This window comes from Natrix helvetica (genome assembly GCF_964273705.1).
Source record: "Natrix helvetica genome assembly, chromosome: 3".
Lineage (NCBI taxonomy): Eukaryota > Metazoa > Chordata > Lepidosauria > Squamata > Natricidae > Natrix > Natrix helvetica.
The window spans coordinates 28,643,118-28,780,278 of NC_138549.1; the positions used below are offsets into that span (position 1 = coordinate 28,643,118).

The window sequence follows — 137,161 nt, forward strand, 5'->3', positions numbered from 1 at the left end:
CATAGCCGCACATGCTTCTCGACTCAGCCAAGGACATTTTCTGGGAAAATATTTAATATAGTTATGCTTCTAACTAGGGCATACAAAACCTTTACCAGACCTATCCTTGAATACTGCTCACCTGCCTGGAACCCACACTGCATTTCAGACATTAATACATTAGAAAGGGTACAGAGGAATTTTACAAGTAGAGTATTCAACTCCTTTGTTCATAATAAAATTCCTTACACCACCACACTTGTAATGTTAGGTCTGGATAACCTTGAACTATGCCATCTACATTCCAACCTAAGCTTAGTACACATGATTATCTGCCATAATGTCCTACCTGTTAATGACTACTTTTACTTCAACTGCAATAACACAAGGGCTATCAATATATACAAACTAAATGCAATCCGCTCTAATCTTGATTGCAGGAAAAATGACTTCAGCAATAGCGTAGTAAATCTCTGAAACACTCTACCTGATTCTATTGTTAGTTCCTCTAACTCCCCCCCCCCTTGTACCTTTTACCTTAAATTGTCTAATGTGGACATTACATGTTTCTTAAGAGGTCCCTGAGGGAGTGGGGCATAAGCGCACCAGCATGCCTACCATCCCTGTCCTACTCTCCCATTTATATGTACACATTTTATATGATTATGGCTATGTTTTGCTTATTTATATCCATTTATTTGTGCATTTTTTTCATGTGTCCATTTCTACGTCTATTCTGATACTTGTTTCCTTGTACTTGTTGACGATAAATAAATAAATAAATAAATAAATAAATAAATAAATAAATAAATAATAAAGAAAAAGAAAGAAGAAAGAAAGAAAGAAAGAAAGAAAGAAAGAAAGAAAGAAAGAAAGAAAGAAAGAAAGAAAGAAAGAAAGAAAGAAAGAGTGTTTTGGATTCAACAAAAAGCTTAAAAGATGGAAATCTATGACAGGAACAGAAAAATACAGTCCCCGCGGCTTTTAAAGATCATTGCTTATCATCATCAGGAGTAAAATCAGAATTAAATAACCCAGGAAGCATCATCATGGAAGACAATATGCAAATTTGATGATGTTATTCATTTCACATAATTTTGATCACACCCAGAATCCAGTTTTCCTTGGCAGAGGATTCCATTTGCTTAGGTACACAATTAAATTAAGAAAAACACAAACAAAACATAAAATGCACCCATACCCTAACAGAAGCACTCAATTCACACCACGAATGATAGCACTGAGATGCAGACAGTGAGATGGCTCCATCCAGTAATATATTTCAGCAATATATGCCCAAACATGTTCTTAGAGAAGACAGCAATGGCTTGGGGTTTAATGAGTCATCTGTAAATATCCAAAGATACTTGGAGAGAGAGAGAGAGGGAGGGAGAGGGAGGGAGGGAGAGGGAGGGGGAGGGGGAGAGAGGGAGAGAGAACGAGAACACTTTTAGATGCACCCTATGGGTAACAGAATCAAATTCATTACTTTTCTATCACTGAATATGCCATTCATTTGCACCAGGCCAACATTTCTACAAAGATTATCACATAATCCAAATTACAGTTTTGTCCAATCTGAGAAGAGGAAATTAACTCCCGAAGAAGAAGAGGAGAAAATGGAAAACAGGAAAGGAGCTAACTGCAAATGACTGCCATGCATCTTTTGCTACCTGTGTATCTATAACCAAAATTAGAGCAGAAAGCAAGGCAGTGCAAATTTATTTTATGCATGCAATTTAAGCCACTCTGAATCTTGGGTAATCTTTAGTTCAACCTCAATTAGTAATTAGATGGGAGGCTATCAGGAATTTTTTAGGACTGTAATTAAACTGGGAAGGTAAAAATCTGGAGGAAACCAGACATCTCCTTAAAATCATCTGGATTTTAGCTTAATTTATGCTGCTACTCAAATGCGCACATGCTCTTTTAAATACATGGATATGGCGTATATATCTGTAAAGCAAATAGGTTTGGAAATACGTTTAAAAATTGACGTGCCCATGTAAGCAGAGATGTATGTTTTCAAGTTGGGTTCCCAGACAGCGGCTCGTTCTATCAATACAGCATCATTTTATGTTTGGCAAAACCATAGTTTGTTCTGATTTGGCAGTCATTGGGAAGGAGGAGGCAAAAATAACAAGCCAACAAAATTTCATAGCTGAGATAAAAGTAGTTATTTTCATAGGATTTGTAAGGCATCACTCAAACCAACTTCAGGCAAGCTAGCTGTGCACTGAAAAGCTGCTGGGCATGAAGAAACAGAGAAAGAAATAAAAGAATTGATTCTTTTAACTTCAGAAGAATGTTCCTATCAGCATAGCTGGGGGGCTAAGGGCAGAAATCATAGAAAGATGGGGTTCAAAGAGCATCTGAAGAGAAGGTAGCTCTGAATGATATCTGCAAAGGAAAGGGCAGGAAAGTCCAATGTTTTAAAAGCTTTTCAGCATAGGAGCCATTCTGTAGTTATGTCACATGGAATTATCCTGATCTGTTCTACATAGAAAGAAAAGCCTCAAGGACAGCTCCTAAAAAAGTGGTTAATTAACACATATGCCACAGATGTTGGAGTATTCATAAATATTCCAGCTAGTGATGGATAGCAGGATAAACCTGAAGCACATGCCATGAGTTCTTTATCTCTGCAGCTATCTAGAAGTTGGGGTATTTACAGAAAATCACAGCTGCATATGCTTTTATGCCATGGCCATATGCTTTATTATTTCACCCAGATGTAAACCATAAAACAGCTTTATCTATTTTGTGGTTTGGCAGAATGCTAATAAAATAAGCTGTAAATACCTAATTTAACAGCTCTGCTCTGAATCTTTGGGTTTTACTGATAGTGAAAGTACTATTTAAAACTGAAAATGAACTCATTCAGATCCTGCCTTGGCCAACCTGCATATCTTCCAGATATGCAGGACTATAACTCTCACCCTGTCCAGCTGGCAACAGCTCAATACATCTGGGGAATACCATGTTGGGGAAGGATGCACTAATCTAAAAAATCTTTAGTTGCACGTGAAGTTGATGAAAAACTCCATCGTTTATGGTGTGCTGCTGAGATCTGATAGAAAGGTAACACACCGCTCTGTAATCAAATCTATACTTTTGCTGTGTAAATAGAATGGTTTTTGTTTTGTCACAAAGTGTTTTCATTTATTTTTCAAATTAATATAGCTGCCTGTGTCACAAAAGTGACACAAACTAGTAGCCTCTGTCTTGCAAGCGTGTCTCTTTGACCTGATTTTTGAAGAGAACTTCTTTGCTGCTTCTGTTTTTAGATTTCCTATTTCCTGTAAAATAAATAGCATTGTTTTCTCTAGAGTCCTGTGTTAGTGATTCCCCGATCACTATAGAAAGATATGTTATTTTTTATATATAGGAAAAAAACTGCTTAGTTTCTTTCCTATTAGTCTCTTTCCTGGGAGGCATCTAATAAAAACAAGAATATGATAATGTGGGAAAAGACTTTATTGTGTTTTTCAATTGCATCTGACTTCTTAAAAAATAGCAGTACAACATAGTATCTTGAGAAAAATCTATAAGGAAATAAAAATAGATAAGGGCAAATGTTTCCAGAAGCTAAGTTTGTTTGCTTGTCAAGTTTTCTAAGCTTGCTCAGAAAAACAGTTCTACCCCATGGATAATTTCCAGATCAAATATGCAGAATAAGAATGCTGTCTTACAGTCACTTTCTTGAGAGAAAATGGGTTGAAATGGGTCACTCTTAAATTAAGTAGTTCGTACTGTAAATTCACAGATCCTGTTGGAATCTAAAGGATTTATTTGCAGCTAACTCCTTCCATGGATTCCAGTGAAATTTAAATTAAGGAAGCAATGCTAATTCCCACATATGCTGAGCCATTCCCCCTTAAAGAAACTTCCTTCAAGGATAGAACTATTTCTAGCTGTTTTTCACAAAGTATGGGATCTCCAAATATTAATGTTCTGGAGTTAATCCAGTGGTAACTCTGGATCCATTAGATTCAAAGCTTTTTGTTTCTCCTCTGTGTCAAAGCGTATATAATTTCTAAAATTAAAACTGAAAAAGACTAGGTCAATGATGGCTAACCTTTTCCAGACCAAGTACCCAAAGCATGTGCGCCCAAACCCCCAAAATGCTATAGGCACACAGCTCCCTGCATATGCCCCACCCCGCGTGCATGCATGCATGCTCCCCGCATGCCCCTCGTGCATGCGTGGCAAAGACCTGAAGACCAGCTGGCTGGCGGGAGGCCCGTGTGCATGTGCGGCAAAGGTGAGATGGGGCAATGGCTTGCATGCCCACAGAAAGAGTGCTGTGTGCTACCTCTGGCACATGTGGCACTTGGTTAAAAGAACTTGGAGAAGACAGCCACTTTTTAGAAAGCTAGTAGGATTGTATAGTTTGAGATATAGAGCAAATTCAGCATAGGTCAAATATATTTGCAGAAAAGTCAGGATGGCAGCCACAGCCAAAGTCCCATGATAGCTGTAAAAAGGGAAGGATTTTGATTGTACAGCTACCATCTTGACTTTTTTGACACAAATTCCCCTTCTATGGACACCCGTAGGAAAGATAGTACATCGTTTAATTTTGTTTAGATGATTGGAAATGCCTGAAATAATGACATAATTTTCCACTTTTCTTTTTCTATTGAATTATTTTTTTTCCCAAAAAAAAAAAAGCAAAACGTAAATATAGTTGATGCTTTGGTTGAAACTGAACTTTCCCATTTTTCAATCATATTTAGATTGTCTTTTTCTCACCGTCAGGAAAACACTTTCAAGCACAAATCTGTTCCTCAGCACATGAAACTCTTTAGACTGAGATGATTCTGAGTTTTTTTTAAATGGTTGTATTCAGCTGCATGCATTATAATTTCTCTATCCCTATCACAACACCCCTTCCAAATATGAATTATGATTGACGGATAACAACGGTGTTATGTTTGGAGTTGTGCCAGATTTTAAACAACTTAATAGGCAGGTTTTCATGTGAAATCGCATAGGTTAGAGAGAATTCAACAACTGCCAAAACGTAGTCCCACAAGTGTTTGTGAAAACTGTTTAAATCTTTACTCCTTCATCATTTTTATGTCACTGCTGAAAGGGCAAGGCACAAAATGCATGTCCTATGATAAACCCATTTCACACACACCAGGCCCATGCTCTGAATATCTGCTTCATACCCTTCTCAACCAGATTTGTTCCACTGCTCCATTTCATTGAAACATCTGTCATTTATATCAAGCAGTTGACAAATTCTCCATGATGAATTCCAAAAGCAAAGCTGTCAGGTCTTTAAACATTTGTACAGACAACGTGAAAAACAGCACCCCAATCTCCTTGAAGGTGGCAACTCCCAAAGACCCAGAGTAGAAGCCAAAGGTGCATTCTGGGCAGAAGACAGTTAATTCATTCCAGCAAAGGCTCTTCGTTTTCAAAGTCTCCCTCTCTCTGACTCCTGTATTTAATGACTGAAAATCGTTCTGAGCATAAAAGACAATCATGTGTTATTGAGAGTCATTACATGGCTATTGTTTAGCAAATGTGTTTATCTGCTTAAAACACTAGAAGTTTCCAGAAAGCATCAAATCCTTAGAGTTTTACCAGCTTGTATTTTTTTAATGTTTCTTATAAAGAAGCTTTGCATTAGTATTCAGGAGCAAAATCTCTGGTATCTTTTGCTTTATTGCACTGCAATTTCAGGAAAGAGAATAGAATTGCATACAAAGGCCTATAGATAAGCACACATAAACACTCATACACACACACACCTAACAAACCTAATTATTACAAGAACTCATGGGGGACTGTTTTGATCTTGGGGAAATTGAAAGAGGGAGTCTTTTCAGGAGAGCAAAAATGTATGTTTTAAAAGAATTGCATTAAACAATTGATAAGCCCAGATTTCTTTCAACTGTGTTACTTTGTATAAAATTTGAAGAGAGAAGTTTAACTTTTTTTTAATTGCAGGGTTAAATTCTAAGTTACAAACTCTTAAAATTGGTCCACATCCCAAATACTTCGATTCATTAAGGTAAAGGTTCCCCTTACATATATGTGCTAGTCATTCCTGACTCTAGGGGTCGGTGCTCATCTCTGTTTCAAAGCCAAAAAGCCAGCACTGTTTAAAGACATCTCCATGGTCATGTGACCGGCATGGCTAAACACGAAAGGCTCCCGGAACGCTGTTACCTTCCCATCAAAGGTGGTCCCTATTTGTCTACTTGCATTTTTACATGTTTTCAAACTGCTAGGTTGGAGAAGGTGGGACATGAACAGGAGCTCACTCTGTTACGTGATGCTAGGGATTTGAACTGCCAAACTGGTGACCTTTCTGATTGACAAACTCAGCATTTTAGCCACTGAGCCACCATGTCTCTGTTTTCAAAGACTAGGAACCTATTAGACAACTTCACAGCACATTTTACGTGTTTTCACAAACTAAGTTCTGAAGGAAGAACATTAATGAATCAAATTGTTGCACATTGATGTCTTGCCCTTCAAAATGACAATGGGAAGTTACAATAATGTCCCTTACCAGAGCCACCTTTGCATTGTCCAAACCAAGGTTTCTCAACCTGGACCACTTCTTTAGGATACGTAGACATCAACTTTCAGAAATCCCATCCAGTGTTGCTGGAAGTTGAACTCCAGTTCTGGGAGTTGGGAAACCCTGGTCCAGACACCGACGTTGAGTCAGTGACTCACGCTACAAAACTGCTCTATCTCACATCTGGTATCACAAGCTTTTTGTGTGGCATGTCTGCAAATTCACAGACCAATTTCAATCAGCAACTAGTGAACAACTATTGCTGAATCAATCTATTGAAATATCTAGGAGAATTGTGAAATTCCTAATTGTTGCTATTACCTTTAGAAGCCTCCAAGTCTGTCCTACAATTATTTAAAGCTAGGTTCTAATTTGCAACTTACCTTATAAAGATTGTCATATATATGTACACACCCACCCCATGTGTGGGGAGGGGGTTTGTGTGTGTGTGTGTGTGTGTGGTGGTCTTGTCAATCCCTTCTAAAATGTATTTGGTGCATTCCAGTAATGGTTTCCTCTTATCTTCGCTACTGGTTCAGAACATCCATGATGATGTCTGGCCGGGTGGACGGAGCCTCTCACCACCACCACTGCTACCAGTTCGCCCGAACCAGGGTGAATACATACTATTTTTTTTTTATTTCAAGCCAATTATTACTAGTACCTCTTCCTGAATATAGTGAGGGCCTCCTTGCATATCCTGGGTAAAGATAAACATTTTCATATATGCAGAAGAGGAGAAGGTAAAGCACTGGAGATTTGACCAATAGACTAGCTTCAGAGCTACAATTCCAATAAATCCAGATTTTCAATATCAAGACCTTTTTCCTTCTTTTCTGGAAAAATGCTACTGTCTGGACTCTTCTATTGCTTCCAAAAGGAATGGTTTCAGAAAAGGAAACTCTAAACATGTATCTATAATGAAAAAGAAAGGATTTGTCACTGTGCCAGGAATCCTGTCTCTTTAAAGAACTTAAACACAGAGTTTTATTTTGTCTCTTCTCCTGTTGATGGTTCTAAAAACATTAAACAAAGTAAAACTTCTTTTTTAAGGCAAAAACTACTGAACCTAGCTATTACAGGAGTCTCTTTCAAACAATTAAAAATCATTAATTAATTTTTTTAAAGAATCCCTATCTTTCTCTTTCTTTAAAAATTAAGTGGAGTACCATGAAACTATTTGGGTGGGAAGAAGAGTGACACCAGCATAGCAAAGCCATTGTTAGTTGACATAGATCACCTGTCACACTTAGTCCCTAGGGTGCATATTAATCGCAATTTGCCATTTTGACCTTCGGTTGCATTTGTCAATTAATGACAGAGCAGGAATCTAACTTTCGGTGGGTGGAAAAGCATACCAGAAAATTAGGAAGAATTGCATGCATGAGAACAAGGGAGTATTAGGAGAAGCAAGAACTTATCATCTGCAGTTGAATATCAGAACATCAAATTCAGCAGGTTTCCACAGCAATAAATACCATGATTAGAAATGTGGAATTTGGAGTGTACCATAAATCAGAAATGACAGCACATTCTGAAAAATTGTTTCTGAAATTAAAAGTAGGGAATGATTAAAAAATGCAAATATATTATTTTACTCATCAGGCATGTGCAAATACGTACCCGAGAGGTAGTGATTAGTTTTTCATAAGGTTATAGGATATATACATCTTTTGTGTTTCATAACTGTCTTAAGTCCACCAAAAACTACAGATTGCAAGAAATAGAATTATACTCTACCATACTAGCATTAGTTTGCGTCTTTAGACAAGGGGTGTCAAACCCAAGGCCTGGGGCCCAGATCCGGTCCATGGGGTGCTTAGATCTGAACCACAGGGCCACCCTGGAAACAGCCCATTTTCACTGGCAGAGCTCTCAGGCTACCACAGGCACCCCTGACCAGTGGTGGGTTTCAAATTTTTTTAGAACCTCTTCTGTAGGTGTGGCCAGCTTTGTGGGAGTGGCTTGCTGGCCATGTGACCGGGTAGGAGTGGCTTGCTGACCATGTGTTTAGGTGGAGTGGCTTGCCAGCTATGTGACTGGGTGGGCGTGGCCAACTTGTAAAATGTGGTGAAACTCACTTAACAATGCTCTTGCTTAGCAACCAAAATGTTGGCTCAGAAACTCTGGCATTTGAAGCACACAAGTCTTAAAGCTGTTAAGTTACAAGACCCTTGCAGCCCTAACCCTTTAGAAAAAAAACCCAGGGGTGTTCAAACTTGATAGCTTTAAGACTTGTGGACTTCAACTCCCAGAATTCCTCCTCTCGCTCTTCATCTTTATGATGTGCGTCTGGGCGGGGGGAGGGAGCTGGAGCCGGTTCTAAACGGCACTGTAGATTTGTGGAACCTCTTCTATAGAAGAGGTTAGAACTGGAAGGAACCCACCCTTCCCCTGACACAAGTGATGTATAGCAGGCCACCCCCACCCTGCCTCCCGAGGTCAAACACAATGCTGATGCGGCCCTCAATGAAATCGAGTTTGACACCTCTGCTCTAGACTATTTGCATCTTCTGGGGTGTTTTGCAGAGAAAAAACAGAAGAGAAAATGTAATGCAGGATATCTATAGTTCTGGAGAAAAGATTAGATATACGTCTATCAAAGATAAACAAAAATAAGGAAATAATATTAAAACCAGGATAGGCAATGTTTCATTCATTTGGATATTTAATACCTGGGAACAGGAGAGGCATTGGGTTCTGTAAAGTGCAGAAATATCACACTTTCATTTTTTAAACATGTGGATCGCATTTCGATTTTTAAGAAAGGCTTGAGAAGATTTCTTTTTAAAAAATACCATGATGCAGCATCTTAAGAATTATATGTAGTTGGCATCCATTTTAACTTGAACTTCTAAAGTGACAGTTAGAGGTTATGTCATCCAGAAAAAAAACCTTTGAAGGTCAATGAATCTCACCCTAGAACTGCGGTTTGTTCAGACTTAAGATGTTCAGGGAGGGAATATTCTAAAGCATAATTTAGCAACCTGTTGCCTCTGAACTTTTGAACTTCTCTTTGGTCATTCCCAGACAATCATTCCATTCGGCAAGTTAAAATTCAATAAATCGATTTATTTATTTATTAAAAATTATTTATTTATATCAATAAATGAACTAATCAGGGAGAGAAGCAACTTAGAACTAAGAAGTAATTTTCTAACAGTGAGAACAATCAAACAGTGGAATGCCATACCTTCGGAAATTGTGGATGCTCCATCAGTGGAAGTCCTCAAGAAGACATTGGACAGCCACTTGTCTGAAACTCTCCTCTTCATGGAAGGAGTTGGGCAATTCTTTTATTCTCTGTTCTCTCTTCTAAGAGGGCGTAATTATGGATAAAATAATTCTAGACAGAGCTGCTGTAAATCAAAGATGGTGCTTGATTATCTCCTCTGAAATGCTATTCTTATAGTTAGCAAATGCCGTTCAGCTATACCAGAGAAAGCACAGGTTGTCCTTGATTTACAACTATTCATTTAGAGACCCTTCAAATTTACAATGGCACTGAAAAAGTGGCTTACAATTGGTCCTTGGTCACATGATCAAAATTCAACTGACCTGATCATGTGATCCTGCAGAATATCAGGGTCACATGATCACAGTTTGTGACCTTTCCGGCCAGTTTCCAACCAACAATGTTGATGAAGGAATGACCTTTGCTTAACAACGGCGTGTTTCATTTAACAACTGTAGCAATTTGTTGAGCAACCATGGTAAAAAGATTGAAAAATAGGTAGGATTCACTTAGCAACTCTCTTGCTTAGCATCAGAAATCCTGGTTCCAATCATAGTCATCGATTGACTACAATCATTCACAAGGAAATGAATCCATTTTATTCCCAGGCCAAATTTATCTGTGGTCAGAAATAACTAGGGTTAGGACTTAATGGATGGGAGATCATTGGATAATAGCACTTTGTAACTAGTTTAGGAAATTAATATCATTTGGAAGCTTCTGTACTGTTGTTAAAAAAAACTTCATTGAGGTATCTATTAATTTGAATCTGTAGTTCTTATGAAGGTTTAAGAATTTCTGGGCATAAGCCAGAGGTGGGTTGCTAATTTGTTTACTACTGGTTCGGGTGCGCACTCCTGTGCTCCCTCGCGCATGTGCGTGATACTTCTGCACATGTACAGAAATGTCCTAGCGGGAGGGCAGAACCTCCCGCTGCTGCTACTACTGGTTCAGCCGATCCAGGCCGAACCGGCAGCAACCTACCTCTGGCATAAACTAGAGGTAATGAAACAATCTATAATTATTTCTTTGTGAATCAAGTTTGGGATTTTGCTGCTAAGAATGTTTGTGTAAAACAACAGAATCTGATGGGTTTTTTTTTTTTTAGAGGGCGGGGATATTAACCTTATTCAAGAGCAGGAAAGGGAATTGGGCCTAAGAATTTAAGAACCACTGGCCTAGCCACTAGAAGCAGAGCTTGGCTGAAGCCTATTTTTCTTTAAAAAGGTTAAATGCTGCTCACATGGATAATATCTGAGATGCCTGGAGAATATGCCCTCTTTAACAATTTTAGCTATTTTCATATTCCAGGGTTTCAAAACAAAGGAGCACAGTTAAATTTAACACAGAGTAAATGCTTCTTTCTCAGTACATAACCTGATTCGATTTTAATGAAACTTGTTCTTCCGAGTTAAGACAATAAAACACAGTTTACCGCATTTGCCTTGGATCTATTTATCATTCAGTTTTGAAAGACCTTTGTAGTCACAGTCCTGTTCAGTAATTCTGTACAGAGAGATAAGCATTTGGGATGTAGAAATCCAGCATTTGGGATGGTAAACTAAAAAGGCTACAAAAGACTCAAGAGGGGTTGTAAATACAGAGACCAGAGGTGAGAATTCTAATGCATCAGGCGTGTAATTGCATTAATTCAATACAATGATTAAAGAGCTTTGAAGTAGTGCTGCTGTGGCAGCCAGATAAATTCTGATTAAACAACAGAAGTGTGAGGGGAAAAAAACTATTATGGATCAAAGATTGATAAGATACATGCAAGGGGAGAAAATGGGTTGAAAAGATTTTGAAAACGATATTAAGTGGCTCTGAAAGAAGTATGTTAAGTATAAAATGCACAATGAAGTGTGCTAAGCAGCATGACAAATATGCCATTAAACAAATGGATTGAATAAAAGAAAAAAAAATTCAGATGAAAATATTCTGGTTGGGATTGTTCATTTGCTCATCAGTTATTTATTTGCATAAGGCTTTGAAGACTGTAAGAGAAGGAGTATGGGTGTTCTCTTCTGTCTAATCAAGGAGAGAAGCAACTTGGAACTAAGGAAAATCTTCCTAACAGTGAGAACCATTAACCAGTGGAACTGCTTGTCTTCAGAAGTTGTACGTGCTTCATCACTAGAGGTTTTTAAGAAGAGACTAGACAGCTACTTGCCTGAAATGATATAGGACAAGGGTCTTCAAACTTGACAGCTTTAAGACTTGTGGACTTCAACTCCCAGAACTCCTCCTTCAGTCATGTGAGCTCAGGAATTCTGGGAGTTGAAGTCCACAAGTCTTAAACTTGATATAGGGTCTCCTACTTGAGCAGGAGGTTGGACTAGAAAACTTCCAAGGTCCCTTCCCACTCTATTCTGATTGAATAGAACAGAAAGCATGTAAACTGTATAGTGATTGGAGAGATATTACCATTTAGTTTCCAGCCAGGCAATTTTGCACCCATCTGTCTTCTCCTTTGCCTATTTATTTTTCATTTTGCCCACTTTGCTGCAAGACGTTTGCCATTATTCAGATCTTGCATTTTGCAGATGTCTCCCTTTACCAACCCACAACTTCTCACCTATAGTTTGATATAATTGCAGCACTCACACATAATGATACATTTTTAAAAACCATAGCTTCTGGAACAATCCAAACTAGGCATGAGAAAGCCAACAATACACATGGCAGAGCCAAACATTGAAAATCAAAGTATTTATTTCCTCCTCGTGGTACTGTCTGTTCTATTTGCACTACTTATCTCACGGGAGATTCCCTCAGTCAGGACTTGTTATAAGAACTTGGTGAAAGGAAAGGCATGTAGGGAATACAGAATGAAGGGTTATAAACTAGAAGCTGGGGTTCGCAGTTTGGTAGATCGCCAAACTGATCTACCATATCTAAGATGACTAGCAAATTTTTAAAAGATCTGTGCAGAAATTAAATACAGTAACTTATTTTTTACATAGAACTGATCAAATCTGACTCCGTGATCTCTCTTATCTAGCAATCATAAAAGCATCAGTAGCTCTTCATGAACTACTTGAAATCACTGCCTTCCTTCTTGTGATTTTCTCAAGAATACTTGAGGGAAGCCCTGTTACATCCCATACAGCTTGGCCAGACTAAACACTGCTTTTATAACATTACATCTATTCCCTTGAAATTGCTTAATATTTGGAGCTTTCTTGTGCTGTTTCCAATTAACCCCACAGCTTAAGGGAGGTGGAGATGAAGACATGCTTTGCATATTAATATGGATACCACACGAATACTTTTTGTTTTGCTTCCTTTCTGTGCAATTTTGCGCTTCAGGTAGTGGCCATATCATCCACAGTGTGATCATTCAAGGAGAACCAGCAGCAGCTTTTCTTTAAAATGTGCCTTATAAAGTGGATAAAATAGTGGATTATAAACACTGTAAAACTAAAATATAAGAAGAAAAGAGAAATGGGGACAGTATACATACCCTGTTTCCCCAAAAATAAAACCCAGCTGGAAAATAAGCCCTAGTATGATTTTTTTCAGGATGCTCGTAATTTAAGGCCTACCCCAAAAATAAGTTAAGATCATCACCCAGACAGTTACCCCAGTTAAGATCGTCAACCAGACAGACACATTTAGTAATGTGTTTCTCCAAAAAAATAATGCTCCAAAGGACGCATTAGGAAAATAAGTCCTAATGCGTCCTTTGGAGCAAAAATTAATATAAAACCTGGTCTTATTTTCAGGGAAATGTGGGTAGCAGCAAAAAAGGATTTAATGGGAATCAGAGTTATGATTTGATCATGGTTTGAACTAACTGGGATTATAGCTAACTAAAACAGCTGCTCAGGTGACAAATGTCAGGAGATGAGAAACAGCAATAGTCTCCTCCCTACAAACACAGACACACACATGTATTGTTCCACCACACGTTGTTCAACCATTCTCTTTGTAGATGACAGAGTTTTGTATATACCCTTCTAAAACCTGGAAGGCGTTGTTCCAACATCAGTATCAAAAAGGCAACAGCAATGTCATTGGTTTTTCTGCATACACAGGGAATAGCTAGGGTTGAAATTCCTTATCTTTCTTTTGAACAACCTACCACACCTTTAGATTATTTTCATTTCCAAAAGTTCAGTGTTAATTCCATAAATTAAAACAAAACCTCTGGTAGATAACCAAGCTTAAGTTTGGACTAATATCATGGGGCAAGCAAAGATCTGTGGCCCAGGGGTGAAATGCTACTGGTTCGGACTGGTTCTCCTGAACTGGTAGTAAAAAATACTACTGCTTCACCTAAACCAATAGTAAAAAAAATGCTACCAATTCTGGCGAACCGGTATTTCTGACAATCATCTGTGACACGCAATTTATATTAGCTAGAATCGTCAGATTTCCTGCTTTCTAGCTAATCTAAAATGTGTGAGACAGCGGATTCCTCCCCCCCCCCCCCAGTGTTCTACTTACCTTTGCAGACTCGGAAGGCTTCAAAATGCTCCTTTTTTAGCACTGAACAGGTGCGCCTCAGGCACGCATGCTCGCAAAGCTCGCATGTGCACGCACTCATCAAACCAGTAGCAGACTTCAGAGGATTTCATCGCTGCTGTGGTCTGTACTTACATAACATTGTGGCTTCCCATTGTCAGTTTGATGGTATACAGTATACCAAATTGAAGAACTTTGTTGCTCATAGTGATACAGAACAGGACTACGGATTCTGCACTTTATGGGAAAACATTGGCTTCTAATTCTCAATTCTAAGTCAAAGCCTGCACAAGTGTGGAAAATTAAAGGATCAGCCTGTGCTCTGGAGAATTTCTGATTCAAGCTGTCCACTCAATAGCCAACAATCCCTACTGTCATTCCTTTAAACCATGGGGTGGGAGGCATGGCAGCTTTCTTTTTTCTATGGGGCTGAACCTGTAAAATGTGAATGTTCCATTTCTTAGCCTGGAACACAAAAGTATCAAAAAGCTCTGGCAGCACATAACAGAAGTTTTAGTGTAGAGAGGATGAAAGCTAGAATTATGCAGTTAGCTTTACTAGTCTGCAGGTTTCCATTAAATGGGTATATTTACTTGCTATCCTTCTCTGTAATGGACATGTCTGGGAAGTTGACAATCCCTGGAGGTTAATCTATTTTAAGTTTAATGGATCAAGGGAAGCTACTGAAAAACTTTTATTAAAAAGAAATAAAGAACAACAATTCTCTACACTTTATTTCTTAAGACCAAAGGAAAACAGTATTGTTTCCATCTGTATTAATTGGGGACATTTATCTGGCATTTTCCCAGGCAAATATTTCCATTCTATGGTTTCATGTATTTATTTATAAGCACTCAGCCAAACATATACTTGTAAGTTTAGTAAGGGATTGAAGAGTCCAAAAAATATTTTGGAAGAGATTTAAAATTAGAAACAGTCACCGAAGCTCATTTTTCAGTAACAACTTGCACGGAAGACAGACACAAAGAAAGACATCAGTTCTTAAAAGAAGAGTTATTTTACAAGAAAATTCTAAAAAAAAGTTCCATGTGTTGATATGAAGATATAGATATTGTATGCGTCTTAAAACATACATCAACTCGGTGCCTTCTGCAAGTTGCGAGAAATGCCGTTTCCAGAACGTCCTTTGGCCATAGCAGCTGAAAACCCTAAGAGAGTTAATTTGGAGGCTACTTAGATACTAGCTCATATTCCAAATGTAAGAGATTCATTGCGAGAGAGGATTAGTGACAAATTCAGTTTGAATAAAATGTCTGATACTGGAAAAGCCAAGATAAGGATGCGAGTAGAGAGTGGTATAGAGCAAAAATTGTTGTAATGCATGAGTTCAAAGAATAAAAAATGTAACCGAGTTCACATGAGATAAATACTAAGTAAAGACAGATCCAGAAAGGTTTAACTTAAGCCTGGGGATAATCCACATCCAATTCCTCCATTCATTATATGCTGAAGTTCTCAGAGAAAGGGGAGTTTCAACAGAGATAATAGTATGTGCTTCTTTTAAGGCAATAATGCAAACCGATTTTCTGTATTTTGCTCCCCATTATCCCAGTTCTATCAGTTTAAGTGTTCCCACGTACAACGTCTAATTTGAATACTGTTTTCATTGCCATCCATGATCTGCTCTGACAGTTTCTCAAATGCATTCTCGGAATTTGTATTTTTCAGTGATATTTGGGGTCTAAAAATAAAATGTGCAACAGCTTACTACTTCATTCGGCATGAATACCTTTGATGATTTTTGTTGATCAGGGGGATTGAATAATTGACTGGAACAGCAGTACAATTGGATAATAACTTGTTAGGGATCTGTTCAATCTTTTTTGATAGCTAAATTAAATGTTTATTGTACTAAACACAAATAAAATATTGCAATAGTGAACCACAAGATCTTCTCTCTCACAAAAAACAAAATTCTCACCTCTTCCAAGGCCCCACCTCCATCTGATTACCCAGTTCAGTTGGGTTTAGGGCAAATTATTGGTGTGATATTTAAACCCAGCTCTTTAATGCAAAGGTTTTCTTTGATATGTTATTGCATTTCTGAGCGCTTAAAAGTGAAGTTTTGTTTTGTAGACTCAAATTAAATGTTGCAGAATTGTCTTATGCTCAGCTCTTTAATCTGCAGACTTGAACATCTTAATCACATCGATCAAGAATCAGAATCAGAATAGAGTTGGAAGGGACCTTGGAGGTCTTCTAGTCCAGCCCCTTGCTCAAGCAGGAGATCCTATATCAATTCAGACAAGTGCTGTCTAGTCTCTTCTTAAAAACCTCCAATGATGAAGCACCCACAATGTCTAAAGGGAAGCTGTTCCATTGGTTAATTGTCCTCACTGTTGGGAAGTTTATCCTCACTTCCAGGTTGCTACTCTCCTTGATTAGTTTCCATCCATTGTTTCTTGTCCTGCCCTCTGGTACTTTGGAAAATAAATTGACCCGCTCCTCTTTGCGGCAGCCCCTCAAATACTGGAATACTGCTATCATGTCCCCACTAGTCCTTCTTTTCTCTAGACTAGCCAAATCCAAATCCTTCAACCATTCTTCATATGTTCTAGCCGCCAGGCCTTTAATCATCTTAGTTGTTCTTCTTTGCAATTTTTCCAATAGTGAAGAATACAAGTAAGCCTACAATGGCAGAGAAAAAAGTTCTATATTTTCTGTAATGGTTATATGTGCATGATTATATCTGAGAATATTATCTAATTCAAATGCCATAATTTTAGGGTGTTTTTTTCCAATAAGAATATTTGGTTAATAAATAATTTGAAGCCCACCAAAGGCCACCTAAATACATCTGAGGAAGGTTTCATGACTATAGATTTTACTGATATCAATCAACTTTATTACCATGTAAGGATAGTTAGGAAAGCAATTTGTGTTGCGGATAAGCAAATGCATCTACATATTTTGTCATCAATTTTATAGCATGTCATATATTATTTTAAAAAACCAGACCATAAAAAAGGCTGCTTCGGGAATCCAGCAGTTTATACGCTACTACTAAACTGCCTTTACTATTTGAGAATACTACATCTTGCATCCTGATGCAGATACTATTAAAAGATCTCATGCAAAGAGAGACAGGGGTAGGGATGAAGGAGAAAATTTTCTGTAATTAAGCCGGCAATATATAAACTGCAATTTCTGCATTCTTGTTAACCCTATGAGTGAAAAGGCAGCTAAGTGAAACTGAAATGGATTGTCCTTTCTTCCAACCTAAGCAATGAGAAGATTTCACTGCCTGCCAGTCACAGTTCTAGCAAGCTCATCTTCTTTCAAAGCATTTCAATTTTTCAAGCTGTTGGAGGGATTGCTATAGATCCTGGGGCCATATGCCTGAAAGCAAGATCATAATTCAGCAGTAGGAGGCCTGCTTATCTCACTCAGCAGTGACTTGGCAGAAGACAAGAATCCAAGCTTTGTTTATGAAGGCAATAAATAGCACGCCTGTTTTGTGGGCCCAACTGCTTTTTAAAGCCCATTGGCCAGGGAAAGTGTGAGCTTGTGTGCAAGCACAAATAGGACACCTACCATAGCTACTTCTTTAAAAGTAACACCTTTTGTCCCCCTTCCCCACCAAAATATCTCCCACCCATTCTTCCAATTACAGTTTTTTTTAAATCTCTTTGTGAAATTGTGCTTTTTTTACAGGACCATTGTCATTCAAGAAATGCCACTCGGTCATTCCTGCGAAAAAGGGGAGAAAGGATAAAGCAGTGGCAGTCATTTCAGTGACTAGGGTAGCAGTTGAAAAACATGACAGCTTGTTTAAAACACATTGAGAGAGGTGCATGCATTCCACGAGACCATGGAGAGCAGAAGGATTTAAAACTGCCTGTGTAACAATGGACAAATACTGTATACCTGTTTCCAGACCCTTTGCACAGTGTATTTGTCTAGAATATTTATATTGGGGGGGCGGGGCGTAGGAAAGTATTAAAATGCAAGTATACAAGTTAAAAAATGATACAACCCATCAGAGAAAGTAAATAAGCAAGGGCAACAATGGAAGGGAGGAAGGATGAGGAGAGAAAGGAAGAAAGAAAGAAAGGGTAAAGCAGAGGAAGTAAGGGAAGGGGTAGGAGAGTGGATAAGAAGAGAGGAGGGGAGGAAAGCGAGGGGAAGAAGAAAGGAGGAAGGAGAGGAGGAAAGGGGAAGGCAGAAAAGGGAGGTTGAGAAGATAGACAGAGCAAGGTTGTTGCAAAATAAGATGAGGCATGGGGTGGCAAGCAAATGACTCAAACTGTATTCTATATATTTGTAAGAAAATAATGATAAACATTAATGATGAATAGATAAATGTTAATAACAATTATAGGAATGTATATTGTGAATGAATTTGACAGAGAAAAATTTAAAAAAAACTTTAAAAACCTTGCCTGGGTCAAAATGGAGATAGTTATCCAATGCCTCATCAGTAAGTATGTTGAAAGAAAATCAAACAAATGAAGTGAATTTGAAGCTTTTCTTTTCATCTGAATGAAGATCAAAGCTATTGATCAGTCGACAAAATCACTCGGCATGACGTCAAGTATATATCAGAAGGATATAGTTTACTTCTGAATTTGATTGGTAGCCTTCATCTGATTGAATGTTTTGATGTACCTCCTACACGTTTTCATTGTCGATTGATGCAGTGACCTCCAATTTATCACTACAACAAATACTGAATTGCAAGGCTGATACAGAAGAAGGTAACTCAAATGTAGAAAAAGCTCTTATGGTTTCTGAACAGGTTTTCCTGGGAAATTCATAACACCAGAAGCAATATTACACCACATAAGATTACTGTCTCATCTGGTGCCATAGGGTCAACAGGGATAGGAAATACAGGGAGTCCTTGATTTACAACAGTTCATTTAGTGATCATTCAAAGGTACAACATCACTGAAAAAAAGTGATTTATGACCATTTTTCACAGTTCAACCATTACAACCTCCCTGTGGTCACATGATCAAAATTTGAGCACTTGGCAAATGATTCATATTTATGATGGTTGCAGCGTCCTGGGCTCATGTGATCACCTTTTGCGACCTTCTGACAAGCAAAGTCAATGAGGAAACCAGATTTGCTTAACAATTGAGTTACTAACTTAACAACTTTGGTCATTCACTTAACAACTTTGGCAAGAAAAATCATTAAATGGGGCAAAATTCACTTAACAAATGTCTCACTTAGCAACATAAATTTGAGACTCAATTGTGGTCATAAGTTGAAGACTACCAGTACATGTCTAAAGTTTCAGGCACAAGTCTTTAAGAAGATGTTGGATAGCGATTTGTCTGAAACAGTATAGGGTTTCCTGCCTAGGCAGAGGGTTGGACTAGAAGACCTCCAAGGTCCCTTCCAACTTTGCTATTGTATTGTATTGTATTAAGTCCTTATTTAGTTTTATCCAAAGGTACCAACTATTACACCTAGACCAGGGGTGTCCAAACTTGGGAACTTTAAGACTTGTGGACTTCAACTCCCAGAATTCCCCCTGCAGGCTGGGGAATTCTGGGAGTTGAAGTCCACAAGTCTTAAAGTTCCCAAGTTTGGACACCCCTGACCTAGACCATTCCATGCAAAAAAAACACCCTATGTTCTCTCTTGAACTAAAGCTGATGTTGCAGTTTATCGTATTATTTCTTGGAAAATCCCTTGTGAAATTCTGAGTTTCCTCCTATCCAATCTTTCATCAAATCAATATATTTCAGATTACTGGAAAGGTCTGTGCAGTAACGGAACCGAGCACATCAGTAGGGCCAGTCGGAGTGCACAACTATTCTGAAGCCTTGTTTTACCTCGGTATAATAGGATTCTGCCAGGCAGTTGATAATTGCCAATAATAGATTGTGTCTCACATAAAGTTGCAATGCAGCTGTTCTTTGAGACCTTGATATACAGGTTACTTTCATGCAATGGTCCTTTTTGTATGAAGTACTTTTAGAAACTCTTATTCATTAATGTCTGGGATAATTCCATGGAGATGCAACCAAGTGTATGAAAACAAATATATTGAGTAAAAAGGAATATTCAGCTAACAACTAGTGATTATTAATAATGTATTTTTTTATTGAAATTGTAAAAGTAGTTTCTAAGGGCAAGTTGTTTGGGTGCGTACTGATTTATAATCCAAGACAGACAGCACAATTATAAATATCATTAACTACATGTAATTATTGGAGATTTACGCTATTAAAATTATTTTACTGAATCAAGATTTTTAGGAAGAAGATGTTACTATTATTTCTACAAAGCAAAAGACAACTATATGAAGACCACTCTACCCATTCATGTAAGATAAACATGTGTGAGGAGGGAGAGAGCGTGGGAGGGAGGGAGGAAGAGAAAAACTTTATAAAGACTCACTTGTAGATGCACTAATTAATTTGGGATAAATTTTTAATATGCTTTAATAGCAGTTTTAAAGGTGGTTTATAACATATTTAAATCCCAAAACCAGAAAAAAATCAAAACTACAGCCATTAACACTGTAACATACTATTTATTTGTTTGTTTGTTTATTTATTATCTGCCCTTTATTATTTTAACAAACTCCTCAAGGTGGTAAACATATCCAATACTTCTTTTTCTTTCTATTTTCCCCACAACAATCCTATGACGTGAGTTGGGCTTGGAGAAAGTCACTGACCGAACGTCACCCAGCTCACTTTTCAGGCCTAAAGTGGTATTAGAACTCATGGTCTTTTGGCTAGTAACCTGGTGCTGTAACCACTAGACCAAACTGGGTCTTCTAATGAGAGAAATCAGTTAAGAGTGAGCAAAGCTTTTGCCATCTTGATGCAACAGTTGTTTAAACAAGTGACTTTTAGCCTCAGAAGAAATAATGACTCATTACATTCAAGCAACTATTACTCTCCTTCCAATTTAGAAGTCAACTAGATAGCCCATGGTACAGTCACTATATTATAGTGGGTCATCTTTTCAGAAATATTCCCTTACCTAAACCTTTCCTTACTTTACAAGTGGGCAAAAAAGCAGTGGGAGTAGGAATGACTTCAACTTCCTGCTGGCTTCCCCAATGACTTTCTTTGTAGGAAACTGGCAGGTCATTTGCATGTGGCTGACCACAGTACACAGTGGTATGGCAGCTTGGAAGCAGCCGCAACCCCACTGGAATAATGGGAGCCCAGATTTTGAATGCGTTTTGTAAATTAATCCATTTGAGGTACATTGATTTAAAAATTGTTGCCCTTATGATGCATCATTGCATAAGTTGCCCTTATGATGCATCATTTCATTCAACCAAATGAATGAATTCAACAATCAAACAGATATAAAACTTTAGTAGTATATAGATGTCTAGCATGTTTCTATTTAAGAATTCAAATTAGTACAAATGTTAATCAAGAGTTGCTATTTAAATTGTTGATAGTTCATAATTTCTTATCATCCTGCTCTTTTTCAGATAACACTCTATCATTTTATCAGTGACCAGCCAAATATGAACCCAAAAAAGTATCCCTGATTATATTGATTGGAAAGGATAAAGATGGTGCCAGCGCAGTAAAATTTGGGATGGAAAGGTCAGGAAGCTATGACATTTGTTTGTTTTCTTGATGATTACTTAATATAAGTAATCCAGTATGTAAAACTTTACTGAAGCAGAAGTCTGGCTCTTCAATTTGATATAGAAATCAAGCATATAAAAAGGAAGTCTTGTTAAAGCACATTCTTTAGTCCAGATGTTCAGAACCTTTTATAATAAATTTGGTTGCTGTTGCAGAACACTGTGGCTCTCAACAACATAAAAGATTTACATTAGCTCCACTTAATTTTGTAAACAGATGCTCCATCTTTATAGACCAGTAAAACTTTTTCAGATGTGGTAATCTTGCAGATGGCTGTCATAACTGCTACAATTGAAGAGAAAGATAGTATAATGTAGTTTGGATGAATATAATTAAATTAAGGGAAGTTCATTGTTATTTAATCTGTTTACATGCTGGTAAATTATTTATGTCTACTCCGGATAGCCTAACCTAAAAGAACACTGTTGTTATAAAAATCCCCCCTTTTAATTTTGCTTCAATTTCATAATTGTGATCCAATCCCCATATATTTCACATGTCCAGCCATGGGTGTTTTTTTTTTTTTACAAATCGAACAAAAAATGTTAAAACAATGGAAGTTGATGGAAAAGTCTACCTGTATTTATATGCTGCTTTTTGTTTGTACTGTACCTGCAACATGTTTTTTTTTTTAAATAAGTAAACCTTTAGCCTAAATAAAATAAGGAAATCATTGAACATTGTGAGATCCACCTTGGGCTGCCCAATGAAAAATGTGGTGTCTTCTTAAGCAGTTGGTGCTTCGCCCAAAACAAAGTCAGCAAAAATCCAACAGCACAGAGCAGCATTGTGAGGCTGAGAGAGTCCTTTGAAAAAAGCCGGTGTGCTGAATATTAACACTATTTCACACATTCCCAAGATGTATGCAATTACCTCCGGGAGAAGAGCTGGGAATGTGAGATCTCCAGGGCTTAGATAATGACACAAAGTAAGTGGCAACGATTATCCATGTATTTTTTTTCCCAGAGACATGTTATTTAAAGCCTATCTCAGTCTTCCAGAATGAAAGGCGAAGGAATGTCCACTTTATGAAATTGCTATTAATGTATGACCTCGTGTTGAAGACAAGGTTAATTATGGGTTTTTAACAGAAGTTTCATTTTGGCTTAATATCAGTGCTGGGCTCTTAAATATTGAAGTAAGTTACATTTTTCAGGGACAATTGCCTTTGAATGAAGAATGGCAGGCTCTGATCTTTGCTGACCCTTACAACTCCCACTGTGTAATCCATAGCAACCACGTTTCTAAGGCAACCAAAGAACACGTAGTAGAATAGGATAAAACCATGAAATCTGATGTCATACTTTCTCCAGGATACAAAATGGAAAGTAATCTTTTAAAGTGGACTTATTAAACATTTGACCTATTGGGTAAAAAGGATGAGATGCAGTGTGCACCACCTTTTCCATATTGCTCCAAAACAGAAACTTATCTATGGACAGCAAATATAGCGACATGCATTGAAGACAGATCTGGAAGGCGTTTTCAAATATTCCATATCATAACTGCTTATGAATTAGGCTTCTGTTAAGGCCTTTATCACAACCTTTATTTTTAGACTCTGAACCAAATCATGTTACACCATTTTGGATAGTAATATTACAGTATTATTTCATTTGCTTTAAAACCTAGTAAGTCATCATTGCATGGCTTTCCTAAAAAAATTTTAAAGGGACCTTTAGCCTAAGTTCGAGAGAGAGAGAAAGAGTGGGGGATAGATAGATAGATGATAGATAGATAGATAGATAGATAGATAGATAGATAGATAGATAGATAGAAAAATAGATAGATAGTTTTGATGGACTGATTGTTTAATCATAATTTTGCACATACTAAATACAGGAGATTCTGTAAACCAATGAAGTGCATACCTAGGGATGTGTTATACTCATAGTTACATTCAGCCTTACCTGTGCAATTTGTTTCCAGATGTCTTGGGGCTGCAATTCCCCAAACTACACAGCTGGCCCTGAATATCTTCTGACTTATGCTCAAATATTTGACTTGAGTGAATGTAACTTAAACCCTGAAGCAATGCATCCTGCACAACGAGCTAATGAGTGTTCCTTTGTTGCATTTAGCTGTGGTGTCCAATATGAACAATGTCATTTTTAATAAACAATTGTTGCTCTGTGCTGGCCTATATTTAAAAAGCTCCTGTTAAATCTCAAGATACAGCATTCTTTCTTCTACAGAGGAGAAGTTTATATTTTTTAGGCTGCTTCCAATCTGCTCTGGATTTGATTATTTTATCAACTGAAGAATATCTTTTTGTTTTAATTTACATGTTTATATTTCAGTTTGCTTTATTTGGCCACACCTAAAAGGGTAGATGAATCTCTATAAATATTAAAAGAAGATAGGCAGCGTTGCATATTTTTAAAACTGCAACCCTATATGCATTTATTCAGAAAGAAGGATTTCAGTGAAGCTTACTTCAAGTTAGCTAGAAGTACTTTTACGAAGTTGAGGAACACAAATGATCCATGTGCTCTTTCAAAGTGAGGATGTAGTACAGCAGAGGTGGGTTGCTGCCAGTTTTACTACCGGTAAAGCCCTCGCGCACACGCATTGTTCATTGTAAATTATTCTTCGTGCATGCTTAGAACAATTTACAGAGACCTGTGCATGCGCAGTCACTAGAAAACAACATGGCAGCAGCCATCAGCAGTGAGGGAACCAGTACGGGAGCATGGCAGGCCTGAATTCCACTACCAGTTTGACTGAATCAGGGGCGACCCACCTCTGTAGTACAGTCACTAATATACCCATTTTCAGCTCTTCAGCTTTACAAAACCCACAGTTTAAGACAGCATTTCAAACTGAAATTGAAATGCCCCAAGTAAGTATGATTATTAGTCCTCTCTTATCAATCTATTGCAAATTTTTGTAATACAAAACCTTGATGTGATCCCATTATAGCCTGACTTTTATGGTTTCATGTGGGTGGAGAAACTTGACACCATGTCAAGTGACATCATGGCATATGGTCTGGATTAGCAGATGTTAACAGAGAATGAAATGTGGGAATTGTGGTTTTCAGGCACAGTCATATGAATCGCACAATGTCTACTTACAGTTTGATTGAGAAGTGAACTCAAAACCTGGGAGACAGTCATTAAATAATAAGCAGTTACATAGTTATGCATGGAAGTTGTCGTTTTCTATCACTCTCTTATGGAAGACTACATTGTGTCATGATGTCCTCTATTGTGCTGCTTATGGTATGACACCTGCAAAACTATTGGATCCTAATTTTTAATAGTAACATTTTCTAAAGGATAATAATGACTGGATCAAAGCACTGTCAGGTATTGAAACACTTAGTTTGGTGTGTGTGTGTGTATGTGTGTAAGGTTGTTACAAACATTAAAACTCCTTGAATACTTGTTCTCTTAAATGAAATTGACTGGAACTATAGGACCGCTATAAATTAATCCAAGTGCTCTTTTAAGATATTTATGAGATATAGAACAGAAGCCCTTACATACTGTCATAGAATAATGATCAGATTATATAGAATCCAGAACCCTGAGTTCTGATTAAAACCATTTGCGGTAGAAAGGAAACAAAGTGAAAATTTAACACATATTTTTCTAACAGTGAAAGCTGGGGTGGGGGGGAAATAGCTTTGTTCATTCATTTGAAATCTATTGCATACATTTACATCCTGCTTTATGCTTCTTTGTACTTTGCCCTCAAATTATATTTTTATCATGTATTATTCCCAAATAGCTTTAGAAGAGGGCCTGATGAGTAGCTCTAAGTTACATTCTTTACAAGAAGATTTGTGAGGCAATTACAGTTTGATGGGCTGTCAGATGTGCATAGGCAGTCACATAATTGGCTCTAATTAAAAAAGAAAGAAAGGAAAGAAATATATGAATGCAGTTGTACTGGTAGTCAAAGAAAATAAAGGAAAAGGAGAGGAATGGATTAAATCTTACTCGGCTGTTTTTCTGCAGAAATCCTGCAGTTTCAAAGAGAAAAAAAATGAAGAAGCCATTTGCCTCACATGAAGAAAATACCTCCTGTGCAGGTATCCACAGGGTGGATATTTTTATGGGATCCTGAAGTACCTCAACTTCATCACCATCTGCTCTAGTTCTATTGGATTGTATGAGAAGGGGAAAAATGTAAGTATGGCCATTTTTGTGCAAATCTTTCATACAGGGGAGAGGTTTTTTTTTAAAATAAATCTCTCAAATATTGCCAGGTTGGTGGCCAATAGCAATGAAAACACAATGTACTTCTTGAGGATCTGCTAAAACCTACTTTATGAATTCAAATTTACTATCAAAAACACTTAACAGTATGTTAAGTGTAGATTATTATAAATATAATAAATATATTTATAAATAAATAAATAAATATTTATTATCTTAAGAGAAAGAAGGACTAGGGGAGACATGATAGCAGTGTTCCAATATCTCAGAGGTTGCCACAAAGAAGAGGGAGTCAAACTATTCTCCAAGGCACCTGAGGGTAGAACAAGAAGCAATGGGTGGAAACTAATCAAGGAGAGAAGCAACTTAGAACTGAGGGGAAATTTCCTGACAGTTAGAACAATTAATCAGTGGAACAGCTTGCCTCCAGAAGTTGTGAATGCCCCAACACTGGAAGTCTTTAAGAAGATTTTGGATAGCCATTTGTCTGAAACAGTATAGGGTTTCCTGCCTAGGCAGGGGGTTGGACTAGAAGACCTCCAAGGTCCCTTCCAACTCTACTATTGTATTGTATTGTAAATATAAACTGTTAATATTCTATTTTTTAAAAAAAGGGGGGGGGGTCCAGAAAATGGCATCAGAAGCAAAAGAACTCTCATTCCCTAATATTTGATCAAATCCTCAAAAGTAACATTCCTTGTCTCAATACAAAATGGAAAAAACAGGACAACAAATTACCAATGAAGCATTCACTCCTTAATAAAACATTTTTATTTGCTAGTTTTAAAAGTTGAGTGCAACAACAGCATAAATACAAATATAGTAAAACAATAAAAAAGAGAAATAGAAAGATAGGTAATTATATAACCAAATTACATCAGATGAAACTATGAATTTAGCCCAGGAGGATTTCATGACAAAAAAAATGCAAAGTTATATCCATCAATTACAAAGAATATATATAAATATAAAAGCTACCCAGAAAAAAGGAAGCTACAGCATTTTATTCCACTATTGCTCCACTAAGCAATCGCTTAATCATAACATTAAGTCCATCCCATTTTGTAAATTCATCTTTTCTAAATAAAAGGAAGAATTGTCTGGAAAAGAAACCTGAGTAGGACTACAGTATCTACACATTATGTTGAAAACGTCAAAGATGAATTTGAAGCACTGCCTATAGCGTGTGTGTGTGTGTTTGTGCTACCTATCATTTCTAGAGACAACTTTCCTTGCTTTCCTCCTCTGCTTATCTGTATGGGATGCCATGCCTTGACATGCTTAGATATTGGAACAGACCAGGGCGCTGGTTTCAGGCCTTGATTCCCAAGATTCAAGGATATTTGTAAAGATGCTGAATATCCATTGTGCTATAAGACCTGGATATTTTATGCAAATTGCTCCTTCTTCAATAAAAGGGCAATGAAACACAATTTCATGCTTGATTATTTAAATTGCTCTCTCTCTCTCTGTCCAGCAAAAAGTGATGAGTTATGATTGAAGTCTTAATATATTCTATGCTCTGCAGTGGTGGGATTCAAAAATTTTTGCTACTGATTTGGTGGGAATGGCTAGGTGGGAGGCATGTGACTGAGTGGGTGTGGCCAAGATGACATCACTCATGCCTACACCCTCTCAGTCACATGCCACCCACCTAGCCACACTCACTTAACCAATAGCGAATTTTTAAAGGATTTTTCCCTATCTACCCCCCTCCCTTCGCCAGTCACCCCCATTTCCCACTTCCTTTCCCACCACCACCTCTTTGGTTGCTTACCATCTGTGGTGGCTGGCCGCAGGCTGCTGAAAAGTTTTACAGTCGGTAGAAAAGCAGCTGCCATCGCCACCATCTTCTTCACGCATGCACATCCCATTGCCTTGCAAGTCCAAGCAACTTGCAAGGCAATGGGATGTGCATGTGCAAAGAAGATGGTGGTGATGGCAGTTGTTTTTTTACCGACTAGAGAACTTTTCAGCAGCCTGCGGCCAGCTGCCGGCCTCTTTGAGAGCCGGTAGGCCAAGAGGAAGTGCAAGCAAGTGGTGACCGGATGAGCAGGGTGAGCAACTGGCAAAGAGGAGAACCAGTTCAGGGGCATGGCCAGCCAGCCATTGCTACTGGTTCATCGAACTGGGCAAAATTTCTGCCACCGGTTTGGGCGAGCCGGTGCGAACCGGCTGAATACCACCTCTGATGCTCCACCATGACAACATAAGCAGAGTGACTACTGATGCCTGCATAGTATTTTCTAGTCCTCTCTCAACATAGAGGAAGAAGGAAGGAAAAACAGAACATCTTCATAAAATTAGCACGCTAATTAGCAAGGTAATAGCAATAGCAAAAGACATACAGTCATCTCCTTGAGCATTTTTAATTGATATAGAAAGCCCATACAGCTTTGTAGAAAGTCTCCATTCATTGGGAGAATGTGCATACTCTTGCTATATTCAAAAAGAGCTGAAAGACACTGCAAGCAAGTTGGACCTCACCCGATAAACTTAAACCTAACAACCTGGAATTTGACTCACTGGGATAATTTGCAGACTCCTGCTGTATTCTGGGAAGTGAGCCTACTACTGCTTCAAAAAATGCAAACTTGCTAATTTCATTCCAAAAGGAATGAAATTTCCCTCCCTCCTTGTCTATAGCTTCAGTGTTACTCAAAATCTACAGTATGTATCCCAAATAGCCAACACTCTTAATCTACTTTTCTTCCTCTTTATCTCCATTTCCAATAAAGTAATAATGAAATAAAATTGAAATAAATTTTAGTTATTTAATCTAAATCAGGCTTCCTAGTTGGTAAGAAACAGATAGGACTCAGACGGGATAGTAAGATATAGGATTTGAGATTGACAAAGACAGATGCCACCCATATGGCTGAGAAGGGAATATATACATATACATACATATATGCACATATACACAAATGTTCTCCTTAGAAAGCATTACCCCTTTCTATGATATGACAAATTGCAGTATCAAAGGGCAATAATAATAACAACAGAAAAATAGAAGGCTTTCATGGCTAAGGTGGTAGTAATGATTCCCACACTTCTAGCCAGGTGCCTTAACCTCTAAGCCAAAACTGGCTGCATACAGTTAAAGAATAGACTTTTACCACACCTTTCAAAAATAGCAATTCCTTACTTGGCAATTTGCCTGAGAGAATTGATTTGCTACAGATCTACCAAAATATACTTGCATTTTTTCTATAAGCAAGAACTATTCCATTACTACATTCTAATGCAAATCTGGCCATTGTTATTTTCCTCCTAGCACTTAATCCATCTTTAAAACTCCAAATAAATGCTAATGGAATAAAATATATAATTCAACAGGAAATGAATGAACCCCAATGGAAAGCCATTTTAATTAATTAGAGAAGCTACACAGAACATATTCACTCTTCAGTTGCCTCATGGAAAGAACGGTCCCCAGCCAATACAGACAAAGTGAAATTAATTACTCTTAGCCAAAATATAATGACAGCTCTTGTCCACAGCTGATTCTGAGTTCGGTTTTGAAAATAAAAATAAAAAAAATAAAAACCAATCCCAATCAGAAGCATCTAATTGTTAATATCTATGGAACATAGATTCAAGAAATGCCTTTTCAAAAAAATACAGTACAGACTGTAGAAATAACCCTTGTTTTCCTCTGGGGAACTGTTATTTTTTCTACTCTGTATTTTAATAGGATTTTTATAGACGCTGAACAGATAAATTTATAGCTGTAGGGTTACTCGGCTGCCTCTTGAGTTTTGCAAAAGGTAGAAAGAAAATAAAGTGGGGTTTTTTTTCCTCCTTTTAGTCAGAAGTTATAACAAAAAGACAGGGATGAGGAGGGGGACTTACCAACCAGAATTTTTATTTTATAGAAAAATGCAGAATGACAGAACCAATTTACTTCTCTTTTAAATAATCTTTTTGCTTATTTTTTTAAAGACCAATGTGCATATAATAAGCCAATGTTCCTTCATAATGATCATATACTTTCATAATTTACAATGATAATGAAGATTTTACCCAGCAAAGCATAAAATAATAAACATTCAAAGAATTGTGCATTTAATATAATTTTATGAGTGTGCTGTTCTTTCCCAAATTACTTTCAAAATAAGATTATGAAATAGTATGGAGTTAAGCAAACTGAAGAAAGAAAAATAAGTGTCACTCTGAGAATCTCAAGATTACCTACAATTGCCCAACAGCTGGAGTCAAATCTTCTTCGGCCATGAACATTTTCAAGCATACAGTTCTGCAGAGGAATTATTGAGTCTGTCATCTGCACCTCTACAACTGTCTGGTTTGGTTCTGCAACCCAACAAGACAGACGAAGACTTCAGAGGATAATTACAACTGCAGAAAAAACAATTACAATCAACTTGCCTTCCATTGAGGACCTGTATACTGCAGGACTCAAAAAGAGGGCTGTGGAAATATTTACAGACCCCTCAAATCCTGGACATAATTTTTTTCAACTCTTACCCTCAAAACAATGCTATATAAGCAATGCACACCAGAATATCTAGACACAAGAAGTTTTTTCCCCAAACGCCATCACTCTGCAAACAAATAATTCCCTCAACACTGTCAAACTATTTGCTAAGTCTGCATTACTATTAATCTTCCCATCGTTCCTATCACCCATCTCCTCCCACTTTTGACTGTATGACTGTAACTTCGTTGCTTGTATCCTTACAATTTATACTGATTGTTTCCTAGTATGTTTTGATTGCTTACTTGTACCCTGTGACTATCATTAAGTGTTATACTTTATGATTCGTGATGAATATATCTTTTCTTTTATGTACACTGAAAGCATAAGCACCAAAGACAAATTCCTGGTGTGTCCAATCACACTTGGCCAATAAAGAATTCTATTCTGTTCTATAACTTAGAGCCTGCCACTATCTCTCATCTACCTTTATTTCCCTGATTTATGATTATTAAAAGAGAAGAGTTTCTTACAAGTTTCCTTAGTTGCTTGAAGATAGGACAAACTATATAATACATTGATCTTTTGTGATGCCTAGCCATGATTTTGAAATGTTCTTTAATGATACTGATCATTTACAGTACTGATATAAAAAGATACCTGAAGTAGTTGATAAAGCCTTGGATAGCTTACCAAAAAGTTCCATCTGCTGTTTGCCAGACAAAAAATGAATTAACATTGACACCAACTATATGTAGCACAGAGGACTTGAATGGGCAGTGGAATACCCCATCAACATTTATAACTGCCATTTTAGGTCTAATTCTCACTGAAAATGCTTTCACATTTCCATTGTTTCCACTGCCCAATTCCTCAAAAGCAATTTGAAGTCTGCTGGTGATCATTTCTGTGCCACTCAATACAGAAGCAAAGAACATTGTTTAATAACTGACATACCTTGAATTACTACCACTTATGAGGTAAGTACCATCAATTACATTAAGGGGGAGGCTTTCACCATTCTCTTTTCATGTCCCTACTTCATGTTATATGCATTGGTCTGTTCGTAAGCAAAAATAAAACAAAATTAGAGCCTTTTCAATGAGGGGAAACTGGTAAATCACCAAAATGCCATTCTCTTTGGTAGCAAAAACCTTTACACCGTGAGGCAAGAGTTTGTTACAAATTGTAAAATGGACCATCTAAAATAAGTTCACAGAACAGCAGCATTTCAGATAGATGTTTATGGCATATCAAAGCAAAATTCAGGAAAATTTTAATATTGTAAATTAATACTCTGTTCTTTTGAAGTATAATCCACACTAAGTCAAGAACAGAATAGGTTATAATTTGAAAGTGGTGTATTCCCAGGCCTGAATTTAACTAAAATGTATATGAGAAAATTCAGGTTCCTCTACAGTTGCAATCCAATTACTGTCTCAAAATCTTAACAGGAACTAATAGTTTAATGAGTGGTCAATAATTATGTAGGATAGCCAGGGTGGATTTTTTATATGTATAGATGTACTACCTCTAATTCATATATCCCAATTCCTTTCTTGGAAGAAAAAAGCCTTATAATGATTTTCTTCCTAATATTCTCTGATTTTAACTATTGAAATGTGCTTTGAGTGCCTTTGTATCTAGTCTGGATACCTCAACAGGTACATAATTCAGCAATCAACTGCTATTTAGAAAAATTCAAGGAGACCAGATTACTCCAGTTGAACTGAAAACGACACTGTCAGCCAATCCATGTCTGAGGAAAATATATAATGCTGCTTAGTTTTTAAAAAAATCTTATTATCGCTCTTCAAGGTAGGCAAGGTCATAAGCCAGACAGGGCATGGATTCCAGGAATGCTTTTTATTACAGAATGATAGAATAACAGAATCTTGAAGATCCGTCAAAAGTTGTTCTTTGCCCCAATTTACACCAAATAAAATCAAGGTGAGGTTGCTTTGAATTTTGCTTACTTTCCCAGAATTGAGTTGTCTTTCCTTCCTTTCCTTTCCTTCATATTTCATTCTTCTCTTCCCCATTCCCAAGGTCAGATCTGACTTTTTTCTCACCTACATAGATTGGGTGTGGATTACCAGAGATATTGTTTTTTTTCTAAGTTTTCTCTTCTTTCTGATGATCTGGGAAGGTGTACCTAAACATACTATTGGCTCCTCTGGTATTAATCTACAGGACATATTTAGATTAACCTTCTTTATACCTGTCCTGGTCTACAGAATGCACCTTCTATTGAATTGAGAGGATTGAAATTCCTCAGTTTAAATTTAAGGACCTTAAAACACATTTTTAAAGTTGTAATTACAGGTTTAATTGGATTTTAATTATTATTTTAATCTTGTATTAATTCTGATTGTATGCTTTTGTTGTAAACCACTCTGAGTCTACAGTAACTGGCAGTTTAATTTTTAATAATCAGTTATTAAACTATATATAATTATCAATTATAATACATCACAAGTGTGAAATGCAATCTAAATTAACAAAACAGAATTAATAAAAATGTATTGTGTTTATTGGAACCTTATAATGCAAATTACTATTTGATTCTTTCTGTAAAGTACTGAAGCTTTGGCTCATTCTTACCAAGTATATAATTATAGAAGAATGACATGCAGATTTTTTTAAAATGAGGTCATATTGAAAGTATTAGAAAAGGTCCTTCAATACTTTAAGAAAGAGACACCAGAAAAAATAAAGCAAAGGGAAAACAAAGACAAAAACAGCAGTGACTAAGCAACTGTGTACAGAGATCCTAGACAGAAAAGAATGACTTCCCAAAGCACAAATTACATTTCATAGAATTGCTGGGTCAATTATGAGACAGACAACATGCAGGAACTCCAAAAAAAGGGATGTGGACTATGGGGAAATCAAGAAGGTCAAGACACACATGAAGATATTTCTTCTTGAGGCACATAATAGAAAGAAAGTATCGAATTTTGTCCTTGGCAAGTTTGGCAATTCTGATCTGACTAAAGGAATAACAAATTAATATTTACACTTCCACCTTCTGCAATTGCTTGCTCCTTCATCTATGTGACCTTTTTCTTTGTAAGGTTGATTTTTAACATTCTGTCTCTGGCAAATATCTTTCATCTTCTTTATTTAGCTTGATCTTCTGTTAGGCTTCAGATGATGCATCTATCAAGGTTTGTTTCTGTTCAGTAATATGTAAAAAGGAAATTTAAGCTGAACTATGGTTTGCTTGCATAGTTACTCATGGTTAACTTAGTCTTTTTTCAACATTAACCTAATTTTCTGAGTTTACACAAGACACTTCGACTTAAGTTCACCACATGACTCAGATTTTCATAACATCTTTATCATGGTGATATGAATCATGGTCTCCGCTGTAATCTAACTAGCTTTAAATTCTAATGCTGTTTAAAATTTGAGATTCAACTGACTGGTTTTATTATCCTTAGTTTTAACATCAACCTCAGACATTGCAAAAAAAGAAAAATCTAAATAAAGTGGCCTCACTTCCCCCAGTATGATAAAGATGACAAGGATGGGTTCAAGAAGATTAATGTATCATGAAAGGTATTATCCATGAGTATATTTTGCATGGATAGATGGCAGAACATTTAGCAAAGTGGTCTTTCTGAAATTCAACACCCTTGTCTAGAAATGGAAAACATTGCTATTTCTATAGACTTGGAAGAGCTCATTCTAAAATTAAGCATTGCAACTGGTGGCTGCCTCACCACCCATTGCATGTCCAATAAAGGGGAATCCATCACTTCTCCAGATAATTAGTTCCACTGTCGAGCAATGTCAGTCAAGTATTAGTCAGGCAAGACATGGAAGAGTAGATACAATTGTTCCTTTGGTGACACTAAATGATTTGAAGTTTCCAACAACTGTAACTAAGCTGGGAAGAAAACTATGTTACTAAAGCAACTACTGATAAGAGATGAGGCGATCTTACTGAAAAAAGGAGATTGAATCAAAGGGTTCACATTTGGAGTTTAGAGAAAGGAAATAGAGCAAGATTTTGCCAATTGCTGAACTTTCAATGCATACGACATAGCCTCAAAACAATTTCCCACATCAGTGTCACAACAGTTTTTGTTTTACATGATTCCATCCTATTCAGTACTACCTCTTGGTAAATATAAGGTTATCCATCATCTTCATGGACTTCTTAAAACAATAAAGTCCCAATTATTCCAGAAGGCCTTTGGGATTTGAACATTATTTTACTGTTCTCTTACTGAATGATACCATACATTGGTACTGTTATATATTATGGTATTTTACTTTAGTATGATGGCAAAAATAGGATGTAATCATGATTATTGTGATTTTTTTTTCATTTTACCATGGATGTTTTAACATTTCTACTTATTGTAGATAATTATTGACATTATTTACTCTAAAAGGACCGTGGGTGAATTATATAATGCAATTGGTGGCTTATAACTTGGGTAAATAATAAAAAACACCTCTTCACCAGCTTTGTATTTGAAGTGTGAATAATTTTAGAATGTAAGGTAGGTGATTATTCTTATATTACAGTTCTGAGGCCCAAAGGTAGGAGCTTTCCAACTTTTATTATTAATCAGTTCTCCAAACTACATAGAGGAAAATAAAACTGCATTAAGCCAGCCTGCATGGCAAATGGCATGGAAATTACAGAAAACAGCAATGCCACATTTAGACTAAATTCACTGGAGGGTGAAAATGCAAACTCTTATTGAATATTTTGCCCTAACTGTAGCATTTTGCACCTATAGTGCTCAGTGCTCTCTCAGACTTTATACATGAAACATATTGTAAAGATCTAAGAAAGAAATGCAAAGTAACATCCTGTTATGTGGAAATGCTTTATGATTGGGAATCTATTACTATACAACCTTTGCACTGAATTAGATGCCACTATGGTCAAGCTGAATAATCCTTGTTCAGGAATCATGGTTTGGTGGTTTAGATTGCACTGTTTTTAAAATTACAACACCTGTACTGTGCCCCAATTCATATAAACTTTGGGTAATGAAGAACAAAGCATAAATAAAGAGATACCAAGATGAACTTCTTTAAAGTCAAAGGCACAACTACTGGGGGCTTTGCATAATACAAGTAGAGAAGATGACAAATATGCTCATGGTGGGAAACTTGTTCCAGAGAATGGGAGTAAAGAACTGATGCTATCAGCATGTACTGATAGCAAGGTGAAGAATTTTCAATAGACTGTCTCCAGACATTTGAACCAGATAGGCAGATTTGATTTTGGCAATGCAGTGTTTGATGTGTCTCCCAGCTGGGCTTGATAATAGCACTTAATCTGGAAGCTTACTGATACCAAGTTACCAGAGATGTTATTTTGCATTGATGTAGTTGTTCTGCCAGATTTTTCTCACCTAAGGTGTTGCAATTGTTAAGCCACATGATAATTTACCATCAAAATAATTTTGGGGAGAAAGAAAAGGTCTGCATTCTACTGTAATTCTGCATGAAAAGAAGTTAGGATTTGTATCTTGAAACAAGGTAGTAGGATATAAAGTATTTCTTTCAAAGACTTCGATAAGTCACTTCCAACCTTAGGCTAGATTAGTGCCCCCAATTTACAGACTGAGAGTCACATGGGGCTTGGAGGTAGAGGAGCAAATGATGAAGCAGGTCTCACATTGCAGATTCCAACCCTTTTGTACTTGACTATCACACTAAACTACATAAAAGACAAAACATGTATGGCCATGTCACATGATTTTGTCCTTTTGGTGACATTTCTATTTGCTGAAAATGCCCATTGATTGAGCTCTCCAAGACATTTTCTGCAGTTTACAACTATCTTTTATAGGCTCTGACAATGCAGCCCAACAAGGCCAAAGTATTAAACATTGTAAAGAGGTGCAGGTTGGACCAGGGAAAATGCTCCAGAAAATAGAGCAGCCTGGTGTTGGGTTTGGGACCTCATGACTCATGGCTTGGTCAGCAGGGTTGTGTAAACAACACAAGTCACTTAGTCACTACTAAGTCTCAGTCTTAGTTTTATTTAATTTACAATTGATGGCATATCATGGTACTCTCCATTTTCTTCGTTTTTGACTCACTAAAGGTTTTTGTATCAAAGTATGAAGAAGCTAATGAACTAATCCTTTCAACATACCAGCTAGAATGACCAATGCCTACCAACTTCAGTTGGTATCAGCCCGCCAGGTAGACCAAACTGCAAAAGAAGATTAAAACTAAGTTTACTGAGATAAACGATAATAATGGACATTTCCAAATCTGATTATGCTGTACCATCTCCCCATGTTTATATGCCAGTAAATCAAGGCAGCATGTTGGCTCATTTATCATGATTTAAAAATATTTCAGCCCCCTTTCCTAGGTAACGTATCTTACATATTTCTGACACGGTCATCTTCTTTGGTCTCTATACCAATTTTATATGTTTTTATCATCCAACATGCAAACTTTTCATTTGAACAACCACAGAAGTAGCATTGCATTTTCTAGCCCCACTGCTCATAACTGCATTATCTGAAACAGCCACAGACATAGATTCTGGATGCTTAATAATAGTATGATAGTTTGAAGACCAGGATGATCTATCACATATAAGCAGTGTGTACAGTTTATACTCAGGGAGATTATTTCAGGAGCATAAAGGCAGTGACTAGAGTATATGACCACTCTCTCCCTTAAGTGTATTTAAACAAAACTCTAACATTAATTATTAGAAATTTATATCCAGAATCCATCTGTGAAGAAGGTGGGTAGTTACTAATTTTGATAATAAAATAAAAATAATTTGTTCCAGGATTAACAATATTAGCTGAATAGTTCAAAAGGCCTTAGGGTAGGATTTGGGGAGCATAACTCAAGAGTCCTATGTAACACCTCATGATGACTGTTAACCCAATGCAATTACTTTCCTTCTTACTCTAACTATTGAACAAATGTTACATTGCATAGTAAGTGCTTCCTGCAATTCTTTTGTGAGATTACTGAATTCTGCTTGCGGTGGTTTTCCATTTCAACATAACTAGATTGCAAAAATCAATTATGTTATTGTAATCTTGGGAACTGACTCTGAATAATTGCATGAATATTGTTTTACCCTATTGTTCAAGAATGAATCACTTGTAAGTATTTCTTAACCATTGATTTTTTTTTCCTGATCAAATTATCTCTCGTCAATTTACACTGAAGGGAGATCTGGCAGGGTGAGGATATATTTCTCAAGTCATTTGGATATTGTTTATAATATACGGTTTAACTTTAGACATCTTATACACACATCTATATAATAGCTTTATTTCAAAAATTGTACTGACTGCAGTTTGGTTTCTGAATGCCACACAAGATGTGGTTGTTACTTTTAAAGCCCTTCATGGTTTACTGGCTAGATATCTGCAAGTCTTCCTTCTCCTGATGATATCTGCAGACAGAGTAGACTCTCTGTATATCCTTTCATTAGAGATTGCCACACATAAGAACCTGGAAATATGTCTTCTCATGTGTTGGCCCCCAAACAAGATCCCCTTGATGTTCAAAAAGGCTAATCCCTCCTGATTTTCAAAACGTCAGGGAAACCTAAATGATCCCATCAAACCTTGAAGACTGGGTTGCTACAGGGGCGGGCTTCAAAACTTTTAACAAGGAGTTCTCTACCCAGTTGCTGGGTGGGCATGGCCATGGTGGGCATGCACCATGGTGGGGGGCATTTATGTCCCCCCCAAGCTCCGGAGACTCTTGTTGAGCCTCTGGGAGGGCGTAAACGGCCTCCTCAGGTTCTGGAGGCCCCCTTCCCAAACTTCCAGTAGGCCTGTTTTTCACCCAACCTGAGCCTCTGCATGCGCCATACACTTACCTGCATCCAAAACGGGCTGCATGGAGACTCCTGGGAGGGGAGGAGTGGGCCAGGAGTGGGGTTTGGGGGTTCTCCAAACTGCACAGAACCTTAGCTAGAGGTTCTCCCGAACCCCTGTGAGTCCTCAGCAGCCCCACCCCTGGGCTGCTAGGACTATTTCTCTTAAAATAGTTTTCTTGTAATGAATGTAGATTTATAGAATCCCTGCAATAATGTGGCTTTGATGCTTAATTTGATTATTTATCTGTTTGTTTTTAATCGCAAATTATGAATTTATGGAAATGTATGCTGTTAGATATTAACATATATCGGTACAAGTCTCTTCTCTGGTCCGCTGCTACAGCAGGAAACAGGTATCGCTCTGATTGGTCGAGAGGCGTACCCGATCCCTATAAAAGGGGAACCCTCCGACCACAGAGCAAGCTGGATCACTATTACTACTAATAAAGAGCTGTTAAGTCACTTCGTGTCCGCAGTCTGTTCTCTCGTTGCCCAGATCCAACATTGGCGACGAGGGTGGGATCGAGAGACAGATAGGACGAAGAACGCTACTTCAGAATCTCCGGATTTGATCCAGCCTAGGAATTCGGCAGAAATTCCGGCAGCCATCTCAGGACACCGCAGCGCGGCAAATTCAAACTAGAGAAGATAACGATGCACACTCCCCCCGCTCCGTTCGACCCAGCGAACGACGAATGGGAGGCATTCATGATTCGTTTCGATTGCTTTCTCGAAGCAAACGAATACACGGGAATAACCGACGCCCGAAAGAAAAACATCTTCCTCGGCTACTGTGGAAAAGAGGTCTTCAACACGGCCAGAGACCTAACCGCACCTACTCCGATACAAGCGGTATCATGGACGGCATTGCAACAGGCTCTACAGACTCATCACACGCCAAAACCTTCCCGCCACGTTTGCCACCAGGAATTCAACACGCGGAACCAGAAGGCGGGAGAATCAATCAACCAATACGTTGCAGCCCTGCGTAAAGCAGCAACTCACTGCGAGTTCAGGGATCTGGACGAGCATATCCTGGCACAATTTGTCTGTGGGTTAAGAGACATTTCGCTACAAAAGAAGCTGTTGGCAAACCCAAATTTAACCCTACAGATAGCACTCAACGAAGCAAGGGCATCAGAGTCAGCGGAGAAATCATCGGTGACCATACAACGCGGTTTCAACGCAAGCCAGCCAGCACCCAGGCACACCAGAGTTCACTACGAGGACACCAACCCTGACTATGAGGATCCCGAGTTCGAGGACAGTCACCTGATGCGGAGCAGTCACATGGGGCCTGGGGGGAGACCCGGATTCCATTTGCCGCCCTGCGCAAGCTGCAGAGGAAATCACCCCCGGTCTACCTGTAGGTTCAGGAACGTTGTTTGTTCGCACTGTAACAAACTTGGGCACATCGCACGAGTGTGCTGGAGCGAAGTCCCTGCCCCACGGCAGCCACCTATGTACCGCCAACAGAAGCCCAACCCAGGGGCTTGGCGAAATCAAAAAGGGCGCCCAGAGAGAAATCCACAAATGTTTACCCAGAGAGAAAATCCCCAAAGAGCTGAGCGAGCGTATCCCCAGAGAGATTACACACAAAGAGCTGAGAGAGCGTTCTATCAGGACGCTCAACGAGAGTATTTTCAGGATACAGATGCTGAGATAGAGTTGACCCAGAGAGAGGAATTGCGAACGTATCTCACCACAATAAGTCAGGTCCGCACCAAGTGGCCTAAAAAGCTGAAAGTCACAGTCCTCTTGGAGGGCTCACCTTGCGAGCTGGAAGTTGACACAGGATCGTCCCTGACGATCATTTCATGGGCATCCATGAAACAGGCTATCCCTAGCCTCAAAAAGAGCCAACTACGCGTTCCAGACATCCTGCTTCGAGACTACCAGGGGAACCGAGTCCCCATCGTGGGCCAAGGTACATTCCAGATCTGCTTCAAAGACATCGTAGCCCAGCTGCCCGTGACCATCGCCAGCGCACCGTTACAGAACCTTCTAGGACTAGATTGGTTTGAAGCCTTGGGGTTAGAAGTCACCGGGATCAACGCCGTGGAGAACAGCAGCGCTGAGCAGATATTTAAGGAGTTCGAGGATGTGTTCAGCCCTGGTCTTGGTAAGTATGTGGGTAAACCAATCTCATTTAACTTAGACCCCAAAGTGGCGCCAATCCGACTTAAACCGAGACGAGTGCCTTTTGCACTCCGCCCAAAAATAGATAAGGAAATAGATAAGCTAGTGGAGCAAGGAATCCTTGAGCCGGTGGATCACGCGCGCTGGGAAACTCCCATTGTGACCCCAGTTAAGCCAGACGGGTCAGTCCGCATCTGTGCGGACTATAAATGCACAATTAATGTCGCGCTACAACAAAGCGCATATCCTGTGCCAGTAGTACAGCACTTATTGCACTCGTTGGGGCCAGGAAAGATATTTGCGAAGTTAGACATGGCACAAGCTTACCAGCAATTGCCCGTGGATAGCGCCACAGCGGAGGCCCAAACTATAGTGACGCATAGAGGAGCATTCAAATGCAACCGGCTACAATTCGGCGTAAGCATTGCTCCAGGGTTGTTCCAGAGCGTCATGGAGCGACTTTTGCAAGGGATACCAGGAGTCTGGTATTTCGACGACATCTTGGTGTCCGCTGCAAACGAGGAGCAATTAAATAAAAGAGTCAGAACTGTTTTGGCCAGAATCAGAGAGAAGGGTCTCTGCCTTAAAAAGGAAAAATGCCAAATTAACGTGCCTAGCGTAGAATTCCTGGGTTATAGAATCGATGGTCAGGGAATACACCCCACTTCAAAGAAAATTAAGGCGATCCAGGACGCCCCCACACCACGAAATCAGACCGAGTTGCAGGACTTCCTCGGACTACTTAACTTCTACAGTGTTTTTCTGAGACAGAAGGCGACCGTTGCTGAGCCATTACATCGACTACTCCAGAGGAACGCACCATGGAGATGGGGACGATCCGAAGCAGCAGCTTTTGCCGCAGTAAAGCGCCTGCTCACCACTGACTCGCTGTTAGTCCAATACAGCCAGACACTACCGCTGGTATTGACCTGTGACGCATCACCTTTTGGAGTTGGCGCAGTCCTCAGCCACAGGATGCCTAACGGGAACGAAGCACCCATCGCCTTCTACTCTAGGACTCTTTCATTGGCCGAGAGGAACTACAGCCAGATGGACAGGGAAGCGTTAGCTGCTGTAGCTGGAGTAAAACGTTTCCATGAATACTTCTACGGCCGCGATTTTGAACTAATTACAGGTCACAAACCGCTGCTGGGACTTTTGGTGGGAAACCGCCCCACTCCAGTCTCCCTCTCTCCATGCATGACCAGGTGGACTGTTTTCCTGGCTGCGTACTCATACAAGTTAATCCATCGACCGGGCTCCACTCTAGGACACGCAGACGCACTCAGCCGTTGCCCACTACCGGACCTTTTGCCAGACCCCACTCCCAAAGTACCGGTGTTGCTCATTGACTGTTTGGACTCAGGACCGGTTTCTTCCTGCGACGTTGCAAGGTTCTCCTCTAAAGACAATATAATAAAGCAAGTTCAAACTTGGGTTTGGAGGGGGTGGCCGAAGGGAAACGTGGGCCCGGAATTCAAAGTGTTTTGGTCGAAACGGGACGAACTCTCAGTGTTACAAGGTTGTTTATTGTGGGGGGATCGAGTTGTTATTCCTTATGCCTTACGTAGAAATGTGTTAGATGCATTACATGTTGGGCATCCGGGGATCGTTAGGATGAAGGCTTTAGTGAGAAGTTACGTTTGGTGGCCAAACATGGACAAAGAGATAGAGGAGTGGGTGGCCACTTGCGATCCATGCCAAGAATCGAGACCAGCACCCCCGGAAGCGCCCGCCACAGAATGGGAAAAGCCGAAAGCACCCTGGTCGAGAATACACATCGACTTCGCAGGGCCAGTTCAAGGTCAGACTTTCCTTATAGTTGTGGATGCATACTCCAAATGGCTAGAAGTAGTCCTAATGACTTCAACCACAGCAGAGGCAGTCATTAAGGTTCTACGGCGACTTTTCCTCACTCATGGCTTGCCCGACCTCCTGGTCTCCGATAACGGGTCCCAATTCACGGCCATGCAATTCGAAACGTACTTAGCAGGTCAGGGAATTCAGCATGCCCTCGTCGCGCCATTCCATCTGGCATCAAATGGACAGGCGGAGAGGATGGTGCGATCCACAAAAGAGGCCCTCGCTAGGATGGGTCCAGGTGATTGGCAAACACGCATTGACCATTACCTCCTAATTCAGCACATCACCCCCAGCGCAACGACGGGTAGGAGCCCCGCTGAAATGCTCATGGGCCACCGTCTAAGGTCTCACCTGGACCGTCTTCACCCCAATTACTTTGCCACAGCACCCCCCACAAGCAAAATTCGGAGTTTTAGCATAGGGGATTCGGTATACGCCCACAACTATGCAGGGGGAACATTGTGGATGCCGGCAAAGGTCATTGGCATCACGGGTCCACGATCATATCTGTTAGAACTGGAAGATGGGCGGAACTGGAAAAGGCACATCGATCAACTCCGGGGTCGCCTGACGCACTCAGACCTACGAACCGAGAACGAAAGCTACCTACCGATGCAAAGTCAGCCACTCGAGAGCCCCAACACAGAGAACTACGACACCTGCGAGCCCAGGACAGAACAAGAGGTCGAGTGCGAAACGGAACACCCCCCCAAGCAACGTAAGCGAGCAGACCCCCGAACGCCAAAGCAACGAAAGCCTGCAAACCCCAGAACTCGAAACAAAGAAAGCAACTGATCCTGCAACTACTTCTGACCAACCCGAACTGCGACGTTCCACCCGAGTAAGGCAAACGCCAACATACCTTAAGGACTACATAACAAACCGCAATGTTCCGTCTAAGAGGGGAGGGGTGTTAGATATTAACATATATCGGTACAAGTCTCCTCTCTGGTCCGCTGCTACAGCGGGAAACAGGTATCGCTCTGATTGGTCGAGAGGCGTACCCGATCCCTATAAAAGGGGAACCCTCCGACCACAGAGCAAGCTGGATCACTATTACTACTAATAAAGAGCTGTTAAGTCACTTCGTGTCCGCAGTCTGTTCTCTCGTTGCCCAGATCCAACATATGCCACTTTATCGGAAGCAATATCTTAGTCATAAAATTAAGTTCATCCCATATGAAGATATGATCATTTTGGACCTCTTGAAGGCATTTGAGGCTTCCAGGCTAATGCAGGCAATTTAGAACGTGGCCCCAAAGCAAATCATGAGGTTGACACATGTGGAAAGACTATTCAGGGAGAGAAATAAGCTCCTTAAAGCTAAACCCACCCCTATCACATCCATTGATTTAGTTGTTGTTTCAAACCAATGACAGATAAAATAAACTTCACGATGGCAACCACCCTTATTCTTTTTTTCCCATCATTTCACCGATGGTGTTGATTTTCTATTTTATTTTCATCTACATTATAAATTAGAAATATAAGTAGTCCCTTTTGGAGGGTGTGGATAATAACAATACCATCGTCCTAGGGTTTTATTATCATGGAATATTGTTTCTCCTTTTTTCAAAAAGGAGTTATTTTCCTCTCACTTTGGTGAGTCATGCAGCATCTATGTGGCTTTCGCCCTCCATCCCCTCCCTTTTAGGTTGCATTATCTCTCCTAACCTCTCTGCCCTGCTCTTGTGACTGGCTGACATCTCCACTCCGTGAGGTTAGGCTTCCTTCAGGTTTTCCCTTTGAGGGAGCTTTTGTAAACTCTTTTAGAAGTGAGGCAAGTCCCTACCCCCACCCTTGCTCTCTCTCAACCTTTTGAGAAGGCTCCCTGTGTGCTCAGCTTGAAGGAGATAAATTATAGGGGTTAGAGTAACTTGTGATTATCTGAATTGAATCTGACATGGATATACTGGAGTCTAAACATTATGTTGGCCCTTGGCAGGCCATAAAGTCCCAGTAATTCAGCCAGTTGATCTTACCCTCTTTTTCAATAAAATGATGATCCAGATGAAATACTCCTATTTTTAGCCTCTGAGGAGTCGGAAATTTTAACTGATAATTCTGCTCAGTAAAATCTGGCTTTCCCTAAAATTGAGTGATAACCTTAGGTGGCTCCAACCTTCCTAAATAATTATTTCCCTTATAAAACTGGCTGTTATAGGTATGGTAAACATTTTGCAAGTTAACTTAGAAGGCAAACAGCATAATATGCAAAAAAAAAAAAAGTGGGTTTATCATGACCAACTTAGAGAAACAAGCTGGAATAGTAGACCTCTTTAAATGTTTTCTTTTCAAAAGAAAAACCAAGTTGAACAAACAGTTCAGTTTAATAAACAGTGTAACAATTTTGCCTTAAGGGATAATGGGTATACAATGTATGGACTGCATAGGTTTTGACACGTCCTTTTATCAGTTGATGTTTAAATGAATACTTAAAATGTTTTCCTTTTAAAAGTAGGCATTCTGTATTTTAAAAGTACAATAGCTGTAAAAAGAGGGGCAATTTTAAAGCATAAAAGAGGCTTTGACAGCCACTTACATTGTTGTCTTTGCTCTGTTCACATACTTTGATGTTTAATTTCATCAAAATAAATAAGAAACACCCCCCCCCCAAATAAAGGTAAGACAAACCTAACAATAATTGCAACCTTGTTCAGGTGAGGTGAAGGAATGTGAGGTGGATTATTTTGGAGTAGAAAAACAGAAGACAGAAACAAGTTGAAAAGTTTCATTTTCCTTCTGCAATTCTCCCTTTTAAATAGTATTAGCATATAATGTGTAGCTACAGTCCCAGAATAACGATGTATAAATGTATTAAGTGGCTGGGGCTGCAATTCATATTCTCTCTCTCTCTCTCTCTCTCTCTCTCTCTCTCTCTCTCTCTCTCTCTCTCTCTCTCTCTCTCTCTCTCTCTCTCTCTCTCTCTCTCTCTCTCTCTCTCTCTCACACACACACACACACACACACTTTTTTTCTGTTGACACCTTCATTGTCTTTCTTTGCCACACCTTTCTATCTCTTTTCACATAGTAATTTTTTCAGAAAAAGCACATTGTTTTGGTCAGAGCCCAAAGTGATAATTTGTGAAATGGTTCTAAATCAGACTCAAGGCCACATGAAATTAAGCCAAATTTCATGTGAGTGCCCTTAAGAGCAGAGGTTGTTCTGTCTTGAAAATATCACAAGTCATTGCTTCCTCAAAAATCCCTCTAAAAAAATGAAAATAATAATAATGTTGTATGAATATTAAAAACTAAGTAGCAAAAATCCCGAGCAGTTAGTAACAAAAAGAAAACCAATATCTTTATTAACATATGTATCACTCTCCCCTTGCAATTTTGCATTCAGATTAAATCTAAGGGGAGAAAAATGCTCGTTTTTCAAAAAGCTGTCATGTCCTTGTCTTTTAGAAAACCACTGACATTAATTTGAACAATGGAAAATTGTCACCTCTGCTAATAGAAGAGTAAAGGGAAAATGTCCAAGAATTCATTTCTGGAGATTAAAAGAAAGAAAAGAAAATGAAGTCAGCTTTGATTTGTGCATTTCTACCCCATCCACCCTCTTTAAGTGCACTGAAGGATATGTTTAGAAGCATAAATGAATGCCCATGGGAATAAGAGATAAATGCATAAAAGACAGTATGCTTGATGATTTCTTTTAAAGTAAAGTATTATTATTATTTAGGAATGTCAGCTTGCATTAGAATAAAAATTGAATATGGGAAAAATTGGATTGGATTGGGAAAAGAATGTATTTATACAGGTCCAGGACATGATTAAAGGAAGGGAAAACTCCATTTAAGGGAGGGAAAACTATAGAAACATGGAAGGATCAGCAAAAATTTGATGTGAAGTTCTCAGAGGTTATCTATCTGATAATTCTACATGCTTATTCTTAAGAGACAATATGCACCTTCACTTTTCTTTTCTTTTCAAAAAGAAAAAAAAACTACACAAGGAATATGAAAAACCTGGACATTCAAAAGTATCTTCTCCAATATGGATGTCAATGGCAGCTTGATGAAAACCAAAGGTAAAATTAAGGCAGCTTTTAAAATCTTTTAATAGTCATGCAGGATATTATGCAGGATACGTTACATAAATGACCTTTGCGATCATCTGATAAGCAACTGTGTCCTCTTTGCTGATGACATAAAACTATTCAACACCATCGACAATGCTACTGCCCTTCAAAGAGACCTAGACTTTGTGTTTAAATGGTCAAAAAAGGGGCAACTCCAAATCTCAACCAACAAATGTTCTGTCCTGCACATTGGTAAAAAAAAAAAATCAGAACACCAAACACAAGGTAGGCGGATACAACCTTGTAAATGACCGTCACTCTGTCAAGGACCTTGGAGTACTCATATTGAACAATTTAAGTGCTAGACCTCACTGTAACAGCATCACCAAAAAGGCATTAAGAGTTGTTAATCTAATCTTATGAAGCTTCTCCTCCAATAATATCGTATTGCTAACTACGGCATACAAAACCTTTGCCAGACCAATTCTTGAATACAATTAATCTGTCTGGAATCCACACTCTATATTGGACATTGATACAATTGAGCGAGTCCAGAAATATTTCACAAGAAGAGTACTACACTCCTCTGCTCACAACAGAATACCCTACACCTCCAGGCTTGAAATTTTGGGCTTGAACAGCCTAGAACTATGCCGTCCAACTAGGGTCGGACTTAAGCATAGTACACAAAATTATCCACTACAACATCTTACTGGTCAATGACTATTTCAGCTTCAACCACAAAAATACAAGAGCACACAACAGATACAAACTCAATGTAAACCGCCCCAAACTTGATTGCAGAAAATATGACTTCAGCAACAGAGTGGTCAATGCCTGGAATGACTCTGTTGTTACATCTTCAAATCCCCATAACTTTAATCTTAAACTGTCTACTATTGACCTCATTCCATTCCTAAGAGGTCTGTAAGGGGCATGCATAAGCACGCCACCATGCCTACCGTCCATGTCCTACTGTCCCCATTTATTCATACCCATGTTTATTCTTATACCTATTATCTTGTAAATGATTGACAAATAAATAAAATAAAATCTTCCTCCACTTAGAACTCAGTATCAAGCAACTACAGGGACCTATAAGAGGCAATGAGGAATGGCTACTTCTGCTCACTGGTTGGGGAATTCTTAAAGAGTTGAAATCCATGGGACTTAAAGTTGGAGAGGTTGAGAAACACTAATCTGGCCTATGGATTCTTCCTTCTCACAAAGATCATTACAGAGAATTCTCTATTAGTCAGAACAGCAGAATTATGAGCCCTGGGCAACAGAACCATCTGTTTCGACTATGACAGGACTGCTGAAATATTAAGAACTGTCAACACTTGTTTCTTCCTTTTTCTATTCCCATTTCCTTGTCTCTTGTAGCTAGGTTCAGGATCATGGTCTTTATTATTATATAACCCTTTCCAATAACCTTTCAGGTTGAAATGTGGGATAGAGAAATTACAAACAGTAAGTGTCCCAAAATGAAGCCACTAACCATATTGCAGAGCCTAGGCCATAACTTGCAAACAGAAAATCATTGTACTCCTTTTCAAGGCCCTGTGAAGAAATTCCCAGCTGTATCATGTTGAATATGATTTCATTTTTTCAGACAAGTGAAACTCCTCAGATTGCAGAAGAGGTCTGCATTATCATTTGCCACATCTGAGGCACTTTCCTTCAACTTCTCCTTATAATTCCTGTCTCCCTTGCAAGAGAGTTACAAGTAAGTCAGGTGATATTTTTATTGGACCAACTTCTGTCTCTCTTGTGACAAAGCCATTAATCATTCACAGTTTCCTCCATGAGCAGGGTGGCCTTAAGAAACCACAATTGTCCTTCTTACAGGAAACTTTAAATCATTCCCAGTCAACTAACATCAAGGCAAAGTACCCCAGCTTCAGATATCTAACCCATGACCAAAGCATCTCATCTCCCTACCTTGCTTTCATTCTGTTATAGCTTATTAATTGGTTCCAGCAATATCCTTCAGTTTTCTAATGGGCCACAGCTGTCAGCATTTACCTTCACATAGCCAGACAACAAATCATCATCTTTAAACAACTCCATCAGTTCCCTTCCCTCATTAAAAATTGTATTGTGTATCCAGCAGAACGCACAATACAAAATAGATGTGAAAGATAAATATTCCCAAACCCATACAACATATCTCTGATACAGCACAGGATAAGTACACTATGGAATCTCTTCAGTTTCACTACTTTTAGATGGATTTTTCTACCCCTTATAGTCATAATGCTAGCATCGAAAAAGCAGCAAATCTAGTCAACGTTATAAAAAAGGGGGGGATAGTCTCTTGATCTAAAGCAAAGTTGTCCCAAAGGATCTACACAGCTTTATTAAAAAGCAATAAATAAGTGAATAACATGAGTTAATATATAGCAAAATACCCACTTTTCTAATTATGTCCCTCAAACTGATTGTAATTGTGTTATCCATCCTACATCTTCCCACTGCTAATGCTTCTCCAGCATTATTTTTGCCAAGTGATTTAATCTGCATTGTATTTTCCCTTCACAAATTTTTGTCCTTAAAACGGTGGGGAAGATGAACCTGTGAATGAACTGAACATAGTTTTCCTGCACTGTGATTTGTTATATTTATACTAGATTTACTAGATAACTCATTGCAAAGAAAAACAGGACTCCTGGATTTTTGCCTACTTGTTTTGATTGAAACTTGGTTGTTTAACCTAGATTTGAATACTTTAAAATAAACATCATTTTCTTTGGTTTAAGCTTGTTTGGCAGAGACTGTCAGATCTTTAGTACTTTGACTATCATTATCATAATTTATGCAGGTATAATTTTCCATAAAATAGTAGTCTTCTCCATCCTGGAGTCCTCAAAGTATATTTGGCTGACGGCTTTTAAATTTTACGGCAGAGGCACATGTCATTCTGATTCAGAATTTTTGAAATTATAGTCTCAACCACAGCCAACTTGATTGGATGCAAGGCCCTTCCCTAATAATAAAAACAAAACTCTGCTGAAATAGAGCTGCTAAATGTCCTGTACTTTCCACTAGTTTTGAATTTAAATCTACATCCTTTGGACTGCTGGTAAAAAACATAAGTCCAGAAATATAGAAAAGATTGCAAATTTACTAGAAATTATAGGAGAAGGAAGAGGAATAAGTAGCAGCACTCGTAAGGACAGGCTACAAGCAGGAAACATGGAACTGGAAATAGAAGAATTGGATTTATTTCTGAAAAAAAGAGTAAAGAGTACCATTGGGAAACAAATCAACAGAACATATGTCAGGCTGGGGAATTCTGGGAGTTGAAGTCCACAAGTCTTAAAGTTGCCAAGTTTGGACACCCCTGACATATGTTAATAATGAAAAGAATCGGAATCCGTTTTGTTCTTTGCCAGTGCAGTTACTGCCTTTAAGACAGAATCTCACTCAGTTTTCTGAAAATACATTTTGAACCATTTAAAGATATGCTTGCTTCATGGCTTCTACGTTAACATCACATATGTATTCATTCCCTCCATTCATTCCAGTTCAATGTAGAATAAATATTGTCTATTTTACAAAAGAAGAAAAGAAAAAAGGGACAACTGTTCAAGACCAAAAAAAAAAAAAAATGTGAAATTATCTTGGCATTTCTCTTTACTGTTCCCCCCCCCCTCCTTTGGAAAGGTCTGATTCAACTAGTATGCCAAGTAGTATAACTCTCCTGTAAGTAAAACCAGCTTCAGAGAAATCTTCATGTATTATTGTATCCACTGAGAAAAATACCCAATCATTGTTAAAACTGAAATTATTACATTTCTTCTCCTGAAATGGGGTCAGAGTCTGGGTAGAGAAAGCATCTTTAATGCTATTGCATTTAACATAGCAAGATTTCTAAGTAGTCATCCTAGGATTATGGCGTTAAAGAAAATTTCATCCTTTCTTTAGAGGTGACAAACAGTAATCATATATGTTCTACATTATTGGATTTTAGAAAAATGGGCTAAAGCCTACAACTCATATTTCTTTAGAATTGTATTTTGTTTAAGAACATTTATATGGTCGCCCTACTCACTCTCAGTGACTCCTGACAGCTTACAAAGATAAAAACCCAATATATAAATAATAATAAAAGCAATAACCCTCACCCCAACTCCTGGAGACAACAGTCCATCAAATAAACCACTTGATGGGTTATATCTCACTATGGAATCCTGAATTCCATTGGCAAAACGAGGTCTTTGCAAAAGAGTAACAAAGTGGAAGCCAATCTTATCTCTGTGGAGATGATGTTCCAGAGGTAGGGATCCACCAAGGTCAAAAAGCAGGGGTGGGTTGTGTTAGATATTAACATATATAGGAGGAAGTCTCCTCTCTGGTCCGCTGCTACAGCGGGAAACAGGTATTACTCTGATTGGTCGAGAGGCGTACCCGAGTACTATAAAAGGGGAACCCTCCGACCACAGAGCAAGCTGGATCACTACTACTACTAATAAAGAGCTGTTAAGTCACTTCGTGTCCGCAGTTTGTTCTCTCGCTGCCCAGATCTAACATTGGCGACGAAGGTGGGATTGAGAGACAGATAGGACGAAGAACGCTACCTCCAGAATCTCCGGTTTTGATCCAGCCCAGGAATTCGGCAGAAATTCCGGCAGCCATCTCAAGCCACCGCAGCGCAGCAAATTCAAACGAGAGAAGATGGCGATGCATGCTCCCCCCGCTCCATTCGACCCAGCGAATGACGAATGGGAAGCCTTCATGATTCGTTTCGAGTGTTTTCTCGAAGCGAATGAATACACGGGAATCACCGACGCCCGGAAGAAAAACATTTTCCTCGGCTACTGCAGAAAAGAAGTATTCAACACGGCCAGAGACCTCACCGCGCCTACTCCAATACAGGCAGTATCATGGGCGGCGTTGCAACAAGCTCTACAGACTCATTACGCGCCAAAACCTTCCCGCCATGCTTGCCGCCAAGCGTTCAACACGAGGAACCAGAAGGCGGGAGAATCTATCAACCAATATGTTGCAGCCCTACGTAAAGCAGCCACACATTGTGGATTCAGAGACCTGGATGAGCAGATTATGGATCGACTCGTTAGCGGGCTGAGAGACATTTCCCTACAAAAGCGGCTGTTAGCAAAAACCAATTTAAGCCTACAGATTGTACTCGAGGAGGCAAGAGCTTCAGAAGCAGCAGACAGATCAGCGGAGACAATTCAACGCGGGTTCAACACTGGCCAGCCAGCGCCAAGACACACCAAAGTTCACTACGAGGACACAAGCCCCGACTACGAGGATCCCGAGTTCGAGGACAGTCACCTGATGCGGAGCAGTCACGTGAGGCCTGGGGGGAGACCCGGATTCCGTTTGCCGCCCTGCGCAAGCTGCGGAGGGAATCACCCCAGGTCTACTTGTAGGTTCAGGAACGTTGTTTGTTCGCACTGCAACAAACTTGGGCACATCGCACGAGTGTGCCGGAGCGAAGTCCCTGCCTCACGGCAGCCACCCATGTACCGCCAACAGAAGCCCAACCTAGGGGCTTGGCGAAACCAAAAAGGGCGCCCAGAGAGAAATCCACAAGTGTTTACCCAGAGAGAAAATTCCCAAAGAGCTGAGCGAGCGTATCCCCAGAGAGATTACACACAAGGAGCTGAGCGAGCGTATCCCCAGAGAGATTACTCACAAAGAGCTGAAAGAGCATTCTATCAAGACGCTCAACGAGAGTATTTTCAGGATACAGATACTGAGATAGAGTTGACCCAGAGAGAGGAGTTGCGAACGTATCTCACCACGATAAGTCAGGTCCGCCCCAAGCGGCCAAAAAGGCTGAGAGTCACAGTCCTCTTGGAGGGCTCACCTTGCGAGCTAGAAGTTGACACAGGATCGACCCTGACGATCATTTCATGGGCATCCATGAAACAGGCTATCCCTAGCCTCAGAAAGAGCCAACTACGCATTCCAGACGTCCTGCTGTGAGACTACCAGGGGAACCAAGTCCCCATCGTGGGCCAAGGCACATTCCAAATCCGTTTCAAGGACATCGTAGCCCAGCTGCCCGTGACCATCGCCAGCGCGCCATTACAGAACCTTCTGGGGCTTGATTGGTTTGAAGCCCTGGGGTTAGAAGTCACCAGAATCAACGCCGTGGAAAACAGCAGCGCTGAACAGATTTTTAAGGAGTTCGAGGATGTGTTCAGCCCCGGTCTTGGTAAGTATGTGGGTAAACCAATATCATTTAATTTAGACCCCAAAGTGGCGCCAATCCGACTTAAGCCGAGACGAGTGCCTTTTGCACTCCGCCCAAAAATAGACAAGGAAATAGATAAATTAGTAGAGCAAGGAGTCCTTGAGCCGGTGGATCACGCGCGTTGGGAAACTCCCATTGTGACCCCAGTCAAACCAGACGGATCAGTCCGCATCTGCGCGGACTATAAATGCACAATTAATGTCGCGCTACAACAAAGCGCGTATCCTGTGCCTGTAGTACAGCACTTATTGCACTCGTTGGGGCCAGGAAAGGTATTTGCTAAATTAGACATGGCACAAGCTTACCAGCAGCTGCCCGTAGATAGCGCCACAGCGGAGGCCCAAACTATAGTGACGCATAGAGGGGCATTCAAATGCAACCGGCTGCAATTCGGTGTGAGTGTTGCTCCAGGTTTGTTCCAGAGCGTCCTGGAACGGCTTTTGCAAGGGATACCGGGAGTCGTCCCCTATTTCGACGACATCTTGGTGTCCGCTGCAAACAAGGAGCAATTAAATAAAAGAGTCAGAACTGTTTTGGCCAGAATCAGAGAGAAGGGTCTCCGCCTTAAAAAGGAAAAATGCCAAATTAACGTGCCTAGCGTAGAATTCCTGGGATATAGAATCGATGGTCAGGGAATACACCCCACTTCAAAGAAAATTAAGGCGATCCAGGACGCCCCCACACCACGTAACCAGACCGAGCTGCAGGCCTTCCTCGGACTACTTAACTTCTACAGCGTTTTTCTGAGACAGAAGGCGACCGTTGCTGAGCCGCTACATCGACTACTCCAGCGAAACGCACCATGGAGATGGGGACGATCCGAAGCAGCAGCTTTTGCCGGGGTAAAGCGCCTGCTCACCACTGACTCGCTGTTAGTCCAATACAGCCAGACACTACCGCTAGTATTGACCTGCGACGCATCACCTTTTGGAGTCGGCGCAGTCCTTAGCCACAGGATGCCAGACGGAAAAGAAGCACCCATCGCGTTCTATTCTAGAACTCTTTCATCGGCCGAGAGGAACTACAGCCAGATGGACAGGGAAGCGTTAGCTGCGGTAGCTGGAGTAAAACGTTTCCATGAATACCTCTACGGCCGTGATTTTGAACTAATTACTGATCACAAACCGCTGTTGGGACTTTTGGCGGGAAACCGCCCCACCCCGGTCTCCCTTTCTCCACGCATGACCAGGTGGACTGTTTTCCTGGCTGCGTACTCCTACAAGTTAATTCATCGACCGGGCTCCACTCTAGGACACGCAGACGCACTCAGCCGTTGCCCACTACCGGACCTTTTGCCAGACCCCACTCCCGAAGTACCGGTGTTGCTCATTGACTGTTTGGACTCAGGACCGGTTTCTTCCTGCGACGTTGCAAGGTTCTCCTCTAAAGACAGTTTAATAAAGCAAGTTCAAACTTGGGTTTGGAGGGGGTGGCCGAAGGGAAACGTGGGCCCAGAATTCAAAGTGTTCTGGTCAAAACGGGACGAACTCTCAGTGTTACAAGGTTGTTTATTGTGGGGGGATCGAGTTGTTATTCCTTATGCTTTACAAAAAAATGTGTTAGATGCATTACATGTCGGGCATCCGGGGATCGTTAGAGTGAAGGCTTTAGCGAGAAGTTACGTAGTTGTGGATGCATATTCCAAATGGCTAGAGGTAGTCCTAATGACTTCAACCACGGCAGAGGCAGTCATTAAGGTTCTACGGCGACTTTTCGCCACTCATGGCCTGCCCGACCTCCTAGTCTCCGATAACGGGCCCCAATTCACGGCCATGCATTTCGAAACGTTTTTAGCAGGTCAGGGAATTCGGCATGCCCTCGTCGCGCCATTCCATCCGGCATCAAACGGACAGGCGGAGAGAATGGTGCGATTCGCAAAAGAGGCCCTCGCTAGGATGGGTCCAGGTGATTGGCAAACACGCATTGACCATTACCTCTTAATTCAGCATATTACCCCAAGCTCAACGATGGGTAGGAGCCCCGCTGAACTACTCATGGGCCGCCGTCTACGGTCTCACCTGGACCGTCTTCACCCAAATTACTCTGCCACAGCTCCCCCAGACTCCACAAGCAAAATTCGGTCTTTCAGCATAGGGGATTCAGTATACGCCCACAACTATGCAGGGGGAACATTGTGGATGCCGGCCAAGGTCATTGGCATCACGGGTCCACGATCGTATCTGCTGGAGCTGGAAGATGGGCGGAACTGGAAAAGGCACATCGATCAACTTCGGGGTCGCCTAGCACATTCAGACCTTCGAACCGAAGACGAGAGTTTCCAGCCAACGGAAAGTCAGCCGCTCAAGAGCCCCGTCATAGAGAACTACGACACTTGCGAACCCAGGTCGGAACAAGAGAGCGAGCACGAAGCAGAGCAAACCCCAGACAACGCAACCGAGCAGACTCCGGAACGCCCTAGCAACGAAGGCACCAAGCCTCCCGAACGTGAAACAGGAAAAGCACCCAATCCTGCAACCACTTCTAACCAACCCGAACTACGACGCTCCTCCCGAGCAAGACAAACACCAACGTATCTAAAGGACTATGTTACTAACCGCAACGTTCCGTCTAGGAGGGGAGGGGTGTTAGATATTAACATATATAGGAGGAAGTCTCCTCTCTGGTCCGCTGCTACAGCGGGAAACAGGTATTACTCTGATTGGTCGAGAGGCGTACCCGAGTACTATAAAAGGGGAACCCTTCGACCACAGAGCAAGCTGGATCACTACTACTACTAATAAAGAGCTGTTAAGTCACTTCGTGTCCGCAGTCTGTTCTCTCGCTGCCCAGATCTAACAGGTTGCTGCTGGCGTTACTGCCAGTTCGCTTTGTGCGCATGTGTGACTGATGCATGCTGTGCCCGTTTGCGCAGTTGCCTGTAAATAATTCTGCGCATGTGCAGAACATTAAAAACAGACAAAAAAAACAACGGCAGTGGTGACCGGGGACCCAGTTCGGAGGCGTGACCAGCCTGGGTCGCTGCCAGTTCTGTGACCCAGGTCAACATTCTACTATCGGTTCACCAGAACCAGTGCAAACCGCTAGCAACCCACCTCTGTCATGAAGCCCTTGTTCTTGTTTACACTAGAGTATGGCTGTCAAACTCATGCTGTCACGTTGCTGTCACATGATGTTTTGCGATGTTTTTTCCTCTTCGTGGAGCTGGGGTAGGTATGGCCTGTGCTTGATACATCCGGCCCACAGGCCGCCAGTTTGACACCCCTGCACTAGATGGACCTACTTAGGAGAGGGTGCCTGCAGCATTTCCTGCCTCCCTGCTTTTGGGGGGCTGATAGATGTGAACAGGAAAAGAGGGTCCTTCAAATAACCTGGTCCAATTGGGACAATATATTCATTGTATTTTTGCATACAGCTATATTAGTTTGTTACAATAACCTTCCCCATAGCTTTGTGATACTTTGAAGATTCATGAGTAATCATTCGTTATATTTTTATGAACTACGTCTGGCTTTATAGATAAAATAAGAAGTTAACACTTCAGAACAACTTTTGTTTTGAAGCTACACAACTCATTGAATTTACAGGACTCACTGAATTTGGTGAAAGGAAATGGTGAAAATGGTAAATGGATAAAGAACTGGTATAGTTTTAATTGAATTTAATTTAATTTAATTTAATAAATAAATAAATAGTGTCATCATGCTTAGTTAGAATAAATCTTTAGATTATTTAGGGTTTAAACCCACAAAACTGAAAATGTTGAGACCTTTAGACACATCCCATTTGGAAGCCACCAGGTGGGACAAATCTGTGAAGCTACAAGAGTAACATTTTTTCTTCTGGAAGATGCTATGCAGTAGGTTTTTGAATAGATGCAAGTGAATAAGGATCAGGTATTCTAGAGTAATACAGAAGAACCTTTCTGGAAGAACCTGAAAACCTATAGGCCTTACCTGCATTATTTATTCAGAACACAAAAGGTTGTACAGACCGCAGAATCTGTACTGACTACAATAAATATTTTCAAATGTTTAAATATGACACAGTTCGAGTCTTGCCATTAAAAAGAGCAAACCACATGGCTGTTTGCTTGAAATAATAAGTTCTTCCAAAGGGACACCACAGAAAGTCAGTTTTGCACTATTTCTGTTTTACTGTCTGTGCAGTAAAAAAGCAGAATGCAAACATCATGTTCTTACCAGCTGCAACATAGATACTGGATGAAAAAGCTTATGTAAGTACATTTCTGCCATATAGAGCTCTGGCTGCTTAAAAATTTTACATTGGAGGGGAAATGATAAAATAAAAATAAAGCAGTAAACCAGAAGGAAATATAGAAGGAAAAGAGACAGGTGTTTGAATTGGAAGCAGTGGTGGGTTTCCATTTTTTTTACTACCGGTTTGCTCATGTGCACTCGGTGCTGGCGTGTGTGATGAGTACAGAAGCGTCCGGGTGGATGGGCAGAGCCTACTGCCACTACCGGTTCACCCAATCTGGGCCGAACCGGGAGCCACCCATCTCTGATTGGAAGAGTAGCATGTTCTATAAAAGGATTGTGTGTAATCGCACATCATCCTGATTGGTTTACTTTTCATTCTGGTTTTGATTTTATTACTGAGGAAACAGTGCCACATAAATAAGACCAGTGCTCTTGTCTAGCTGGCAAGTAACAATGTAAGAGAATGTTTCAGTATAGACTTTTAATAAAAGTACTGGCACCTATCAAAAAGTCAAAGTGAAAATAAATTTTGTAAGAAGCATAAGTGAAATGTGTAGGATATAAATTTTGTAAGAAGCATAAGTGAAATGTGTAGGACCTTCAGTCCATGCCATTCACATTTGTATATGAGGAGAAAGGAAAGTTGATTTGGAGAGAGGTTGGATCAAACCCTAGAGGATCCATAAATTTATAATTTTTCCCCCAATTTGGTACCTCGAAATGTGTTAGAATACAACTCCCAAGAATTCTCACCAGTGCAGCTGTGCAGTTAATCATTTGGTATGTTTTCTATATTTTTCAGAGAACTAATATAAGGTTGTTATTTTTCTCTTGGATTTTTAGTAGGCACCGTGTGGTCAGAGGAGACAATTATACAGAGAATACCCCACGTCATTTCCTTCAGTGTTTCCATGCCATGGTTTGCAATCTGGAAGCAACTCATTAAAAAGTAAAAGCCTTTTTCAACTTGAGCTTGACTTATCTTGGCACCAACACAGAAATAGCTCATCAATGAATCCTTCAAGAATCCTTTTTTCAACTTTCCATTCTATCTCACCGCATCCCCTGAACGTCACTACTAGGTCTAGTCCTAGTCCCTTGACTGAGCTGCATCAAGTCATCGTTGAAGTGATATAAAAGCTGTCTGCATTATTATTATTTTGACACAAGAATGGTTGGTTAACAGCAGTGGATGTTATAAATCACTACCACAGAAATGAGTCTATCACAGTGATGGCAAACCTTTTCGACACAGAGTGACAAAACCGGAATGTGTATGCATATGTGTGCATGCATGCACCAGAGCACCGGAAACCCAAAGACAAGCTGGCCAGTGCACACATGCCTGTTTTTTGGCTGGGGTTTTTTTGGCTGCTTTTCAGGCTGTTTTCAGCCATTTTTCTGCTGTTTTGGAGGCGAAAAATGGCCTGAAAGCGTCCCAAAAATGGCCCCAAAACATCCTGGTTTGGGGGCATTTTTCAGGTCCTTTTACGGTGCTTGGCACCTGCAAAGACCTGCTGGTTGGTGCATATGTGCGTGCCAGAAACCAGAAGAGCAGCTGGTGGCATGCCCACAGAGAGGGCTCTGCATGCCACTTCTGGCACGCGGGCCATAGGTTCATCAACACAGGTCTATCAGATCCTTCCTGCTCACAAGCTGCTCTCCTACACCTGCATGGCTGTATCCTCCTCTTTGCTTTGGTGTTGCAAATTAAATTTCCTCCTGTCTCTTCTGCACCTCACTCCCAGCATGTAGAGGGAATGTTTGGGGAAAGCCAACGTAGTCAAATAATGATACCTCAATGGACGGATTTGTTCTTTTGGGGGGGAATGGCGAATAAATCCAGTAAATTGAAGCACGACAGAGCTTAAAATTGAATTTTCTATTTTGGGGATGATTCAGTCTGTTTTATGGATATCGTTATTTTAGCTGTGAATGCTAGCAGGGAATCATACTTACAAGTTTTTAAAAATGAAATGATTAAAAAAAAATCAAACCTAGAAGAAACAGTCATTTTTGTTAGAAAATATCCATTATGTGCTATACATTTGAATTTGATTGTCCTTCTTTGACATGAAACTTAAATTAGCAATGCCACATTTATAACACCTAAGGGCAGCGTGATATTTTTATTAGTGTTGTGTAATCCACTGTTGCTTCAAAACATGCAGGAACATGTGTGAAATACTACTATTTGAAGATGTTCTTTTTCCAAACTTCTGTATGTATATGGAAACAGCTTCTGAAGCAGCTGACGCACATAAACATATAAGATGTCACTGTAGTATATTGGAAGATAGTGGTCACCAGCAGATTCTAAGTTAATTTTGTTATAACAAGTGTCTTGATGTATTATTTGCAAATCATATTTTATCTGGCATAAAGTGGCTGTAAGTTAAAATTATCTGTCTTCTTCAGTATATTTTATGTCTGCTCTTCAAATCAGCAGCCATTCCACTGAAAATGACCCATAGAAATAAATCTTCAAGAACCATAATGATAACCATACCAATAGTATATTAAAAAATATGGGAGAAGTATCATAAGCAGAAGTGGTACTCTACCAGTTCGGACCAGTTTGCCTGAACCGGTAGCGGAAATCATGGGTGGTGCTGCCTACCTGTCCCAGCTCTATGGCATCCCATTTAGGTCCTTTTTTCACCAAAAGCGCATGCACAGAAGGCTGAGCACATGCACGGAGGTGGTGCATGCGAATGTACCGAGCGCCCATGCACACACTCACATTTGTGAACCAGCAGGGAAGGTAAGTGAATACCACCTCTGATCATAAAAGACATAAATCCACTAAACTTCATACAAACAATGTTTTTTTTTTTGAAGAAGAAGATAAAGATGATGATCAAGGAACAAGGGTTAATCAACAGATGTTTTCTAATTTTTACATATTTCAAGGTTTGGTAATACAAAAAATTACAATCAAAATCTTATGAAGGTTACTGAAGATGAACCAAAGCTCCTAACTGGTTTAATTATGTACAGGTTAACACTATAACATGCAAACAAATGCAAAAGCTTGGAGGTCAAAGGAGAGCTTGAATTTGAAAATGTTTTAATAGGGTAGCTACTAATGCATTTCCCCCCCACAAATTTATAAATTGTTGGAAAAAAAAACAATTTTGGGAATCGTTGTGACCAGATATTAAGTCTTTTCAATGAAAAGGGATTCAGTGATGCAATGCTTTTTTGTTTTTAAATTTTAACGTAGCAGATGTTAGAAGCATCGCTTTCTTACACTTTTATTCTATTTTAAAGAGAGCCTTTTGTTACTCAGAATGATTCAAGGCATATACACCATCCTATTTTTCATTTAGATCAGATTGATTCAGCCCAGATTCATAAAGAAATACATTCTGTTGCTGCAGTCAGTCAATAGCTCCATGTCAGCATCAGTTTAAATGCAAGTGCATCTTTTTTCTTCAGTTTAAAAAGCAGGTCAACTTGGTTTTATACTCTGTGTAATTATAAAAAATATTCAGCATTTGTAAAATTCTCTTTGCAGATACTCAATAGAAGAATTTAAAAATCTACTTAACATGATGTCAGTGTCATCCATGATTGGCTTAAGTATTCAAGATCTTAAATTGCCCTACTTGGAAAAACTAGGGATTGAACCAGAAATTTTTACTAAACAACATATGTTCTGATGCTGAGCTCTAGCCCCATGTAGTTTCTGCTTCTCCAATCAGTCCTCCTGAGTCATAGTTGCTAGTAGTACTACACTATAGTATTCATAAATTTAATTTCATGACCGGGGCAGGCCAATTATTTTTAAATGATGGCGTCTATTACATTCTGTAAATAACCAGTGTTTTATTGGAGGGAAATATTTCATGACTTTGAAAGCACACAGAAAGCACCTGGATATTTAAGAGGTTTAAACATATAGTAGGAACTGTTATTCTAGTACAGCGGTCTCCACCATTTCTGGCTTTGTGGACTGGTGGGAGCGAGAGGCGATGGTTTTGCGTGCAGCTTCATTTTTGCCCGCCACCTGCACAAATGGAGCTGTGCATGTGCACTCAGCCACCCACTGCGTTTGCAAGCGGAACTGTGCACACACCAATGCTTGCCTGCTGCTTCTGAGGCCTGGTTCTGAATGGGCCGTGGCCTGGTAGTGGGCTGCCCCTGGGAATTGGAAACCCTGGTCTAATAAATCTGATTACAAAGGCCTGAGTTTAAATTTTAGAACCAACTGCAGTACAGTTTTATGTACAGTTTTATGTACAGTTACTTGAAGTCACTGCATTCAGAAGGACTTTTTTTCCTTTAATTAATGTATTTCTTTTCTCAACAAGGATAAAATAGAAAAAAAGGAAAAATAGAAAAAGGAACATCCAACACTGAGAGAAAACTTCTTGTGTAAAAAAAGAAGAGGGAAAAAAAGTCTCCACAAATGTCAAATAGATCTACTATTGAACATTTTTAAAAAATCTATTTTGGCTGGATGCTGAAAAGTAAATTTTTTAAAAAATTGATAGGTTCTCCTCCCTTTACATAACGGGTCTACAAATAGTTATAAGCTTTCCCATCCCTTATTTAATAAAAATACTATATTAAATAAACAAATACTTTAGATGAGGAAGTCTCTGTCTAATAATCAAATCGACCCACAGAGGGACTTATTTCTGAGTAGGCAATATAGAATTGTAATTTTAATAGTCTTCAAAGAATCAGGTACACTAACAGAAGCTAAAAATAAATTCTTATCTGTAAGACAATGTCATAGAAAGAAAGGAACTCTTAAATGTCTGGGGGGGGGGATGCTTCAGAAGCAAACAACTCAGAATCTACTTTTATGTGCAATCGCTACAATAGCTATGATTATCGCAAGATCAGTGTACCTGATGCATCATTACATAAAGCTGATTGAATTAAAATGCTCATACATATGAGAAAGTGATCTTTCGTATGTTCATTTATATGAGGCTTGCCATCCTTTTGTGATAAAAAATAGAATTCAAACATCACTCACACAGGAATAGCTCCTTTGTTTAAAGATCCTTATATCTGAAACCTAACAGGGAGTAACGTAGACTTACTGTGCCTATATTTTTGGCAGTGAATTGAAATTAGAGCTATTGTTATCTTAGACTGGGAGATTCTCAAGTCATTTCCAGTGAAACAAATTTCTGCTCCTAATAGATAATATGATAGAGTATTGCTGACACGTTTTCCATTCTATTGATCACCCCATTACCATATTATGCAACAGTCATAAGGTTTCTGAACATCACTGAAGATTCAACAAGCTCTCATCAGTACATGTGAGGTTAACTCATCACAGATCAAAATCTCAAGGAAACTCATTAGCCAAGCAGTCGGAAAAGTAATGTCATTTCCTTACTCAACACCCATTTGTGGGTCATGATGTTTGCCTGTTTCAGAGTTCATATTTGGAAATGATTGCGATGGGTTTGCATGTTGTCTCAGAGCAGATAACAAGAAATGCTATCAATGTGTCACAGAAAAAAATGCCTAAATATAGATGTGTCTGTATTTACGATTTTAAGATTGAATAATGGAAATAAGGGCCTTTTGTTCACCCATTCATTGTCCACATAAAGTATTAGGCCTACTCCCCTGTAATTAAATGTTCACTTACCTGTAAAATAACAGAGTGGTGTGGATTGAATATAGACTAAGCTAGTTACCAACTTCTTCGTAGACATGCCTAGAATTACACTGGCAATCATGATACAATTATTTCAAAGATATTCTTTAAGAGGACACATTAATTGGTGAGAAAAGAATAATTCCAGAATCTCCGCAGAACTCTTGATTCAAGATTCTTCCTCAACTCTTGATTCAAGAAATACTAATAATCTGATTCCAAAATAATTGTTCTATAAGATAATTGCAAAATCAGACTGAAAAGCAGAAGAAAATAATGGCTACAAAAACCTTCATCGGCAAAAAAGCAGCAATTTTGCTTAGCTAAACACAGGGCCTTTAGATAATTTAGAGGCAAATGTTTAACAACTATTCACCCAATGTCATGATGATGGAACACTAAAAATTCAGTTTGTCTCTTTATTTCTGATACTGCATTAAATATTACTGTAAAATATTAATGAAGTAACAATGCATCTCAATGAAACAGTTTGCTTGGAAATGAACATAACTTAAAATGTATACCAGCATGTAATGGTTACCAAGGGGAAGGCAGTAATTGACAAAACAAATATGGTGAAAAGTATTATTTTACCAAAGGTTGTGAATTTATTTTGCTGTTGTTCAATTTAGATGGCTTACATGCCAGAGCAAGTATCAACGTATTTAGCATGATAAGCAATTGCTTTAATACCATAATAATTGCAATTGTTATCTATCTATCATCTATCTATCTATCTATCTATCTATCTATCTATCTATCTATCTATCATCTATCTATCTATCTATCTATCTATCTATCTATCTATCTATCTATCTATCTATCATCTATCATCTATCTATCTATCTATCTATCTATCTATCTATCTATCATCTATCTATCTATCATCTATCTATCTATCATCTATCTATCTATCTATCTATCTATCTATCTATCATCTATCTATCTATCTATCTATCTATCATCTATCTATCTATCTATCTATCTATCATCTATCTATCTATCTATCATCTGTCTGTCTGTCTGTTGGCAGATATCACTATGCAGAGTGACTTATTGATTTGATGTTTCTAAGAAGTTAATAAAAGCAGATAAAACAGTATTTGCATACCAGATTTAAATATTTGTATGGGAACTGCTACGCTAAACTTCAACTTTGTAGATCTATTTTCTTTCCTCCTACAAAAAATTTATTGAATGTATCACCTTCAAATGAATGTTGGAAATGCAAATGTAAAGAAGAGGCTTGTTTGTGGTGGATATGTAATAAAGCAAAGAAAGTAGTAAGATTCATATTCTAATACTTCAAATGAATATGAAGAGTATGACATCTATGAAATGTGAAAAATATTTCTATTTATTTCCTAAGGCTTTTTTCCATGCATTTAACTCTTGGTGATCCAGGCTGGATATGGCCTCAGAAAGTAGAGCTCCTTGCAATCATATTGAATTGCTGTAAGAATATCAGTTTTTCCATCTTCCATCAACCAAGAAATGCAAATAAGGCATTTCCCACATTATAATACCTGCTCAATGAATTAATGGATTGACAAATACTAGGAATAAATTATTCCAATGTTAAAGAAGAAAAGAACACCATTTGTGGTCATTTATTCCCGGGTTAAACCAATCAAATCTCAATGATCTAGAATAGGGCTACCAAACCTGGACAATCTCTAAGTGGCAACGAAGAGTCATCTAATTATCATTCATCTTGCAAAATGAGGCTTCTTTTTTGCAAACTGGCTTGCAAACAACCACTTTGCCCAAGGCAATATGGACACCAGAATTAAACCTGCAATTTAAATGCCAACGTTGTTCCCATAGTCGTCAATATTTTACATAGCCTAATAGTTGCACCTACAACAACTGGGGAACTTAAACCACTTTGTGGCCCCATTATAGTATATGCTACCATTATTCAACGTCTTGCCACAATTAACATTGGGCAATTTAGGCAATAATAAAAAATAAATGGGCAAAATCTATAAGCATAAATGGCCATATTGAAATCTAGTGACAATACATTACACTCCATCAAGGCATTCTTTGTTGACCCCAAGAATAATTGAGAAGATGTATATACAAAGACTGGTTTCAAGCTGAATTAGTGGCATCCGAAATTATTAAAAGATTTCATGCAATTCTTCATGGATTCATCAAAGACCAACATTTCTTATCTCATATTATACATTCGTAGTCTGAATGCAAGAATGTTTGTGGCTCTTTCGTCATTCTATCCCCTCTCTTGCTTTCCTTCAAGCAAAAATTATGCATGTGTGTGTGTGTGAAATTTGATGGAATGAAAAATGTGTTTAAGGGGCTACAAGTCTTGTTTTGCATTAATTTTACTATTCATTGTATCAGAGACAGGACTGGAGAATAGCAAGTTTACTGCCAATCAAAAATTACGACATCAGTATGTAGGTAGTCCTCAACTTATGACAACTGGAACCAGCACTTCCACTGCTAAGCAATACACTTGGTAAGTGAGTCATGCCCAATTTTATAATATTTTGCCATGGATGTGGAGCAAATTACTGCAGTTAAGTGAATCCAGTTTCCCCCATTGAATTTGCTTGTCAGAGGTCAACTAAGAAGTTTGCAAATAGCAGATAAAAATGGAATTTGAAAGAATGTCTTTTTTTCTTAGATTTCAAAATGTAATTGAGGCTGATGATGAAGACCTGAGGGATATTATGACAAATTTATTGGCTGAATATATTAAAAAAGACAGACAACAGATAGGGTAGGACATGGACCTGGTCTATAGAGTAAACTCAGCATATGCCAGAACACACAATGTTCCAAGGGGGTTCACATTAAATTTCTTAGAAAGACTACAAGAGATGAGATTCTGAGTGCACAAAGGGGGCAAGCATTAAAATACAAGGATAGAGAAATAGCCATCCTGAAACAAATCCCTACGAAAGTTAGAGATAACTTTGCCGCACGGGCAAATAAGTACGAGATACTCCCATATAACACCTCTCCTGCACGAGCTGCACTGGCTCCCTGTGGTCTACCGGGTGCGTTTCAAGGTGTTGATCACCATCTTTAAAGCGCTCCATGGCACAGGACCTAGTTACTTGCGGGATCGCATCCTGCCCCATACATCCCTGCGACCAATTCGCTCTCACAGAGAGGGACTCCTCCGGGTGCCGTCCACTAAGCAGTGCCAGAGGGCGGCGCCCAGGAGCAGGGCCTTCTCTGTGATGGGCCCAGCCCTCTGGAATGACCTCCCCCCCCGACATTAAGACTACTACTGATCTCAGCTCCTTCCGCAAGAAACTCAAGACCCACCTGTTCCAACTAGCCGGCCTGGCTCAACTATAACTCTATCCTCTAATCCCCCTGGCAATTTTAAATTTTAGGGTATTTTAATGTTTTTTAACTCTATTATTATTGTGTTATTTTATGAATTGTAATAATTGATTTTTTCTATATACCTCCTCCGTGCAACATGTTATGTATTTATTGTACGCCGCCCTGAGTCCCTTCGAGGAGAGGGAGCGGCTTATAAGTCTAATAAATAATAATAATAATAATAATAATAATAATAATAATAATAATAATAATAAAATATTTGCTTCTAGCGAAGAAATTATACCAGAAAGGGGTGTGGTTCAGATGGCTCATGCCAGAAGATATGCTAATTTTCTGGGAGGACACGAGAGTTAGAATTAATACAACTATGGAGGCGGAGGCCTTCATGGAAAAAAACAAAATCCTCCTAGATAAACCTGATGACATTACACCGGATATACAGGACACGGGAGGTGCCTGAGCTCTGCTGGAGTGGGGAGAAGAGGCAACATCGAGAAAACTCAGATCACAAAAATGAACTAGAAAATCTGTTGGATATAAAATGATTGAAATTGTTTGAAGATAAGTTTATATGCTGACAAAATATCACTAAGTAGTAACAACTTAATGTATTAATAAATGAAAGTTATGAGAATGGGGGGGAGGGCCATTTCCTACATAATGTAACTGTCAAAATGTGCAACCTCACCCACTATCCTTTTCCCTGATTATTTTCTTTAAAAAACCAATAAAATTTTGTTGTTGTTTTTTTAAAAAAGTTTGCAAATAGCAATTAGATGACCCTGGGACACTGCAACCATTGTAAATATATTGCCAAGGGCCCAAATTTTTATCACGTGACTGTGGGGTTGCTGCGATGGTCGTAGTGCGAGAATCAGTTGTCTCTTTTTTCAGTGCTGTTGCCACTTCCAACAGTTAGTACGTAAACAAATGGTTGTAGATATTGAAGACAATCTGTACTAAAATGCAAATATGAACTCAGTGCTTCTTCATTTGCAGAGGCTAACATTAAAAAAAACTTGCAGGAAGACAGGTAAAATACACTGCATTTATAAAGGAAAATGTTTGTACCTCAGGGTTGAAATGAGGGGTCCTTGGTGCTCTCTTGAGCTTGGATTTTTTCTTGCCGACATTCCATTACCCAAACTAGCTAACAGCACTGATAATGTTACCCAGTTTGGCTAACAAAATGTCTGCATGAAAACAACCAAGTTCAGAGAACACCAAGGACCACTACCACATTATATATTTTTTATCCCAGTATCCTTATAATGGTGGTCTTCAAGAGGTACCCTAGCTTTCTAAATCATACTATTTTGTAATGGCTCCTGCATTACAAATGTGAGATTGAATCTAGATTCCAGTCTTCAAATAATTTCAATGTAGGGCAGGCAAGACATGTGATTGCCCAGGAATAAGATCCGCAGCAGAGGTGGGTTCCTACTGGCCGAATCGGTAGTAACTTGGTGGCCTGGGCCACTGGAACCAGCATCAACCTAGGCCTTCCACGCCCCTGATCTGGTTTTCTTGGCACTGCCATAGGTGCTGCCATCTTTTTTTTTGCCTTCTGCGCTTGCGCAGAGCAATTTTTGTTACACTGTGCATGTGCGAGAGGTGCCTCCCTGAGCAAACTGGCAGTAGTGGCAGCCAGAACCCACCCCTGATCCACACATTTTCTTTTTTTCCTGCTCCACAACTGAAGTAATACCAAAATCCTAGTATTTGAGATTGGCACCGTTTTGAAAATTTAGAAAGTTGGGTGGTTGTTTTTTTAGCTGTTGAGAGTTTGGTCCTGGACACGTATACATCCAAACTGAACTGTGTTGTTTCTCTGTGTCATATATGTGGGTATATGCATAATTTTGTATGCATGCATGTATGTACGTATGTATGCATGTATGTACGTATGTACGTATGTATGCATGCATTTATTTATTTGGTCATGTTTGTGTAGTGCATATTAGAGGATGTGAGAGCTGTATGCAATGAAATTTCATTTTAATGTATGCCGATTAGTGTACATTCAAAGTGACAATAAATCATTGAGCTGAGGTGGCGCAGTGGTTAGAGTGCAGTACTGCAGGCTCCTTCAGCTGACTGCTAACTGCAGTTCGGCAGTTCAAATCTCACCGGCTCAAGGTTGACTCATCCTTCCATCCTTCCGAGGTGGGTAAAATGAGGACCCACATTGTTGGGGGCAATATGCTGATTCTGTAAACTGCTTAGAGAGGGCTGTAAAAGCACTATGAAGCAATATATAAGTCTAAGTGCTATGTGCTAAACTTATTCTGTGCCTAAGTAAATTTTATTTGCTCAGTTCCTGTATATAACCCATGAAAAGGAATATCATGAATCAATTCTTTGCTCACAAACAATTTTAGTATTAAGATTAGTTCTCCAGGTTTATATATAATGCATATGCAAGTAGGACCTGGCTCTTTCAAGTTCTTAACAAGCCACACTTCACATTCTTGGGTGAATGAAAGCAAAACTTTTCTCAGGCAGAAAAGGATCTTCACGCCCCTCAATATTACATTAAAATTTTAACTTGGAAAAGAAAGAGAAAGTTTGGAAGAACATTTCCCATCCTCCATAAAAGGCTATTGAATCCACTATTTCCATAGGAAAAAAATATTTTATTTTTTTTAAAGAACAAATTCAGTTTGAAACAGATGTGGAATGTGAATTTTCATAGATTTCAATTTCTCAAAGGGGCTAACTGCAACATAGAACAAAGCAGATTTCAAAACTAAGACAGTCTAGTTTTTTTTTTAAAAAAAGGAAAAAAAATATTTATAACTCAAGCATAATACTGTGTTACTTACAAACTGGACAAAGGAATTTTTAAATAAATATTCATGGTACACAGTTACAGCACAAATATGCAGCAATTTGGCAACCTTTTTAAATCTTATCTCTTTATCCTGGATACTGTGCAAAGGGGAAATGACACGGCCTTTTAAACAAGCTGTAGCTAAATACATAGCAAAAGTCAGATTTTATACAAAACATCTTGCTTAGACTTTATAAAAAAAACCAGTGTTGCTTTATATACACAGTCTGGTTAAGAAAAGATGTTTATTCTTGATTCCATGTGTATTTTTAATTGAATCTTTATTTAAAAAGGTGAATAAGGCTACTGTAACACCCCAAATCCATATACAGTCAATCTCAACTTATTTACAGCATCTTCACTCTCAAAACAGGATGATGTAAATTTTCAAAAAGTTAGGGCTAACACAAGCAAGGCATTTACAGTAACTTTTCAAAGCTGAACCAAACACCAACCTCAAGGAAGAGTTGGCAAGATTGTCATTATTCTGCACAAGACACAACACAGGTACATGGGGCTCCTTTGTCCCAACCTCCCCCCACCTTCTCCTGGGTTGCAGGTTGCTCTTCTTTATAGATTTATTCAATATCTCCCCTCCCCGTGTTTAGTACATTATAAGAAGGGAACTAACTGGCTAAACAACCGCTTTCAGGTTTTTTTTTTAAAAAAACTACCCTATCTATTTTTCCACTTCCCCTCCAAATCCTAAGGACTTACAAGAAAAACCTTGCATGGATGGGTTCATAGAGAGAAAAGCTTTAGGAAACGACTGCTTCTGTGCTGCAGCTAGTTACCATAGTAACCTCCCACAGAACCATGCTACTTCTCGCTTTCCTCTCCCCTCCATCTCTCCCTTCATGCACCAACGTCATTTTCAGGTTCAGGAAATACCGAAAGTAATCATTTCTATGACAGGACTCTGTGGTGTAGTGTGTGGTGTGGTGGTTTTTTTTTTTTCTTTTTTCTCTTTTTTGCATGTGCTCTGTGGAAGTTGAGAACCTTAAAATGCTGTAGCTACAACTTCTTTCGAGTCCAGAAAGTGAAGTGTTGCTATGGTAACAGGATTATGTGATAAGACATCTATTTTGCATAGCACATAAAAAAGTAGATTTATGTCCCCCAGGGGGCAGAGGTTGGAGGAGAACAACAACTATGCTTCAAAGCAGGAACTTTATAGTAAACTTTCCTATTGGTATCCAGCTCAAAAAATACTCCATCTCATAAGGCAAGGCGGGAAAACACAGCACACACAAAAAAAAAGCCATATCAGAATATCTTGTTAAAATACATTGTGTAGTTATACACTTATCTCTCATGATTCAGGGGCTTTGTTTCCTAGTCTACCAGTTATGTAAAACAGCTAAGAGGGCTTGGTTAATTTTACATTTCTTCTCACTATTGTTTCTTTTGGGAGTTAAAGATCTCCTTTTCCCCAGAAGTAGCCAGATTGATTTCATGGTCACAGAGGAATTTCACATCTTCTGTAAGGATTCTGTGCAATTTCAATATATAGATATATTAGTAATCTGAACAAAATCTGCTACCATACGTCCCTTGGGTTCTACACACTTATTATAAATAAGTCACATTATACCTCCCCTTCTTGTAGCCGAATGTGTTGCATCGTGGTGGTTTACCATATGTGCTTTATTTCAGAAAGAGAAAAATCCCACGAATGGCAGTGCAAGACTAACTCAAAATGCACTGCCAGAAATCAGAATGTCAAAAGGCTTGATTGAAGGAAAAATACAATCCTGACCAATTTTTATAGAGATGTGAATGCTTTGTTTTAAGTGATGGAATATAGCCCTCTTGACCATTATGCTTGTGATTTGTCTATGTCAGATGTTGCTGTTTTCTTTTTCCCTATGATTAGATAAAATATGGTAAGTAATAGCAGCTGCGTCTGCTTAAAAAAAATCATTTGAAGCAGACCAAGATTTTGCTACAGCTAGTTCAAAGCTGTACGTCTTATTGCTGGTAAAGTACCACAGCAGTCGTGCCCTAATATATCACCAGCAGCCTTCTATTGTCTTGTCTTTCAGGCACATTAATTTACTTGCACTACTTTGTGGGAGAAGTATTTCCTCCTGCAAGTTACTATTTGAGAAAACCTTGGCATCCTTCAAGTACAGACCCTAATCAGCTGCTCCTATTGCTGTGTGTTAACACTCTTCATTGAACTCCGGATATCAAAGTGCTGTGCTATTTAAATTGTCTAGCTTTGTCTAGTTGATATTCCAGAGACAGTAGCATTCTTTCAGCCCTTCCCTCCCTCTTCTGCCACACGTCACTTCTATTGTGGATTCAGCTGACAAGCTAGCTTTTGGCTGGAAGATTCTCCTTTCAGCAAGCCCAAAGTCTCTCCCAAAGCATTATCCATTCAAGTAAGGCTGCTTTCACAAATAGGTGGAATATGGGATGGTAAAAAATAATTTTTAGAAAAATCACTTTTCCAAAAGCAATGCGTGATATGGAGTGCATAAATTTTCATGTGAAGGATGACAGAATGCCGTTCAGTTGAAGTAAAATGCCACAGGGACTGACTAAAACAAACAAAAAAAGTTTAAAATCTTACTTAAAAGCAGAGGTCTGTAAGACAAATCCATGAGCACCAAGAGAAGCACACACAAAGTCACAGGGCTGCATTTCAAGCTTGATGACTTAAGACTCTCTTCCTAGAATGCCTAAAACCATTAGTATCTGCGAGTTGCTCCATCTTCCCTGGGGGGTTTTGTACGTGCCTGAATGCCTACAGCACATGGCTTAGAAGGTGATGAACAAACAGCAATTGCTATGGGAATCTTGTATGTAACTTCTTCCAGCTTCCAAGTAAATGCTTGTTCACCAAGACAGGAATTCTACAGACTCGAAAGCTGCCCCCTCAAAGCAGCTCTCTGTATTAGGGTGGAGCTTGCTGTTCCCTCCTCTCATCTGGTCCAGGAACCCACACAGTGGCTCATCACAATCCCCAACCTCTGTGTCACGGATAGCATTTGACCAGACAGAGAGAGAGAGAGTTTCAAAACAGGTACCACACTGAGTGTTCATCAGACCTTGTAATAAATGTTTGCTGGGCTTTGAGGGGGCATCTCTTGAACTATGTACACAGGATGTCCATAGTCACCACTGACTTTCTCATAGTGAGGGCAAAAAACACTATCTGCAGTCCTCAGAGGGATGATAATGTCACTGGGTTCAGACCCGTTGTTGTTCCCACTGCGTTTTGGGGTTGCTAATGTACTAAGTGACAAAGTTGTCGTGTGCTGAGGCGAATGCTTCCTGTGTCTCCTTCGATACTTCAACAAAAGAACCACCAGTGTGATGATGATGAGGAGGAATATGATGGACCCTGAAGCTATCCCTGCAAATAAGGCCACCTCTGAACCAAGGATACTGGAATGTCCAGCTTTGCTCCCATCTGAGTTGGGACCTGGGAATAAGGTTGGAGGGAGACAGGAAGAGAAAGAGAGAAAGAGAAGGGAAAAATCTAAGTTCAAAACAATCACTGTCCATCACCACTTTGTAGCCATATTTAATTTTCTTCTGAAAACCTGAGTAGCTAGATGCAACCATTCACATTACAAGGACACATTCTGACTGTTTCTCTCCTATCATGTTGCTCCCAAATTACACTTTGTGTATCTCTCTTCACCCATCAACATAGAAGGACAGCACTGATAAAACAGCCTTTGATGCATGTAATGTCTCCCCAGACGTTGGCCAGCTTAAGGCAGTGAATAGAATAAAATAGGGAAACAGGATTTCTCAAGAGTCATCTGTCACTATCTTTTACAAATACCAATTTGTATTGAACTATACTACTGTGTGCCTTTCCCTGTCTGGGTATGCATCTTTATTATGTAGCCCAGAATTTAAAACAAAATGAAAACACTGATGAGTGGAATAAGTATCTAAAGGCTTCAACTTAACTTTTCTAATACTGACTGAAGGAACTGCTGGCTTATCAGTGTTGGGACTCTATCCAAACTGAAGTCTTGAAACGGACTTTTAATAACTTTCCAAACCAAAATGTTATTTAACTGATGCACAGAAAATTGTATTTTGTACTGGGGCATCATGGCCCACTGGAACCTTCTAGTGTAGTATTTTTTCAAACTTGGCAACTTTAAGAGGTGTGGACTTCAGCTCCCAGAATTCCCCAGCCATGCTGGATGGATAATTATGGGACCTGAAGTCCACACACCTCAAAAGTTGCCAAATTAAATTAAAAAACACCACCATTCCAGAAGGTTCCAGTGTGTTGGTCATATTTAGTAGCAAGGGACTTGCTGCTTATAGAATTCAAACAGTAAAACTGTGACATCAGAAGCAAGCATAATGTGAGCAGCAGCCCTTATTGCAAGGATATTTAAGTTTTATTAATTAAATCAAATGCTTTCTCACTGGAAAAAAATCAAGTGCTAATTTAGCTGCCACTCGTTACTTGATTTAAATGGGAATATTACGGTGATGTTAAATTTAGGTGAAAAGCCACTGCACGTTATATTTCTAGTATATGAAAGTATTGATGTTTACTAGCTGCCAACTAAAAGGTCTGTAAGGATGAGGGCAAATAAATTTGAAAAGAAGCCATGAAACAACTAATGGGAATTTTAAAATAAATTAGTATCTACGATATTGAACCGTAATCTCAGTTTGCTGTTCTTTCTGCTAACTTTCTCCAGTGTATTCTTTCTTGTTCAAGTGAAGTAAAGAGAAGAAGCTGATGTTAAAGTGCTGGCGGGTAACATAATTAACCAAGCAAAAACTCCAGCCACCATGGCATGCCAATATAGAGGGGGGGAGGAGAGGGCTTTTGAACCTTGTTTATCAGTTTCAGGAGATGGGAAATTGCAACACAGAGTCACTATCATGCAAATTTTATGAATGTAGCAGTGGTTAGTTGCTCTAGCAGAAGAGCAAGCTGTTGATATCAATAGGGACAACCTTTGTACAGCAACTATATGTTTGCATGGGAAGCTGAAATTAGGACAATATCTCTATTGCTAGCTTCTCCAAGTAAGAGCAGGCTGGTGGTTTCACCAGGACAGGAAATGAAACTTTCAGAAATGCTGCCAGGACACAATGATGGCAATCCATAATTGATTCAATATAAAAATACAAATTTTAAAATGCATACCAAATAAGAGGGTTTAACTATGTCCTGGACTGCAACCAATGTTTTCCTTATTTTTTTTTTCTTTTAATAAATTCCATTTCTTATAATTGCAAAATGTTTTAGAGTAAGATCTGTTCCTAAAGATCAGTAGCAACTATGTACGAAACCAAATTTATATGAAACCAAACATGAGAGAGAGAGAGAATGCATTTTTGCAGAAGCTCTTTGGATTGGTATATTCTTTTTTTAAAAAAAAATGGCTGTTATATATTGAATTTGTTTGGTTTGATTAATGCTTTTGAGGTGCAATCTGATGTTCTCAGGAGACTTTTCCATGAACAGATAGAAAAATGTGATGCATAGATTGTCCCTTGATCAGCAGCCAAAGCTCCATGGCCATGCAGGTGATAAGGACAAAGGAACATACCAGAATGATATAAGGGAAGCTCTGAAGCTAAGCATTTTCATTCCCCAACATACTCTGAATTTGTATGTGTGTGAGAGAGGGTTATGCCAGTCTTGGAAGAGACATAGATAACTTCTTTCCAACAGAATCAGTGGGGAGGAAGCATGTTTTTAAGAAGAGGAAAAAAGGAAAAAAGCCATTCTGTCACTCTTGTTGTAGCTGTTGCAAGCTCTAAGGAGTTTAGGAAGTGGTAGCTCCTCTACCATAGGTAATCTCTCCCCCACCCCAGTCTCCATAGGATTGCATTTAGATAAGCCCATAACAGACCCTCCTTCAGGATCGAGATGTTCTCCTGTTTACCTGCATGATCCTTTACAAAGGGACTTGTTGTGGAGCTTTTCCCGTTGGTACCAGCTTCCTGTTCCGGGCGTTTAGTTGGATCAGCATTATTTGGGGACCCACCAGAATTGGGAACTGAAAGAACACAAATGATTCACTACAAACTAATAATAATGTGCTTTCTAAGCTGGTTATTAATTTTCATGAGGCATGAATGGCTTTGAACAGAAGGTCCTTTATTTAGGACTACAAGGAGATATAAGAATCTAATTTTCCTCTTTAAAGCAAGTTTTTTTTTCTTTTTAAAAAAAAGCTATATAGTTATTTTAGAGATTCAGATTGTGAAGCTATCAGCAAAAATGAAGGGGGTTTCTGAAATTGGCAACAAAGCCTTTGCAAATGACATTTCAGCACAGCCAAGCAAATTGATTGACTACTAAATCAACCTCTAATTAGGAAGAACAATTCATTCTTTCCCTGTACAATAGGTTATCTGTAGATGAGAAAAAAGACCATGAACAAAACCCTCATTTTTAGTGAGGTTTTGTTACAAGCAAAGCTATGAAAACATTAGCTCCCTCTCCTTTTAAAACAATTTTGAGCTATGAAACTGTACTTTAATATATATTCTACAAGCAAGAATAACTGGAGCACATACTTTTCAAGGATGACTTATCCTTCTAAGAAGAGCTGTTCAATGAAAAGATCTTAGTGAATTAACTCTTCCTATAAAATGTCAGTAACTTAGCTGCAGAAAATAGAATTTTGCTTCAGCATATAAGACAGTTTCACCCAACTTTGCAAAGCCAGGGCCATTGAATTGGGGAGCGAAAACAACAACAACAATAATAAAGATGATCACTACCTTGTTCAACTTTCATAAGGATCTTCATGGCTTTTGTCTGGCATACACCTCCCTCCTGGTTATCCAAGCCTTCAAGGGATCCATTGGATGTTGCTGATTGGAAAAAAAAACAAATCAAAGTTTTCAGGATACTAACAGGTACAGCCACCCACACAAAACAAGAGTAGTTGAAAACAGATGTCACTTCTCCAAATTTACTTCTGTTGTTCAGGCTTGTCCAGAAAAAGCTGGGAAATACTGGCAATTAAGAGAACAAACAAACATTCAGTTCAGGCTGTGTTTTTAGTTTCTAATTCATCCAGGTGCCTTTTTCCATAGCTGTCGACTGACTTATTATACCAGTGTTTGCTCTCCACACCCATCTCCACTCCCTTGAAAAAATGAATTCGTTCAGAAAGAAGTCTGCCAAGTTCAGCAGAACAAGGAAGTTTAGTTTTTAATTTTTTTATTGAACTGAAATCCCACAGATGAAACAAATCCTGTATTTTTAGATTGGGAAAAATTGTGAATATCTTTATTTTACAGTTTGTAATAATTCATTTATATATTCGAGTGCTTGCCTTTATATACTAACAAGGTAAGATATGATATGAATTGAAGTCTAACATTTATTTAGCTTCAATGAGGCAGGTACGTTTTGCCTTTTTAAAAACAGTAAAAAGGGCATCAGAGATTTTAGATAGATAGATAGATAGATAGATAGATAGATAGATAGATAGATAGATAGATAGATAGATAGTTGGGCAGTTCGAATCCCTAGTACCGCGTAACAGAGTGAGCTCTCATTACTTGTTCCAGCTTCTGCCCACCTAGCAGTTCGAAAGCATATAAAAATGCTAGTGAAAAAATAGGAACTACCTTTGGTGGGAAAGTAACAGTGTTCCGTACGCCTTTGGCATTTAGTCATGCTGGTCACATGACCATGGAGACGGCTTTGGCCTGGAAACGGAGATGAGCACCGCTTTCTAGAGTCGGGAACAACTAGCACATAAGTGCGAGGGGAACCTTTACTTTACACATACACACGTGTGTGTGTGTGTATGTATGTATGTATGTGTATATATACACACACACAAAGTAATTCAAATAATCATTTTACCTCATTCCTAATTCCTTAGCTACTTTACCTTAATGAATCCTTTATCTACATTTATCTAGTGATATATATCAACCCTAACTGAAGAGAGACACTTTCTCCTTAAAATGGAATCACATTGCTTGTCAAAAATCTCACTGCAGCAATTGTATTCTTTCAGCTTACCACTCTCTTCACATAGCTCAAAAGCAAGCTCTAAAAATACTGATTACACAGATCAGTTGAGAGTCAAACACAACAAAAGTGTCCCTTAGAAAACTGCCAATAGAACAGGTGAAAATTCCTGCCATGCTATTGATTAGAAGACTATGAGGGGCAGGATGGAATTGGCAGGTTACCATTCTAATCTACAATGTTTACTACAGAAATCATCCAGAAATCGTCTTGCCGATTGTCCATCTTGATTTACAAAAATAAAATTGCTAATTTATTGCATCGGTGCCAAATGGCTGGACTTCATTTCTAATCGTCCCTACACAAACACAAAGAGAGAGAGAGAGAGAGAGAGAGAGAAAGAAAGAAAGAGAGGCTCTTCAGCCTTTCACAGCACATATGCTACATCTGGCCACTTACTCAAAATATGAAAGAAAAGAAATAAGGGAAGGCCATGAAAATACTTGTAGGGTTTCCCATGGAGAAAAAGTAATTAAATGAGACTTCTGGCACTCAGCAGAATCACCCTTTCATCTAATTTAGATAGGGCCCCATAAGTCTTTTTCTTTCGGTCTTTTAGTTATCCCACATTTTTCCTGGGGGATTTCTATTCTTAAAATGTACTATATATATATATATATTTCTTTTCTTAAAAAGATATATCTCCTGTTTCCTTCATATGCCGAGAGTCTTTCACTAGGTCTTCCCAGCCCCATGTTGATATTTTTCTTTCTCTAATCTTCTCACTAGCTGCAAAAACTATGAACTTTTTCTCTGCCTTTGATCTACTTCTTGCTTTTGTTCTACTTCTCTCCCTCCTTGTGGGTGTAACATAATTCCTCCCTACATGAACTTCCCTTTCTTGCAGCTCCTTCTCCTATTTTTCTGGATTCTGAAGCACATTTTGTCTTTTGGTGCTAGAGACTAACAAAATTTCACCTCTTCACTTTGTAACTTCTGCTGTACATTTTTAAAATGAGTAATTCAGGAGAAAACAGATCTGATGTGTTACATTTGCACTGCTAGAAAATAATGGAGATGTATAGTTTTGTTTTGCTGAGATCTTTTTCCTCCCCCCCAGAGAAAAGAAAATCAATACTAAGAACCAGTTTTGGACATAAATCAAATGCATCTTTGCTGTGTTTTTATGACCTTTTGGTTTTTGCCTTTGTGCCCATACGGTTTACAGAAATAATAAAATTAAACTCCAGTAGACAGTGTAGTTAATAAACTGTGACTTGTTCTTCTTAATGCCAAGATGCAGGAATTCACTTTTTAAAAAACCTACCTTTCTCTGATTAAAATGTAAGAGTATAGCCAGGGTCATGCTGATTTTCCAAAAGAAAAGGTATGGTTTGTTATCTTAACTAGATGCCACTCTAATCACGTAAAACAATCGAGAGCTTTATTCTCAAAATAGAACAAAACAAAACCCTTGAAAACTAGTATTGCCAAAGAAATATATACTATTATGTAGTTGCTTACCTTAAGGAACTGAACCTCCCTTGGCTTGAAGCTGGTTTTGCAAAAATGCTCTCATGTTACATTTATAATTTAGTGTAGTCTGAAGGAGTTATGAATATTTGGTAAATGATTTTGCAATAAAAAGTATCAGAATTCTTTACTATGGGAGGTAGTGGTTCCTTTCAGAGTCAATTTTTAGATGTCTGAATAACCAATTCCTGCACTGTCTAATGTATTCTGCGTATATGTGAACATTTGTGCATGCATGTGACATGTTTATAAAAAAGAATGCTGACGTTTAGTTAATTCTGTTAGAACATTTGCATATTAGAACACACAAGTTCTCACCTGTTATCTATTATATTCCTCAGCTTTTATACTTCCTTTGAATATATTCCAAATACATGCAAAGATCCAAAAACACAAACTAAGCCTCAGCTCCAGTGCAACTACAAGTCAATGTGGTAACCTTGATCAATTGTTTTTTTTCATCCTTAGTTCCTGTCTTGAAGGCTGAGGAGAGAAATGAGCCAGGCTTTCCATATAAGGAAACCACATAAGAGCTTCATTTCAGTCATGCTCCTGACTGTACCCACTAGACACTATCTACAATCAAAATGTGGCCACCTTCCACCATACAAGCGATGCAATGGATTGTTGAGGGCCATGTAATAGGAACACAGCAAAAGTGTACCATAATTAAAAAAAAAAGGTGGTTAGCAACTTGCTAAGAAACTGAACAGTTGTGTAATGCTTGCAAATTTAAAAAAAAACTCTTAGGCTGCCACATTAGCTAAATTTATTTTTCTGTTATGTCCAAAAACATTTGCAATTTACAGCTCAGCAGTAAGGTTTTCGATAACCATACATAAAACCACAATACAAGAGTTTAGATATGCTGCTCCCATTTTTTAACAGATTATCATCTGTATTTCAGTCAGACTAGCTATGCAGAGAAACATAAAACCCGGGAACATATTTTGAATGCCTCTATATAAATGTTTATGCACATTGATTTCTTCATTTTTAAATGCAGGTTTTCTATTATTTGACCTAGTACTCCATAGTAAGTGTTCAACAAAGTGAGAGAATATTTTCTAGGATATTTTAGCATATAGAATACAACCTAGAAATTACTATTTTATTATTAATATGATATGAAGCAGAAAGTATTTTTTCTCATATTTGAGATAGAAATAAATTAGTAATGTTAGAAAATGTATAAACTGCAAAACATCAACCATATATTTCTGCTATAGAAGCACAGTGTGTCTGGAGCTATGTTGGCCTATTCAAATGTATAACGTTGATTCCATCGCAGAGATATGATTTATATGATCCCACCAAAGGATTGTCTTTTTTCTTTTAAAAAGAAGCATGGCTACAGCAATAAAAAGGATATGTCTGAAAGAATAGGAGTGCAGGAAAGCATGCCTGTTCAAATCAACGCAACACATCCTTAGGAAGTTCCAGCATTACAACTTTGAAGGGCTTACCCACAAGTATTCATTTGTGCAAATGCACACACTGCTTTCCTGCCAGTCTTCCCATGCACAAATAATAGTTCTGCTGGTATTGCCAGTGAAACAAAGTGGTTGGGCACATGGATACAAGTCGGTGGTGGGTTTCCATTTTTTTAAAATTACCGGTTTGCTTGTGAACGTGTGCAACGCTTCTGGGCATTCGCAAAAACGTCCAGGCAAGTCGGCAGAACCTCCCGTCGCCACTGCTAGCGGTTCGTCCGATCCGGGCAGAACCAGGAACAACCCACCTCTGATACAAGTACAGCAGAGACAAGGCTTTTGAAAAACCTAGCTGCTTTAACGCTTTCAGGAATAATGTTTTAGTCAAGCCCAATGTGTTTTGCAAAGTGCCACTTTTCAATGTTTTTTTCAATATAAAGATGCTTCCTAGATTTTGTGCAGGTGTACACTTGCACACTTTTGAGTCAGTGTTCACTCCTGGCAATGGCCTGGATTGGAGTGGATAAGTCTTTGTAGTTTCTTGTCAAAATTTCAAAAGAGATTTGTCATTGCCTTCTTTCTAGGGCTGAGAATGCACAACTGACCTACGGTCACAACTGCCCTAAGGAGGGACTAGTATTCACAGTTTCTAGCTTGGTGCTTTAACCACTATACCCATCCTAGATTTACTTATAATATGTACATTTTGATCTCCAGGAGGCAATCTTATATTAAAAAGACAGAGAGTCTTTCAATCAAGTTTTGATTTGTTATATATCTTCAGAAATCTGTGAAATCCTTATTTATAGAAATGTATCTCATTCCAAATGAAAAAGGGAAAAAATAGAGTGATATATACAAAGAATGCCTGTGGTATTATTTTTATACAGTTCCTGTGGATTGGAAATAATATTACATTTTAATACTTCTTCATTTGACTGTTATTACTCTGCCTCCCTAGAAGACTAAGCCACTGCCTTAAGTCTTGGCTGCTTTCAGCCTATCAAGTTAGTAACATTGCTCTAATCAGATGGAGAATTAAGCTTCTGGATTTTTGCCTAGATGCAGCCTTTCATTCACAAAGAGATTAAAATCAAAGGCAAGACCTACAAAACACACAAAATCAAAACTGATCTTAATTCCAAACAGGGTGCATTATTTTAAAGCATGAAAATATGATTGCAATGAAACTGCAGATGGTAAGAGTCATTTACCAATTGGATGCTAGCATCCATTCAAAATGCATTCCCATTTTTAAGCAGTTTAATATAATCTACCTTTGGACTACAATTTAACCAATAATTTCATTAACAGTAAATAAGATGAATGATGCATTTGATTCATACTACCTTGTGAATAATTTTGGAATAAACTACTTATAATATAAAGATACAGGGAAGAAATACAAAATATTCAAAAATAATAATTGCTATATTTTGGAAGATAAAACAGATATATAAAAACACAGCTTTAAACATTTCCAGCTAGTTCAGTACATTTTCCATTATAAAATATGGGACTGGAACTTCCATTTTATTGTACTGCTATACTGCTGGGTAAAGTTAATGAAAGTAGAAGTAACAGGAAATGTTTAATGGAACTATATATATTATATAAGTTACTTCCGGTTTGCTTGGAGGGTCGTTTTAAGCGTTCCGAAGGCTTCAGGGAAGCCTCCGGACGGTCCCTGAAGCCTTTGAAGCGCTCAAAACGATCCTCTGAGCAAACAGGAAGTGACTTCCGGTTTGCTTGGAGGGTCGTTTTGAGCACTCCGAAGGCGTCAGGGAAGCTCATGAAGCCTCCGGAGGGTCTCCGGAGGTGTGTGCTATTTTCACCCTCCCCAGGCTCCTATAAAGCCTCTGGAGCCTGGGGAGGGCGAAAAATGGCTTTAAAAAAGGGTGAACTCAGCTGGCCAGCACGCATGCGCGCTGGCCAGCTGACAGGGCAGCGCCTCGCGTGCCCTGACAAATGGCTCCGCGTGCCACCTGTGGCACACGTGCCATAGGTTCACCATCACTGGTATATAATGCCAGAGACTAAAATCATGTCAAAATTGTTGATTTCATTTTCTTTTTGTTACAGAAATTAGGTGATTCTTTTCATCAGCTAGAGATACCAAGCTTTCTTTCCCCATATTCATCCACCATCCCCAGCCAACTACATAGATCCATGTATGAAAAGATGCCCCACACCAAATAAGAAAGAAATTCAAGCGAAAGCATAGGCTGACAGCATCTTCAGAGACTCTGCAGAAATCTACTAAAGGACTAGTTATCTGGTTATTTGATAAAAGATTTAGGTGCATCTCTTCCTATACTCAGTCTGTGAGTTTGAAAAATATAGGGTATTCACACATTGCTAATGTTGATGTTCGAAAGGGAATTAAATGTTGAAACTTCTTTCTGCATAGAGAAGCAAATTGAACGTATGAAGTTTTCACACTGGTTAGGAGCAGTCAAAAATATTTCGTTTATGTCTATTTTCTATGAAGTCACTTTTCTTTCCTAAATTCTGGAACATTAGTATACTGAAGTCATTCAGATATCATATTAGACAACAATTATTTAAAAAGGCGTACAACTTGTAATTCCAGAGCTATCTTCAAAATCCTCATATACAGCCACAAGAAAATTGTAGGGAAAAATTATTAAAAGGCATTTTTTGCCAGCATAAATATCATTCAAAGCAGCACTAGAGAGTGATTGCATTAACAATATTTCTTTCTAATGAAATGTACATGTAAAGGAATTTTGTCCTTAACAGTTTTTGTTAATGTGGCCCTAAGCACATTACTAAAAGGCACAAGTGCACTTCTCAACCTGAAAAGAACCATGCTCCCTGCTTTAAAAAAAAAGATATGAAAAGGCCACTGTCTCTTGAGTCTCCCACTCCCTTTCCCTCCACCCTTATTACAGTTAATGAAAAAGAAACTAGAAGGTTGGCGTTTGTTTAAACCAATTAGGTTTACCAGGGCAAGAAGTGGCTAGGGAAATAAAACAGACTGATACTGTAGATTATGGTCCTTCTTTTTTTCCAGTTAACTGAGAACAGATGTGGAAATCACTGTGCAACAATGAGACATTGCATTCTTCAAACCTTCTAAAGTACAACTTTCATCAGCCCAACCGGTGTGCCAACCAGTATATCAGGGATAGATCTGAAATGGCAGATCTAATCCTGATCTAATCCATTTTAATCTCTCACCACTAAAGACAAAGTTCCAAAAAACACCATATTTTTTTATACTTGTTCAATCTCTGAAGCATTCTAGAATTTATCCAAGCTATGCTATATACACCATTACAGTTTTTGCCAATAATGTTCTGCAGTTATTGTTGATTTTTTTTATTAAAATAGAAAATACAGCTTGACTAAGAAGTGATGGTAATTTTTTTTTGTTGTTGTTGTTGAAAGGGGAAGTGTTTCAGAAGCCTTCTTCTGGCTCTCTAGGTATTTGGGGCTTCAGCCCCATTATAACTGAAGTCCAACACATTGGAGAACATTAAATTGGAAAAATTTCTACAGCTGACGCTTCAGAATATTCTGTTGCACAAAACAAAAATGGAAGGAGCACTATTCTACATGAACACGTGAAAAATAGGAAGGGATGTGAAAATACTTCATATGCATCTTTAAGCTTCCTATAAGGTGATATGATTTCTTAAACATAATGATAAACCATGATAAATAAAAGTGAACAGATCAGAGACTGGAACAAGATCAAAAATTGACTTCTGGGTGATCAAGCAGAATGTATTCTGTTTACTATCCTATTTTTATATATTTTATTTATGTATTTAACTGTATTTTTTGGAGTATAAGACACACCTTTTTCCCTCAAAAAAGAGGGTGAAAATCTGGATTCGTCTTATACACTGAATACAGCATTTTTTTGCTTCCCAAAATCCTGCCCCAGTTTGCAAAAATGGCTGTGCCTAGCCTTTAGGAGGCTTCCAGAATGCTCCTGGGGGCTGGGGAGGACAAAAAATGAGTGAAAAAGGGCCATTTTTGCCCCCCCCAACTTCCAGAAGCACTCTATAAGCCTCCTAAAGGCTATGCATGCTCCTTTTTTGTGACAAAAAATGGGGCGTTTTGGGGAGGTCTGCGGTGTGCAAAAACTTTTTTTTTAATTTGCCTCTCCAAAATCTTGGTGCATCTTATACTCTGAAAAATACGGTATTTATTTGTAAGCCACCTTTATTATTTTTCTAAATAACTCAAGGTGACAAATACGTATATCCAGTACATCTTCCTCCTATTTTCCTCACATCAACAACCCTATGAGGAGAGTTAAGTTGAGAGAGAAAGTGATAACTATATATTGAAGTTAGATTTCAGAAATTCATATTGTTGCGTTTTCAGACAATTTTCTTCAAATACAAGTCTTTAAAAACTTAAGCAAAACCAGTAAAAATTATTTCATCTCATTAGCAATAAGAATACTTTCCTATATAAAACTACCGTGTTTCCCGAAATAACCCCTGAAATAAGCACTTGGCCTTATTTTTGGGGAGGTCTTATTATTTTTGAGGTGCAGGAGGCAGCGAGCATGGTCACCTCATGGCTGCTGCTGTGTTGCAATATTTTCAGGGAGGGCTTATTTTTAGGGGAGGGATTATTTTAGTGCATGCGCTCAAAAGCCCAAAAGGGCTTATTAACCAGGGAGGTCTTATTTTCAGGGAAACAGGGTAATTGTCTATTATGAATTTATCAGTTTTTCAAAGTCTTTAAAATAAATCTTTTTTAAAATGTGTTTGCCATAGGATTGGGTATGTATGCTGTAGCTGATGTTGGTTGCTTCCGCTTTCATTAAATGCCTACTTTAGTAAAGCATCAAGTAATTACTTCTTATACATATGTTATCTAATTTTACAAGGCAGTTTCAAAAACACCCAGACTTACACTGGCAGAAAAACCACAAATCAAGGTGCTTGTTTTAGTAGCAGCTAGAAATTGCACATAAGCAGCTGTCTGTGGTGATCTAAGCACAGAGCTTTAATTAAAAGTATTCCATTGCTTTTATACCAATCCCCTGATCTTGGTCCTCAAGAGCTTGAAAGCTATAGGAAGACTCTCTCAGACAGGGTTTAAAGCCCACAGAGGCTCTCAGTAACTGTGCTAGCTGAATTATGATAGACTTTGTTCCTAATACAGATTTCCATTTACATTTAATTATTGATGTAAGCAGTTTTCTAATGCTAGAATGTGACATAGATAAAAACACAGGTCCTACTGCCCACAAATTCGTACCTAGTATGTGTGAGTGTGTGAGTGTGTGTTTTAAGGAGATTATGTTGTTGAATATCCTGTCACATTTAGAATTAGAGCAAAAACTCCATTTGGAAAAACACTACAAGGAATCCACAGCATACATCCTACTATAACCCCATTTATCTTTCTAACCATCACCGTATCTATTTATACATTACTTATCTATTTATTTTAAACAATCTTATACATTGTTTCTTGCTTTTGCTGACCATTTATTCTTTTTTTTTTTTTGAAAAAAAAGTTTTTTATTGGTTTTACAAAATTTTAAGGGAAGGGGTAGTAAGTATGGATACAAATTTTGACAGCTACATCGTGCAGAAAATGGTATTCCCCCCAAGTCTCATAACCTTTACAAAATAATAAACAAGATAGTATTGCTTGACTAAATCTTGACAGCTTATTTTTACATTGTATTTTTGTACATTTCAATAATTTCAATCATTTACTTTGTATCTAACAAAGAGATTCATTGTATTAACAATTGCAATATTTTTCTAGCTTACTTTTGTGATCTGAGTCTTCTCATTGTTGCCTCCTCCCCCCTGCCTGCCAGCCTCGGCCCCTCCCTCCTTCATATCTTGTGTACTGTCCTCCACTTTGTCTAGGAGTGCTTTGTTTTTTTCCATGAAGGCCTCCACCTCCATAATTGTATTAATTCTAACTCTGCTGCCCTCCCAGAAAATCAACATACCTTCTGGCAATAGCCACCGGAACCAGAATCCCTTATCAAATAATTTTTTTGCTAAAGAGGAATATTTTTTCCTCTTATCTCTTACTTTCTGCTGACCATTTATTCTATATACTAGAATTGGAACTAGAGTACAAAAATATATTATCAAGAGGAAATGATTCATAATTACTCATTAGGCAGGAGATCAGCGTAACACCCTTTCTTTTCAGGGACATTCATAGACAGAAATGAAAAAATAAAGATAGTAGCAACAACTGCAAAATTGAAGATCGGTTCATTTTATATATGCAGCTGCCATCTTGACTTTTAATACCTCTCCCACTTTTCACAGATGCCCCCTGCTCTATTATCAGCTTTCATGGTATTATTTCATTTCATTGTATTCATTTAAAGGTAAAGGTTTCCCTTGCACATATGTGTTAGTCATTCCCAACTCTAGGGGGCAGTGCCCATTGCCGTTTCAAAGCTGAAGAGCCAGCGCTGTCCGAAGACGTGTCCATGGTCATGCAGCCAGCATGACTAAATGCCCAAGGCATACAGAATGCTGTTACCTTCCCACCAAAGGTAGCTCCTATTTTTCCACTTGCATTTTTACATGTTTTTGAACTGCTAGGTTGGCAGAAGCCGGGACAAGTAACGGGAGCTCACTACGTTATGCAGCACTACAGATTTGAACCACCGTACTGCCAAACTTCTGATCGACAAGCTCAGCGTCTTAGCCACTGAGCCATCACATTCCTGTATTCATCATTGTGTATTCATTTACACAATCTTAATACCAATACAATCAAAGTGACCAGTTGCAATGGTACTTGGGGATGACCACGGGAGACAGTGGGAAGAACTGCAGCCAGGAAAACACTTGGATAAGAGACAGCTTAGCCCACAGCAAGGACATGGGCCTGGCAAATGTCTCAGAAGGAACCGTCCCTAGTTTATTACGTGGTAAAAATGTGACAGAAGAGAAATGTGCTTTCTGGGTTCAAGATTCGGTTAACATAATTTTACAATAAAGTAGAATTGTAACCTTGGTGTGTTTCCAACCTTCCACCTAAAAAGGGACTTCATAACCCTCAAGTATGTCAAAATTGAAAATCAGCCTTATCTCCAGGGACAGGTTCTATGCTGCCAGAAAAACCACAGGGAAACTCTGCCTTCTGTACACATTCTTTATATCACGCACAGTGCCAGAAGCTCATATAAGGCTCTCCAAGTTCTTACAGGTGTTGAGAAGCATTTTGGATGATGTGGTTCCTAATGTAATCCAGCACCAAAAGTACAAGATCTTATACAGGCAATAACCAACATTCTGAATTTGTCCTGAAAGCAACCAGTGCAGTGACTGCAAAGGCGATGCATTGTATCTGCTGAATTCTATATCAATTGCAGCTTCAAGCCATCTTCAGAGGTACCCTACTACCATCAATCCAGTAGGTTGTTATGCATTACATACATGTAATAGCAACAATATATTTCTACCTGATATGCCAGCAAAAGCCAGGAGTATAGCAGTACCCTCAAGTCCCAGGCCTGCTCTTTAAAGGGAGTAAAAATCTATCCAAAATCAATGTTAGAACTGATATTTAGAGAATGTCTACACATTTGCTGACAAATTCTTAAGAATTCATTTATTTATCCAACCCCTCCCCAAAACTTCCATAGCATTTCCACCTCAGCCTAAGGCAGCAATGTACTAGAATACCACAATGTTAAAGGCTACCAAGAGATTGAGAGCAATCAAGAATTTCACCCAACCCAAAAAAAGGTTAGACTCCAAGCAACTGATTTTTTTTTAATCCTATGTGTGGACCTAAATCCTGATCTAGGAAGGATCTAGATAATCTACTGCTTCTAGAATCTTTTGTAGCTGTAGTTGTTGAGAAGATAAAATCCATTATTTTCCTCAACCGTTTTCTCTCAAATGGAAGCATAAACACTGCTCAAACATTGTCCACTACGTATGTCCAAATTTAGAGAGAAGAATTAAAAATGAAACTCTCCTAGTTCAACTACAGTGTTCATTGTATGCACTGCCACCTCCTACAAACTAAATATTGGCATTTCTATTTATAACTAAATGATATCACTCATCTAGTTGGGCGTGTCCATATAGCATTAATTTGAAAGTGATTAACTCATAAACATTCATGATCCAGAGAGATGCCTGCCCAATAGTAAATATTTTGCCATGCAATGAGTAACATAATTTGTTTCTCTGGTACCAATTCCTCGGGATGAGTGGAAGCTAAATTCAAGTTTTATTTTCTTCTTTAAAAAGGTGCAGAGTATCAATCACAGCTCCTCAGAAGCTAGTTTTGGAGAATGTTTTTGTAAGTGATGTTTTAAAAGATCTTATCGCAGCACACTTGCTTTAGTTTTTGTTGTTCATGAGATTTGTTTGTTTGTTTATTATTTTTAAAAGTAACTCAAGGCAGGGGACAACCTTCCTTTTTCTATTTTCCTTTTTCTATTTTCCCCACAACAACTCTGTGCGGTGAGTTGGGCTGAAAGAGTGACTCGTCCAAAGTCACGCAGTTGGCTTTCATGGCTAAGGTGGGACTTGAATTCTCAGTCTCTGGATTTCTAGCCAGGTACTTTAACCACTAGACCGAAGTGGCTCTCAGTCTATGTAGCACAATTTCTTTTAAAAGACAGAAGAAAAAACCAATGCAGAAGACAGCTGAGTGCTCGGTGTTTTTGTAAACAAGTAGGCATTCTCATCCTCATTTCACAAATCCATAGGAGTTCTTACTAGTTCTTAGCTTCCTCTCCACAGGAATGGTATTGAAATTGTTTTCTGTCATATAGAGCAGATACGACACAAAGTTTATCTGAGATTCAGCCGTAAAGGCATTACAGCTGCGATCTGATCTCAATAATCAAACAGGTATGATTTTCAAGCTTCACAAATGTCTCAAAGCAAAAGAAATGCTTACAAAACATCAAAAGATGAAAAAATGTTTAAATTGCTTAATTGTAAAAAAAACTCAAAACCTGAATTTCTAAAAAGCAACCATCTCTTCAGGAGTTTTATGGACTGAGATATGTTGTAAATACTGCAATCAATAAACCAATCAACGTTTATTTTCCCCGATCATTTTCTCTTCTAGTTACTCTACAGTCCACCTGCAAGAGTAATTAGCAAACTTTTTACAGCTTTGAATGCAAATAAAAAGCATGTATGTATTAATGCTAAAAGAGAGTAAAGCAAGGCCCATGCAAATTGTGTATATTTTTAGTTTTAATCACCTCCATATTAATGCTGATTTTTTTTATTTTTAATGTTTTTATTATATTACACACACACACACACACACAAAAGGTAAAGGTTCCCCTGGCCCATATATGCTAGTCGTTCCCAACTCTAGGGGGCGGTGTTCATCTCCATTTCTAAGCCAAAGAGCCAGCGCTGTCTGAAGACGTCTCCATGGTCATGTGGCTGGCATGACTAAATGCCGACGGAGCACGGAATACTGTTACCTTCCCACCAAAGTGGTTCCTGTTTTTCTACTTGCATTTTTACATGCTTTTGAACTGCTAGGTTGGCAGAAGCTGGGACAAGTAATGGGAGCTTATTCCGTTAAGCAGCACTAGGGATTCGAACCACTGAACTGCCGACCTTTCTTATCAACAAGCTCAGCATCTTAGCCTCTGAGCCACTGCATCCCCACACACACAGTGTACGACACCCAAAATCACCTTTTGAAAGATGGATGGCTATATACATTTAATTTAACAAATAAGTAATATTTAGGAATTACTTACAAAACATTTGTTGCTAATTTTTAATAAGAATGTAGCCCTGTTTCAGGAAGGCACAAACTTGTTATAATAGTTTGCTGTGTAGGTCATTATAAGGGTAGCCTATATTTTACTTATGCCACCTGTAGCAGAGAATAGCACCAACAAGAGGAAAACAATTTTAAAAGGATTTTGTGGTATAGATGCAAGACAAGAAATGTGTTATGGCACACTAGTGAGGTCACCAGTAGCAGGCAAAAAGTGCCTACAATTCAGAAAACCTCAATCAAGTCAACAAGTTCAAACACAAGCCCACTAAGAAGATCAAGAGTCCTGTGTCCTCAGCAAGTATTTTCTTGAATTCTGTGAAATATGACCTCACTTCGATAAAGAGGGTCAATCTTTGACATTTGTAGACTTTTGCAACAGATACATTTAAGAACTTTCGTGAAGTAAGCTGGGTATTTTGGTAATTCCTGTATTGTTATGATGAAACCGGGCACATTATCCTCACATATGATTAATGCTTATATTGTGCTTATATTATACCAGGATATATGGTGTCCAGAATACCTGCAAACTTGGATTTTTTTAAAACAGAAAACCGGGCAGACCAGGCAAACACGAGCATACAAGTAGAAAAAGGATCAAAGAAGAGGTGTTTAGAAAAGTGTGTGTGTGTGTGGAGAGAGAGAGAGAAAGAGAGAGAAGGAGAGAGAGAGAGAGAGAGAAAAGAGAGAGAAGGAGAGGGAGAGAGCAGGGGGAGGGAGGGAGAGATATTTTTAAATCCTTACTTCTAGCTACAGTTTTAAGTGTCATGATATTATGTATACCAATATTATAAAGCACTTTAAAACCAGTAGAATGTTATTCTGGCCTAGCCTATGACCATTTGTGTACAACATTCAGTTGAATAAATTGTATAAAATGAGATAGTCATGTTATCCATATTGTCGTTAAGAGAAATACGTGTTTATTTATAGAGAAATTCCTTTCTGAAAACGGTATTTTTAAGGGATGGCTAGCTAGATCTTCTCCAAAATAAGATAAGTTTAGATTCACTGAAGCTACAGTAACGGAAATAAGCTCTTTTTCTTTCCTGCCCAATTTTCTATTTGGAGGGGGGGGGATTTTCTTCAATCCTAACAGATCTCCCCAATATTCCTATAGTTCATTACTTTATCGGCTGTTGGGGGAAAAAAACTCTAAAAGAAAAGGTTCCAATTGGAGGCAGAAATACAGAGCTGACTCCTTGTGCAGTCTGCTGTCACTAATTGCCGGCAATGATATTAATGACCCAGTAATTGCAGTAAGAGTGGCACTGAAGTGGAAAACATCATCTCAAGGCAGAGTTCATCTTTAGGTGGTGGGCCATCACCACTGACTGATTTAATGCCTAGTGACATTTCAGACTATAACACTACAGACAAGAAATGTGCCACTCACGCTCTAATGCCTTAAATGGACATGACATTATTTGCTGTGACTGCGGAGTCCAGCAGTAGCCTCAACCCCGCAACAAAGTGACACAGGGCTTGTCCCACAAATGAACCATGTTCCTTTCAGGGGAGATAATGTCTAATCTAACAATCTAGTGCCACTTTCCACATTTTGGCTTCCATAAAAAAAAAAATGCCTCCTACTTTTAACTTCAGCACAAAAGAGAAGTTTGTTCTCTTGCGCAAAGGGGAAAAACGCTTTTTTTAATCCTGTGACCACAGTCTACTGTAAAAATAACTTAGCGTTTAAAAATCAGCAAGTTACCTCTTTTTTTTTTTTTTTTTTTTTGGAGTATAAGATGCACCTTTTCCCCCCAAAAGAGAAGGTGAAAATCTGGGTGTGTCTTATACACTGAATACAGCATTTTTGGCCTCCCACCCCCACCCCCTTCGTAAAAATGAATGTGCATAGGCTTTGGGAGGCCTGCAAAGTGCTCCTGGGGAGGGCAAAAAGGGGTGAAAAATGGGCCATTTTTTGCTCATTTTTGCCCTTCCAGCCCCCAGGAGCGCTCTAGAAGCCTTCCAAAGCTTATGCATGCCCTGTTTTGTTTTGTTTTTTGCAAAAAACAGGCCCGTTTTTGTGAAAAACAGACTATTTTTTGCTCATTTTTGCCTTCCCCAGCCCCCAGGAGCACTTTGCAGGCCTCTCAAACTCTCTGCATGACCCATTTTTCACAAAAAATAGGGCATGCAGAGGGTTTTGGAGCCCTGCAGAGTGCAAGAAGTTTTTTTTTTAATTTACCTTTTCAAAATCTTGGTGCATCTTATACTCCGGTGCGTTTTATAGTCCGAAAAATACAGTAGGTTGATTAACTTCGACCTTTTAAATTTGAGCAATGAGACAAGAAACATGTCATAATAATAATCATTGCTTTGAATCTTTGATGCTTTCCTCACTTTAACAAAAGAATTTTCAACTAAATGTATTTCATTACAGTGTAAACAATATAGGACAATTGTACATTAATATCCTGAAATGAAAATGAAAGCCTTGTACTTTCTGAAGCATCTTTGCCTGAATGGAGATCCAGGGTTTAAGGCATCTGCATTTTTGGCAAAGCTTGCCCCCATGCACAGATAACATTATCGCTCAAATGTTTTGCATAGCTCTAAATTAATCAACAAAAACGTCATATAAAGCTAGTCTTCAATTTAGGACAGGACTGGAATTAGGACTGAAATTTCTGTAGTAAGTCAAGTCAGACTTGATTTTACAACCATTTGTATGGTGGTCGTTATGGTGAACCCACTACACAGCCACAGTGGTGTGAATCCATTCTTCTGAATGGGCAATTTACCAGCAAATAATTGTTTGCGTGTGTGTGTGTGTGTGTGTTGTAACTTTGAACAGCCCTAAATGGTCATAAGTTAAGGACTCTGTAAATATAATGGTGCGATACAAGAAAAACTTATTTGTGATAATCCAGACACACTAAGTTAATGACAGCTATTTTAATAGAAGCACTTGAATACTCTATTTTGATTTTAATCAACAAGCAAATAGACATATCTTATGTGTACAGTCCAAATTGAATTTTCTAATGTGATCATTTTGCTATGGAAGTTAATACAGCTGGTAATCTAGGACATAGTACAATAAATAATAAAAATACACATAGGTGATCTTGCCCCAAAGTAAGAGCAATCAATATGGGTATAAAAACAGTTTGCAAAACTGAAGCTCACACACAATAAGTGTTATAATCCACTTTTTTTGAATTACCCTTTACAAAAACATTTTCAAAACTAGACTGTGAAATGCTGCAATCAGTATTCAACTCACTATTAGAAGGGAATATAAGGCTTGCATTCAGCTTCTCCATTCCTTCAAAGCAACTAATACTAGAAAAACTAATTGTGGTACTGGTTGCACGGCTAAGCATTTACTATTGTGCAGCTCTCTGGATCACTGACATCTATGATAAATTGTATTATTCACACTGAATCTGAAGCTAAAGGACACACCTTAAATGTTGTGTCATTTAATTTACAGAGTTGCCAACATTTACTTTACAGCAGGTGGAAGTTTATACAATGAATGTTGTAGTCTAATTGAAAAATTTCACTCCTAAACTCAAATCTCAGGCATTTCCAAGGTTTCCTTGTTCTAATTAAAACTTGGATTTTGCATTTTTATCATGATGTATAATAAAGGAGAAGAGCATCATGACAGTGTTTGAAAAATCCTAAATAAAAAATCTCAGTTGGATTTTTCTTTTATTTTCTTTCTTTTTTTCTTTTTCTCCCTCCCTCCCTCTCTTTTGCACGAGACTTTCTTCTTATTCTATTAAATACTCCAGTGGAAAGTTATGTATAAAACTCGAAATGGGAACCATTAACATCATTACAATACGTTTTATGGTCGTGTTATTCCATCTCTACAATTAAATATTTTATGTACCTTTTGCTTATCATATCTACCAAGAAAAAAATAAACACGCTGCAAAATGTATTATCTTACATTTAAATTTATTCTGACTTTTTAAAACAGGCCTACTCTTCTACAGGATGCAAATGACTTCCTCTGATTTAATGATAATTCTTCAAATCCCACTGCAGGAGAAAAAGAGCCTTAGGGCACTAATTTTGCATAGTTTTACACTAGTAGTTAACTTTACACATGGGAGTAGTTCTACTTAAGTCACAGAGATGCTTTATATACATAAAAATCAAACCTCTGCGTGTGAGCCTTTGTAACCAGTGGTTTAAGTTATTTATTATGTTTAAAGCATATTAGTTTAATTTAATACTAATCTGCATAATGAATACATAAAAAGCTCCTTAAGCAGAAAAAGGAGACTCTCCTTTGTAGAATTTAATTGTCAAAACTTTTATATGTTTGTGTGTTCACGCATGCATGTGAGCCAGTCATGGCATGAAATATTAAACAAATCAGCTGAAAATATTCAACTGATTATAAAACAGTAAAAGCAATTCTAAGCAACTCTGAAATGCTTCATTTTCACTTGTAAGCAGCGTCTTCTATCTTCCTGTGCATTTTTAATATCCACCATACATTGGGGAAAAGACTGGCTCACCAGTTCCCGCCTACTAACAAGTGCAGTCATCTTGTTCTCTCATTTGCTACCCATGAGAATAAGAATGGTACTTACATATTCCCTTCTGGAGTATCTTTCTGTCTAACTATAAATGAAATCAACTGATGACACTGCCTCTGTAATGGCACGTATATGGATGAAGGCATTCTATAATAGCCACATTAGTACATTTACAAGACCCCGATGGATTAAAAAATGCACTCCCCACAGATTCTACATCCATTAGTTCTATTCACAATGGAGGGGGGAGGGAGGGGGAGAGAGGGGGGGAGAGAGGGGGGGAGAAAGAGGGGGAGAGAGAGGGGGGAGAGAGAGAGGGAGGGGGAGAGAGAGGGAGAGAGGGAGGGAGAGGGGGGAGGGAGGGAGAGAGCTTAAAAATCTTTACTTTTCCCCCATCAGTAATTTTATGTTGATGATTTAATTCAAATAGAATTGAATTAGCTGAATTAAGAATGACTCTCCAAAGATTCAGTGACTGAATTTTCTGGACCATATTAAGCTAGGTGTCAAATGTAATTCCTTTTTTTACATTAATAATTCAAAATTGTATTAGTTTACTCAAATACAATATAAAATACAAAAGAAAATAATGGACAAATAAGATAGGGAAAGGAAGGAAAAGGAGAAGATAAAAGTGTGGAGCAAAGGGCAAAAAGAAACAAAAGGTGTTGACTTCAGATTCCTTTTGGTGCACTAGAATATGATAATAGCATCAAACCTCAACATTTTACTTTTATATAAGAATACAAACTAGCCATTTCTATAACAACAAACCTACTTAATCAGCAAAACCCCAAATCAAAGTTTCATTTTTTTCCCACTCAAGCACAAAGTCCAAAAGGGGTTTCCAAGTAGAAACAAAATTGTGTTCTTTTCTTTAATCAGAGCAGTCAATTTGGCCATCTCTGCTAACTCCAACTTTTGCGGCCATTGACAATTGTGAGGATCAAAGTGTCCTTCCATTTTTGTCCCTTTTTCTGCTGTTAACGTATATAACATCAAAATTCCTGTTTTTCCCCCCTAATTAATTTCTGTATGTGTAATATAACTTAAGACAAAAGAGAGAATGCTAAGATCATATTTTGCCTATGGTCATGCAACATGATATTCTTTGTAAGTATTTAAATATTACAATAAAAGAAGGTCATGTCCTCAAAATCTGCAGTTTATCATTTTAAAACTTATTGCTTAAAAAAAGAACAATGGCAACCTATGAAAATAAGAACATCAGAAATAGCTGGCATTAGGGAATAGGAGTGTTCCTATTCAAAACCTTTCACTAATACTATTGTGTATACATACGTAGTAGAATTTTGGTTTTTTAAATATTCTGTTGAATATATGGAGGAGATTATATTTTTAAAGTCAGGAACTACTTTTGTTTACTTTGGTTCCCCCTTGGAGTCAAACAGATGGAGTTTATCCATTTAAGAAGGCACATCTGGGAATATAAATTGGAAAAACTAACAGAGTAATAACTTCTGTAGAACAGTCAAGAGTGAAACATCCAAATAAGAAGGAAATGTTATTGTGTTCATTCTTATTAGTGTGAGAAATATATTTTTATAACCTATAAATTATTGGCATGGATATTTATTCCCAGGAAGCTTCTATAGCTGAAAGTGGGAGTTGAATTATATCCTGTTCTTGGCAATCTGACTATGAAAAATTCAGTTTTGCAAAAATGAAATTTATGGGCTTTTTCTTTTTTTAAGTTGCGACTTTTTCTTATCATTCTTTTGAACCCTGGACTTTTTTCAGATTTTAGACTAGATACTGTAATCATAATCAAAGTCACAGTAAGTAAATAATGCTTGATATAGCTTCACCTGTGTAAAATACCTCTTTTAATCCTTTTCTCAAGCATTAAATCAAGTAACAACATTAAATTTGAATGCTGATAGCGAACAGTTCATTGTAAATGGACTGAGCCTGGTGAGATTTGATCTGCCAAACTGCTGGCAGCTGGTGATCAGCAGAAGTAGCCTACAGTACTGCCCTGTAACCACTGCACCACAGCAGCTCTCCATTGAATCTCCATTGCTAAGCGATGTGGTTCATAACGTGTGATATCAAATAACCAAATTGCTTAATGCAGAAATCCCAACAGTTCCTGTTGCCATTGTTAATCAAATCCCACTAATTATTAGGAAAGGGGCCCCCTTATCCAGGTCATTCCCTGCCTCGAGTCTTGATAAAGTACCATATTTTTCAGAGTATAAGATGCAGCTTTTTCCCTCAAAAAAGAGGGTGAAACTCTGGTTGCGTCTTATACACTGAATACAGCATTTTTGGCCTCCCAAAACCCTGCCCCTTTCACCACAATGGCTGTGCATAGCTTTTAGGAGGCTTCCAGAGTGCTCCTGGGGGCTGGGGAGGGCAGAAATGAGCAAAAAATGGGCCATTTCTTGCTCTTTTTGCCCCCCCCCCCAGGCCCCAGAGCACTCTATAAGCCTCCTAAAGGCTATGCATGCCCTTTTTTGACAAAAAACAGGCCTGTTTTCACGAAAAACGGGCCGTTTTTGGGAGGTCTGCAGAGTGCAAAACCTTTTTTTTTAAATTGGCCTCTTCAAAAATCTTGGTGCGTCTTATACTCTGGTGCATCTTATACTCCGAAAAATATGGTAATTGTTGTTTCTTCAGTTTGCCATACCTGCCTATCTTCCCCTCATCTCTACCCTTTTGGCCGCCCTGCACAGCGGCACTCCACAGTGGCAAAATCCATGGCACTGGAGCTTAAAAAGAGGCCTGCCCCTTCAGCAATATCTGCCAGCTGCTGCCATCCCTGGATTGCAACTTTAGCCCCAGTGCTGGTGGTGCCTCTACTGCTGAGGAGTGTCACCTCAAGACCTGGGTTGCAGCCATCTATCCCAGTTCAAAACCCCTAACAACATGCACTCTGTAGGCCCACCTGCCCCCAACAACTGTTGGCCACATGTATAGACCTTTTTCCTTCACATCTCATGACGCTTTGGAAGGAAAATAATTGAAGAACAGCACACTCAATTTGAAGGAAGGCGAACACACCTTCTCACAAGGTTTCAGATGACCTCAAAAACCTTTTGAATCATCACAAAAATTGTTTGTGCGGCCTCTGGAAAGAGGCCTGGTACAGCCAGGAGAAAACAGCAAGTGCTGACTGGGCACACCAGGGCTGGTGGAACCCCGGGTGACATTTGAAGAGTTGCTGATCGTTAAGCAAGGATTACCTGTAATTGAATCTAGTTTCACTATTCTCAGTTCTACTTAAAAGTTATTTATTTATATGATTGCTTGGCACCCGTCTTAACATCTGGGTAGCTTACAATCTTATTGTGAGCCATTTACTAAAAAAAGGTAAACAGTTTCAAAGTTACCTATCACTTCTACCAGTAGGCTGTCAAAAGTTTTAGAATTTTGACTGATTAAAAAAAAATTAAAGACAAGGAGAAAGTCATTCCTTTTCTGACCTTAGCTTATGATCAGTTCAAGAACCAAGATTAAATCCTATATTTTTTTCCTTCTGCCAAGGGTCAGTTAGGAAGTGAATCACGAGAGCCTTCATGAAAGAATTATTAACTGGTTGAGTGAGTACATCTTATCAAGTATTGTTACTGAGAAATACTTTCAATAGTTACTAATATCTGGAAATGGTTCCCTATCAGACTACTTGGAAGGAGTCAAATTGGTTTCATGATAAAAATACACAGACAGAGCTGTAGATTTAACTTAACCAAACCTCAGGAGATTTTGGTACAGTAATCAAGACAGACTCAATTGCTGTAAATCTACTACTGTACTGATTTCTACTTAGCAAAGTTGCAAAGGGTAGGAATGCAATCTATTCCTTGCACTTTTACTCTTATTTATTCTGTGATTTACCTCTCTGTCTCTTCTTTTCTGTTTTGGCCTATATCATCTTTCTTCAAGAATGATCACAAGATAAAAAAGATAACAGCTTGGGTACTTTCAGACTTTTACTTAACGTTGTTTACATGTAGTCATGTTCACATTGACTCTTGCATCTGAATTCAGACTTTTGATATGACTTACAGGCAAATGTAAAAAAAAAAATTTATTTAAAAATTCATGTGAAACAAAGTATCAACTTATGGTCAGATTTTTATGAAATAGTTTTTTTTTTATGAGGTTTTTCAGGGAATTGTACACTGACCTGTGATCAGAAATGAGATCTTCAAGGCAGCACCCATCATAAGATCCTATCAATTTTTTTCTTCTAAACTATTACAGTAAGTCTGATATCACTTCCAAGGCACCAGGCTGAAAGATGTGAATTCTCTAAACCCCAAAGAATGCTATAATCCTCCCGGAAATGTAATTATTATACTGTATTACCATAATGAAATAATTATACAAAACTGAAGAAAATGAGTCCTATTTATGGATTTACTTAGAATAATAAGTTTTCCATAAGATCCATTTGTCCGTAAGTCTCATGTCATAATTAAAATGCTACCATTCATGTCACAGTTGGTCTACTATTGAGAATTAATCCCCAAAGCATTAAATAACTGCTATATTTCATAAAAACTATTTGAGAACAGAGGGACTTGTTTATACTGTACATTTTCATAAGGAGAGCTGACTACTATTTCTATTTTGAGTTCTGTACCTTTTAGCAATATAAAATTTACTGATTTACTTCTTTCTCAGAAGTCCTAGGCAATGAGAAGTCTTGCATGTAAAATTACAACAGCCGTATTTTAAAACAGATCATACGTGCACCAGATTAATTTTTTCAATATTCTGTTTTGGTTCCGAACAATATACATTTGAATTTCATTAATGATATTTACTGTACATATGATGGATTTACTAATTGTATTAGAACTTATTTTATTCCATCTGTTCTTTACAATTTTGAAATGACTATACATAAAAGGAATTTGTTGGCACTTTGTTTTTAAGGGATGATTCAAAAGTAAGACAATGTTTTTTTAAAAAAACAAGTTAATATTTTAATACTATGCTATAATACTATGCCTGCCTAATTAGAATGACATAATAAAATTACTTGTTTTATTTCCAAATAAGTGGATTAAAGGTAGTTCTCAACTTAGGACCATAATTGGAACCAGAATTTCCACTGCTAAGCCACGCAGTTATTAAGTAAGTCAAACTTGCTTTTATGATCCTTTCCCCAAAATTGTTAAATGAAACAGTGAAGTTAAGAGAATCACATGTTTGCTAAGTGAATCCCTATTCCCCTATTGACTTTGCTTGTGGGAATCTGTCTGGGAACATCATGAATGGTGATCACATGACCCTGGGATACTGCAACCATCATAAATACAAGCCAGTTTCATTCAATTATGAGTGGGACACAGCAATGATCAGTTGCCAGAAGAACAACTACATCTATTGCCCTGCTAGTCTCTTGAGAAATAGGAGTGTCCAGTTTCTTCTTTTCACTCAAATTTAAAGCATCCATTCCACAAGATAAGACATCTAAGTTTTTTCCCCATCCTTTCACCTCCTTCCTGGCACCACTGCTATACCAGCTAACCATACTCCATTTTGATTAAATATCTAGTAACCAAGAAAGTAGAAAACAAAACTGTTCATGCAAATACAAACAAAATATACTCCAATGATATTTTATGTTTTCTGTTTGAAGTTATTACCTCACTTTGTGACACTTTTCTTGTATGTTATGTGTGTATAGGAAACACACTGCCAAGCACATTGAAAGAGTTAAAAGCATCATGCTGCTACAAATTAGGATTGCTATTCATTACAGAATGAACATTGACTGAATATTACTGTGTCTCATTACATCTCAAAAATCATATTGCAAATGGGATTTAGGAAAAATGTATTAGATCAAAAAGATGACCTATATGGGATACAGTCCTTTAATTTCTAGCATAACTGAGTTTTCGTCTTCTTTATACTATTTAAACTACATTAAGATGCACAGGTGTTCATCAATTACATTGTTAATATTGCCAGTTCATCCTACCCCAGTTGTCTGAAAACCTGGAAATAAAACAGGATCTAAAAACAATAGGGAGGTAGTTAATAATAAGCTACCATGAAAATACTTTCAATGAAAACAATATAAATCCTTTAAGCTTCTTACTTGATTGAATACAATGAATAAATTAAGAAACAGCAAGACCAAAAAAGAAAGGAAACAAAGTTATTGTTCACTTACATATGATGTAATAGTCTTTGTTTCTCTGAAATTCTAAACCCCAGAGGTTAGGGCTAAACTCTTGAAACTTGATGGTAAACTTAACATCTTGATCAGGCTTGGCACAGTTGAGCAGAGGAGTGTTGTCCTTTTTAACAGTACAGCTGTCTGCTTGGTCTTTCTCAACCATATAGACTTTGTAGTACTCATACTGACCACTAGTCTTAGAGTCCACCTTTGGGCATATAATATCCAGTTTATCTCCAATCTTTGGATACAGTACTAATCCTTGTCCAGGATGGAATCTAAAAGGGGAAAAAACAGATAAAAGTCATTCATTAGATAAAGAGAAGTATCATGCCCATAAAAAGAAACTTACAAACCGAAGATGATAATGATGATGGTAACAATAACAGCAACAACAATAATAATACAATCCAGGCTACAAAAGTAACAATAGGAGAAACCCAATTCTTTACTATGGACAAGCTGAAATCCAAAATGATTTAAGTTAACCCTCACAGAAATCCATTGCTTTCAATGAATCTACCTTAAGAGGAACTCAAATTAAGTTTCATTCAACAAGAATTAAAGAAACATTTTCTCCTCAAGCTAGTTCGAAGCAAAGAGATACTAGGTCAAAATAAATGTATGAAGTAGGATCTTATGATCTAGTATCTAATATCAAGTATTGGATAAAATTATTTAGTGCCTCTGTTCATTATACGATAAACAACTATTTCCACTGAGTTAGAGGCCTCTCTCTTAGTCTGCCATATGGTGAACCAACAAGCAGCTGCAGCTTCCAGGCACTGGATATACATCTGACTTCTTTTATTACACCATTTTATTATCCCTTAGGAAGGTTTCAGCTCATCTTTTTGAAACATAAAACAAAAGAGTAAAGCTTTTGTTTTTTTAAAGCTAGAACCTGCCCCAATAACTTGTTAAATGTTCCTAGTATCAACCAGACACATTAAATATTTCAAATTACTTAAAACTGGCTATTCACTATTCAGGCAACTCAGTTTACCTTAATGTAGACCCCTAACAAAGTTTAAGTTTTAAATGAAAATAATTTCTTGAAGTATTGGTTTATCTCCAAATAAACATACTCTTTTTAAGCAAAAAAAGTAACTGCAATCTTTACTTTCTGCCTATGATGCACGAGTCCCAATTAATATTTTTAGAGCTATGGATGCAGAATATTCCTAATATTAATACCCTCTAATATTAATATTAAACACCTCCTAATCTAAACATTTCATGGTAGTTATCTTACTGTAAGAGAAAACATTACTGAAGAAATTGGCTTCTTAATGAATAGTTATTTCCAGCAGTCTATATTAAGGACTCTGCAGCAGACATTCACATGATCCAAAATATAAAATAATGGGTAAGTATTAAGTCCCCAAGCTGTAGTGCTGTTTTATTTCATGCATCTCCAAGGCAGGCTCAAAGAGACAAATTTCATCCAGGCATGAAGATTTTATAGACTATAATAACTCAGATTACTGCAGATAGAGAGTTGTCATAATTTTAGCTTGGCCATTAATCAGAAAGATAAAAACCTGGAAGTTTGTATTTACGCACAGTTAAAGCTTCTGTATATCCTTTACATAATCCTTCAGCAAAGGAGGTGAACTAGAAACATCTTACTGTAGCCAATAACAAATTAAATGCCCCACCTGTTTTGGAAAAGGTACATAAACTGGCAGTGGCAGTGCTCAAGCTCATTAAAACAGATACACAGTGTTGCTGTTTTTTTACTTGATCAAAAACTTCCTGAATCCCACTCATGGGACTAAACACCTGAAGCGGCTATCCTCTTTTTAAAAAGTGCAGTGCAATATTTTTCAGCAGGTATAAGCTATAGCAGTTGGATATATTAGGCCGCAAAAGCATGAAATTAAAAGTGCCTCATAACTGACAATTCACTCCCACTGTACATTTTTATTCAAGTAATAAATAATATAAATGAAGCAGAGGAGCCTAAATAAGTATAAGATGAATATAAATGTAAGGTGAGGCAGACAGAGAATATATAACTTTTAGGGTGGATATACAGAATCAGATGAAGGTAATGAACAAAATGGATTTAATCTCCCTTTAACTGTTTGAGCCACGGTGGCGCAGTGGTTAGAGTGCAGTACTGCAGGCTACTTCTGCTGATTGCCGACTCTCTGCAATTTGGCAGTTCAAATCTCACCAGGCTCAAAGTTGACTCATCCTTCCATCCTTCTGAGGTGGGTAAAATGAGGACCTAGATTGTTGGGGGCAATAGGCTGACTCTGTAAACTGCTAAGAGAGGACTATAAAGCACTGTAAAGCAGTATATAAGTCTAAATGCTATTGCTATTTGCCTTACTTGTAGCTGCTACAACAGAAAATATGGAACTGCAAACGGTTACTAGGATGCCATCCAACAGACACAGGCTGATGGCACCTTTTTCCTAAACATATCCAGCTTTTATACTATCCTACTTCAGCACTGGGACAAACAATTTGAATAAGAAATACACAAACTCCAGAAAGAGATCTATGGGCTTATTTTTACTTTCTAAAATATCCCATTATTCTTGGGGGATTAAGACCTTTTAAATTTGAAAATGTATGATACATACTATAACAGTGTTTACTCTACATTCTAAAACCTATTTTTAATTTGGCTACGACTTATGACTCCTTGTTATGGGATATTTTTTAATAATTTTTAGAGAAAAGGCATGAGGTTGTGGCAGTTGGTTACATCTGTGTCTCCAAAACATCAGATACTAGAAATAACGAACCTCTAGGATTAAAGTGTGACCATCAAGGAACCACATCATAGTTTCCTTAACCAGTGGATGGAATCCCATCCCTCCTTATGTTCATTGAATGTCTACTTGCTTTCCAACCTTTATAAGTGAAATTACACATATACTAAAGTTGCCAAGGCCAAATATTGCTATCAACAGAGGGAGTACTCCTCCAAATATTGTACTACTTTGTAGAATTATCTGATTTGATCAAAACATATTTATTTTATTTGTATCCCACCTTTACAAATAACTCACAATGGTAAACATATCCAATACATTTTTCTACTTCTATTTTTTCCCACAATAACAATCCTGTGAGGTAGGTTGGGCAGAGAAAGTGACTGGCTCAGCCAGCTGGCTTTCACGGCTAAGGCGGGACTTGAACTCATGGTGTCCCACTTTTCTAGTTTGGTACTTCGATCACTAAGCCAACTAAACCACTAAACTGTTTTTATTAGACCAATCACACAAGTAATATATTTTTTCATTCTTAAGAACGGTTTACATGCTTCTTTATACAGTTAGCTTTACTATCATCTGTCTTTGATATCTTCAATATTCACAACCCTCAAATTATGACCATTTAATTAACAATGGTTCGAATTAATGATGGCTGCCAAAAACAGTGAGGTAAGACCTAAATTCAGACTTACAACTATCACTCTATACTTGTGGTCATTTGATAACAATTCTGGCACTTAGGAACCATCTTGCATTTACAACCAATTGCAGTGTTCCACAGTCATGGAATGTGAATTTGCAATATTTTTGGCCACTTTCTGACAAAAACTGCCATTGGGTAAGCTAGATTCACACCTATAACTACATGACTTGACTTATGACCATCATAAAAATGTTCATAAACTCAAGTCAGGTCACATGATGATTTGAGTTATGACAGCAATGACTTACAATCCTGATTCCAACTGCAGTAATAAATCTAGGACTACCTGTTTAGATTACTTCTAAGTACTGCCATAAAAAAGGTAAAGGTTCCCCTCATACATATGTGCTAGTCGTTCCCAACTCTAGGGGGCGGTGCTCATCTCTGTTTCAAATCCAAAGAGCCAGTGCTGTCCAAAGACATCTGTGTGGTCATGTGGCCGGCATCACTAAACGCCGTAGGCACACGAAACACTGCTACCTACCCACCAAAGGTGGTTCCGATTTTTCTACTTGCATTTTTACATGCTTTCGAACTGCTAGGTTGGCAGAAGCTGGGAAAAGTAACAGGAGCTCACTCCATTACGCGGTGCTAGGGATTCGAACTGCTGAACTGCCAACCTTTCTGATGGACAAGCTCAGTGTCTTAGCCACTGAGCCACTGTGCCCCTTTTAGGTACTACCATACTGCTATGGAATTTTATTTTTATAAAAGCAGAATTTAATTTAAAAGTTTTTAATTATTCAATTTGAGCAGAATCAAATTATTTCTTCTGAAAGCACAAGCATCACATCAATCATGTGTTCATTTGTTAGACTACAACTTTAAACAATATGCTGAAGATCTCTCTTGAGTGGGAAACATGTAAATCAGAACAAGGCTGCTAACAATGAGCTTCCCTGGACTATGTTACGTTTTCAGATTATTAACTGCACAGCTGCTATTCACAACAGGTTTTATCGATAGAGAAGCACAGTTGACACAAGACTGGATTGGTCTTCTATTCTAAGAATATGTCATTACTGAGGACTGCAACAGGACAACAGCTTCTAGACAAGCTTTCATTTGCAACACTGTGATTCTTAATCCCTTTTTATAAACCACATTCTCTTCAAGGGATGAAGATATTATACAGATGAACACGCAGGCTTCTCAAACATTCCCATTTCCTGTGTTCACTTGAGATGAGGAGATAAATTTGGCATTTGGGTCTGTTTTAGAAATGTTACAAATTACAGGAATATTTATAGAGCCCAAAACAATGGCCTCCATCTTTTGGGCCTTAGTTGAACACATCTGGAAATTTGATAGCACGCTATGGGTTCTCCCACAAATTGTCTGCCATGAGGAAAGGCTGGTCCCTTCACAAAATGTTATCTGGAGAAAATAGTATCTTGAGAAATAGCTTCAAAAACACACTATCTCCTCCAGGTTTCCTCCATGGATATTAACAAGACCCCTGATTTCCATTTTTGTCTTGTTATCATCACTGATGGCTAACTTCCAAACAAGCTGCAACCACCTACCATTTATATTCTCTAAGATTACCGTATTTTTCAGAGTATAAAACACACTTTCCCCCTCCTAAAAGAAGCTGAAAATTTGGGTGCGTCTTATACTCCGAATGTAACCCTGCCCACTCGCCGGCCCCCACCCTTTGGCCTCCACACGTCCTCCTCTTGGCTGCAGAGATTGTCACTGACAATGGCTTGTGCTTTTGGCCTCTGTGCATCGTGTTTTCAATGCTCCACTTGAGAGCCCTTCAAGGCTGTGGGGATTACCAAAACACATTGCTGCTGAAAGCCCAATGTGTTTGGAGGCTGAAATCATGACCTGCAGTGCCCAAAATGGCTACCCTGAACAGTTGCTGCCTTCTCTTACCCCTTCCATGCTCCGCCTGTTTTAGTCACTGGAGCTCCCTCTGACGATCAGCTGTACTTTTGAAGCTGTTTTTCAGCCCCAACGCGAGCTAAGCGATCTTCCATGCTTTGCCTGCTTTTCTAATTGCTGCTCCCTCCAACGATCAGCTGTGCTTTAGAAGCTGTTTTTTAGCCCGTACCAGTCCCAACCTCAAAACCAGCGACCCAACTAATGTGCTGAAGCTGACCAGGCTAAAGGACTAGCCAGTTGAATACGTGGTAGGCAGATTTCCTCCCCCCCCCCTATTTTTCTCCCCCAAAACTAAGGTGCATCTTATACTCTGGTGCATCTTATACTCTGAAAAATATGGTATATAGTGTCCAGGGACATTCTTGAAAATACAGGTAGTCCTCGACTTACGACCATAATTGAGACCCAAATTTATGTTGCTAAGGGAGACAATTGCTAAATGAATTTTGCCCCATTTTACGACCTTTCTTGTGACAGCTGTTAAGTGAGTATTTGTAGTTAACTTAGCAACACGGTTGTTAAGTAAATATGGCTTCCCCTTTGGCTTTGCTCATCAGAAGGTCGCAAATGGGGATCACAAGCCCTGGGACACTGCAACCACCCTAAATATGAGTTGGTTGCCCAGCATCTGGATTTTGATCGTGTGCCCATGGGAATGTTGCAACGGTCGTAAATGTGAAAAACGGGCATAAGTCACTTTTTCCAATGCCATTGTAACTTCGAAGGATCACTAAACGAACTGCTGTAAATCGAGACCTGTGATGATGACACAAATGTTTTGAATTGCAAAATGTCAGGTCTCTAATTTCTTCAGATTAAAATGTTTCTTTAAAAAGTTTGACCGTTCCCAAGGAATAATTTAATACAGAACAGAGCAACGTAATTGGAAGGGACCTTGAAGGTCTTCTAGTTCAACCCCTTGCCAAGGCAGGAATCCTTATTGCATCCTGGACAAATGGCTGATCAATATTTTCTTGAAGACCTCCAGCAATGATTGTCTGCAATCATATCACTCTTCAAAAAAGAACACAATGAAACTCATTAACCCACAAAGCAAATATATATATATATATCCAGGATTCAAAACATTTCGTAACTGTGGCATAAGTACATATGGAAAATTTTAATCCATTTACTGATTCATGTTTGGTTACACAAGGAAGCAGCTGGTATGTGGAAGATTTGTTATCTACCAAGTGAAAAATGTTTAGGAGGAGGAAGGGGAGGAGGTATTTAACTTTGCTATAATATGTCCAATATGAAATTAGAAATGGTAATTCTGGTTATTCTGCTCATATGCCTAGCTATGAGACTTGCTACCTACGCTGAACTCTTACTAACATGAGAATCTCCAGTATGAAAGAAAAAGCTTAATTCCACTGAAATATTATTTAACTCAGATTTCAGAAATATATCAGTAGTAAAATTAGAGTTGTGTCTTTAAGAAATGGATTGTGAATGATTATGGATCTACTAGGAGAGAATGAAGCTGTCTACACAGATACAGGGAAATTAGATGCTTGCTGCCACTACTTCTGGATGAATCATGCCTGCACCTCTTGGCAAAAGTCCAACTCTTGACCCCATAACCTCACTCCACATTTACTTCTCCAGATCTCAATTCTCAGCCTCAAAGTTCTCTCTCTTTCTCTTTTAAGTATGCCCTATGTTTTCAGAGGAATAGGCTGTTAATAGAGAAGGCAAGGAAGCTGTTGCTGAATTAGGTTCTTTGAAAAAGCACTTTAAGAATGTGCTTCAAGGAAGAATCTGAGCATTTCCAAGAAAAATGCGGGGGAAATTGCATGGTGGACTGGGCAAACACAGAAAACAAAATCACATTCAGTTGAATGTTTACCATTAAAACTATGTATGGTCTTTACACTTTTTTTACATGCACAAAACACACAGGCATTTTTAAGACCACTAAATGCAGGAGAAGAGTTGCCCAAAATAACAAATTAATCAGTAATTGAAATAACAAATCAAGAGTAAAATGAGAATCCACTCTTTTTTTTTAAACAAAAGCCTCTTCCCAAAGATAGGATTTTCTGGGTAGCACTTTACTGCCCCCTTTTGCACTTTAACATTAAAACAAGTCTGAACATGAACGTGATTGTGAATCTCTGTGAAATAGCAGATGACTAGCACAGAAGTAAAGACTTACAGAACTCCTAACCTGCATTTTATAGCCTTTACATTGCTAAATAATTTACAGTAGCAACCAGGATGGCAAAGCAAGTTAAACAAACAGCTTAGGAATTAATACATGCAGGGTTAAATCCAAACATTCTACTTTCTACAGGCAAAGCTACACCTGAGAAGAATCTTTTCTGTTATTTTACATTGTCCTCCTTTTTTTTAAATCTAGGAAGGAAAAATACACTGCCATTTAAATTTGTTTGCTATGGTTACAAGGAAAGGCAGCGGGAGCTAAAGGCCACTACTATTGGATAGCCGTAGCAAGGTCTTAAATGCACAAAATGATTTTCCTACAATCGCCATGCCAAAATAAAGTAACATGAATTAATTCAAATGCCCTGCTATCTATGAGACAAAAAGCTAGTTCAGCTTTCTAAATTACAAACACACAGTAATTTCATTAAGCATAATGATACTGTACTCCTGCATACTACTACTTTTCTTTTGCAAGCAAAAATATCTTCCTTTGTGGCTCACTGTTTATAAGCATGCTGTCCTGATAATGGGAAGGCAAGACAAATGCTCTCTTCTAAAGGTACCTTGGAATCCATGAATAAAGCCTGTATGTGCTAGGCACCTTTATATTTAAACTTAATCCCTTTGCCTGTCATCTTAAAATTGCTAAACAAGTCCCAATAATATTACATTCCACTGCCCTTAGCCATATGCAAGTGAAACCTTCATTTTGATGAAAGCCAACTCCCTTTGATATAAAATTTAGTTTTCATTTCTGCTGCCACAAAAAGAAGAGTCTGACACTGTATTAAAAAGGCAGGTGTGTATGTTCAAAAGATACAGCACTAACATTTCTATGTTACAAACAAGGCCATCATTTTTTTTTCAGCTATTTTTGTAACATGATTACGGGGTGGGGGAAGATCTGCCTGCTAGGGGAAGTTTTGTTGAATTGTGTAGTAGGATGCTGGTAAATGTTCTTTGTTTTAAAGGATGAACATATATATACAGAATCTGAAGTAAGATAGCAAAAACCAGCTAGCTTGCTTTATTAATGGGCATGGCAACTTATAAGCAAAGCTAGCAAAACCAACACAGAAATAATTTTCCATTGCTGGCCTATCAAAGATTCTTACTCTTAAAATCCTTTGTTAGTCAGAATGTAAGGCGGCAGTTTAAAGTTTGAGGTTCCTCTTAATTGCAATTGTGAGGGTTTTTTTTTAACTCCAAGTTCAAAAAGAGTGGTGGCAATCTTGTCATTGGCTGGAATGTCAGACAACTGCACCTTATAATACAGGAAATTCTAGTTTCATTATTCTTTGATGGAAATTTGCCTGAGTGAGAAAATCACAGGGACGCAGAAACTTTCCAAAACATGCTGTTTTCAAGCTGAGATTTAATGCAGCAATTATTTCTTCACCCCGGCAATACCTATATATAAAGCTAGCCCTATTCAAGCTCATTCTTTCTTCTTTTGGAACTGAATTTGCATTTGCACCACCCCACCTTGCAATCAGGATAAGTCCAACATCTATATACCAAACAAGAAAACCACCAAGATATAAATTATAAGATACTTAAACATCTATGCTAACATTGTTTAATAAAAATAAAATTACCATATATGATCCAAATAGAAGTCAATGATGTATTAAAATGCATGAATCAGTATAAATTATTTTATGTCGTTCTGAAGTATCCTTGTTTTTATCCATAATACTAAACCATAACATATGTGTATCTGTTTCTTTTTAATTTGTATAGTGCATGAATTCTTCTTACTAGAGAGGCATGCACAGATCACACTACACATCAAAACTAGCCAACTGTATGGGGTTATTTGTTATTTGAGTAATAGATATTTCCAATACCTTCAGGTCAATCTATTGCCATATAAAATTTATTTCCAAACAGTCGAAATTCCCATTTCAGCTCTTAATCACTGCATTCATTATATATTTAGTGAATTGTTTTAAAAACAATAATTCCTTAAAAGTAAAAAGTATTAAAAAGTCTGCAAGATACATAATGCCACAAATTTATAAATGTTGAAACAAAAGTATGATGCCATGATGTACAACAAACTGGCTAAGGGTTAAGACCAAATAGAGTTGTGTTGGTCAGTGAGACAAATAACTACATTGCTGAATCGAACTAAAAACTCGTGTATGGCTCATTCATGCATTTACTATAACATTTATTTGAAATTATGTGTATAACTTACAGGACCCAGCATGTGTGTGTCACGTTCAAAGCATACTTTTAACCTACATTGAACAATGATTATTTAAAATCTATTGAGATACTTCTGCTCAAATGTCAATTTCGCCACCACAGATGTATGATACTCCATGTGTGGTTATCAAATTAAACTGAGCTATAAACCCAAATGCATTTCCCTGAAGAAAACCTCTCTAAACTCGGTGGGACTTCTGTACAGATGTGCTCAGGGCTGCACCATTATTTTTGTCATTCTTATTTCAGCCAAGCTAGTTTCTAAAATATTTCATGGAAGCGTTACCAAGCTTTCTTCCTCTAGGTATACAGTATTTTACCAAAAGCCAAAATTGTAACAATGGGTGTCATTAGTACTACATTACTAAAAAAAAAACTGATTGCCACAAAGGTTATAAATCTATTACTTTAATAATAAACAATTTAAGAAAATCATAAGAGAGACACTAGTTTTGTGGAGCCTAAAGTAATAGAAGTCATGGTCACATCTGATTTTTAACTAATCTCTCTTGCAGAATTTCAGGTCCTCACCAGGAAACTTATTTTCCCATGCTCATTTCACCAGTGAAATCTAGAATTCTCTTGAGGTGGGGGGGAAACCAGGAACAGCACCAAAGATAAAGCACTGCAGAATAGTTAAACCAGACTGCTCTTGGAATACAAGTGAGAATTAATTAAGCATGAGGAAAACAAATGGAGACTGGGCAAAGGATGGGACCTCCCCCGCCCTCCACAAAAAAGATGCTCTTCAATCTAAATGGCATTTTTATCCAGTCAAGCATACAAATGAACGGCTGTTTGGGCACCACTATGGCCAATGGTTATCCAATACATGTGGCCTTATTGGATAACTCATCCGAGAGTCAGCAAGGCAACATATGAAGATACACATACATTACTTTCTAGCTGGACTTTTTAAATCCAACTTCACACATGAAAAACTCCGACAGGTATAAAGAAGTTTAAAATTTAAAAGTGGAAGTAGCAGTTTGCTAGAAAATGGGCTGGACTTGAGCTGAATGTTTTTTGGGAAAGTCAGTGAGGCTCTTAAGTTAGGAGTTGAGGACTGCTTCAGACACCATGGTATTCTGCGAGAATAAGATAGACAGCCATTTCCAGGAAGGGTTGCTTACATGAAGGTCTATAGACAAAGTGGCTAGTGGTGAGTTGCCAATTTTTTATACCGGTTCGAGCACGCTAAAGTACAAAACGCTTCTTTACATGCACAGAAGCATCCAGGTAGGTGGGTGGAGTCTCCCACCACTGCTACTACCAGATTGCCTGGTCCGTCCAAACCAGGATCAACCCACCTCCGAAAGTGGCCCAGAATGGCAGATGAAGCCAATTTAAATATAGGATGTAATGACACCCTTCACTGAGCCTCTCCGTGGGAAGCTGGCTTTAAGAAGAACATGACAGACTGTAAAACCTACGGTATCTCTTCCAAATTTATTCTTTTTGGTCAACATTTCAATACTCCTGTCATTTTTAATAATTAAAGAATGTGCTGCTGGAGGACTTAGGAGAGCTGGCTCAAATCAGTATTGGGGAAAAGTTATAGGAAAGCCAAAAGCAGTATGGATAAACCCTTATAAAATGATAATGGCATTATAATAGTCACAGAGCCACATGACTCACTTCATTTTTGATTCTTGCGATTTCGCCGGATCTCCGTTGTTTAAAAGGTGCCAAGACACACTTTCTTTCACCTGGACATGGGTGTATACAATGGCTAATCTGAAAACATTTCCACAAAATGGTGGATGATTTTATTTGTCATATATATTTATTTATATAGTTGGCCATCTTCCTAATTCACAGGGAACAAACAAGTTGATATTCTATCTATATGAGCTACAATTTAGAATATGAATGTCACAAGCATTAAAATTAGTTGGCTATTTCATTCCGAGAGAAGTCTTCCACATGATTTTTATTATTCCAGTAAGGAGCAGCAAGATGTTACTCACCGAAAGACTCTAGACAATGTAAAAACTGATGTATGCTCATCCATTGCTTCTCCTAGCTTTAATCAAGTATTTTAAAAGCATTCAGAAGAGTTAACCTCTTCGGAATGCCAACCGCCAATCTTTATGGTTCATTTTTTCTATGAAGTTGTATCAACCAATCATAGAAGACCATCTATATGATTTATTCATATATTATTTCATAATGCAAATAAACTGTTGTACTTTCAGAATTGTCTACGATATCTAAAAGCCACAAAAATGATTGGACAAAATTGGCTATTTTGAAAACGATAAAAGTTTAGGAATTGACCCAACTTTTTTTTTAAAAAAATGTTGCAATTATTTTAATGAAAATAGACTTAAGGTCCAACTATACATCTTTTGGAAAATGATAAAATAATGCGTTAACCAATGGTATTTCTTTTTACGGAGTAGCTAACATGAAGTGCTTTCACACATCAGGCAAAGCAACTACCTATGGTACATCTAATAGTCCTACAAAAATTAATTTGAAAAAGATCTAAAGCAAAGCGCTCCACAAGTGAAATACCATGATGTAGTCCCTTCACAGGTTCCCATATCAATTGTGGAAGACTCAGTGAAAACACCTTTCTTTTAAGCTGTTAGAGCTCCCACAGACACTTGGCTGGCCGCTGCAGGAATAGAATTTTGGGCTAAAAAGGTATCTGGCTAGGTCCTGCAGAGCTCTGGTGTGCTAGAAAGATCACCAATCAGGGGATGGAAGAGAAAAGGACTCTTTAGCAGAATTAGTTTCATTGGAATCCAGATGTAGGAACATAAAATAAATAGCAGATCATGCAACCGTTCAATCTCACCCATTTGGAGTTCAAATTTTCTTTGGCCTTAACTTTCAAAAAGGGAAACACTTACATTCATGGATACAAGAAGTTTTGGATCCGGTTTATCAAAAATATTTGGATTGTAGAAAAGTAGTATAAATTAGGATCAAGTCTATTCTCAACGGAGGAAGGTCCATTGCTTTCAAATGTCTTTTGGGAAATCACTATGTCCCTGCCCAATCTATCCCAGAGTTAGCCATGGAGGAAAATCCCACTATGTGCACAAGTTAAGATATAACTTGTATAAAATTAGAAATAAATTATGTGCAGTACTGAATGTGGTTATAAACTCAAAGCTGCAAAAAGCTGAATTTCTTCTAATCTAAATGAACAAGTTTCTAGTAACTTCAGAAGGAAAAACTAGGTGTGAATAAAACGCAACCAGAACAATATTCAATGTCATAAGAAAGAGTTTGACCTCTACACAAGAAGTTATTCCTTGCATTTACCACCCGCCTTAGAGTGTGCTTCAAGAAAGAAATCAGCACAACTTATCTGCAGGCTAACGGCTTCTTCACTGCATTGTGAAAATTCCTTTCAAAGAGATAATACAGTCCTCCAGCTGCAAACTTCAACGCAGTGCAAGTTCTCATCAGAACAAAGATGTACAAGTAAGTGCGATGTTAAAATGTACTGTATGGCTGATTTCAAGAAGGAACATTCATGAAGAAACATACCTGACAACCTCTGCATAGAGAAACACTATATAAATAATTGCCTCTTCTTGATGTATCACAATGTACATAGCCTTATCTGCAACATTTCAGAAATGAGACATGACAGGTAGGTTCGAAAGCTAAATGTTGGATAATGGTTAGCAAACAAATGACATAGGCTTTTGCATTATTTCTTTAATCACTTTAACCCTTGTTCCAACAGAAAGCATAAGGCCAGAGTAATTCAGCTGCTTCTTTTGTCATTTGCCTTCCATAAATATGCACCAGTCTGCATTTGAAAGGCTGAAGGAGGCTGCAAGCTTGCTGGACATTTATCATGCCCTGTTCGCTGTGAACAAGCAAATACTTTAGTTGAATAGCCCATTAGCAATCATTGTCAAATGCAGAATGTAAGGTGCTTGGATGTGACCAGCCTTTAAAGCAGTGAAGGGCCTCCCCTGAGCTTTGTATACTATCTGCAGCCTAAAGGGACCTTTTGCTATAGATTTCTGAAGGTTAAGGAGAAATACTGAAAAATTCACATTGCTCATTGTTACATATTTCTTAAAGCATATCAACTTGGGATAATTGGACTATTTGCGTAATGGGTCAAAAAAAAAGTTTCACCAATATTTTTTTTTACACAGGAAAATATGTGATTCGGTAAATTTTAACCAGTCAGCTTTCTCCAAATATGCCAGAACTTAAAATACAAAATTGGGACAGATTGCAACAAGCCTTCTACGATCCCTTAACCCATGCTTTGTTCTATTAAAACACTCCCTTCTCTTTTGTATGTGATCTACAAACTTGCATTTTAAAATCACAAATATCATAAAAAAAAAGTTTCACAGGAGCTTCATATAAATTCAGCCACTTATCAGATGACTATAAAGATTTTAAATGAACTTCTCTTATTCCTAAGAAGCGAGGGCAACAAAACAGAATGTTTAGTTTTGCTTCTCCTGTGGAGCGCAAGACTGAAAGCTCGGCCAGAAAGGCAACTAAAAAGGCAACTTCTCTTAAAAATAATTTTTTAAAAACTCAAAGATACCCTCCATTCTACCCATCTCCTATTTTCTTTGCTAACATGTCCCTACTTGAATCCCAAATAGATTAAATAAATAAATGTGAAGGGCAGCTAATCCTACAGGAGGTATGTCATTGCTAGAGCTGAAGTTTAAAAAGTGGGGGGGAGATTTGCATTTGAACCATTCCAGGGTTCCAAAGTTTTAATCAACCCAAACTTCAGCAATAAAAAAGGCAGTAAATGAAATCCACCTTTACCATATTAAGCACCACCAATGAGCAAGAACTGAGCAGCCTTTCTCTGCTGCCCATCCAGTCTGGCCATAAGAAGGCCTTTATACTTCCTAATCCCAACCCCCCCCCCACCCCAAGATTTTCTCTCTCCCTTTTTTTTTCAATTCTCACATAATACCTTGCAGCCCCTGAAGGCAAAGGCCCTTCGTTTCTACACCCCTTTCACCGACATGTCATTTCCAACATCAAGCTAATCTATATGTTGCCATGGTATCCCCCTTTATCTGCCTTTACATCTTATGAGCGGCATGGATTTACCACATTATTTTTTTATCTGAAAGACAGAAAATGGTGGTTTTATTGCCATACAATCAGATTACCGCTGCTAGTTTCTCTATGCCTTTTTACCATACTTCAATCAAAAGGGATCACTTTCTTTATACTCTGCCCTTGATTTACATTACATATGTAAGGGCCTAGTCTGGGTTGTAATCCCCTTATTAACTAGAAGCGGGGTTGATTTGCCTAAAAATAAAAGCAAATTGTGTCCGACCTTTTCATTTTGTTTTTGATTCGGAACTACAAAATGGATTATCAAAGAAATCTTCAGAGTTCACACGGCCACTATACTACTGAATTCAAAATGAGAATTAAACAAGTTAAACAAGGAGAGCAATGTCAGGGGTTTACATTTTCTACCACGGCTGAAGGGCTGAATAGTAGTCCTTCTTTGTGTACTTTGCCTACAGAGAAAAACAATGGATCTGCACGAGTTTTGTTCCCAAGCAGTTCTGACATAGTCCCTAGCCATCAACTTTACACTGACCGCATTCAGATGGGGGCCGGGTGGATAGGATATAGTCTTAGACCCATACCTCAATACCAACATATATTTAGCCCCTTTGGGTTTCAATCGAAATACTTTAATTATGTAAGTCCCCTTAAGCAAGATCTATTTGATTGTATAGAAAAGACAGAGTCTACATAGAAGGATGTTCATTGGTGGAAAAACATTTTTGTTTACTTAAAAAAAAGTTGAGGGGAGGAAAGTTTTGATGAGAATATTTTTTCTTAGAAACAGCCACACTCAAGAGGGAAGCAGGGAGGAAGGAAGGAATTAGGAAGGAAGGAAGGAAGGAAGGAAGGGAGGGAGGGAGGGAGGGAGGAAGGAAGAGTTGGTTTAATAAACTCTCTACATCAGTGGTTCTCAACCTGTGGGTCGTGACCCCTTTGGGGGTCAAATGACCCTTTCACAGGGGTCATCGAAGACCATCGGAATACACTTATTTTTGAAGGTCTTGGGAACCGAGACACCAATTTTATGGTTGGGGGTCACTACAGCATGAGGAATTAAAGGGTTGTGGCATTGGGGAGGTTGAGAACCACTGCTCTACATGGTACAGTATACTGCCATTACATTTTCCCCATCAAAGATCATGAACAGAGAAGGAGAAACATATAAAGAAAACTTCCTAAGTCAACTTCAATTTCAGTCACTTCATTGTCTACAGCTATTACTGAATTAAGATGCCATATGGTAAACAAAAAAATGAATTAAGAGTTGATTTACTTTAGAAAGTTTACAATAAGAAGCTTTGAGATTTTCTGTGTGTGTGTGTGTTTGTGTGTGCGCGCATATACACATAGTATGTACATATACTATGTTCCCAACTGATCATATAATAGCAATAATGATAATGTATATGAAGGCAAAAAGAAATGCATTCCAAATGTAGCCTTTTGCTGTAGGGTAAGCATTATCTATATTTTTTAAAGCTTGAGTTACTCATTGCATCTTGTGTCCTTCAAAGATATTGGACTGCTACTCCCATACCTATCAGCCAACATGACTCAGTTTTATGGGAATTGCAGTCCAACATATGTGAAGGTCACTACTTGCAATCGGTAAATCTCTTTAAGGATATTTCTCAAATGGACTCAGATTAATCATACACACTACTTTAAACCAGAATTGGCAATGTGGTTTAAAGTGAAATCTGAAAATTTGACTTAATCTCATTATATAAAATTCTATATTGAACTCAGATACGCTTTTAGAGATATGATCTTTTATTATGAAGACAGTTTTATGAGTTCCCAGTTAAACCCTATACATTTGGGCAGATAATATCCAATGAGTGATAAAGACTTCATGTGCATCATCTATAACTCACAAAAAATAATATATATGCAGTGTTTTCCAGGTATCCCTATATAAATTATATTTCACAGACAATAATAGTTAAGATTAAGAAGCAAGGCTCTGGGTTTCTAAATAAATCATTAAGGAGGTTTTACCAAACGTATCGCAAGATGTAGCCTTTCCTTGCTCGCATAGCTTTTGTATCCTTCTGAAACAAGACTGTCTGTTACAAGTACTTTATCATCCTGGCAAAATGCAAGAAATGGTGATGTGAAGGCACTCACAATTCACCCTCACTATTCCCCCACTTTCTTCCTTCTCTGTATTAAAACCGACAAGATTAACCCAAAGTAAATTGCAGAGCACAGTTCAAGGAGCTATTCATTCAGCAGTGAATGTGCATTTGTTTGCCTACGAGAAAACAAGAATAAGAATTTCACAAACAAACAATGAGAAGCAGGCTGGTTTATGCTACTGAAGAGACAGCTTAAATAGGCCCATCAATTGTAGGCCATTTTATCAGTCTCTGACAGGCTTATGTTTATTCAAGCTAACTGCTGCAGATTTTATGTGTAATAGGTTATCGGGATACTGTTTGGCTATTTGTTTGCTTTTCCTTAGTCAAATTACATCTAGTTAAGGAGAAGAGTTCCACCACTGGCAGAATATTTGGCTGACATAACTTCTCTACACAAGAAAGGACAAATTTAAGTAACCTCACTGATAAGTAAATGTGTCTGCCCTTCACTCTGAAACTCACCTAATAAAACTTCAGTTCGGGATTTATATGTAATTGAGAAATCAACCTACCGGCTACAAAGATTTTAAAAAGTCAAGATACGCAAGGCAATTGTTGGCCGGAAGAAATTTCTTCAATCTGTCACTAGAGCTATAAAAGAGCTTATCTTGCCTTTGTATCTAGTTGTATCTAGTATCTAGTGATTGAGACGACTACAGAAATCGCCTGCAAAGAAAATGTGAGAGCAAAGCACAACATATGTGGCATCTCTTATGAATTTTTTTTTTTTTTAAAAAAAGGCACAGGGCATTTTCATGACAAAGGCATTAAAAGCCACAACTGGGACATTAATATGAAAGTCTTCAATTGAAAGCCTCCTTATTTTTGTTTCCTGATCACTGTTAAAGATGCTAGTTACCAATATAAATAACAGAACTGGAATTTGGGAAATCAGGTCCTGAGAGAATGCTGGTTCACCTTCTATGGAATTACCTCTCACATTCAGTGGGACCTGGTCTTGACAAAGTCTCCACCGAATCGCTTTTAGGTTAACAGATTTCTGAGTAAGCGTTCACCCTGAGCAACAAGGGCTTAGTATCAGTTATGCTAATTATGTCTTCAAACTATGAAAAAGTATCACAATGCAATTCTATCCATGTTTATTCAGAGGCAAACCCCATTCTTCTGTAAACACATGAAAGGTGTGCTTATGACTACAACTCTATTTATTAACATTGCATCCTTCTAAGTAGAGTGTCACGAGAAGCAAGGGAAGTTAAAAAAAAATCTCTCTACGAAGATCTTCCCTTTCTTTGAAGGAGTAAAATGCTATCCCTTCAGGCTCAGCACAGAAAAGCACCCAGAAATACAATACGTTGATTAAAAGTGACAATCGGACTCATTTCACCCAGGGTAGGGTTACTAATGCATTTATCCAAAGTGCAGACCATTTACACATGCTACCTTCAGAGAGGTGAACAAACCTGAATAATTAATACCAATACATTTCAATCCTCTCATGGAGCACACCACTTGTTCGAAATGCAGCATTTAGAGAATGCAGCATTTCAAACACGTACTAGAAGTGGAGAAGAGAGTGTCGCTGATTAAATTATAGTTAACTTGCTGCTGACAATATTTCTATCAAGTAGAATTGAAAATTAAAGAATCAGTTTGATGACAAGGCCCCTCTGTTATAAATGGTGAGTCAAGTAAATCATTTGATGGTGAAAATGAACCCTTGGTTAAGGAGTAGGGAGAAAGAGCACGTAGGCAGGCAAGCCCTGGAAACTGAAGGGAGAAGGACTACAGCACAGCTAAGTGGGCTTTTATGTACTGAAAGAGTGACCTCTATAGGAAAAATGCAACCACTAGACTGCAGCTAAAGGTGGGAGAATATGTTTTTTCCCCTAGGACTAATCTTAACACTATTATATACTAGGATAACTTATCCGCTTCCACATGTAGTTATACATATATGCACAAGCACTTCAAATAAACTCTACTAATCCTTTCTTTTAGGTAGATTTCTTTTCTGGTTTAAACTAATTGAAATCTTTTCTAAGTTGCAGAGAGAGTGCTAAAATAAGCTCTTGGCATCCTCTCCAGCAGTAGTAAAAGTATACATCTATCCCAAGAAAGGGAGAAAGAGTTACCGAGCCTGGACAAGCATTTCATGGTCTTCCCAAAGGATAGGACAGTTTGCCACATTTTAATGAAAATAAAAGCGCCATTCTTCATTTAGTCAGGTTTTAACTGAATATTTAACTAAATATATTATCAGAGCTGCTTTGGACAAAAAAAAACCTTTGGGGAAAAGAGGATAGCAGAGTGGGAGAAAAACAATGGACATCAGAATATTTTAATTTATGATCTTAATATCTTAATTAAAGTTCTTTTTCTTTTAGACTTAAATTCAGATGTGTGCTATTTTAGAGCTGCAAGTAGTATAACCAACTCATAAACTATTTCACACTTGTGAGAAAGGCTGTTCCAGTCCAGCTGGATTATTTTACAGAGAAAACTGTAGACTGTTCACGCCCAGCAATCTTAGGAGGTTAGGCAGAGAAGCGGAACTCACTATAATCATTTTCAACAAACCACTTGCTAAGAAATCATGGAGATTGATGTGGCTTTTTAAAAAAATGCTTTGTCAAGAAAGAAAAGAATTTAATTTCCTTCTACATTCCTTTTAGAAAAAAAAAACACACAGAAAAATCAACTCAAATAATGGGCTGATTTAGACTTAGACTGCAAAAGTTAATAGGCTTAGTTACTTGCAGGAAGGTATTTTTCAACAGGGGAAAGATATATAAAAATATTTCCCCCTCCCCTTTATTCTAAGCATAAAGCCCTTACATAAGCATGTTCTAACAGCATTATACTTCATCATTATATCATATGGTAGGAAACTCTAAACTGTCTCTGAAGCCAGAAGTTTCCCCCAGAAGCTTTAGGGGGGAGGGGAGATGCCTAAATCCACTAGACTTAAGATGGAAACTCCCACCACATGTCACTTTCTAATTCTTTGCATCAACTCTTTCTCAAGTCCCAACCCTTTCTAGGGTGCCTATTATCTTCGTTGTGCTGGGATCCCTGAAGTGGGAAAACAATCGGCTAGGCAAATCTCTTCCCCAACGCATTGGGCTGATTTCTGCTGGCAAAATTAGAATGAGCCTTGATTAAGCCTGGGATGAGCCTTTACCTGGGTCTACAAAGAAGGACAAAACCTGAGAAGACGCTGCTCTCTTCCATCCCTTCCCACTTTTTCCTCACACAGGTCCTTTCCTCAACAGGCTGCAATCCTGGGAAAAGGATGGCCACTTCGTCTCTACAAAGGACCTACATTTCTGGCAAACCAGGCCCGCGCTCCTAACGCTTTGCATGACCAGAAAGCTTCGCGGACGTCGTCCGCCCCCCCCCCCCCACTTCCCAGCCCGTCGTTTGTTGCCCTGCTCGCCCCAAGAAATGATTCCGAGCCCTGCCTTTCGCTGGGCTCCGTTCCTTTCAAGGAAAGCCTCCAAAGACCAGCAGGCGGATCGCGGTCAAAGAGACGCTCGGCGTTTCGCTTCTAAAGAAGCGGAATGTCGCTCCCACCGATGCAGCGGAGCGTGCAAAATAATGTATATAGATATATTTTAAATCGCTGCACGATACTTCGAGGCAGCCTCCCTAATTCCCGCACTGGAGAGGCTCAGCACCCGAAGTGCCCACCTAGGAGAGGAAGCAGACGAAGTCTAAACTGCGGCTCCTTTCTCCGCCCCCCCTCCGTTTTTGTTCCAGTTGGCAGTCCCGTTTCCCGGCCTCTCCGACGGAGGGCTTCTTGGCCAGGGTTGGCGACCCATTTGCCCTCCCGCAGCTCGCTCGGATGTGCGACGCCGCGGCCTGCCTAAAGGCCCCGGCCGCGTTAAGAGAGCGAGGCTTCCCTCGCCTACCCACCTCCGCCGGGCTTGGGTGGGGGGGGAGAGAGAAGCGAGCCTCCCCGGGTTACTTACTTGGAGTTGGAGGAGTTCCAGTAGATGGGCTCCAGCACCAGCGAGCTGGCCAGCGCCGTCCGGCACAAAAGCACCCAGATCCCCCAGCAGCACTTCCCGAGCGGGGATCCCCCCCGGCGCGCTACCATGGTCGGGGGCGCCGCCGGCGGGTCCTGCCCCCAAGGTTCGCCAACTCCGCGGCGCCCGGAGGAACGGAGGCGTCCACAATCTCCCCCCACACGAAGGAGCCACAACCAGAGGCAAATCCCCGGGCAGCCAACCAGCTCGCCCCTCCCGGCTTAAGTGGTCGAGTGCACGGCCGCCGTCATGGAATGGCAATCCCGAGCTGGAAGAAGGAAGGCGAGGAGCAAGCCGGGCCCGGGAGCCCCCCGTCGGCCGCCAAAGGAGCACGAAGACGACGACGACGACGAAAAGCGCCGCCCGTCGCTCAGTCCTGCCGCCGCCGCTGCTTCGCTCAGCTGCTCCCGCTTCGCCTTGCCGCCGGTGGCGGCGGTCACCAGGATCAAGCGCGAAGGAAAAACCGAGCGAGGACGCCCAATTAATTCCCCGCCGGCGCCCGCAGTTTTCTTCGCCCCCTTCTATAAATCCACCTGGAGAAAGCGAGGTAGCCGGTGCCGCCCGGCGGCAGATCCGCGGGGTTCCATCGCCCTCCCGGCCGCCCACCAGAGGCTGCTTATTCCTGGCGTCCAAAGGCTTTTCGTCCCCTCTTCAGCGGGGCGAGCCCGGCAAAGGCAGAGATGCCTCCGGGCGGGCTCCCAGCGCCCGCACCGCCGCCGACGACGCGGCAAAGGAAGAGAAGACGGAGCGAAAGGCCGGGCAGGCAGCCCTCGACTTCACAGTCGCCGCCGTCGCCGGGGCCACACAGAGCGGCCGCTGCCTTTTCTCTCCCCCGCCGCAGCTTGGCTTCCCTTCCCCTCCCCCGCCGCCGCCCTCTTCCTCCTCTGGTTCAAGGCTCGCTCGACCGCGTCTTGCCGGGCTGCCGGGCTTCCTGCCGCGGTCTCCTCCTAGACTCCAAACGCGAGAATGAAGCTCCGAGTCGCCGCTCCCGCGCCCTGCCTCCTCATTATAAACCCAGCCACCCCCCTTCTCCGGCAACTCGGGCGCTGGTTGGGTGGCGCCTCTGTCACTTACGCCCAGAAGCGGAGCCCACCTTCCAGAGGGGCGGGGTCGGCGCGGGGAAAAGAGGGGGAGGGAGGGACAGGTAACTATCCTGCAGCGCGAGCCGCCTCCGTCCGGGCGCTGCTCTGGTGAGCCGGGAAAGGCCAGCGTTGCCTCCCTCCCCCCCCACCCCCCAGCTGGGCGCAGGTGTGTTTCTTGAGGATTGGGCGCAGGGAGCGTCTCGCCCTTCTCTCGTTCCCCGCCAAGCCCGCGAGCGCCAAAGGCAAGAACGTCCTTCGGAACTCGCCAACTTTTGCCTTCGCCTTATTTCTGCGGCCTGGGAAGCAGGTGGCCTCTGAGCGCCGAGCCCGAGACTCTTTTTAGGTTCGAGTTACAGACGCCAGAAAGATCGGAGCCCTGGAAAGTTCCTTTGGCGGACTCACTGCTGGCAATAAACGAGCGCGCCGGGAGGAGGGCTGCACTGCATTCAAACCTTTTCCCTTGCTCTAAAAAGCCTTGTGTGCGGCTCGCTTGCGACGCCAGGCTCGTTGCAAACTCGCCCGGGGCGATCCTGCGACTTGCGCAAAGTCTTTACTACCAAAGGGGCGCGAAAAAATTCTGGCTTTGCGAGCTGAAAGCGCAAGTTCTCCCGTGCGGCGCATCTGGATCGCTTTTGCGCCCGCTTTGCAGGCGGCCTCCTAACCCCTGACACTGGGAGGAGGGGGAGCTTTTATGGGCGGCGCGGTTGGGTTCGGTTGCCGGGCCCAAATGGGCCAAGGGAAGCCCCGCGACTAAGTTTGGAGCCGGTACTCTTGAAATTAAAGGACGCGCTAGCTTTTTCCACAACCCCAATCACTGCGTTCTTCCCCCGCCGCCAGCTGGGTGTAATTTCATAGAGCGACAGCACCCACTAGCGGCCGCTATGAAAAACGCTGCTTTTATTTTAACCGTTTTTAGTGACCCTCGGAAAAGTTCGCCTTGAAGTCAAAGTGGAACTTTTGTTGTTGTTTTTTCTTTTGTTGAAATCGTCGTCGGTTGTTAACGACGGGCTTTTTAAGAGATTGAATCCGTTTAGGAATTAGAGGTGAAATGGGCTGCTTTCGATCTTGATCTGTCTTAATCGGCAGGTAGCCAAAGCAAACGAACGCAAATTAAAATCTGGCTAAAACTAGATATAGCCCATATGTTATGAATTATAAAACATTTTAATTGAGGGTTTGAATGGTGGAGAGGTAGGAATTCGAAATTATCTAAAACGACGTGCATTTCAAGAAAGATAGCCGTCAAAAATAATTTTGCGGCGATATTAGAAGGATACGTGATACCTCAAGTGTACGGTTAGACGTTAGAGGTTTGTTGGAGAAATACCTATTTTAAAATGAACGCAATGACTTTTTTTAAAAAAAAGGACATTAGTTCTTTCGGACTAAGAATCTGAAAATACTTTTCAATATTGGCTTAACCACGGGGAACAAAGCAGCTTGAAAATAAATGTCAAGTCTACGCAGAATTTATTCTCCTCTCATCATTAAAACTTAAACATTTTTGCGCTTAAATAAAACGATACCAGGAAATCATCACCACGACAGAGGGTTAATAATTCCAGGGGGGGGGGGGAACCGGGTTTGCATTTCTGGAATTTTTCCGTGTTTATTTAGCGGAGGGAATTTTTTTTTTTAAGACGAGTGAAAGTTCCACTTCCAAAACCGAGTGGCTCCGCTTTCACAGCTCCAGGTTTGGCACCGTCTCCCGTAGTCACCGAAATAGGGTGGCTAGAATCTTCTCATTACGGATCGAGCGCTTCTCTCTCTTTCCTGGGACACTTGCGCGAAATTCACCTCCTCCAAGCGGACTGATTCGAGTAGCCCAAATAATTTCTCGGCTGTGGGGAGGGGGGCAATCCTCTGTGTGCCCACACACACAACACAGACAGGGTTCAATGCTGCGACTCCCAGCCCCAGAGGCGAAGAGAAGCAGAAGAAGCGGGGAGGTTGTAGGAATGGGAGACCACCTTTGTATTACTTCGGCAAGTCCGAAGTTACCTTTTTCCAAAAAGAGAAAGAAAGAAAGAAAGAAAGAAAGAAAGAAAGAAAGAAAGAAAGAAAGAAAGAAAGAAAGAAAGGACGCTCCCTTCCAGAGGCTCGGAGCCACATCCGAGAAGAAAGTGAGACAACTCGCCCTTCTGAGATAGGCGTCTCTGGAGCCCTACAAGAACCGGGGAGAGGCTTCGCCAGATGGGAGAAGAAAACATCTGGAAATAGCCACGTTGAGAGGTTTTTTGGGTGGCTGGGGGAAGGAAACGAACAAAGTGAAGCCAACCACTTTAGCCCCAAGGAGACCTTCCCCAGAACACTTGGAAGAATTGCAAAAAAAAGAAATGGTTTTAAAGGATTTCAACTCTTTTCTGACTTTTATTCATTCAGGAAGACGGCGCCTGGAAGTCCCCCCTGGCCCGATCTAATTCGCTGAGCTGGACAACCGATAGAGAGGTGGCTCCGGGGGAGGAGGGGGTCCTCTGGCTGTTGTTGAACAGCGGGGCTATAAAGCCTGGTGGGGATTGGCAGGACGTGGAGTGGGGTGCACAGGTGTGTACTCGGCGATCCGGGATGTGGCTGGCGGTCCTTGGAAGGACTCGCTCCGAAGCTCCTTGGACGCCTCGGGGTGGCTGCTTCTCCCGAGGAACCGTGCAGAGGATCGGGCTTTTAACTCAAGCCGCTCAGGGAGCCCCGGCCGAAGTCCCGGATAGTTGCAGAAAGGGACGGGCTGAAGTTCCCAGGTAGGACGCCCCTAAAAGATGCCTAGGAGAAGCATTTAAAAATGGAAGAGATGATGGGACTGCTTAGGATCTCTGCCGCTGCCGGTCTCCCTAAACTCCGGACTCTCCTCTTTTACGATTTCGGGGCTCTTTCGCCCAGCTCCCTTTAGTAGATGTGGGTGCGGCTGACGGGAGGGACTTTGCTACTGAATGGCGTGTGGGAGAAAGCTTGAGAAGAACGGAATCACTTCCTTGGTCACTTCACTTCTTCTTCTCCCTCAACGGCAGTACAAATGAACTCTAATAACTCGTTTACTATCGAAGGGTAAAGGCACCTCGATAATAAACGGGGGAAACAGAAGATGGGAGTGACCAGATCTTGCCTGCCAAAAATCCGGTTGACCACTAGATGGTGGCATAGACATACAAGCATCTCTAATTCTTTCTTGGGGGGGGGAGCAATCGTTCGGATTTGTACAGCCCCAATCTAATAGCCTTAAATAAGTTTTTTTTTTAAAAAAAAAAAGTTCCTGAATTCTTATCTTAATCTATTTTCTCAGGACCAAGTTTGGCTCACCACTAGGGCTTATTGCCAAAGAAATAGGCGACAGAAAGGAATGCGTAAACGTCTCCCCCCTGCGTTGGGATGTTAGAGGGGCCTACTGCTGTGGTTGCCTAAAGCGGGAACAGGCGAATTTTCATCCCCTTCGGAATAAGTAGGCCTGGTCTACCGGCAAGAATTACTCTTCATTTGTTTAGCCTTAGAAGCAAGCGAAGGGATCGAGGCCGCCATGCGAGAAAAGCCGATCACAGCAGCGAAGGGAAGAGGTGCGAAGCCTCTTACTTTGGGCTTTGATTTCCTTTCCATGTCGGGGAAGCTTCTTGCTCGCTCTCTGATGCTTGCCTACCTGGTCACGGTACAAAAAAAAAAAAAAAAAAAAGATCTGATGAAATCTACTCGGATTGAGGAGTATAGAAAGAGGAAGACGGTTTGAACAAATTGACTTGTGGAGAGCTTTTTTCTTCTCTTTGCAAAACTATTCCCCTTGGGAACAAAAGGGCAATTAGCTCAGTGCAGGTTCTCCTTTTAAGGAGAGAAAGATCTCATCCTAAGGGAAAAGTAAAGGCTTTTGGGGGGAGGGAGTTTCCCCCTCCCGGTTTGGATATATACAACCTTCTTTGAAAGTCTCTTGTGGTTCAAATTGGAAATAAAAACTATGCCTTGCTGACGATAAAACTATTTGTGTCTGGATTGCAGGTAAACAGGCCTTGGATTGCAGGCTGGGATGATTCAGATTGATTTCCACGGAACTGCCCCCAGGATCCAGCTTCCAAGAATTCTTGTTGGCACTGGTCTCTAAACCAGAAAGCCTTGGCCTAACCTAAGACGGAATTACTATAGGAATCAAGTTGCATTTGGACAGGCTCCAAAGAATTCCATCAGACAGTTTTAATTTTGCCGGAATGAATTTAAAAGCACGGACTAAAGAAACAGTCCTCTTGACCAGTCCTCTTGACTTTCCTTCAAGCAAAAGAAAATGCCTTGCAAATTCAACTTGAAGCTTCGTCACCATTTCCTCAGCTGCTGAGAATAGTCACAATGCAAGAAAGGAAATAAAGAGAAGGTCAGTGGCAGAAACCTTGCAAAAATAATCCCTTGGACAAAATGGCTTTTTTTTCTTTCTTTCTTCCCCATAAGTAACTGTCCTGACAATGTCCTGCCAGGAAATTTCGTTGGTTGGGACAAAAGCTTCACAGGCAGCAATACTTCAAATTGGAAACCCTCAAGATGCCACACCAGAAACTGGTAATTGTAACCTTTTCCTCTTCTAAATAGTTACAGACAACCTGCTCCATATGCTCAGCTTTTTTGAAAAAATAAATAAATCAGCAGTTGACACCATATTAAACAAAAAAGACAGAGTCTAAACTGAGTATTAAAAATATTACAATTTCCAAACTTGATATTTTGGGCCTAGCAGCAAGACCAAAATTAGAAAATTTTGTTATATGTAAAAACAGGATGAGATGTGGATAAATTCTGAACAGCTTTCTTTAGTGCAAAACTAAAGCTCCCCCTTGTATATGGAACAAAACATAAGAGATTTGGTGAATCTGCAATAAAAATGGAAATCAGAATAACTTAGCCTTCAGAGATTCAGCAACTTACCGTGTTTTCCCCAAAATATGACCTGCCCCAAACTAACGCCTTGCCACATTTTTCACTTGGGCAAAAATATAAGTCCACCCCTGAAAATAAACCCCTTGGACACCCCCCCTCTCCAGCCGGGCAGAGCTCCATGCACTAACCTAGGGGGTATCCCGAATGTGCCAAGCCGTGGGAGCTGGGGGGCGGGCAGAGCGCCACATGGCTTGGCGCCTTAGTGATACCCCCTAGGTCAGTGAATGGTGCTCTGCCCAGATGGAGAGGGCATTTGCTGGGCGGCTGCTTGTGAGCATGGTTACCCCATGGCTGCTTCACCCCTGAGGCTGTGCCCGGCTCTTCGGGAGTCCGCTCACAAGGGAGCAACCCCAAAACAATAAGCCCTCCGTGATAATAAGCCCAAGGCCATATTTTGTGGGGCAAAAGAAAATAAGACCGTCGTATTTTCGGGGAAACACTGTAGCTGAAAGTTAAGTCAACACCATGTTTCCTGGTAGCAGGAAAGCTTTAGAAACAAGTAGCATGCTCATTATATACATAGTGAAGAATATTAAGAAATGGAACCACTTTTCCTTGTCTATGAAGAGATAGTTTTATTAGATTACAAAAGGTAATTCTGAATAAATGAAACTTGAGCTCCAGCTGTACCTCAAATTCAGCCTGTTGACAGAGTTTCTTCACTAGCAGTTTTTGTAGTATCACTAGAAACGCCAATTATATTTCAGCATGCTTGGTGAAGCTATTTTAGATATTTTTAACTACAGGAAGAATTGGGAATGTCTAAATTTTTTGTTTCGGTTTTGATCAAGATGTATTTTTTTTCTATATATTTTATTTGGGACATTGCTAATAGTGGTTTCCATTGAAATATTTCTGCTGAATAAAGCTTTTATGCTGAGGACACAAGCACATGATCGTTTCCTATAACTGAGAGCCATATGACCATGCACTCACACATATACATTATACATACATATATGTAATGTACGGTATATATATGCACACACATACATGTAATGTATATGTACACACACACACACACATAGCCACTGTTATGAAAGTTTTGTTCATTACTTATTAGAGCTTTCCAGTTCTTGCTCCCTTTTTTAACCAGTATCCATTTTATTTTACAACTTAACATTTATTTATAATATTCATATTTTGTATTGCCAACACTACAAAGACACCGTTTTGTTTAAAAAAAAACTCATAAAAATTATAACTTATAACCAACCACACATTACAGCTTAACTCCAGATCTTATATTAAGTGACAATATTTCAACTCTTTAAAAGCCAATTAATAACATTTTGATTAAGGGGTTTGGGGAAGAGCCATTTCCACGGCCCCAGTGAATACTATCAGGGAAGGCACCGTTCAGATCTCCAAAGTAAGGATAGCATGTACATCCTCATCCGAAATATTATGCTCCTGATGTCAGATGGCAAGTGGTACTTTCCACATTGAATGAGCCAGGGATGAATGAAAGGGGCAGTTCTATGCACAAAGATTTACTGGAAGCTAATCAGTATTCCCCACAACTGTTCAGCTTTCATCGACTAGCAACTTTCCATTTTGCATCAACTTTGAGGCACTCGTCAAAGATAGCCCGATAGAACGAATTGTAGTATGCAGTATTTTTCTTTTTGACAGCCCATATGCTGGCATCAGCAATACAAAAAGCCCTTCTTCTCCCCAAGGTCAAGCGCAACCCAGAGCATTATCTTGCTAACATGTGATAATAAAGTGAACACATTTTTAGTGATGGGATTTTTTAAGGGAAATAAAACAGAGGAAGTTGTAGCAAAGCAAAGCAAACAGGTCAAACATTCCCAAGTCTACTTCCTCAGTGGCATTATTGCATAACTGGATATACTACAATTATAAGGCAAATATATATTAAAAAGTGCACTTCCCAAATGAAAAAGTAGACTCTTATAACATAGCAAACTGTGAAAACTAAATAAATAAAAATGCTTCAATCCATAACACGTTTTCCGGGAAGACTTTTGACTTGGGATTGATGATTGATTCCTAATTGATCCCTTCCTTGAGATTGCCTGGACCTCTGAAAATTTGATCCAGAAGGTTCCAGAATCCTCTGAATATGTACAAGATGCACATGGGGGAAGGGGGGAAATTGATATATTGTTCCTCTACACTTCAGTGAATGCACTGTGCTTTGGCAAAAGCAGATTCTGTATTCAATTCATTATGTTTGTGTGTGTGTGTGTGTGTGTGCATGTGCGCGCATGTGTGTGTGTGTGTATGTATGTATGTATGCATGCATATATATATAATATAAATATAATTTATTTGATATAAGTTGTAAGCACAAGAGTCCGAGATTTGAAAATACCAATGTACAATTAGTACATTTAGTAATTGAAATTTCAAATGGTCTCTTCTAAAGGAATGCTTCTCGTTACAGCATCAGAGCAATTAATTTTTTTTAAAATCTGAGATTTGAAATAATCTGAAACTCTCAGGCATTATTGCTTTATTTTAGTCTAATTAAATTAAGAACAGCACAATGATCACAGCAATATTAATTTATTAAAAACATCCTCAGAGATACCGACTGTTGAACTGTATACTTCATGATCTTTCATTCCGTACTTCGTGCAAGCAAAACAGGAGTCTGTTCAACCTATGCCACATACTGGAAACTTGATACAATTGATGTTACATAAAAACAAAACTAAATGGGTTCCATTGTTGTTGATATTTTGATTTAAATACCGGAATAAGAATATTAACTAAGGATGCTACAAGTCTAGAAGAAATAGTACATGACAAGGTTCAACCTACACGGGAAAAGGAATTCAGGGAACTGCCGAAAACAAGTAAGATGCAAGTGTCGCACCTTCTAGAAGGACTAGCAATTACTTGGAAACTTAATCTTTATTTAATCTTACAACATTGGCAAAAAAGGTTACAAAATTACTGTAATGAACTGTTATGCCCAGAAGTGCCTGTGAATATTTTCAGGAACAGTACCAAATTAAGGGATTACAGGATTGTAAAAATGGAGTACTCTTTAATAAGATTGTTTTAAACTATGTGGGTAATTTTATTTGCCCATCATGTTCAGGCTGGGGATCCAAAAGCTATTAAACTAATTACAAGACCAAAGCTTTCCTCAAACAGAACTCCCTAACACTCCATGGCAATTGGTTTTGAAACTGAGACGTGTATCAAGTCCACAATTTTATTATGTAAAGGAAACATGATAGTAATTATCAAGGCCAAAAAGACAGTAAATCCACAGCTGAAATAAGTGCCCCATCAGTGTAAAACCATCATTAAACCAGCAAGAGCCACTTAACAGGACAATAATTTCAACCTGCAGTGTAATCTTGGCTCTGAAAATATGAAAAATGTTGGTGGACTTAATTCCAATGTGTGCCTGATTTGAGGAAAATAAGTTTTATTAGCACAAAATATACATGCACTAAAAAAATTTACTTAAAACATATGAATTTAATATTTCATTTTATTCAGCAAATTGGTTTATTTACACAATTGGGAATGCTGGTTGAGTTTTATCAGTGGAATAAAAACAATTCTAGTAGAGACAATACTGAACTCCCTTTACACATCTCCAGCAACACTGACCAACTTTTTCCTTACCTGTATCAGGAACATCAAGCACAATAGTGGAATAGTATCAAAAGACACTGGTATAACAAACCACTGAGGATCCAGTACACTGTGGGAATTTACCAATATATTTGCCAAACTTTTTTTTTTTAAGTTAGCAAAATAAAACCAGCTTTAATAGTTAGCATCAGAGTATAACTCTGAGATCAGCGGGTAGTAAAAACCTTATCAGATCATACATAATTAATAAAGTGACCTGATCTGCATCAAATCACTTTATCAGAATCAAAACGGATAAGAATAAATTTATTCTTTAAGACAATGATCTGATAAGGATTTAACTTAACAGACGTTAAAATAAGAGATGCAGAGCACAGCCCCTATTAGAACAAGCTAACTTTTCAGATGTCCCCCCCCCAAAAAAAAATCACCAAAGGAAAAAAAAAAACCACTTCAACATGAAGCTACTATACAAAGATTTTTTTCCCCAATTTTCATTAAGAGTTCGGAGCTGAAATTTAATCCTGAGTCTTTAGTGAGAATGACAGTTTTGGCCTAGTTTTTCCCTTGCCTAGGATCATTTTTTGTTCTTCCTTTTGTTGACGTTGTCTTTCTTGTTCTAGTTTCATCCTCTCCTCATGAATTTTTCTTTGTTCTTCAACAATTTTCAATTGTTCTTCAGCCTGTAATCAAAAAACAAGAGAGTTTAGATTACATTTTATACTCCTTGCATAACTTTACATTTAACTTTGTGGCACTAGCATATCTTTGTTGAGAAGAACTGATGACATTCTTTAGCATTAGGGGAAACAGTGTAACACCCATAAACTGTCTTGGATTACTCAAAGAAAATAAGCCATTTTCACATTGTTTCCTATCACAATTTCATTAAAAAATAACTTGAAGTGGTGACAGGACAAAGAATATAAAAAAATGAATCAAAACAAAGAAGCTGAGAGGAGCAAGCAAAATTAAATAATGTTCCAATAGAAAGCTAGGAAAACTATTTGGAACTATAAAATAAAAAGTAGCTGAGAAATATTGACCCAAGATGCTTGAAGTTTAAAATCACCCAGGAACTGATAGCTATCTAAAATGATGTAGGACAACAATGATATTAAAAGATCAGATTTAACCAATCCATCTAGAATTAATTTGTACACTGCAGTATCTCTCCTCTATCCTTAATTTATAAATTCAAAGGTCAAGTATAATCTGATCTATGATACAGCTCCTAATACAAATTAAAAGCTGGGAGTTAAAAATTCTAGGATGAAAGTTAAGAATTACTTTAATTTTTATATTGTGTTTTCACCATGGCATTCTTTTTGTAACAATAGGGAAAATTATCCATAAATACAGAGAAGTAAAATCTTTTGCATCTCAAACACTGAACGTGAGGTTCTGATTTTAAGAAAAACTGAACGATACTAGGACAAAATCTGAATTCCTTTTTATTTAATGGTATGAAATTTTAAAAACCACACAACCATTCCCAAGTCCCATATTTAATAATGTTGTCTTATTATATTAACAATTTGATAACATTCATAGATTTAAGGAGCCAATACAAAAGCTGGGTGTTTGGCAATATCTCAGGTCGACCACTTTTGCCTCTGTACCGGTGGTCCTTGACTTATGACTGTAATGAAGCTCAGAATTTCTACTGCATAGTGTGACAGTCATTAAGTCGAGGCACACACAATTGACCCAATTTTACTACATTGATTTAGCTGTCATTAAGTGAACCATTGTCCCCAGTGAGCAATTTTTGTTGGAAATGTCGGTTTCTCACAAAAAAGGTCCTAAATCACAATCATGTGACCCATAAATGTGGACCAGTTACCTAACATCCAAAATATGATATATAACCAGGGGAAAGACATAGCCATCAGAAGTGCCAATCTAGGTTGTAAGATATTTTGGGGAAAGGTGCATTGTAACTGGTGATAAATTTAGACTACCAGTACAGTGGTTGGCATCCCCAATATTTCCAAAGCAGATTTCAGGGAGTGAGAAGAAAGATATTATGACTACCTCCTAAGAAAGAGATAAAACATTTTTCAATCAAATTATGGGCCTAACAATCAGTGACATTATGCAAATCTTAACCTGCAATTTACTCCTTTATCTCTCAACGATAGTAAAACTACTTACCAATTTAGCTTGTGCTTCTGCAATTTTTCTGTTATTCTCTTCTAGTATTCGTTCAAGTTCCTCACGCTTTGCACGCTCTTCCTCCTAAACGGGAGGATAGGGTAAGATGTTAGAAAAGTAAAATACTCATTTAGCCATCTGCACTAGTCTTCCTAGAAATTCCTTCTGTGCACTGACTTAAAGGGACAGCTTTATAGCCACCCTCTTGTCTTTCAAACAGCAAACTGTGCAACCACTAAAATTTGTCTCTAGCTCTAAATTTACATCATCCCGCCCAATCCAAACAAACAGCAATCAACTAAACCCTCCATAATCAGAGAATCCTGGCCAATTATTACTAGCATTTTAACATCACACAAATCAACAAGGACAACTACAAAACTGGATAGTATTTACCAAATTAAAAGAGTAATATTTAAAATATAAATAAAGTGAATAGTTTGTCTCACCAATTATGTATACCTACGCATTCTTTACCTATACTCCTTTAATCAGCATTAAAAGTTGAATATTTACTGTCTTGTCCAGTGTCCTGCAGAGTGTGCTCCTCGGCTGCCATACGCGCCAGCTTCCTCTTTAAAATGATTTGTACTGTTAGCTTGGCAATGCCTGCATCAGCAGCTCAACCATTTATAAAGAAACAACATACAAGGAAGGCTGAGCTGAAGAATGCAGATGTTTACGGTAAGAAGGAACAAAAAATATGTAAAACATTCCTAAGCAAACAATTAATAAGAAAAAATACATTTACTGTTAGCAAAAAGTACAAATGGTAATCCATATTCTGTAGAACTATGGGCTTCCTTTATGGGCAAATGGACTGAACATCCGATGGTGTGACAAGTTTAAAGGCAGTATTAAACTGTCCTCCTACCATTTAAATACCAAACTGGTATTCGGGAGTTCATTGAAAGTATGATATAGAAATCAAATCTAGGTTTCTTTTTATAAAAGTTTAAAGAAACTTTGTTATGCAACTCATAAGCAAAAAGATTGCAAGAGTAATTTCAATTAGCATAATAAATATTCAGGTTATTTTATATTTGGCAGTTTTTGTAAACAGCCTGAGGTCTGCACAAAAATATAGTTTAATAAGAACAAAGCAAGTATTTGAAGAAATATTTCTTGCTATGTCTAGTAACCAGCTACAGGTTTGCACCCTTCACTCCAGGAATTCAAGGTGATGCGCCACAGTAAAAGTCCTAATGTGACCACTCATTGACTACTGTTTAATCTGCTCTTAGAATGGTGAGGAACCATGATTTCAGCCAAAATCCATTAGAATTTTCAAAAAGATTTGAAATCTTATATAATTCAGCATTTATGTAAAGCCAAAATCTTGATTTGTAGAATTAAAATGAATTTTCATCACATGCATTTTTAAAAAATTTAATCATATTGTATTATATTAAAAAGTATCTTATTAAAACGTCTCTCCTATTATCAACTAAACTGATTAAAAGCCACTAATCAAATCATAATACAGGAAAACATGAGTGTGTTGTTTAACTCAGCACTAATTTTAAAAAAAAGTTTTTAAAGAACTTTAAAATTTGGGGATCCTGGAGTGATTAGTGCTGACAAGCATTAAAACCTCCAGTAGCAAATTACTGTCTCACAGAAAGACATTTTCAGCTTCTGCTCCAGCTGCTGACAGAAGAAGTCACATGTTTAGCTCAACTTCAGACAAGGACAACCTGCTCTTTTACAACTCTCTAGTCTAGAGAAAAAGAAGGAGTTGTTAGTAGCACTGGTAAAAATTGGATGTCATGAATTTGGCATAGGCCTTTTGTGAAAGTGAATGGGACCACAGTTCCAGAGTTACTCCACTGTGTAGTCAAGAGGAATGCATGACTGCCTTAGAGAAAAAACAAGAAAAACTCTTTCTTTAAGATAAGGCATTGCAGCTCAATGATGGACCCTGCTGTTATTATTATTATTATTTTCTTGCTGACTGAAGGCATAAAGCCTCTTACAGTCTAAATAAAACAAAACAAATGAAGGATACAAAGTCACAGATTGTTCAAACCATTCCCCCAGTTAAGAAAGAACTGTGGATATATCCTGCAGCCATGGCAAAAGTTTCAAACAAGTCTCAAATAAGTAGGCCAGTTCCATTAAAATTCAAGTATCCTTTCACAGGTTTTGGAAGAATGTTTGAGGTATCAGTTAGCTCCTCTGAATAAGTTAGAAATTAGGTTTCGCAGCAATGCAAGTTTACACAAGAAAGGAATTAGATTTGCTGTATTCCATCTCCTTCTCAACGTAACAGGAGGCACAACCCAACACTGAAAGTTTTGCCATGGACTGTCTCTACTTTCCAAACGACCGAGCGTTACCTCTCTGGCCTTTTGTGCAGCAAGTTCAGCTTGTCGCTGTCGCTCGAGTTCTTCGAGCAACTGTTTTTCCATGATGCGCTTAGCCTCCTCCACCCTGCGGAGAACTTCCCGTTCAATTTCATCTTTCCGCTTCTCCAGTTCTTCCTCCACTCGCTTTGCTACAAGTTCCTCCACTCTTCTGGCGGTCTCTTCTTCAATAAGTTTCTCTTCTATTTCTTGTTGCCGACTACAGGGAGAGAAATATATTTGTTTTCAAATGTCAAGAAAATTAATTTTTTCAATCAACCTTCAGCAATAACCTGTTGCACACATCATGCTTATGCATTGTAATATGCAAATGTTGAGCATTTATATGATAAAAATTATGAAATAATTTTAGGAACGAAAATACTTATAGGAGGACAAATATAAGATTCGAAGATTGCTTTCCAAATGCAATTGTATAAATCTTTAGATGGACCAAACACCTTACAATTTATAAGCATATTTACTGTTAAAATTTATCAAAGACAAAATAAAGACAAAAGACCATGGTGAATACTTTATAATACCAAAAATATGCACTGTCTCCAGAGGCCTAGTGCAAGAATAATGCAATGGAGGAATGCGTTTCACAGAAATAAATTACATCTCTTTGGTTATAATATAGAACTCAAGTTTTAAAATCTAGCACTTCATGACAATTCATCAGAGAACTTATTTCAAGCAGTGAAATGTGTTGTCAAAGCATTATTATCAAACAGTAAGATAATTATCAATTATTCAGCAGGACAAAATACAACTGTAATGCAAAAAATAATTAAAATTATTAATTTTAATGAAATATTTTTTTTAAAAAATCATCTTGAATAAAACAATCAAACCATTATCACTCATAGCTTCAATTTATGTCTATTGTTCACATTGTTATGTTAGAATAAATTCTTCTGAACACATAGAAGATGCTATAGATGGGAATATATTACTGGTGTAATTTATATTCCTAATTTTTATCATGTCATAAAAGCAAGGAATAAATTTAGAATGGAGGATAATTTCCTCATATTTTAATAAAGCATATTAAATATTATCCAGTTAGGGGTCCTTGGTTCTCTTTGATGCCACTCCCTACTAGCACTGATTTTACCTAGTTTACGTAATGAAATATCTGTAAGAAAACAACTACGGTCAGAGAACACCAAGGAGACTCTCATTTCAACCCCGAGTACAAATATTCTCCTCTATCGATTAACCAGTTAAGTGATACTTTGTGAAATTCATTTTGATACCTCAAAGTACTTGATGTTCAATAAAAAGCAAAGCAGGCACTCTAGTAATGTGTTGTTGCCCATCTATCTTTTAAGCATCGTTTTCCTTCAACTTTTTGATATTTAACCTTGTTTTAACTAACTGATTCTGTAATGCCAAATATCCAGACACTTGATTTTGACAGTATCAAAATGCTAATCAACTTTTGTTACCAGTGATGTCTAGTTAAATAGAAATTCAGTCAAGATTTTAAGAGTCCCTTTTTGGGAGAGGGGGCGGTTTAGAAATCTAAAGAATAAATAAAGACTTAGTATCAACAGGCCATCTCAAGCCCTGTGACATTCCACATTTCAGTTTGAATCAGGGTGCAAACGTCTAATTGTTATGATAGAAACTGACATTTTAATGCAAGCGTTGCATTTCCCACAGCAATGTTACATAAATCACAAGACTGGGGTAGGCCTTCTGTCAAAATGAATCTGGAAAACCAATATTATAAATATAATCTAAAACAACATAATTGTTTACACAGAGAAAACTCTTGCCTTTCTACACCAAGTTAAAAAAGCAGATCCATTAATTACAACAGCTCGGACTACGCTTTTTATTATTTTTTTAGCAATAAAAGAACACTGGGCTGTATTCATGGGTGCTGCTCAGCAAGGTTTATTAGAAATTAGAAAATGCTATTTTACAAAAATTATCAGTGAACTTCTAAATTGAAACCATCATGCTAACTCTTGCTGAATTCCGGCCTACTTCCTGCTCCTCCCCCACTTATCTTCTTTAGTAACGCATTAAAAAATGGTGCTCAAATAAAATTTACTCTACTACGGAAGTATCAGATCATGTAGAAAAAAGGAACTGCAAAGTTTGCAGTTTGAAAAACTGCGATTACTGCTCTCAGAAAAGGGGAAAACAGGTCAAAATAGCTAAGAATTGTCCTGAGGATATTTTAATATAAATTTATCATCTTAAACAATTCCATCCTTATCAACGGAGATGTTCCTGTCCTGGGAAGTAATAAAAAAAGTTAACAATACCCTTGAGCAAGGGTTTCCAAAGTTGGCAACTTTTAAGACTCGTGGACTTCAACTCCCAGAATTCTCCAGCC

General features: G+C 38.8%; 2 protein-coding genes and 1 long non-coding RNA gene across 3 annotated transcripts in view; 1 reads left to right on the plus strand and 2 right to left on the minus strand.

Annotated features, from left to right (window-relative positions):
• The first annotated feature begins 43,944 nt into the window (after nt 1-43,944).
• LOC309390141 lies at nt 43,945-58,478 on the plus strand. The gene is made up of 3 exons (XR_014175072.1): nt 43,945-43,995; nt 47,920-48,033; nt 57,561-58,478. It is a non-coding gene; the product is annotated as an uncharacterized lncRNA (long non-coding RNA).
• A 10,698-nt stretch (nt 58,479-69,176) lies between these two features.
• On the minus strand, nt 69,177-121,688 carry EFNB2 (ephrin B2). Its single transcript, XM_081948424.1, has 5 exons — nt 120,684-121,688; nt 99,836-100,119; nt 75,242-75,334; nt 74,398-74,511; nt 69,177-71,942 (listed from the first exon to the last, which is right to left on the minus strand). Exons 1-5 carry the CDS (start codon nt 120,809-120,811, stop codon nt 71,560-71,562), a joined length of 1,002 nt encoding a protein of 333 aa, XP_081804550.1. The 5' UTR covers nt 120,812-121,688; the 3' UTR covers nt 69,177-71,559.
• An 8,490-nt stretch (nt 121,689-130,178) lies between these two features.
• The window catches only part of LOC309388595 (arginine and glutamate-rich protein 1-like), a 15,886-nt gene continuing 8,903 nt past the window's right edge, over nt 130,179-137,161 (minus strand). Inside the window, 3 exon segments of the mRNA XM_081946003.1 lie at nt 130,179-130,986; nt 132,461-132,544; nt 134,800-135,025. Coding sequence (XP_081802129.1) covers nt 130,822-130,986; nt 132,461-132,544; nt 134,800-135,025 — 475 coding nt within the window. The 3' untranslated portion in view covers nt 130,179-130,821.

Coding starts and splice junctions, on each gene's coding strand:
- EFNB2 (XM_081948424.1), bottom strand. CDS start 120,811: ATGGTAGCGCGCCGGGGGGGATCCCCGCTCGGGAAGTGCTGCTGGGGG. Junction 100,120..120,683: donor TGGAACTCCTCCAACTCCAA/GTAAGTAACCCG, acceptor TTCCCCTTTTAG/ATTCCATCCTGGACAAGGAT. Junction 74,512..75,241: donor CCTTATGAAAGTTGAACAAG/GTAGTGATCATC, acceptor GTGTTCTTTCAG/TTCCCAATTCTGGTGGGTCC.